At 36.7% G+C, this 144,179-nt stretch overlaps 3 protein-coding genes and 1 pseudogene across 11 annotated transcripts; 2 read left to right on the top strand and 2 right to left on the bottom strand.

The window, feature by feature from the left end:
- Positions 1-26,473: 26,473 nt before the first annotated feature.
- On the bottom strand, positions 26,474-40,306 carry FAM217B (family with sequence similarity 217 member B). Of its 4 annotated transcripts, none has more exons than XM_077116864.1 (5): positions 40,220-40,306; positions 36,574-36,692; positions 32,459-32,570; positions 32,266-32,351; positions 26,474-30,799 (listed from the first exon to the last, which is right to left on the bottom strand). In XM_077116864.1, exon 5 carries the CDS (start codon positions 30,793-30,795, stop codon positions 29,662-29,664), a length of 1,134 nt encoding a protein of 377 aa, XP_076972979.1. In that variant the 5' UTR covers positions 30,796-30,799; positions 32,266-32,351; positions 32,459-32,570; positions 36,574-36,692; positions 40,220-40,306; the 3' UTR covers positions 26,474-29,661. The 4 variants fall into 4 exon arrangements, with proteins under 4 accessions (XP_076972979.1, XP_076973002.1, XP_076972994.1 ...); XM_077116887.1 differs by lacking the exons at positions 36,574-36,692; positions 40,220-40,306 and adding exons at positions 33,578-33,650; positions 34,248-34,401; XM_077116879.1 differs by lacking the exon at positions 40,220-40,306 and having other exon boundaries at positions 36,574-36,708.
- Positions 34,377-38,517, top strand: PPP1R3D (protein phosphatase 1 regulatory subunit 3D). Its single transcript, XM_077116898.1, has one exon. The coding sequence runs from the start codon at positions 34,660-34,662 to the stop codon at positions 35,755-35,757; it is 1,098 nt and encodes a 365-aa protein (XP_076973013.1). The 5' UTR covers positions 34,377-34,659; the 3' UTR covers positions 35,758-38,517.
- Positions 40,216-143,485, top strand: SYCP2 (synaptonemal complex protein 2). 6 transcript variants are annotated; one of them, XM_077116841.1, is made up of 45 exons: positions 40,216-40,490; positions 51,526-51,586; positions 52,593-52,733; positions 61,002-61,132; positions 61,942-62,044; positions 62,334-62,358; positions 64,979-65,064; positions 65,676-65,761; positions 65,998-66,032; positions 66,793-66,935; positions 67,025-67,077; positions 69,980-70,025; positions 70,513-70,608; positions 74,516-74,576; positions 90,684-90,832; positions 91,701-91,775; positions 92,287-92,433; positions 98,063-98,162; positions 99,089-99,243; positions 101,994-102,063; positions 102,576-102,633; positions 103,185-103,318; positions 103,466-103,896; positions 105,344-105,471; positions 106,223-106,259; positions 107,121-107,141; positions 108,263-108,333; positions 108,435-108,492; positions 108,992-109,047; positions 109,497-109,554; positions 110,015-110,183; positions 111,684-111,721; positions 112,225-112,395; positions 113,657-113,855; positions 115,340-115,545; positions 129,448-129,636; positions 130,544-130,634; positions 130,902-131,057; positions 139,424-139,551; positions 140,455-140,549; positions 140,631-140,730; positions 141,118-141,176; positions 141,352-141,430; positions 141,548-141,604; positions 142,635-143,485. In XM_077116841.1, the coding sequence occupies exons 2-45, from the start codon at positions 51,563-51,565 to the stop codon at positions 142,707-142,709; spliced, it is 4,590 nt and encodes a 1,529-aa protein (XP_076972956.1). In that variant the 5' UTR covers positions 40,216-40,490; positions 51,526-51,562; the 3' UTR covers positions 142,710-143,485. The 6 variants fall into 6 exon arrangements, with proteins under 6 accessions (XP_076972956.1, XP_076972941.1, XP_076972932.1 ...); XM_077116826.1 differs by having other exon boundaries at positions 40,216-40,512; positions 52,590-52,733; XM_077116817.1 differs by having other exon boundaries at positions 40,218-40,490; positions 52,590-52,733.
- LOC143647128 (myotrophin pseudogene) lies at positions 58,704-60,484 on the bottom strand (annotated as a pseudogene).
- Positions 143,486-144,179: the final 694 nt, after the last annotated feature.

Raw genomic sequence — 144,179 nt, 5'->3', positions numbered from 1 at the left:
AATAAGACAATGAATAAGAAGGTGCCTCGGCAATGAAAGCCTTCATTCTGGGCTTTGCAAATAATGATACCCAAAAAGCAGGAGGTGCTAATGACCAGCGACAGCTTTCAGAGAAAAAAAGGCATTCTCTGGAGCCGCTGAAGTCACCCCTAGATGGTTATACCATGAGCGAGCAACTGTTTCTAGGATCGGTGCTGCGAAGATGCTGCCACCATTCCGCTCCAAACAGATGCTCAAGTCAGCCTCTGTGCAATGACCCTGGAGTTGCCAGTGGGAAACTTAGGGTCATGTTGCCTCTTGGAGGCCAAGTACGTTCCTCCATTGCCATGCTTTTTTGTGTAAAGACAAGCTTTTCTCCCATGATTATGTGAAGCTGCACCACATGAGGTATACATGAGGACAACAATCATAAGTCTGCTTCTGATATTCAAAGAGCATCTTCAAGTGGTTCAAACAGTTTCCATCTGTGCAACAGTTTCAAGGAGGTTTATCAACCCCCATCGACCAACTCTTGAAGACCAAGAGTTTAAGAGAGACAACACTGTCTTCATTGCTTACCTTTAGAAGAGAAGAAACAGCAAAATAATGACATGGCTACATCACAGCGAGCCAGGAACTACCCTGCTTCTCTGCCTGCTCATTTGGAAATTAACATCACAAATTCAAATTATCATGTCAGCAGGGGCAATTAACAGACTGTCTAGGCAGAGGAATTGTTCTTGCACCAGGATTCTAAAATTTGAATGCTTAATTTTAATACAAATTTAATTAATGTTAAGCCTCTTATGTTAGTAGTATGTACTAAAAGTGCTTAGGAGGACATTACGTAAGGTGGGCCCTTTTGGAATGAAATGAGAAAAGGAAAGTTGGTGGGTGGGAATAAGACTTTTCTGCAGTAAAAAATCAACCTATGCTGATTACTTGGAGTTTTGTAACAAGCTTTTATTAATTTTATGAAAAGCAGCTGTAACCTGACTTGCCACTGACTATCTCATTGCCCTGTGGCAAACAGCGGTCTTATTTGTTGAAGGTTGAAAAGATGGTGGAGAGGGAGTCGGCAGTGAGCACAAGTTCTGAGTCCTAGAAAAGGGGAGAGAAAGGGGCTGAAGGCGCCTGGGGCGGTGGGCCCTTTGGTTTTTCTGGACACAGCATCCTGCTCGGGGAAGCAGAGGCCATGCCTTGTGGGTGGCAGAGAAGAGCCGTTGCTTCCAAGGAAGCTCCAGGGGTCTAGCACAGATGGAACCTTCACATGGACAGATTCCTTGGTTATTTGCAGATGCCCTCCTGGGGAGGCCCTAGTGTCACCCCTCTCTGCACCTGGGCCTTAGAGAGGTCAAGTGACTGTCCAGCTCTCAACTCCAAGACAGGGCAGCCTCGATTCAAGTCCAGACAGTGTAGCACTGGCACTATTCCCCTCTTCTTCCCCACGTGTCTATGACCCCAGCTGGGCATCTCAGGACCTGGAAAGCTTTAGGCAGCCGTCTCCTCACCCCTATGCCCCGGAGCCCAGGCGATCTTCTCTGCGCTGCTCTGCACCCATGCCCGAGTCATCTTTCCCTGCAGACTCGTGCTCACACGTTGCCTTCCGCCAAGCGGGTCCCATCTGGTATCCTAAAATGGCAGCCTGGGCCCCCTGAGTTCCCTCCAGGTCCACTTTCCTCCTCTTCTCCTACAACACCAACTTCAGGGACTCTAATATACAATTTTAAATTGTTGTGCAAGCAAATTGGCCTTCTCACACACCATTTCTACATTTCTCACCATAATTTATGGCTGTGCTGGCAATTCTTCACTCCTTAATCACCCAGACTTCTGGCTTGAAAACTGTGCCAACTATAATCCTTCCTCTTAAAAATAAGAACCGTGTGTTTGTTTTATGTTTATTATTTCATATCCCATTTATAATCCTAAAAGCTACACTCCAGACCTTGAGTTCTCTAAGATGCTGAGAAGCCTCAGTGCTGTTTGTTCTTTGTCAGGATATTAAGAATTTCAGGGGGACTCAGAATCTCAATGGAGAAAGGAAATGTCATGGATATTTTCTGCACTTGGAAAGAGTTTCCAGCCTTTTGTTATAGCCTTAAGATTTACAGCCTTGGATAAACAAACCACAGTGCATTAACACAATGGGTCAGCATAGGCATAAGACCTGCAGTTTTCTGCAGAAACGAGCAGATGGAATCTTCTTAAACATTAAGTGCATGATGCAAAATAGCTATGTGCAGAGGGTGTAATGAGGTAAAGATGACAGTATGGGGCTAAAGATCACCAAATAATTATTTTGAGGAATGTAAATGGTTGGATTTTCTTGGTTGTATTTAGAGCCTATGAAATTGAGCATGCCTGGTTAGAAATAGATAAGATTCCTACACAGAAAAAAAAGTCAGGCTTTTTCCTTTTCTAATTCTGTCTTAAATCTTATAGCAATTCTCAACAGGTGTTACTCCTTTCTTATAGGTGTATAGAACTATCGAGCAGTTAGCAGCCCCCTCGCCACCTTGCCCAAAACAAGTCTTAAAATGTTTAGGCCAGTCCTAATGACTCCATCAGGCTCCTCAAGGATAAAGCAGAGCTACTAGAAATGTCTTTCTGGCATAACGTTAGGTTTTCTCAATTTTTAAGACTATCCTGTCTTTATGAATGGTCAAACCAATAGTAGGTATTCCTCCATAGAAACAGTCAATCAAGTGAATGCTCAGTTTGTGCAGCATTCATCTGACACTTTGCTTATGCAACTTTTCATGGTTTCAAACCTCTCTCCTTAATCTGTCTCCTGACTCCCTAACTAGAGTGTAAACCCCAGGAAGGCAGATTGTACAGTGCTCATTCATGCTTTCATTCACTCAGTCATCCAGCATAATTAATTGAGAACCAATTATGTGCTGAGCCCTCCTCTTGACTCTGGGAAATGGCAGTGAATGAGGCTGACACTGTCTCTTTTGTCTCGGAACTTACAGTCAAAGGGGATTGACCACTAACAAGGAATCAAGCACACCATGGGAACTGCTGGGAAGCAAGTAAACCTGGGCGGGCCACGGTGGCTCAGCAGGCAAGAATGCTTGCCTGCTATGCCCAAGGACCCGGGTTCGATCGATTCCCGGTGCCTGTCCATGTAAAAAAAAAAAAAAGTAAACCAGAGTAACCGGCAGAGTATGAGAGCTGATGAAGGTGGCCCTTAGAATTTTACCTGGTAGCTTCTCTCCTGGAAGCTTACAGTCAAATGAGGGCCATATCTATCAAAATCATTACAATATCACTGTAAAATGGTGACCATGAGCAAGCAAAGAGATAGTACATGGGTTTCACCTACACAGGGCAGCAGGGCATGGGGCCTTGGGTCTTGATGTAACAGAACCATGGGGAGTGCTATTCCTTCTCCCTCCAGACTGCTCAGTTTCTCTTCTAAACGACCTCTGGGACCTATCTGTGATGGGCCAAGCTTTTCCATCCCAGCCTCAAGTTTCAGAAAACATTCAGGGACTTGACCTCAGTATGGTCAGTTTTTTGGGTGCAAAGTCCCACATTAAATATTATTAACACCAACCCTTGATACAGCATTAAAGGGGTTACAAACAAACAAAAAAAAGCACTTACTGCTTCGATCTATTCTTGAATGAATCATCCCAAACTGTTGTGTCCTAGAGTTGCTACTCAATATTGAGCAGCCCATGGGCCAGCAGCTTCAGCTGCAGCTGGGAGCTCATTAGAAATGCAGAGATCCGGCGTCCACCCACCACCAGACCCACTGAAAACAGGAGCTGCATTTTAACAAGGTCCGTAAATGATGTGTTTGCTCATTAAAGATTGAGAAACGCTATCTAAGGGCTCCCTTTTGACTGCTCCATATTCCTTCTTTTTAACAGAATTCTTCAAATTCTAGGGAGTAGTAGGCTAAAGTTTATACGGATAGAGATCTAGAGGGTCATCTCTGAATAATAATTTCTGCCTGACTTTATGGAATTTAAGGAGAATTTCTGGCTGTTTAAAGAACAGAGTTTCAGAGCCAATTGTCAGTGAGTTAAGGATACGTATTTTATTACTTATAATAATCCTTTGAGCCCACTGGAGAAAAGCTTCATAGAACATCTTCCCATCCTGAAGGAGTCAATGAATTGCCAGCTCCCAAAACCTCCATTCACAGAAGTCCAAAATAGAACAATGGCTTGAATTTCCTTCGAGTTCCCTAGAATGTTAGGCAGGTAAGGTGATGTACTGCCACAGAGGTTGGGACATTTCGCTGATAAGCCACTTTTGGTTTAGAACCTGAATTTCAGCTTTGAAACGTGTCTTTATAGTAGACCATAGGGTGGGGTAATGAAACCATGAAGAACACCTGGACTCAAACCGAAGAACCTGTCCATGGGGTCTGTCTGTAGGTTGTCTCCATAGATTTCAACTGTTACTCGTCAAAACTTAAAAGAGCCCATTTTACAAAATTCTGTAACTCTCTCCCCAAATGCTCTCAGATAGCCTAATAGGGTCATTATCAGTCTTTGGAACAAAGATCTGCAGTAGCTGACAAAGACTGCAGCGTCATCACAAAGCCCAAGACCCACACTCTAGAAGGAGACCACAGAAGTCACCTCTGTGCCCCACGCATACTTTCAAAGCATGTCTCAGTGTATAATATATCAGTCTCCCAGGACCGGACACAAAGTCAGCTCAAATAAGGCTTATAAGTACAATATTCTGAGCTTTACAGTAAGTCCAAGCTTAGAATTTCTCAAATTTTAGGTACCATAAAAGAGGATGTTGTTTCTCAATCACTGGGGCATGAACATGGATTTTCCCATTCTCATGATCCTTTATAGAAAAAAACCTACTTCTGGATTTCCATTCACACCAGGTCCACTGATTAAATTCATTCGTGACGTGTTATCAGACGTATTACTGAACAGCTGGAAGAAGAAAAATGGAAAAACAGAGGGATGAGAATAAATTGTTATGCAGATCAAGTATCAAAGCTAAGAATCAAAGGTGATTCCTTAAAGAATCACCTGGAAGGAATCATACCTAGCAATTCCACATCTGGGGATGGATTCTAAAGAAATGAATGGGTCTGCAGAGATGCAGGAGCATGGATGTTGGCTGTGGGTTGGTTCGTAAAAGCGAAACATTAGAAACAGCAGGTGTCCTTTGGGAAGAGCAAGGTCATGGTGCTCCCTGAACACAGCCCTGAGTGCTCCATGGCCGACTGGTCTCCACGGCCTGCAGCGGAGAGGCGGACCTGGTATGAGGTTAAACAAGAAAGGCAAGTTGCAGAACAGTTCGCAGAGTGTGAGCCCCTTTCTTTAAGACAGATTTGCATTAGTCAATCTGAAGACAAAAGTCTAGGAGACTCTGTGTCACTTCATTAGTACCGATTATCCCTTAAGGCAAAGGAGACCGTGATCACCCACATCACTAGAAAGGGCTGAAAACAAGCCAGCTTACCATACACCTTACTGTCCTAAGCAATTTAATCTTTGAAACAACCCCAGGCCATAGGTACTAGCACATAGGAAAGAGAAAGGACACAAATCAGAGCCCACTGAGCCCCTCTGCCTCTCAGGAACACATTTTTAACTACCAGGACTTAAAAGCATTCTGTAGATTTTTGTTTGTTTGTTTTGCACTGTTTTACAGTAGATGTGTTATGTTTTCCCTATGCATCATAGACTGTCAGAGCTACAGGGCATCTGAGTCACTCCTTAAAACCTCAAAGGTCCATGAGGGCCAAGGAGATAAAAGACATGATCAACATGGGCCAAGGGCAAAAGTTCTGACATTCCAACATCACCCTGCCTCTTCTTCAGTGCAGCCCTCAGTCTCAGTGGGTGGGAGGTGATAGGGAGTGGTGGGGACTGTGGCATTCTGAAGAACTCAGGCCTCATCTGATTGTTGCCGTATGGAAATGTGGGCTCCTTGTTGCCAGATTTTCCAATCTTTAAAAAGTGCCTGGAAGGGCAGAATTTTTATAAAAGTTCCTGTTTGTTTTAAAGAAAAAAAATGTTAAGACTCTGCATGAACCAAATAAAACGTCTCTGCAGGCGGGAATGAACGTGCCTGTTGCCTCATGTGATTCTGAGTCTCTCAGCACACACGCACGTGGAGAGGTGAATGGCTCAAAGTCACATACTCTGGCAGTGGTAGCTTGAGTTCTAGGACCCAGGCCTCCTGAGTCCCAGCCCGGTTTTCTTCTCACCTCACTACCTGCCTCACTACAGCATATTCTTTCAAGATTTAATCCTCCTGCCAAAAGGGACATGACTAACCAGAGAAGGGGACAGGGACCTTTCCTTAAGAGGAGGTGCCCTCCCTCGCCAACAAGTCTGGGAAAGGGTCCTGGGTCTTCCTTCTCAAACTCCAAGGTGGTAATATATTCTCTTGTATCGCCGTAGGGGCCGATGGGGCCGATGGGGCTCTCCCTGGAAATTACAGTTCTCATGGTGGCAATGGAGATGGCGGTAGAGCTAGGAGCTCGTATTTATCGTGCATGTCATGTGCTAAGGCCAGAGTGGTGTTATCTTGCCAGTCCTCATAACAGACACCAAAGGGTTTGCTTAGCGACTGCGGAGTCACCTCTAAACCACGGGGCATGTAACAGCAATGGTTTCACGTGGTTCACGAGATAACATCGATGGCTTTAAGGACCATAAAGTAGGCATGCACACAGTGATTAAACGAGAAAGGTATCCCCTGTTTATCTGCCTTTCAATTGTTCTGAAATCATTGATGAAAATGTCTCAGTTCTGGTGCTGCTAGGCCCTTAACGTCTCTCCATTTATTTATCTTCCTTTAAAGCAGTCGGCGGGGAGGAGGGAAGTGAGGAGACAGAGGGAAAGAGAGAGGGATTCAGACTAATGCTGAGTCCTATCAGGCAAGAGAAAACAGAAAGAGTATGATGACGTGGTTTTGTTCGTATTATACATGTTTTTTTAGCAATAATCTATCTATTGCAAGTGAAGCTGGTGTCTAGATACATTAATGTCTCTACACAAAATAATCACTTAAAATTTTAATTAGAAAGTGAATTGGTAAAAAGAATAACTGTAAATAATAATAAGGTAGTGTGAGCATGTGGCAAGGACTCCCAAAAGTAGTGGGCGGGTGATAGTGGCCCCTCACTCACACCTGGAAAGTATGAAGTTGAATTTATTTAATTCCTAAAGAAGAAACAGCATGGATGAGCCTCTGGGCTAGCTCTCGGGCTGACTGTACTCTGTGGTTGAATTCTAATTTTTTTATTTGACTTAAAAGCTTTACCCGCTACTCTCCCAGCAGTCTTTCAAGAGCCTGAAAGACCCACCTACTTACTATTTTATTTTCTTTAAAGCAAGCATCGTAGAAAGGGAGACTTGGATTTGCAATGCAGAGTCTAATAAAGCCTGGTTTCACTTGGTCTATCAAGATGCTGAATTATTTAATTAATAAGAGCATCTTCTCCTCGTTGGAAGCTGTTGATGATGTTGACCTTAAAAGTAAAAGTGGCATTATATAGTAGGGAGTATATACACTCATCAGCATCAGGTGGCAAATTTCTGAAGTCACAAGTCTTCCAGAATTAGGAAAGAAAGAAAAAAAAAAAAGAACTTCTATTCATAAATAAGCCCCAGTGTAAATTCTAGAAAAATACAGAGTTCAAACCAGAAATGTAATCTCTTGTTTTCAACATCTCAATTCTTGATTACCACTTCTCTTCTGTAACTAAAGGAGCACTGACCAAAAGAATTCTTGTGTATTACCACAATGAGAGGGCACTTAAAACCATAAAACACTCCTGTAATGTTGTGGGAATTCAAACTGTCCATTTGTAGGAGCATAAATGTATTTATATATACCCCACGCATGTAAAATAGCACCCAATCATAGACCCGGGTTTGATTCCTGGTGCCTGCCCATGAAAAAAATAATAATAATAACACTCAAGTTAATTGGTGGTGGAAATTAAGTGGTCTTTCCCCCTTTTTTTTTTCATTTCTTCTTTTATTCTTTATTTTTAGAAATGATTTACAATAATTAACAGAAGTATTAGAACTTAGCACTTTACATTTGCATGATGCTTTCCAATGAGAATTATTTTATCATTTATATCTCGGCAACTTTTGCCTCCAAAACAGTTGTTGAAACAGAAAGAGAAAAGCCCTTCAATGTATGTCACAGCCAAGACAAATCAAAAGTGGGCTGGAGTCAGTGGTAGAATGCTTGCCTTCCATGCAGGAGACTTGGGTTCAGTTCCTGGACCATGCACCCAAAAAAAAAAACAAAAAAAAAAAAAAAAAGAAAAGTGGGCTGGGGAAGGCAGAGGGAGAAGGGGGAGGGAGAGAGAGAACATGAGCAAAAGATAAAGCGAATGGGGCCAAATATAAACAATTGGTGAATCAAAGTAAAGGATATTTGGGAATTCTTTATATTTTTCTTGCAATGTATAAGTTTCTATATCAAAATCAAAAGTTAACAGAAAGCTTAGACTGAGTACCTAATATTAAGCATTCAATTCAGCAGTAAGATTCATTATAAGTAAAAAGGGAAATGTTGTCTTTAAAAATAAAACATGTTAAACTTTTTCCTGTTATGTAAGCTCCCCATTTAAAATAAAATTTGGTAATGAAATACTTCAATATGCCAAAAGAACTAGGGAAAGAGAGAGAACCCCATGCCCAGCTCTGTCAAACCTTAACATTTTACCAAGTTTGCTTCAGGATTTTAAGAGATATGACTTGCTAGAGACAAACTTGCAGCTCTCTATGTGCCCCAACCTCATCTCGTTTTCCTCTTCCTTCTAGAAGTAAGTGCCATCCTAAATTATACTTAGCATTTCAGTGCAGAATCTAACCTTCACTCCATACAGATGTGACTCGGTGTGTGCCCATAACAATGTGCAATATTTTTTCACAGTTTTGGTCTTTAAATAATGATTCAAGTAAGCATCATACCTTAGCTTATTTTTCACTTAATATTGGGTTTTTTTGTTCATTTGAGGGTATTCATTCACTTTTGTGGCTATACGTATTTTTCTGTATGACTAGACCTCATTTTATTTGTCCATTCTCCTGGTGATGGTTATATAGTCATTTCTAGTGGTTCATTATTACCAAAAACAAAACAAAAATTCTATGGTGATAAACATCCTTGCACATGTGGAAAATTTCTCTAGAGCAGCAGTTCTCCAAGTGTGGTCCATGGGGATCCCTGAGCCCCTATCAGGGAGTCCACAGGTCCAAATTCTGTAAATAATAATACTAAAGCAATATTAGCCTATTTCACTGGATGACACATGCAAAAAAAAAAGAAAAAGGTGGGTAAAGCTGCCAGCCCCTTGGCACAAATGAAAGCAGCAGCACCAAGCTACTAGTAAGCATTGAATTCTTCACCACCTCATACTTACAGAAAAAAAAGAACAGACAAAGCCAGCTAAATTTCATTTAAGGATGAAGTAACTGATGAATTCACTTAACGACCAAAATCACTTGAGAACTGATGAAGCAGTAATAAGTATTAATTGTATTAAATTGCAGTACTTGACTGTACAACTTTTAAAAATTCTTTGTGGCAAAATGGGAAGAATGCAAAAAACTGCTGCTGCACTCAAGGTGGAGTGTCTCAAGAAGAAGCACTTGTGAGACTGCTTGAGTCATTAACTGAACCTGCGCTTCTTTGTCATTTGTTTATAACACCCATTTCTTCTTGAAAGAACAACCGATGAACTATTTTATTTGGGCTTGGGTATTTGATCGCAGCTTCTTGAAAATGAACAAAGCAAGCCTGTCACTTTAAGGGCAAAAAACTGACAGTATCTGTTGTCAGTCATAAAATTCCAGCAAAAATGAGAATTTTAGGAAACGTGTATCTTTCGCTATGAACATGAAAGTTTCCCAAGACTTAAAGATTTTTCTGAGGAGATTAAGAAGGATAGTAATGAATGTGATTTTTTGATATTGTAGAATGAAATGTGTCAACATTCGAAAGATCTGCTACCTTGATGGACCAAGAATTTCCTAATGATCAAATATCACGTTATAAGCTGTCCAAAAGTAATAGAGCCATCCAAAGTACAAGACAGACAAAAATGGATTTTAATGTGACTGACTGCAGAAAGTTCATTGACCTGGTTTCGGATTATACAGGACAACTGTTAAGAAACTACCCCTTGTCAAGTTTCAATGTAATATCAAAGAAGAGTATACCCAATTATCTTTTCAAAGCTATATTCTTTCCTTTTCCAATTGTATATCTGTGTGAGGCCAGATTTTCTTCATATACTTTAAGCAAACGAAATATCATCTCAGCTGTCCTCTTTAAAGCCACATAATAAAGAGATTTGCAAAAATATAAAACAATGACACTTTTTAACAGTTTCGAAAAATAGGATTATTTTTCACAAAATATTTTTATTATTTTAATGTATAGTGGATTACTTTTTGTTATTTTTAAAAAGTTGAGAAATGTTTTAAATGTCCCCATTTTAATTTCTAATATGGTAAAGATGAAGAAGTAAAAACCACATAAGCAAAGTTCTTCACATTCTCAGTCACATTTAAGAGTGTGAAGGTAACCTGAGAGCAAACAGATTGACAACTGCTCCTCTCGGGTTGATGTCTATAATGTCCAGGAAGAACAGGAAGGGTGTATTATCCACCTCCCTAGATCCAACCAAATCACCCTCCATCATGGTTGCGTCATACCTCTAAGGATCTGTCCTCCTCCACACTGGACCATGTACTGAATGGTGGTTTCATAGAAAATGGAGATGGATTCTTCGTGTGTTCATTTACCTGTGGTCCGGCATCCTCATGAGGAGTTATTGGGTTGATTAATTTGACATTACGATATGATAGCATTTGTTTCTTGCCAAAGTCTATTTTTCTATTTATCTAAAGGAAGAAAATGTTTAAACTCTTTGTGCTCCAAAGTTTCAAACATCGGTTTGTTTATAGACAATGAACACTTCCCAATTAAAGCTGGTAGCAGTAAAGAAAGGGCCTGCCAGGTGTACCACTTTAAAATAGAGTAAATTGCAGTTCTTTCTGAAGAATGAAGAAATTCCATCTCTAAAGCTGGTTATCTCCAGGTGGTAAGGTCATTGACAGATTAAATAGTTAAACTTCATCTCATCTCTGGGCTTCAGTTGTCCCTTCTGTAAGTTGAGGGATTGAGATAAGATGACATTAAGTGCCCCTCTGACTCTGAAGCTCTGCAAATTCATTTCACCACCACTGCACATGGACTGCCCAGGCCACAGTCTCGCAAGTGTCGGCTGGAGACTGGGACAAGAGGTTGGAAATGGGGAATGTTGATACTGGCTGCAGAGAAGCCTGAAATGTCACCTCGCTGAGTGTGCATGCATGGATAGCATTTCTGCTCTCGTGTGCACACCTTAGAAGTTGGAGACCCTTCATCTGTGTGGTGCAGGAAGGCTAGAGCTGCTTATACTTGCTGGAATGATTTTGCAAGTGCTCTTGTATTTCTCTTCCTGCCAATTTTAGGCAGTTTGTCCAAAGAGGGGATCTCCCAAAAGATTTTCATATGCTCTCTATAATTGAGAGGAGAGAAAAGACTTTCTAGAGGCTGCTTTCCCCAATTCATTGTCCACTAAACTATTTGATAACATGGCCAGTGGGCATCTTTATTTGACAGCCAGCACTGGACTTGGGACATTTAAGCTATGCCATTCAGGCCAGGCTAGTAAGTCACTGTGGCACCTTTAGGGGGAAAATCTCCTGACTTAAAGGTGGCTTTGTGGCTATACAGGATGCTAAAGAACTAATCAGTCAGAGCATCAAGGCTACTGTTTGTTTGTTTTTTAAGATAACTCAATTGAGAGCTTCCCAGATTAACCAAACAAACCATGATGGGCTTTCCTCAAGGTTCAAGTTCATTCTCGTGACACATCGCCCCCCTCTCTGTTCTTTTGAGCCTGCTACAACCTAAAGTGAGGTCCATGGGCTTTAGGACTAGCGGCAACCAAAGGGGCAAATAGAACGGCTACTCCTTGGCTTGGGGTTTCTTCTGATTGACTCTAAAACAAAGACATAACCCTGCAAAGCAGAGTCTAGACTAGGTCATTTGGTTTCCGAAAGCAAGGGTGAGGGGAATTCGGAAGAGAACTACAGTAAACATAGCAGCTCTCCTGCAGAACGGACACCAGTTTTCAAATGTAGAGATGAGAGGAGGGTGGTGAAGGCACCTGTGGCGGAGGTCAGGGAGGGCTATAAACCAGCCTGGGGAGAACGAGTAAAGGAGTAGGAAGAAGTGCATTGCCTCTAGCCAGCTCAGGAAAATACTGAGTTCCTACTAGAATGTAAAGCCATTTGCCCATTTGAGGGACTAGCAGCATTCTCATTTCTCTTTTTTGGGGGGGTGGGGGTTGGGGTGCAGTGTGGGGGCTGGGAATTGAACCCAGGCCTCCCGCATGGCAGGTGAACATTCTAGGCGTTCTGATTTCTAAAATCATCCGATGCCCACTGAACCTCGTTCTCCTGGTCTGCCTTGGTCTCCTGGAAGCCACAGGTAATTGCTTTCTCCAAACAGTGCCCTATAATGCACAGGTCTGCCCCTCCTGCCCCCCCCCTCCCCATCCGGCACACCCTCAGATGAGGTTGCATCCGCCCGGGAATGGTGCTGACACAGTGGAGGGAGGGGAGGGCAGTTGTGTCCTGCTAAGAGCTGGAGTAGGGGCAGGGGTGGGAGAGAGAAGGCACAGGATTTGACTTGCAGTATGTTCAAATCTGTGCTAACATGGCCTATGAAAACTGGAGTCTACAAATATTAAGGATAAGGGATAAAATAAATCCGTTATCTATTCCTGTCTAAGAACATGCACAAATCTTGCTCTGGCAAAATGCTGCCATAAAATCCACCAAATGCCATGCAACTGGTACCAAATGAGGCACCCACGTTCAGATATGGGGCCCACTAACTGGGAGCACCAGAAGGCCAAGTGCTTGGGTTTTTTTTTTTTTTTCCTACTTTCCTTACTGCTGTATCCCCAGTGCCCAGTTCCTGTTCCAGGAACAGCTATTGGCACCATTTTCAGGTGAGGAAAATGAGGCTTAAAGAGAGTAAATTAAAAATCTCCATGAGTTAAATTGGAACCCCTGGGGATTCGGCCCAGGCTCCCTCCTCTTTTAACACCCCCAGGTGACTCTCAGCAGGTGAATCCACTGCATTGAGCAATTAACCCAGTCCCAGCTGGCCGTGGGCAGCCTGCTGACAAGCTCAGCACCCCACTCCAGCGCCCACAATCTTTACCCTCCAGCCACAGCCCAGCCCCCACCCGTGACCTGTTTTAAAGGAGGAAGTCAGCAGCAGCAGAACCGCCACAGGAGTCTCTCCTCCAGCTGAAGAAAGCAAATTAAGCAGATCACAACCCACACACGTGTGCAGCATTAACCCTGCCGGCTGTGAGTGCAAACAGAACAAGCCCACGTTGGTGTAATCCCAACTGCCCTGCTTATGTTCCCATCCGAGCAGGGGCAGCCAGCCGGGGAGGGGGTTCTCGCCCTCCCACCCCCATCAGCTCCCTCAGCTGGTCTTTATAGAGACAACTGAGATGTTTGAATAGAAGTACAGTTAGAAAAGTTGTCTTATTGATATAATCTAAATGAAGACAGTGTGTGTGCTATGCCAAGCATTTTAAGACAAGCCCCTTAGCCTGTACCCACTGCTCCCCCAAACAGACTGTGGCCCTAGACCCCCACCCCTCTATATAAATTCCGGAGCCCCTGCTGCGTTCGCCATGCAAGGAAGCCGCCCGTCACTCCACAGCACATCTACCCTCCTCAGCCTCCCGCAGGCCACGCTTGGTGCCTCTTCCTCTCCCTTTATCTTCCAAGGTCAAAGCCAGCTTGAAGAGGTTCGGTCCTCTGCATCTGGCACGGAGGTCCCTAGTGCTGCGCTCTCAGGTACCAGTCCCAGCTCTCCAGCAGCCCTGGAGGAAGCAGTCATGGCTGCTCAGGTCCCCCACAGCCTGGCACCCTCCTGCACGGGCAGGGGCTTCTCCTCCCTTCCTCGCAGGTTGCTTTGGCCCAGCCGCTTTCACCCCAATTCTTTCTGCAGTGATTAAGGTGGGACAGCCTGACTTGTAAGCTGTAATTTCATTTATAATTAGCAGATTTCCAAGGAAGAGACAGGAAGGTAGTGAAACCACCATAGGATGCGCATGCCCAAAATCTGGTTGGTGATCTCAAGTCACAGGATTATAGCTCAGAGAGATGTAAAATCAATGCCTTGGGGACAATGGGGCTTTGTTTTGTTTTGTTTTCTTTCTTTCTTTTATTTATTTATTTTGGTTGCCAAATAGAATGTCCGAAGGTCTTTTTGTCGCAGGACATTTTAATGACCATGTCCTGTAAGCCTTATGCTCTTGAAACAAAGAACACCAAGAAGGAAAACCTCTTTATAAAGGAGAAGAAAAAAGAAAAAGGAAAAAGCCTTCCTGTTTCCAAAGCACTAAGACATATTTATTCCACCCATATTTCAGGGCTCTGAAGCAATACTTCTACTAAAGCCTCCATTAAAAGAAAAAAATGTCCATGCAATATGAGATCTCACAACTGTATTGAGTGATTCATGAACCAGGCAGCATCTCATTCAGCCATAAGAAGGGAGCTCATAGAGCGCAACATGGAAATATTCTGATTGGCTGTTGTTAAGTTTCCATTTTACATGGGGGGAGGGTCTTACAGAGTGGGAAGCGGGTCTCATTGGTTAGTAGGATATGCTTCCCCATTCTCATAGGCTGTTTCTCCTGGACTGAAGCTGGTTATCACCAGGTGTTGCAGTTCTGTAGGGTGCCTTCCATTGTTTCATATTCTTGGAGAGTCCCAGCAGGTCAATTGTTTTTGTCTTCTAGAAAATACTTTCTTAGAAAGGGGTTCCTCCCAGTAATGCCCAATGCAGGCGGCCATTTAATTTTAATGAGCAGTTCCCCTTTTGGTTCCCCATGATCTCATTGGAAACTTGACCAAAACACTCGCTATACCACCATTGCCTTCTTTTCTTGTCAGGTAGTTGAGTAGGCTTGGTCAATCATTTTGTTACATTTTTCACGTATTTGCATTGTTTTCATTTGTTTCTTTTCTTGATTATAGTGAGCTTTTTGGGTGGCAGTTCAGATACATTTAAGACCTTTGGAGTGGAGTTACTCACTCAGCGGAGTGGATTCCAGGTAAGGCCCTCTCTCTCCAAGTCAGGATGTCTATCATTTTTATTTTTAGTCTCAGTCCACTAGCGACAGCCCCACTTCTATCTCATTGTCCTTGTGATTATCTATCTTAAGAGCAACCATCTTCCTTGATGGTGACACAGAATTTGAACAGAATCTTAAAACATGGTTTGTTCAAGAAATAAACACATACAGAGTAGTAATCACAATGAAAAACATAAATCCCCACGAAGTGTACAAGTTGTCCCCATCTTCCATTAAAGCAAGAACCCAGGTTAGGAACTGGGTCAGTCCTCTGAAACATTTGAACCTGGCTGACGTCATGAAGCACCTTAACGTGGTCCTTTAAAATAGGCTATTTATCATTATGCCGGACATTAATACAAAACCACTTGTTCGTGGGTACTCAGGGTATCTAGAGCCCGACTGTTTTGCAAGAATCCTAATGCTCAGCTGTCAACTTGAGCCTGGAGGCCTGAAGAGCGCTGAGCTGGTGTTGAAACTGTTTCATAACCTTCGATATGTTTCACTGCTCGCTCCAGGTCGTGTGCTCCTAGGGAAGGTATGATGCTGCATGCGAAAGAGTGGAACCCTGTATTACAGTCAGTTAAGGGATTAGGGACATGATCCCACTTCTGTCTGTTTGAGGACTGATGTCCAGGAGATCCTAAGTTTGCTTTCTGATTGGCATTTAGGGTAAACAATACAGGCAAGATCAAAGGAGCCAGTCCAATTTACAGGTAGGTAGCAAAGCCGTGCAATTACCTGCGGTTTACGAATGTGTTGCAGAGTAGCTCAGACAATGGACAGGAGCAGAATCTGATAACCCACAGGAGTGTGCCATAGTTTTCTATTAAAATGCAAAATTTCTTTCCATAGTCATCCTCCTATTGGTCAAGATAACCAAAAGAAAAATTATTCTTGATTGCAAACTAAGGCTGGCTTCATTAGATTTAGCCTGATTATTTACCAAGGTGCGGCAAGAATGGTGATTTACCAAATAGCCCCCCACCCCGCCCCCAGGAATCGAACCTGGGTTTCTGGCGGACAAGAATTCTGCCGCTGAGCTACCATTGTACTGCCCCCGGATAGGCCTTTTTAAAGTTTGCTTTGCTGGTATTTTTCATAAGGAAACTCTGTTTGGGCTTTTAAAAGCCTCTTGAGGCTAGGAAGCCAAGTCAAGAACTTGACCCAAGATTTCATATGCAGTACCTATAGATTTGGGTGAATTCTTCTTTCTCAGGGTCCCCAAAGAATCATATGTTTCCAATGCCTACCAGAAAGTAACTTTCTTTACTAACCTTGAAGGCTGAGAACCCTGGAGTCAGGTACCAGACCAGTTTTTCCAAGAGGATTTTGTAAGTACCAGCTTCATAAAGCTAACCTAACTAAGTTCCTTAAAAATATCTGGTCATGTCTGATTAAATGAGCATCATTCTCAAACACGACATTCATGAGGCAGTCATAGCCTTGGTTATATATAATCGGCATCTCCAATTATGTCCTGTTTACAAGAAAGACAGATTTTGATCGAACCTGTGCAAATAATTATGCTGTCATAAAAATTAGAGTATTCAATAAAAATTTCCAAATGATTGAGGAATTAGGCAGGGAGAAAAAAATGAATGTTTCATGGATTATAGATAGCTTAAGGGAAGAGTAAGGGATTCCTTGTATCTAGAAAATAGAACATTAAAACATCAGCAATGATCCACATGCAACCTATTATCAATCTTGACCAGTTCATTCAGTCCTAGCTATTTAATCCTTGCTCCACTCGATTTTATCTTAGCAATCCTATGAACCCAAAGGCTTCTCCACTAGAATTCTAGAGATCTTGTCTCAGTACATCAGTGTGTCTCAGAGTTATTAAGAAACATCATTAGAAGGCTATGCCTCGAAGTTCTGGCATAGGCCTTTGCGTGGGTCTCTGAGACAGTCCTCGTTGTTGGAGATAAAGCTCTCTGTCTGCATCTCACAGCTAGTGTTTCAGGAAGCATCAGCATAAAAATCATCTGTAGATGACTACAGACTTAAAATGGCCATAGTTCACTTATTGCTTGTTTACAAAATGACCAGTCTTAGAGTTCATTAAACAATTATCTTAAGTGTGCCAGAGGGTGAAGAACCAAAAGTGTTGAGAGTTTTAGGATCCCATCTTTATCTTGTCGCTTTCATCTTGTGTACAGGACAAACAAACAAAAAAAACAAAAATATAGTAGCATCAAAAATGAAACTGGGAAATGCATCAAACTTGGGCTCAAAATTTGAGCCTTCTTATCATCAACACTGATCTGCTAACCTTTGGCCTAAAAGCTTGTGATATGGGTCCTGTCCTCATTGCCAAAACTGTTAAAAGAAAAACTTTTCATGCATTTCAGAACCTCACAGCTTTATTGAGTGAGTCATGAACTGGGCAGCATCCTACTCAGAAAGTAGAAGGGAGCTCCACCGAGGAAGTGGAAAGGGGGAACTCATAGAGGGTGAATGTGGAAGCAAGGGATGAGATGCTCTACCTGGCTGAGGTGAAGTTTCCATTTTATGTAAGGTGGTCTTACAGAGTGGGGAATAGATCTACATGACTAGTATGGTATGTCCAATCTGGTAAACTATCTCTCTTGGACTGAAACTGGTATATCACTAGATATTGCTTATCTGCAGTTGTCTAGGGTGTGTTCCACTGTTTCTTAGAAAATCTTGCAGGTCAACGTTTTTTTTTTGTTTTGTTTTGTTTTGTTTTTTAACATGGGCAGGCACTGGGAATTGAACCCGTGTCTACGGCATGGCAGGCGAGAACTCTGCCACTGAGCCACGGTGACCCGGACCAGGTCAACATTTTTTGTCTGCTGGAAAATACTCCCTGGAAAAGTGGTCCCTCTTGGCAATGTCCCATGCAAATGGCATTTTACTTTACTTTACATTTTTATTTTACTTTACTTAACAGCTCTTTTGAACTTAGATTTACCTGCCTTTTTGAGTTTGGAATAAAAGTAGAAGGGAGGAGAGGTGAAAGGGGTTTCTGTGCTAACCTTAGTCTTTGCCTTAAGAATTCTGAAAAAAAGGCCAAGTTAGGATTCTACTGCAAAATTGCAAAGAGCAGGTTTTAAAACAAAATCTGAAATACATTAATCCCGATTACTTTAACATATTACCTTGTTTAAATAGTAAACAGTTCTTTAGCAAATGAAACAGAAGATAAGCTTTATCTTATTGTCCATTAAAAGCTCTATGAGATGTTGCTGGTTATTTTCATTTGAATTGATCACTTATTATTTTAATTCAGATTCATAGTTTAATATAGGAAACAGTAGTAAGTACAGTTTTAAGGTCTCTAAATATTTCCTTGCATAAAGAGAAACTGAAGAGTAAATATCAAATTGACTCAATCTTGTTCCTATTTTCAAATGGATATTTTTATTCCATAGTAGCCTTCTGTAAAACTTGATTAAGTTAGAATCACCAATTCAGAATGTGTAAATCAGATGAGCTAAACCATGTTGAACATTTGTGGGCAGAAAAAAGAAAGATGCAGGTTGAATGTCCCCTAGTGTTGGGACAATGCTGGGGATTTTTGCAGCATCACAGCAGGCGCCGCCTGGGGCGGGGTGTGTAATGGCCAAGTAAGGGCTCTACTTGTACAGTTTTTTACATGGGAATTGTTATTTTAATATATTAAAAAACAACCAAGGGGATGGGCCATGATGGCTCAGCAGGCAGAATTCTCGCCTGCCATGCCAGAGACCCAGGTTCCATTCCCAGAGCCTGCCCATGAAAAAAAAAAAAAAACAAATATTCAGTGTTCTCAAGCATTTAATTGTGAGCAACAAGTCAGAGTTCCTCAAAAAGTAACCCTTCTCACTTAGGCTTGGGGTCTTGGGCTCGGCGGGCATCTCTGTCTCACCTGCTGCATGTCTCAGGTGAGTCTGGCGAGAGGATGCCAGGTTCCCTCTCTCTTCTAAGCATCTCTGACTCTAATGACGATGTCCAGTGTCCATTTCTATCCTTGAAAGAACAGTGGCATTTTCTGGCCACTAGGTGGAAGCTCCCAGCTAGCTCCCTTGAAGCTGGTGAAGGAAGAAATGGCCTTGTTCGTGAGATAAAAGTTATTTGATGATTAAAAGGAAGGTCTAAGCTACAATTAATCACCTTGAGTGTTGAGGAGTACCCCGATTCACCTCAAGCTCTCAATATTTTGATAATGATCAAAAGGTCATGAGTGGCCAGAGACCCTGGTTCGATTCCCAGAGCCTGCCCATGCCAAAAAAAAAAAAAAAGTCATGAGTGCTTTAAGAAAGGATCAATTTTATCTTGAATTATCCATATCGACAAAGGTTCCTGCAAATGCCAGGCACTGGCTGAGTTGCGTTTCCAGGATTATTAGTCAAGACAACTTAATCATGTTAATTTGCCATCTTTTCAGGGGAAAGCATGTTGTATGGAAGTTTCTCCCTGCCCAGAGCCGTCACTGAGAATGAAGGCATATCATGTACAGTGCCTCCTGGTGGCCACCTCAGGGACCCCTCCTCTGCCCCCCAGTCCCCCATCCCCACTGGCCTCCTCTCAGTCCAGTGTTCCCTCTCCCCACCTTCTGAGATAAGGAATCCATGGGGCAGGCGGAACATCGCTGCCTTCCCCACACCTCCTCTGCCTCAGGAGCTCACTCCCCACTCCCTGGGGGGCAGGATTGGGGGCACTTTCCTGGCACATTGGAAAGCCAAATGGGAATGCAAAGAGAATGGGTATTCGCTAAGTCTTTCAACTTCCTATGTTTGAAAATTTTAATGCAATGTTGGGAGGGAAAATCAAAAAAGTGAATTTGCCTCCAGCAGTGAAAAGTCCAAGTTATTATTCAGTGTAGTTTCTCCCCAAATCTCATGATGTGTGTGTAAAAGCTGCAGCTTGTTAGACGTCACATGAGAATAAATTAATTCATCCTTTGTATTTCCTGATTTGTTTCCAATGACTAAGAAATTCTTGTCTCTTTTTACGCAGTTGCTTTCGTAATCACACAGGCTGGGCAGAGAGCTGTAGTTCCTCATGTTTTAGTATCTTGAACCAGTTACCAAACGTTCTGTCACCAAAAGAGAACATTTCTTTGAGAGATTTTAATCTCCTGTTTCTGTTTATTCACCTAACAGTTACAGGTGAGCATCACATACAAAAAATAAATAAAGTAAAATAGGTCAAATATAATAAATTGGAGACTTTTCACTTTTTGCAAATATGTTCCAATACTACTACTAATCATAATATAATCACCACACTCTTTTGCCATTTATGTATGGGAATTTCTTGTGCTTCTCTTAGGGAAGAATAAGGAAGAAACAGAAAGTGAGAGAGAGAAACTGATTAAGAAGCCGTTTAGCTCATCTTCCCACATCCATACTATCTTGTTGAGGTAAGAATATGTATTTCTTTTGCCATCAGCACTTCTTCAATTAAACTTGGTAGACCATTTCATTATGTATGTCCTATTAGTAAGACACATTTCATTCCAGTGTTTAAAAAATATTAGGCAAGATATTAATCATTACATTTTATTTGAGCAGTTTATGATTCATGAATTGGTTAGTATACAAACCAGACCTGGAAAGAAGCTTCTCAGAGGGCATGGAAGGGGTAGTTTATATATGGCAGATGTGGAAACAAGTGAGGAAATGTTCTGGCTAGCTGATGTAGACACAGATTATCAGAGGCAGACACCATTCAATATAGTGACCTATTCAGGAGGCAAACAGCCAGCCAAGTCCCTTCAATCAATGGAGGAGACAGGCATAGATAAGCAAATGGCTCTATTAGTGGCCAAAACAGTGGGAAGAAACCCTCCAGCCATTTAAGTATCTATGTATCTTAAAAGCAGTGAACTCAAACTTTCCTTGAAGACATTTAAATACAACAATAGCAGTGACTTTCTAACTTTAATGTTCTAAAGAACTTGCTAAAATGCAGATTTTGATCCAGCAGGTCTGAGGGACTCACAAACTGAGTAGTAGGGCATAAAATTGTGCTAGCATAATATGACCTAAAGTTAAATATGCAACATTAGTTTTCTCTAGAACGTCATTCAAACCTAGGATAATTATAATCATGATTGTCCTTTTATTCCACATATATTTTTCCAGCATTATTACTGTTAATTCCTTAAATATTGACATGCTGAAAACAGTGGTCTCTAGGAAGATTTGTTATAAATTAATGGTTCATGTTACTTTGTTGAGCATCATCCTATACTAGACAGTGTTTTATGATATGGGAGTTTTCGATGAATGAAAGACCATCCTCCATAGCACCTCAACACATTTAATAAACAATTTGATTCTCCTATGGCAGACTGAAGCTAAATAAAGGACATGCTCTACATCTGAAGTCAAATACCATCCTTTCTTCTCATTTCTTTTTAATCTAAATAAAAAACCCTGTGATGAGAAGGCAGGAAAGGACACATTCAGTGCTCTCTGAAAAGGCTTAGGCGCCTCCTGGTGGATAATAAAATAGCAACATGAAAAGATAATCTACAATTTTCTGTATAAACCAATTATTTAAACCTCCAACATGTTCAACTTTCAAACCGTATAAAAAAAAATTTTTTTAACCTCCCTAAATGCTATTGCCACTATCTGGCAGCCTCAAAAGAATGCACTGTTATTGTCAAAAGTCGGTTTAGAAAGAGGCACAAAGTGCCTCCCAGAAAGTTTGCAGCAGTCGCTGCTCAAGACTGACCGCCAGAGAAATGTTTTTCCTGCTTTTACAAAATATTCAAAGTTAATCATTTATCCTTTACCATTAAGACGCACCCATTTCTATTCTTTTTTAAAATGAACCCGTTTACCATTGAGCTGGCCAGGACTCCTGACCCCGCCCTCCCAGCGCCATCAGCGGCCATAGGGCCCCCTTAGGCTGCCCCTCCCCCCAAGGCCCCGGCTTGGCGCTGTGGCTCCAGAAGACCCTGTGTGAGGCCGGGTGAGCTGAGGGGATGGCAGAGCGTCTGGCCCTGGCCCAAACCCCGCTGAGCGGCCTGGCCTTCCGCCTCCATCCCGCTCCTGCCCTTGCCTCCCTTGCCCCCTCTCTTGCCCCACCAGGCCTGGCCGGGCCCCCCACTCCTGCCCCACCCAAGCACCCTGGGAACCACGCAGACCCCCAGCCCAGCTCCCCCATCTCCACCTCTGCGACAGGGCGAGTACCCTGGCCTCGCCCTGCATTCTCAATCTGGGTGAGCCTGGAGGCTGCTGCCCGGAGGTCCCTGCCGGGTCCCCACAGGACTCCACAACCCTTGGAGCTGAACTCCCCCCATCCCCCCGCAGGTTGGGCCTTTGGGGCAGTGCCTCTTGGGGTGTCCGGAGAACAAGTCACACAGGGTAGATGTCGCCTAGGGATTAAAGTAGGCCTCCACTCCTCAGCCGTTCCCCCGTAGTCCACGCTGCCCCCCTAGATGGATCTGTGGTCAGTCCATGCTCTCCGGCATCCCAGGGAAGAGGCAGCCCGGCTTGGGATGCTCAGCAACCTGGTGAGTGCAGCCCCGGGCCGTCCTCTTCCTCCTTCCAGGAGCCCGGCCCCGGGGCGGCCACTTGGCCTGTCCGGTGGCCCACAGCTCCAGCTTCATCAAGGCCTCCGGCTCCTGGCCAGGTACCAGACACTAGGCCAGGTTCTCTTAGCCAGTGATTTCTTTGAATGAGACATTACTCATTTCTGGATTTTTAAGGTAGGGTGTTGTAACCAAGAGTTAACATTAACAAGTGGTTATAGTTACTAAATTATTATGTAGATGCTTTCTTACTTTCTAATATATTGTAGAATAGCCAAAAGTAGATCCTCGTAACTACTGAAACTCACTGAACTGTAACTGGTATATGTTAACCTTTTTATGTAGCCAGAGGCAAATATCTGTAGCTATTATAACCCAGATGCCTTGATGCTTTGATGATGATGATTTATTGTGTAACTGTATAAACTTGACCTTTGTTTTCGTTTGCTAAAGCTGCCAAAATGCAACATACCAGAAATGGATCAGCTTTTATAAGGGGATTTATTAAGTTATAAGTTTACAGTTCTTAGGCCTTAAAAATATCCATACAAGGTATCCAGAGAAAGATACCTTGACTCGGAAGAAAGGCCGATGTCTGTCACATGGAAAAGCATGTGGCTGGCATCTGCTGGTCCTCTTTCCTGATTCAGTGGCTTCCTCTCTATGTGTCTGTGGGCCTTCACTGAGCTCCTCCAGGGCCCAACTCTGTGTTCTGGTTTGCTTAACATCTCATGGGAAGGCACATGGGGATGTCTGCTGAGCTCTGCATTTCTGAACATCCATGTCTAGGCCTCTCCTCTGTCACCATTCTAACCATCTCCAAATGTCTGCATCTATGGGGGCTCTGTGCTTTTACCAAAATATTTCCCCTTTTAAGGGAATCCAGTAAACTAATCAGGACACACCTTAAATTGTCAGAGTCACACTCCTTCTAGTCAAAAGGCCACACCCACAAATGAGTGGATTACATCTCCATGGAAACAATCTAATCAAAAGTCACACTCACAATTGAGTGTGTCACATCTCCATGGAAATGCTTAATCAAAAGGTCCCACCCTACAATATTGAATCAGGATTAGAAGAACAAGGCTTTTCTGGGCTACATACATTTTCAAACCAGCACAACCTTGTAACTGTAAAGCCTCATAATAACTCATGACTAGCCCCACTTGTACCCTCCATCTTGCAGTCACGTAGGCAGACTTAATGTTTATTAATGAAGGAAGTTGAGTCAGCTCAGAACTAACACACCCGAATTCCTAGGCTATCCTACTAGGCAAAGCTAGTTCTAACCAAAGTTTGCCCGCCTGACGTATGCAGTAGCTTAAATCTTAACTATAAGTGGCCTATACCTCATTATAATACTAAAGCACACTCATCATCATGTTACAGCTACCGTTTTCTTACGTAAGTCCTGTGACCAACCATATAAACTATCTGCCAATGCTCAGCAATTAGACTATTTCTAACTCATCATCTGGAACCATTGTACTCATTATCACAAATCTACCTGCTTTTGTTAGAATCCTATAAAACCTCACCAAATCACTGCAATTTGTAGAGATCAGATCTGAGGCTTATAAGCCTCCTGTTTTCCTTACATTGAGCTTTATAAGAAATCTCTTTTCTCTCTTTGAAATTTGGAATAAATGGATTAGCATTTATGCTTATCCGGCAGAGAATCCAAATTGGCAACAGGGTGAATTATTGTTATTTTTAAAATTTTATTTTGACAAATCGTCACACACATACAGTCCATACATGATGTGCAATCAGTGGCTCACAATATCATCACATAGTTGTGCAGTCATCACCATGATCATTTTTAGAACTTTTGCATCACTCCAGAAGAAGAAATAACAAGAAAAAAGAAAAAAACTCATACATCCCACACCCCTTAACCCTCCCTCTCATTAACCAATAGTATTTCAATCTACCCAATTTATTTTACCCCTTATCCTCCCTATTATTTATTTTTTATCCGTATTTTTTGCTCATCTGTCCATACCCTAGATAAAAGGAGCATTAGACACAAGGTTTTCACAATCATGTAGTCACATTGTAAATGCTTTATCTTTATACAATTGTCTTTAAGAGTCAAGGCTACTGGAACACATCTCAACAGTTTCAGGTACTTCCCCCCAGCCACTCTAATACACCATAAACAAAAAAGGAATATCTATATAATGCATAAGAATAACCCCCAGGATAACCTCTCAACTCTGTTTGAAATCTCTCAGCTACTGAAACTATTTTCTCTCATTTCTCTCTTCCCCTTGTTGGTCAAGAAGGCTTTCTCAATCCCATGATGCCAGGTACTGGCTTATCTCAGGATTTCTGTCCCACGTTGCCAGGGAGATTTACAACCCTGGGAGTCATGTCCTATGTAGGGGGAAGGGCAGTAAGTTCACCTGCCAAGTTGACCCAGTGAGAGAGGCCACATCAGACCCAAAAGAGGTTCTCCAGAGGTGACTCTTAGGCCTAATTTTAAGTAGGCTTAGCCTAGCCTTTGTAGGAATAAGTTTCATAGGGACAAACCTCAAGATTGAGGGCTTGGCCCATTGATTTAGTTGTCCCCACTGCTTGTGAGAATATCAGAAATTCTCCAAATGGGGAAGTTGAATATTTCCCAAGGGGACTTTGCAAATACTTCTTTATTCACTGAACAAATTACTCTGGTATATATCAGGGCATCACACTAACCTGGACAAGCCAACAAGATCTCATGCCCTATTCAAGATTCCATGTACTTATGCTGTTCAGTTGAACCGATCATACAAGTTAAATTAGGTAAAGCGCTACCCAAAATATAAATCTTGTACCAACTAAACATCTCTCCCTTTGGTCTCACAAAGAAGTTGAAGTTTTAAAATGTGGACAATATCATCCTTTACCCTGTATTCTGATCTACCCTAGTCCTATCCAGATCAGCTTCATTCATGTCTCTAGTTGAAGGCTGATCCCTTTTTCAACTTTTTAAAACAGTTCCTGTATGGGTACTGCTGACTTCCAAAGCTTCAGAGTGCTAACTCTGAGTCTCAGGTGTCATATAAATACCCAGAGTTTCTGGGAACATGAATTATTTCTATCATGCAACTTTAATTTCACTGTTATTGAATTCCCACTCTGCTATATACTCTTCCTCAACACCTTTGGGAGTTAGAAGGGAACCAGGACTCCTGAAATTTACAGCAATGCTCCTCAGACATATCTAGTGATAAAATTATACAAAGCCCTGGGCCCCTTCAGAGCCAGAAAATAAACAAACAAAAATCCATATCCTCTGGAGTTTACTCTTTATCATTGAAATTTGAAGTCCCCACGAAGGCAAGTGACCCAGCTAGCCCATCAAGCTCTAGTTCATTATATTTAACCCAATACAAAATAAAGAACCTGATGTCACTTCTATTGTAGCTTTCTTTGCTGCAACAAAACTTTGCTGTCTTAAATAAAATGCTGTAGTCTACAAATTTGACTCCAAATTGCCTTTCACGCTAGTAAGCTCTGCTTTTGCCATATATAAGACAAGTTTGAAAGGAATTTTACCCTGAGCAATTCTTTCAATTAGCCAGGGAAAAAAAATATAGACAAAACCAAAAAGAGAACTGCATAAAATTCAAAACAAAACAAAACCAGAGGGAGCATGGGTGAGTTCAATGGTAGAATGCTTGCCTTTCATGCAGGAGACCCAGGTTCGATTCCCGGACCATGCACCAGAAAAAAAAAGAACAAAACAGTAAAACCCAGATAATATTTTTCTGCTGTTTAATTGATCACGAGGGGAAAGAAAACAGGTTCACAAAAACTTACATGTATTGTTTTATTATATGCAAAACTGGGCATACAATAATTATAATGGCAAATCACAAACATGCTGAATACTTCTGGACCATTCTAAATGGCACTTGTACACGTACATAAATAACAATACTGCTGCTTTGTTACCTTGAAATACAGTACCACTAAGAGTTTTATATTTTTATGTAACTACCCAAGTAAATGAGCATAAAGGAAAGAGGAAATAGACAATATCTATATCATATAAGATAAATATTCTTATGTCTTTCTGGAAACTAGCCTAATATGCCCAAGAAACCAGAAAACATTTGCAGTTTGGCTACCCTAAGGACTAAGAACATCTCCCTGATCTCTTTTGTCATAGGCCACCAGTTCCACTACATTCACTTTACCTCCAAATCTTCAGCCTGCTTAGTCATTAAAGACTTGGGGAATAGTCAAAACCTAAATGGTTATAGAGAATATTGAGGTACTTTTTAGTTCATTTTTGCACTATTACTATTTTTTTCCACTAACTTATTCAAAACCTGAAGTATTTCTTCTTACATTCTCTAAACATACTTTTTGGTGGTAGTTGTTTTGTTTTTTTAACTTTGGATTGCTTTTGTTGGTTTAAATACAATGTGTATGAAACCAACTTCCCAAAAATGAGAGGCACTTTTTGGAAATCCAGTGACCCACGTCACTGGACTATCACTACACTCAATCGGGTTGACCTGATTAATGTAAATAATAAATGAGTTCATGACTAAACTTTTAAAAGGCGTGTTTGAAATTGGAAGATTCTTATCCACAGCATTTAGTGTATTAAGATGTGTTATATGTTTATCAGAAATCATAAAATTCAAACCATGGTTATGTTCTGTAGTGAACCTAGCTGTAAAAACTTACAATTCATTTGGAACTCAGAACCAACCACAATGGTATCGGTTAAAATAAAGGATCAATATAAGCCAAAAAATAAACTAGCCAAGTCCCTTTTTCAGGCTTTGAAAACTGTCTTGACATATGACAATGTGACTATTTCCCAAATTAAACAACGAATTTCAATTAAAAGAGCTAGGAGCAAATGTAACCTATAAAGCAGCATCTATACGTTTCTCAATCATGATGGCCTTCAGCTCAGATATACACAAAGCAAGGAAAAGAAAACACTCTGCCTTTACCCATACCCTTTACTCCAGAATGCCCACTGGGGAAGGCAGCTATTCCACGTAAACTAACTGTACAGTATTAATATAAGAAGGATATATATCTGTGTGTATGCATTTATATGTCATGCTTAGAGATTTATCGGCCACGGAACTTCATAAAGAGCTGAATAAAAATCTAGTAGAGAATAACTCGTAAGGGAGGTGCCAGCTGGGTATGATGGGCTAATTCAGCATAAGCAGCAGGGCAGGGGGCAACTCATGGAGCACCACTCAGGAAACAGAGGAGGAAAATGTGGAGCAATGCTGTACTTTCCAAATACAACACAGATACATGCAAAAGTCAGAGTGCACTGAGGACCACAGGAGCAACGCCTACCCTACGTGTGCCTGCCGTCCAAGTGGCAAGTGTAGGGCCTTAGTACAAGGACAGGCCTTCCCCAGTCATGCAGCAAAAAAACAGAGGATAAGAGAGAACTGTAAAGATCTGGAAATAAAGTCCTGGGAAAAAAAGATTACCATAAAAAAATTAATATTGTTTATTATGACTAAAATCAGATTTTGAAAGGAATCTTAATATTTAACCTATTTATACCGTTGACTTATAAAGTGCCTTTGATGACATTTACTGCTGTATGGAAAGAATACAAAATATTACATATTTTCAAATGAAAAATGTCAACTTTTTCATTTTCCCCAAAGGTGAAAAATAAAAATGAATAGGAACAAAATTGTAAAAAAACAAAGAGAATAATTGTTTAAACAGATAACTCAACAATAGTCATTACAGTATATTGTCTATTAAGAAGCAGCCAACCAATGGTTTTAAAGATATTCATGAACATCAATGGAAAGCTTGCAACTAGAGGAACAAAGAAATGTTATTAACTGCAATTAATTTAAGCATTTAGGAAAGCCAGGAAGCCACAGGCCCAGATAAGGATGTTAAGAATACATTCAGCGACTTTATTTATGTTATACTCCCTATCCACTGTGAACCGTCTCCTGACAGCCTCATTCCCCCATGCACACATCCCAAGAAACACCCTGCTCTTGGAAACTAAACAGGTTATTATTTCTGATTAAGGACTTAGGTCCCAAATCAGTAACTTAGTAACTGCTACATTCAAAGTACTCCATGTGTTTTTATCCTATTAGACCCTTCACTTAAAATTCTAAAAGGGGATTTTCCTGTATCACCTCTTTGGAGAAACCTTACATATCAGAAATTCTAGTGTGCCAGGTACTCATTCTAACCCCCAACAAACAGCAATAATCATGCTTATACCTACTGACTTCCCAACTGTAAAGCCCGCAAATTATTTTAACCCGTTTAGACAACTCAAAAATGGACTTGACTACCACGTCTAAATTTGAAATGCCTTTTTGTTTTTTAATCCATGTCATGGGAAATACAATATAGCACTAGATTCCATTGTCTGTAAAGGACAAGCAGTTTTAGTGATAAGTGATTTGGCTTAAAATAGAAACAGCCATACTCCCTGACCTGAGAAAGAGCAGAAGCTTCTCTTAAGAATAAAACGAGCAGAAAGAACTTCAGCTTGGATAGTTTATGCAAAAGTAAGGGGTTGACACAGATGGCCAAGAGCCCCAATTATTTCAAACATTTGGGATTTGACACCATTTAAATTAGCACGTACTATCTGATGTACCTGTGCACAAGTGAAAATTGGGAGATAGAAGATGACTATACCTGTTGTACATAGACTGGCTGCTATTTCAGAAGTTTTGTTGATGCTTCCCCTGCAGAGCTGTAATTTTACTCCTTTATATGGCACTTACTTTGGTGAATTTTTATCTAAAGGATTCTCATTTGTTTGGGACTCTCAGTACATAGAAAGACTCAATACAAGGCACCTCTGTTTGAAAATAACCCAATGGGGTGAGATGGGGGTAAATTAAAAAACTAATCAACTACTTAAATGTCATTAATCATAAAATTTCTTAAATTCATAGTATTATAACTAGGGATATTTAGATATCTGTAGGTCTTGCAATTGATCATTTTAAAATCGTGTGAATTTTTAAATGTTTTGCTTTACTCCATTTGTTTTGAGTTTTTTCTCACCAGCTATATTGGAATGACCACAGTTATTTACATTTCCCTTTTTCTTAAGATTTGTATGTGCTTGTGTTTTAGAGGTCTTACAAGAGATCACTGTGTCAAGAATAGTCACTGACTGTTTGGGAATTCGAAGGTTACCAGTAGTCTGAATCTTTGAACTGCTGTCACTGCAGGCAAAATCCATATGTTGCAGCTTGGTGCTCTTATTTGATTTCTTTTTCTTCTCTTCAGTTTTAATTTCCAGGGTTTGCTTCTGAGAACATAACCTGCTGCTACCCAGCACATCCACAGGTCTGGGGGCAGTCTGAAATGTGTAATATGATGGATGGGCTTCTTCCTGGTGGGACTCTTTCCTTCGTGAAGGCGCTGACTTGGAAGCCCCTTCCTGGTGAGATAGAGGCTTGGACACAGCAGTAGCAATTAGCTTACTTTTCCCAGGGCTTTTCAGAGCCCAGACAGTTGCAGGAGCAGCTGGGGGCCTTGCTTTGGCTCCCTTTCCTTTTTCACTCTGTATGGTCTGTGCTTGCAGCCATTCCAGCTGAATAAGTCTATCAAGGTACTTTCCAAGAAGTCCTCCTGTTCGCGGCATGGCTTCGGATTTGCACTCTGAGTTCAGAAGCAGAGCCATCTCTCGGAGGTCCCAGGAGTTAAATGGGAGTGGAAGGAAATCAGGATAATAGTATTCAGACTGTACATGGCTCTGATCTGGGTGAAGATTGAAATAAACCGGATCAATTTCTTCGGCCCTCAGATTAAGATCTGGAGGTGTGAGGGGAGAAGGACGAATGGGAATTCTTTCTGAATCAGACAGATCGCTTGCACTGTCCTCATCAGTATCTTCTTTAATAATTTTCATTGACTGAAAGTTAAGAAACAATTTGTTCCCTGAGGCCCCCTGACACCTGGATCCAAATGGACTCCCTTCGGGTTTTCCTTCCGGGTAAATGCTTTCTTTAAGTTTATCCTCAGTTTGTTGGGATATGAGCTTGCTTTTCAGCTGTGAAGAAATGAGGGGTACTTGAGATTTATTTTGCCTTTTTCCTGAAGAAGTCTTTAAACGTTGCACTTTATTCCAAGATGGCCCAACATTCATATTACTGTGGAAAACAAAAAACTGCAATTATTAGAAAGTACCTATGACAAAAATTGGTCTAGCTGTGATTAAACAAACAAAAGGAATCCTCTAGTTGTATTTTTTAGCTTTTCCTAGGTATTAAAACTTAAAGCCACCAAATTCCTTTGCAGAACATGTAGTTTTATTAAATAATTTTCCAAGTAATCTTCTGTTTAACAACCATTATCTAATACATGTGCCAAAAGTGAATACATAGATTCTATTTCACTTTAAATATGAGCATTTAAGACTATCTCCAGAAGTGTTTACATTATAATTTTAGGACAATCAGTTATATTAATGATGAGCAAAGCTTAATAACATTAACAAAGAAAACCCACAGCCTTCTTTTATTATGCCCATGTAAAATTAAATGTAAATACAATGTAAAATATAAGTTTTTACAGAGTGTAATCATGCAATGGTCAATATTCTGAGCTACTAAAATGTTATCTGTAAAAGTGTATCATATACAACCTACATCTTAAACCAAAAGCTTATGAAAATATTTTCAAATAAGGAATACACTCAGAAAAATTTTGGTTAAAGGATTAGAAATGGGTGTATGGGTAGTTTAGTGGTTAGAATGCTTGTCTTCCATATGGGAGACCCAGCTTCGATTCCTGGACCATGCACCCAAAAAAAAAAAGGTTGGAAATAAAATCATATGGTGCCTTAAAATACAATATGAATGAAAAAATAGGGTTAATGCTACCCTGTGAATGGTGGGTACAGGGAATAAATGAGGACTGAGTACATTACTAGTCTAGCAACCAATTCTTTTAGGGTAATTCTCGCTTCACATCAGAGTTGAAAAAATTTTCTCTTCAATTTATTTACCAAGAACATGGCATTTTATTATGATTAATAAGATTTCTCAGATATGTCAAATGACTTGCAAATCAATTTGGGATGCACATGCACAAAGTTAGAGAACACAGAAATGGGTGGTTTCCATGCCCTCTGGAAACTATGGAGGTTCATTTGTCCAGTGGGTTCATCCACACTAAATAATTATTTGAAAATGTGTTACCTACAAATTAATAAATGTGGAGGGTATTAGATTATTAATAAATATAAGGGTGTGCTATTGCCAATAGCACAAGGGCCATATTATCAAAATGTAAAGAATGAATGAATGGTAAAGTGGACCAGAGAACTGCCATTACTTAGAATTCATGACTAAAACTATGTATCCATAAAGGTTAATAATTATCAGCATCCTTTTTATATAAAAGGAAACTACAAACAAAAGTGAATAAGGGATTTTGCTAACACTAGAAGTAATGCTTAAAACCATTTTATCCACTCATTCCTGCTTACATAAATGCATATTTTTATCCACAGACATATTTTCCCAATCACACATAAATCCAATCTGGAGAAATGAGATAATGTACCTTTTGCAAGACAAAGCAATTCTATAAAAAAAAAAAAAAAACTACATACCAGCTTTTCTGATGCGATTCATTCACCCTATTCCCTTTCTTGAAAAAACCACATGGCTGATCATCATCTAGGATTTGATGGAGTGACTAAAAAACAGACATGCAGAAATAAATACTGTGAACACACACATACACAAGAAACAAATAAACAAGAACAAATCTAAACAAGTTTTTTCCTTCAAAAATTACATCACCTTTTCTGTAGTGCTTGAAATATTCTTGCTCAATCTGTTAGAAGATGATGACAGCTGGGGAAGTGACTTCTTTATTCCTCTTATATTTGGAAAGGACTCCTTGCTACCAGAACTAAAAGCAATAGAACATTGTCAAGCAAGTTTTTAATGCAAATGGTCCTAATTCCTGAAGTGAGTTGGTTTCTCACTTACTTAGTTTTTAGTATTTGCATAGCACTGAAATATTGAGGGACAATATTTTCTTATGTTTAAAATTTAATGTTTTGCTTATTAATTTTTATAGTGGATAGCTGATACAAGATCATACTTATAAATGCTGCAACTGGGGCCTCTTGATATATGTGCATATAAATATAATCTCCTTGGAAACAGCACATTGAGGAAATCTGTAAGGCTAATTAAGGTAAGTTCTTACTCCAAAACGCCCTTGTCCAATCATTCATTCATTCACCAAATGATTACAGAGTTCCTAGTAAATGCCAGTATTATGCACATATCCCTGCTCTCATGTAGTTTAAACTGTGATGAAGAAGCTTCCTTTCCATTCTATTACCTTGCCTATTTCATCATTCTATGAAAATTTTGTCCATATATTAATACATATCATATGCTCTGTAATGTTATCTCATTGTGAAACCTTCTTGACAGGTAACTCAGAGTGCTGTTATTCCCATTTTTTTCCGAGTGGCCTAAAAAAAGTGCGTGGACTTGAGAGTAAAAACTTCTCCCTCCTTTAAAATTCCCTGCCTCAGGAAAATGGTAGAGGTGACAATATAGAAGATTTCCATTTTTTTCCTTAAGTTTTCCTGTATTTTTTCCCAATAAGCATCCAAGCCTTATTAGTTAGTTTATATATGGTGGGAATAAAAATGACATATGGAAAAAAACTGACATATGGGTGCTCACAATTAATACAACTACACTATAAGCAACAGGCTTTACTAATTTTAAATGAAGAAACATTGTTTTTCTTTTTAATTTATTAATCCTTTTCAGACTTCATTAGTTTGGTTTTCTGTTTATTTTGTCCCTCTGGACAGGAAATGAGAGTTGTTTTGAATGCCTGGCCCCACACTGCGCTCTAGAAAGTGCATTTGCGTCTTTTTCACATCAGTTTACCTGGCAAGCTTTAAATCAACGGCTGCAGCATTTCGTGCACACAAGTTAGTGGGTAAAATAAGAGATGTACGGCCTGTAGGATACGAAGGACACAGAAAATAAGTTCCTGGTCTCCCTCAGTGCATGGGAACAAAGCTAAGTCAGAGATTCTGGTTATAAAAACGTTCCCCAACCTGGAGGCTGTTTGAAGGCCTCTGCACTATTCATCATATGGTATTAAATCTTGTGCCCATGTCTTCCTCTCTGGCACTGGGCTGAGAAAGGTAGCACCTCCTCCCCACTCTCAGAACTGGCTGGCCATTCGGGGCGGCAAAGCATTGTGGGTGATGTGTGGACATGACGCCACTTTTTGGCGCAGCGAGGCTCCCTCAGCCTGGATGAGACTAGAGTCCAGGTTGCAGTGAATGTGTGCAAAGAGCTGGCTCACCTGGATTCTTGAAATTAACCCGGGGACCAGCTCCTGGAGAGTGGATTTAACACACACACACACACACACACACACACACACACACACACACGCCCCCATTAGTCCAGAAATCCAAGGACCTGCAACGTGCATTTTCCCTTGGCTTTCACTTGTGCAGAGACCCATGATCAATAGAGGCACAGCCAAAGCAGACACAGACAAACACTGATCAGACCTGCAGACACAGACAAACACTGATCAGACCTGTCTCGCAACCGCCGAGAACACGTGACGAAGCCAGCCACCCTCCTTCCTCCCGCCGCCCGGGGCCGGCGCTGGACTGCGGCGCGCTGCGGCAGGAGCTCCCGAGCAGGCCGCTGCGGGCGGCTGCACCCGGCTCGGCGCGCTTCCCGGCTGCGCTCGCTGGGGCCGCGGATTCCGCCAGCCCGCGGCGTCACGAAAGGCTGGGCGGAGCTGGCCAGGAAGTTGCACCCGGCCAAGTTTCAGCCTTGTAACTACCCAGGGGGAGGTGGGCGGGGCCGCCCCAGGAACGCAGTCTTAGCGTAGGAACCTCCGAGGAAGCAAAAAGGAGGCGCCACCCTGAACTCCCGGGGTGACTGCGAAAAGCTGCCACTGGAGAAAGAACTCATCGCTTTGGAAACAATCTCTTTTTTAGATGCAAGAAACAGCGGTCCTGGGCGAGGAGTCGAGGAGCAAGGCAGCGGTCGAGGGGAGGTCGCGCTGGCCGAAGGGGATCCCTGTGGGCTGCGGGCACCCGGTGGCTTCTGAGCTCGGACAGAGACGCGGAGGTAGCGGACGGGGCGTCGCGGGCTGGCCCTCGGCTCCTCCTCCCCTTCGCCCGACGGCTGGCTGTGTCATGTCCAGAGCCCCGGGTTCCGCGGTCCTCCCCCCAGCCCCGGGCTTCCGGAAGCCCGCACTTCGGAGCCTAAGTTGCCTCTCGGACCTGGACGGCGGCCCCACCCGGGAGCCGCGGCCCTGCAGGCCCCCCGGGACCCCTGGCCGCGCGCCGCTGGCCCCGGCGCCGTCGGGCTGCGACCCCAGCCTGCGGCCCATCATCCTGCGGCGGGCGCGCTCGCTACCCAGCTCGCCCGAACGCCGCCAGAAGGCCGCGGGCGCGCCGGGAGCTGGGTGCCGGCCGGGGTGTAGCCGGCAGCTTCGCGTGCGCTTCGCCGACGCGCTGGGCCTGGAGCTGGCGCAGGTCAAAGTATTCAACGCGGGTGATGACCCATCAGTGCCGCTGCACGTGCTGTCGCGGCTAGCCATCAACGCGGACCTGTGCTGCAGCAGCCAGGACCTGGAGTTCACCCTGCGCTGCCTGGTGCCCGACTTCCCGCCGCCCGTCGAGGCCGCTGACTTCGGTGAGCGGCTGAGGCGGCAGCTCGTGTGCCTGGAGCGGGTCACCTGCTCGGACCTGGGCATCAGCGGCACAGTGCGGGTGCGCAACGTGGCCTTCGAGAAGCAGGTGGCGGTGCGCTACACCTTTTCCGGCTGGCGCAGCGCGCACGAGGCGGCCGGTCGATGGCGGGGGCCGGCTGGTGAGGCAGGGGCGGAGGACGTCTTCTCCTTCGGCTTCCCGGTGCCCCCTTTCCTCCTGGCGCTTGGCTCCCGTGTGCACTTCGCGCTGCGCTACCGCGTGGCCGGCGGCGAGCACTGGGACAACAACGAAGGCCGCGACTACAGCCTCACGTGCCGTGGCCACGAGTTGCGCATGCCGCGAGGAGAGTGCGAGGAGAGCTGGATCCACTTCATCTGAGCCCTGCGGGCGGCACACCGGCTCCCCACGACCCCTTGTTTTCTGCTGCGAGGCCTTGTCTTCTACTTGAAACGTCTGCGTCCCTTGGTCTTAAAAGTGGCCTCAGGTGGCGGGAAGGCCAAACTGTGAGATGTGCTGGGGGAGGGTGGCGTGAGGCGGAGTGGAGAGTGTCGGCACCCCCCGAGAGGACCCAGGCAGGGCTTCTTTGAAAAGGTCCACGGCCTCCTGCTGGAAAGGCGTGTGGCTTCTGCATGTGTTCTAAATGTGTCTCTGTAAACTAGCTGTGATTTATTATCATAATGGTCTGGGACCTCGCCCCGGTATCGAATGCCTTGCGCACGCATCTGTGTGTGCACACGCGCATGTGCACGCGTATGCGCACCACTGTAAACAGAATGCCGGGTGTGACCAGTATCAGGGTCCCTTGAGACATTACTGCTTCTGAGGTCACATTTACTTGCCAATGTCTGTAGCTCTCTAACAGTGGGAAACTATTAATAGGCAAGAAATTTCTGCCTCATCAGTCAGCGCACAACCATCCTTGGGAGTTCAGGCTGCCCTGGTTTGGCTGTACGTCCCCTACATCCACAGCTGAGGAGGAAAAAGTTTACAACTTTTTAACAAGCAAAAGAATCCCTTCTTTGCAATTACATGTTGCCATATCTTGTATGCGTTTGATCAGTATTTATCTGCACATTATCAGGTAATTCTGTTGGAGTTTGAAACAACCTAAATGTGTTAAGAAATCCTGCCTTAAGTTATTACAGTTTTCAGGAGACTATAGAATTTCAGGCGACAGTGCCCTTATGCAATTACCTTTGTTATGATTAAGGTGACTCTTTTTATGTCTTCTTAAGCATCAGAAGATTCCAGCAGCCTCTTTCGGAAGTTAAGTTACCAAGTGGAGCTAGATGTTTTCAGCAATAGCCAGAGCACTGGAGGAAAAATAATTGACAAATATATGTATGTTTTAAATTATATCTATAGATGCCTGATTTTATCAGCTGCCTACCAACTTTATTCTTTGTGCCTTCAGATAGGAGAGTTTCTAACATCTTCTGGGCTTGTTTGCCAGATTTAAAATGTTAAATGCTCCTTTTGACCTCCAACCAAGAAGTCAAGGTCCCTACTCCCCAAGAATGCCACAATTACTTAAAACTCTCAGTGAGGGGGTGATGATTTCTTCTGGTGCTGTGTGGGCTCTTTGACAGCAGGTGCTAGCACTGAGCTGTGGAAAAATAGCCAAGATGGACAATACTTCCAACTGATAAAGTTTATTAAACATATAGTTGAAACCATTGTAATAAATTTAAGTATAGCTATCACCAGTGAATTAACTATATTTTTGTGAGTGCTTGTTGACATTTAGTCAAATCAACATTAAAGGATGCATTTTGTCTCTAAACTGTTTTTGATCACTGCAACTTATGTATTTTTAAAATTGCCAAAATTAGGGATGATTTTCTTTGGAACCTGCTGATCCAAGAACACTGAATTTTGATTTAAAAATATTGTGATCAAATTATACAATCCCTGGCAGTTAGCACATTGCACTACATTAACATGCAAGAGAGAGAAAAGCTTGGTTGCATTTCCTGCTGTTTAACAAACTATCCAACTAGGCCAACAGCCTCTGAGAGCCTTGCCTTCTATTCCCTTGGCCCCAGCCCAGAGTACAAGACAATAGTCCAGAGTGTTCAGGTTATGAGAGTTAGAAGTGCAAAATGTATTGTTGTTTAAAGGCATGTAGAGAATCTTGTAACATATATGAAAACCATTTACCAAAAAGGTTCTGGTCATGTAAAATAAATTAAATGTTTTATCTTCAAGATCAAGAGATCCTCCAGGTGCCTTTTGAAAAACATCATTTTGAAATTTAAATGCTTAAATTTACCTGCCTAGTGATAAAGAAGCTATGGGACAACTAAAGGAGAACTTTCAGACTCTAAAACACAATTACATTGTTTGGATGTTAAAATTTTCTAGTGGAATTTTCAATCAGCTGGATTGTCTCCCCAAACATATTTTAATATTGGCATTTAAAATGATTTTACCCAAAACCAAGTATTAAAGTATATGTACACAAATGGTTGTATGCTTTTCTATTAAACCAGTGTTTCTTGTGATCCAATTACGGAAAACAAAGCTTTGGAAAGTTCTTGATTATTTAAAGCATTTTAAACGTACACCTTGTCCTTCCTAAAACAGTCAAATGTAGTGCCTTGACGAAAAAAGATGTATGATATACTTCTGTGTCAGTAGAACAGTTGTGTATCAAGAAAGGGAAATACAATCTTATGCCAGGTCAGCATTACTTAAGAAAAGAGCTCTAGGGGAACACAGGGGATGGGATAATTCCTGTACCTCTCTCATGATGCTTATCGAAGCCTGTGTATGCAATGATTATGCCTGGATTATGACCATCAACCAAGTATAGGGCCTTGCACACAAAAGAAGGAAACTAAAGCTTATCATGTGCTCTCCTATTTGCTTGGCTACAGTGCCAGGTGTTTTATGTATTTGAGTTCATCCAATTCTGCGATGTAATCTCCCCATTCTTTTGCTGATATCAGAGAGATTAAGTAATTTGCCTAAAGTTCCACAGCTGTTAAGTAGCAAAGTCAACATTCACCTAAACCAAAGTCTATGCTTTCTCTGCCATTCAATATGGCACAGAAGATGTTCTAAATCCTTGTTAACTTAACAGCCAGGTATTGACTATGATTAATAAGGTTTCCTATCTAACACCATAATCTGAAACTTTTAAAAATATAATCAGATAAGATTAAAATGAGTGATATGCTTTCTTACTTCAAATAGTAGTTCACTGATGTTTAATAAATAATGCCTTTGCTTTTTTTTTGGAAAACATGAAATAATGAAGAAGACTATAACATTTTTCTTCTCTGCTAGAAAGGGGTAAGATGAAAAATCACTATTAATTTTTCAAATGCTTGAATAAGCTTCCTGTGCATTCATGACACTTTTGTCAGGAAAGTTGTTAAATCTATTAGAGATGTGAGAGAAAAATTAAATGTGAAAATAATTATTATGCAAGGTTGCCAAGTCATGAGGTGGAAGTATTCTACAATTAGACTTCATATTGTACATTAATAGCACTTAATTGGTAAAGAATTCAAAAACATTGAAAAATTTTAACATTTAAAATTCCCCCAAATCCCTGTGAACAATAGATTGTATGTCTGATTTGTCAGTTCTGATTTTTTGAAAATTAAGATCTAAAAATTAAATTCAGTGAGCTACATAGCTGACAAGAGTTTAATTCTATAATTATAAATTTGAGAAGAGCCTTAGCTAAGTTGAATATTAAATACCCTGTTGAAAGTCTAATATCATTGTATGTATATGGTTTGATCTGCTTCGGAATTCTATTCCCTTGTATTTATTTTTACAAGTGCTTTACACTATGCATTTAAATCGTAATGCAATCTTAAAAATAAGTGGTGTCTTTTAATAGGGAAATAAGGTGCTACTAGATTATAATTTTAAATTTTGATTTGACAACATCTATGCAAAGTTTAACTCAATATACTCCTTACCACACACAGAAATTCCACTTTCCAAGAGTTACACAGTGCAAGTGGTGGAATACCCAAGGCTGTTTACCGCAGTATTATTTGTAATAGAAAAATACAAAGCATAGTAAATGACCATCAACAGAGGATGGAGTAAACGCTGTTAATCGATATTGAATCTCACAGCTGTTAAAAAGACAGAACTGTATACGGTATCTCCATTCTTCCAGAGCACTGTCCACTTCAGAGAAAGTGGGCAAATCAAGTCACAGGGCAGCATTAGAGCATGAGCCCGGGGCAAACATCCAGGTAGCTGAGCACTAATTAGTTTGGTTGCCATATCCATTTAAGGTTTACTTGCATTTTCTACACCACAACCATGTATTGGCTTTATAACTTAAACTGATACTTTTTTAAACTGAAAAGTTCTGCTCAGTACCACGCCTAATTAGCCTCAACCTTCTCCCACCCAGAGGTCTCGAGTTGCCCCAATGTGGGCATGGCAGACCTTACAGAGTCAGCTCCTGGGCAACCAGGGCGCGGGCCAGGCGGCTGCGCCGCGGGCTCTGCTGCCCTCTAGCGGCGAGAGCGGCGTGGCCTTTTAAAAGGCGGCTACAGCCCTTGCGTCCTTTCTCAAGTACGACCCGCGGCTCCAATTCGCAGGTCGCTCCTGCTCCCGCCCCGGCCCTTGCGAGCGATCCTGACCGGCGGGACCCGCGAAGTTCTTCCCTGCTCGGTCCTGCAGACCACATACATCCCTGCCACGGAACATGGCCCAGGTTCAGCGAGAGAAGGGAGGACAGCGGTCATCTCCCCTGGCGGCGCGGTTCGTCCAGTGAGCGCAGCGTTGGCCTGGAGGGGCCGCGGCCCGGGGCAGGGTTGTCTGGGAGCGCGCGGCCCACGATTGGGGGCGACGCGCTACCTACCTGAGGGCGAGACTCCCAACCCCGCCATGGTGCCCCTGGCACAGGCCGCGCGCGGCCCGGGTGCGGGCGAGGGGTACAAGGGGCGGGGCCTGGCCAACCAGCGGCGCTGATTGGACACGAGGCCAACCGAACGCGGCGCCGATTGGACGCACTCTTCCCGCCTTCCGGCCGCAGCCTGAGGCGCGGCGGTTGACCCTGAAGCGCTGAGACGCGACGCCTGGCAGCAGCTGCGTTAGCGTCAAGGACTTGACGCTGAGGTCTCCTCCGGCAGGCGAGTTGAGCTCCGCGCCGCGGTAGCTTCCTGGACGCTGGGAGGGGGGCTGCGGTTTCATCCCGGGTCCCTGGCGGATCCATTTACCGACGGTTAGGGCCGGTTTGTTGTGAAATGGCGGAGGCTGAGGTACGATGGGTCTGAGGCTGCTGGGGCCCAAGGAGACGCCTGGGCCGCCGGAGGGGTTACATGGCTCCCGAGACGTGGTGCTTCGTCCAGGGGAGCGATTTCTGACTGAACGTGGCGTCCGTTGGATCCCGGGTGACCGACGACCAAGCCCCCGGGCCGCCCGCCTCAGAAACCCCCGGGCCCGGCACATCTCTCTTCCCACAGTGCCCTGCTGGGTAGGGTTTCCCCCGGTGGTAGTAAAGGAAGAGGCTTAAATCCTCAGCAGCCACCTCCACGCGGTGTTGCACTGTAGGACGCGAGTAGCCCTGGCGCTTTGCCGTGAGGAGTCTTTCTGTCTTTTGCCCATAACCCCTCCCTTTTACCTGCTCACATGTTTGCTCGTTGACTCTACTGGTATTCTCGAAATAGATCCGATGTAAAGTGAAGAATTTTTAGCTATCGCAGTTAGAATTCCTAATAAAATACGTGTGTGCGGCTCAAGCCCTGAAGGGGCGCCCCTTTTCTAACAGCGGGAATCTTCCAGTGATGTGTGGAAACGGTGGGCTGGTGTGTCACAGCGGGCAGTGAAGAACGTTTCGCGGAAGCTCATTTAGCTTCGGGGGTAATAAAGGGGCCTGGTTTGCTTGCTTGCTTTCTATCTGTCTGCATTTTCCTTTTCTATGACCATCTTAACTACCGAAGCGTCTTTGCCAAAGGCAAGCGGACGAAGAAGCCTCTTGGGAGTTACTTGCTACCCCCTTCTCTTTCCACATCCTTAAAGTGTTATGACTCCTCACCTGGTTTCATGATTGTCCTAATTCTGAGAATTGGAGACAGTTGCATCAGGTTGTTTTATTTTTCCTTTCTAGCGTTTTGCACCGTTAACTTCGGAAACACTGTTAGCTGTGCCAGACCTGGGGAGGGCTACTTAGCATTTAGTTGCATTGTTGCCAGTGTCCATCAACTTTAGGAAAAACGAAGTGCCTGCAGAAATGTTTCTTTGTTTCTCCCTTTCTCTTTGAAACTGCTGTCTTTCATTGCCTGCTTATCTGTTCTCATTGGCCTCTCTTTTTGGCTATGCTCTTGTTGACCACCTTAACAAAAAAAACAAACAAACAAAAAAAAAAAACGCTGAACGTCATGGGTGATTTGTTATTAAAAATATTTTGTGAGATAGCTTGTCTTAAAGTTTTAGTCATGATAGGAGAAGATAGTGTAGCTTTCCCCCCTCTTGGTTAGTCTCTAATTTACATTTGGAAATGTTAGGTATCTGTTGTGATGGAGCATTGGTCTGTTGCTGCTGGTATTTATTCAGGTTTGGGGGAGAAAATTGTGCCTCCCTTACCTGCCCTTTATCAGTCTTAAAACTTTTACCTACCTGCATATACACATTCATCTCACTGGCGCCCTCTTTTTCTTGCTAACTGGTCTGCCAATAATAGACTGGGACTCAAAACCTACTACTGGTAACTTGACATCCTTCTTAGAAAAAATGTATTATTCTATGCTTGGTTTCTTGTGATTCTGTTACATAGTACTTCATAAAGATACTTTAAATTGTTCACTCATAGTTATAGAAAAATAAGTATTATCACACCTCTTTCCATCTGGAGTTAGCCTTCCCTTTACATTTGCAAATATTTGACTTGGTTGATATTATACTGAATAGTGCTAAATTTTGGGGTTCTATTGTGGTTAGTATTGTTTCAGCCCTTTGGAGGAGGGGGAGAATAACTGGATTATTTTTGTTTAGTTCTTTACCTTAGTCTTTTTATCAGCCTGTGTGTAGGTATTAATTATCAATTTCTTTTCCCATGACTGACTTATTTGTGAGAAAGTAAACTAGGAAATAATTGTCTTTTTAGTTTTATATGCCTCTTGGCCACAAGTCTGTCTTCTGTGCCATATTTTATATCATAGTACTTTGTAAGATGCATTATTTCAAATTGTTTTAGTTGCGATTGCAGAAAAACCATAATATAATAGGCAGGCGGCCCCCAACAGTTGCTGGCTCTAGGGAACAGCTACAAATGGATAGCCATCTACAACATATTTTAAGTACATGAAATTTAAATCAAGCTATCACACTGTTAGGTAAAATGTTAACATTTTCACAAATAACCTTCATTGCAACATAAAACATGTAAAGCTATGGTTTTTATGACTGAGTATTGGCAAAATATCAACAATAATTGAGTGCATTTTTTTGGTAGATATTTGGGTAATTTGATGATTTTGGGAGACATAATAAAGACCTACATAAGTCATAAATTACTATATATCATAAAATTTATTTTTCTTGCCTTCATTTTAACAAAATCAGAATATTATAAAGATTTTACTTATTTTGTGTTCTAGTGACAGTAATAATCTAAGGATTAAAACGTATATTGCATACAAATATAAAATTTTGAATATTTTTTATCAATGTAAATGTCAAAAAAAAAAGTATTTTAGGGTGGGTCACAGTGGCTCAGCAGGCAGAGTTCTCTCCTGCCATGCCAGAGACCTGGGTTCGTTTCCCAGTGCCTTTCTATGTAAGAGAAAAAAAATAAAATATTTTAAACTGCTCTGAAATGTTAACATTCTCTTATAAAAATGAAATACAAATTATTGCTATCAAATTTACATCAAAATTCTTTTGATAGTACTAAAATTATTTTTTGAATAATGAAGCCTTATTTAATATTTTTATAAAAATAAACTTATTGACAATTCTGGTGTCCACTTGTATCCTAACTCCCATTGCAGAGAGAGTCCAGTATCATGCTTCACACAGTTTATGACTAGGTCTTCATATATGCAGATTAAATAAAAATATGAATTCTTACTGCTACATAACGTTCCTTAGCTACCATGCGCAACTGTTGCAAATACTGTGTGTTAATTTTCTAAGAAACTATTCCAGAGCCACAAGTGGGAATACAAAGAGAAACAAGAAAATGGACATTTGCCACTATTAGGAAATGATACTTCATTATGCATTCTTGCTCAGTGCAAGGAAATATTTGACAGTTAATAAGTCTTTTTTCTTAATACACACTTAAGTTGTTCAAATACTACCTGCATTCTAAAGGAAAAACTGAAATGTCGGCACAACCTACAAACTTCTCTGCGTTCACCTGTGGACTTCCCCTGATTCTTTTAAACTTTTCATGATAGAAAATTTCTGACTGTACGAAGTAAATAAAATGGTGTAATTAACTGCAGTCCCCTTTCTTTCAAAGGCATAAGGCAAGAGATATGAAGAAGTGTTTCTCTGGGGCCTGAAGGGTGCAAGTATGAGACTGAATGTTTGTGGTTATAGGGCTTACTGGGCCAGCCCTGACTACTGGAATGTGAGTGAATAGAGAGGCCCCTGAGTGTCTTAGTATTCGTGCATTTGTATGTGTGTGTACTTGCACTATGTAGAGCACAGGGCAGGGGCCCTCTTACCCTGGATCTAAGGGTAGTGGTGATTGAAAGCTTTATATGACTGTATGCTAAACCTTAGGCAGCAGAACAGGATTAATTTGATCCATTGTGTTCCTCAGTATAATATTATATAATTGGTCTAGGCACAATGCTTACCCCCCCCAATATCTTCCTTTTTTTTTTTAAATATTCTTTGATCTGTTTTATCCCTCATTTCTAGACCTTATTCTCCCAACCTGTACAATCATCATATGTCCAATATGTGTATCCTTCTACATTATCCTCTATTTATATACATATATACAAACACGCGTATATGTGTGTATATAGATGGCTTTGTGTTATGTGTATTTTAAATTTTATCAAAAGAGTTTCTCTCTGTATATTCCAGGCCAAAACTTGTCCCCCCTCTGTATTGTTTTTGAGATGCAGCACATTCTTAGAAATAGATCTTTTTTGTTCCATTTACCACTGTAAAGTATTCAGTCACATTACCATGCCACCTTTTAGTTTATTTATCTACCATACCCACATTGACATATAGGCTGTTTTTAATATCTTGATATTAGGAACCATATTGCAATGAATATTTTTGTGCTCCCTTTATATTTTTGAGTTTCTCTAAAGTATAAACTTAGAGGTGGAACTACTGAGTTATGTGATATGCACATTTAAATTTTTACCAAATGCCATCAATTCCTTTTCAAAGTGTAGTTATTTACTACCACCAGGAATGTGCATGATTTTAGATGTCCAGGAATATGCATGATTTTAGATGTATCTTACATATATGTATCATCCAGTCTTTTCCATTTTAGCACATATATGGGCCAGTTTGTGTCTTTTGCCCATTTTTGTACTGTATTGCCTTATTTTTTTTCTTATTTACTGATTTTTCTAAGGCTTCTTCATATAGTCTAAGTACAGGACTTTTGTTTGCTATAAAAGGTGCAGATAGGAAGCACAAGGGTAGTTCAGTGGTAGAATTCTCACCTGCCATGCAGAAGTCCTGGTTTCTATTCCCAGCACATGCATTTCCCCCCCCAAAAAAGAAGGAAAAAACAAACAAAAAGTTCAGCAAATGGTGCTGCAATGATGGGATACCCACATGGGAAAAGATGAAATATGATCCCTGTCCTACAGCATACAAAAAAAAAGGTGCAGACAGATATTGTCTGCTCTGTGGTATTCCTTGTCACTCTCTTGAGATGCCTCTTGAATAGGAGCTCTTAAATTTAATGTCCAGTATATCAGTCTTTTCTTTATGATTAGTGCTTTTTTCTTATAATCTGTTCACGAAATCCTTTCCTTATGACAAGGTCATGAAAATGTTCTATTGTATTATGTCTTGGAAGCTTAATTGTTTTACCTTTAACATTTTGGTTTTCAATCCATCCAGAAATGATTTTTACATATGATATGAAGTAGTTGGTATAAAGGGTCAAGTTTCATTGTTTTGGGGGGGACATCCAGTTGACTAGTACCATTTATCAAAATGGCTGTCCCTTCCTAACTACTTTGTGTTTTACCTTTTTCTTAAATCAAGAGTCCTTATACCTGTGAGTCTGTCTCTGAACTTTATTCTGTTCCATGGCTTAATTTTTCTTCCTTGGGTTAATACCACACTGGTTTTTATAGTAAGTCTAACAATAATATAATTATTCTGCCTTTCTTTCCGCTGTTTGCATGGAAAATCTCTTTTTGCATCCTTTTATTTTTGACTCTTAAATCCTTTTAAGTTGTATCTCTTAAAAGCATAAAGGTTTTTTCTTTTCCTTAATAGTGTATAGGTGATATTTTTAAGTGAAAATCTGATTTTTAATTGGAGTAGTGTAGTTACGTTTAGTGTAATTATTGATATTTACCTTTAAATCCACCACACTTGTTCTGTTTGTCCCATCTGTTCTGGGTTCTTTTTTTTCTATTATTTGTTTTTTGGGATTGGTTAGAATCAAAACATTATTTTCCCATCTATTAACTTAGTATTTATGCAGTCTTTCACAATTCATTTACTAGTTGCCTTAGAAATTATAACACACATTCTTACCTTATCAAAGTCTATTAAATGGTACTTTTATTCTTTTCCCAGACACAGCACAGACTTTGAAATGCTTCAAGTTTATTTACCACCACCCTCCAATATATGATACTTTGTTTTGTAAAATCTGTGCACACTTATAATACATAAAACATTATTTTATATAGTTGATATACATTTAGATTTTTGTTACGCTTCACTCCTTCCTTCACAGTTCCATCTAACATATAGGATCATTTCCTTTTGATTGACATTTAATGTTTCAGTTAGAGAAGGTCTGTTGGGGACAAACTCTGAATTAGATTTTCTTTTTCCTTCCTTCCTCTTTTTATTTTCTCTGAAAATATATTTCTCACCCCCACCCCCACCCTTTTTATTTTTTTTTACATGGGCAGGCACTGAGAAAAGAACCCAAGTCTCCACCATGCAGGTGAGAACTCTGCCTGCCCTTCCCCCTTATTTTTGAAGGGTATTTTTGTGAGCATTTAATTCTAGTTCGCAGTTTTTTCTTTCAGCACCTTGAAGAAGAGATTATTCCAAGTCTTTTGGCTTTCACTGTTTCTGTTGAAGTCCATTATCAGTCTTAATAATGCTGCTTTAAAGTAGAATCGCCTTTTTTTACCCTCTGTCTGCTTTTAATATTTTTGTCTCTGGTTTCTGACAGATTTTTTGTGGTATATCTGCCTGTGATTCTCTTTTTCTTTTTCTATATGGCTTTTTGAGTCTATAGCTTGATATTTTATCAATTCAGGGAACTTTCAATTCCTCATCTCTTCAGATACTGCTTCTGACCCATTCTCTGTCTCCCAACCTAGGATTCCAGTTACACACACACACACACACACACACACACACATATATATATATATGGGCTTTCCTAATATATATTCTATATTCTTGCCTTCTATTCTCCCCTCTTATTCTTGTGTCTGTTTGTTTCATTCTGAATATTTTTTCCTGAAATAACTTCTGCTTCACAATTTTCTGTTTCCTCCTCCAAGTTTCCAGTTCTCTTCCAAAATTCTCAGTTCCATTTGTGTTATTTAGTACACATTAATCATATTTTATCATATTTTAAAGTGTTTGTCTAATAATTCCATTATCTGTAGTTCCTGTGGGTTGGTTTCTTTTGCCGAGTTCTGCTGTTTCTCACCTAGTAAATGCATTCAGGTCTATGAATTGCACTTTTATGTTGCTTTGGTTGTATATTATAGATTTTTATGTGTTCAAATTTCATATTCAATTAAATATTTTGTAGTATCTATCTTTTTACAGCCCATGGATTATTCAAATGTACAGATTTTAGCTTTCAAATATATAACAATTTCAAAGCTATTTTTGTAAATGTCTACATTCATTACATGTGATCAGAGAACAGAATATTACATTGATTCTTTTGTATGTTTTTTGTTTTTGTTTTTGTTCTGGTGACTTAAAAGATTTACCTTTTATTCTTATTCAGAAATGCCATAATATGTCTAGATTTCTTTAAAAAAATCTTCCTTGGGACTAAGTGAACTCTTTCAATTCTTGGATCCTTATATTTATTTTGGAGGAGGTTCTCGGCTATTATTCAGGTGTTGCCAGCTATGCTGGTTTGAAAGGAGGTATGCCCCCTAGAAAAGCCATGTTTTAATCAAAATCCCATTTCATAAAAGGAGAATAATCCCTGTTCAGTACTCTATGTTTGAAACTGTGATTGGATCATCACCCTGGATGATGTGATTTAGTCAAGAGTGGTTGTTAAACTGGATTAGGTGACAACATGTCTCCACCCATTTGGGTGGTCTTGATTGATTTACTGGAGTCCTATAAAAGAGGGAATATTTTGGAGAAAGAGATTCAGAGAGAAGAGAGCAGAACGACATAGCCACGAGAAGCAGAGTCCACCAGCCAGCAACCTTTGGAGATGAAGAAGAAAAATGCCTCCTGGGGAGCTTCATGAAACAGGAAACCAGAAGAAGAAACTAGCAGATGACACTGTGTTCACCAGGTGCCCTTCCAGATGAGAGAGGAACCCTGACCGTGTTCACCATATGCCTTTCCAGATGAGAGAGAAACTCTGACTGTGTTTACCATATGCCCTTCCTCTTGAGAGAGAAACCGTGAGTTTCGTCAGCCTTCTTGAACCAAGCTAGCAAACTAGAACACCAACCAATGTTTTTTTAATTGCTGAAATTAATATTAGATAGATATATTCACATATCTGCATCTCTCCTTCATGCCACAACTTTGGCTTTTATACTTTTTAACATTTTCATTCCTTTATGATATTCTGAATCAGTTCTTCAACCTATTCCAAGGAGTACTTTCTTGAAGATGGCCACTATATTAGCTAGGATTCTCTAGAGAAACAGAATCAGCAGGAAATATCTGTAGATATAAAATTTATATAAGTTTCTCACGTAACCGTGGAAACGTAGAGTCCAAAATCCACAGGGAAGGCTGTGAAGCTGATGACTCCGATGAAGGGTCTGGATGAACTCCAGAGGAGAGGCTCACCGGCTGAAGCAGAAAGAGAGGCTGTCTCTTCTGAATCCTCCTTAAAAGTCTTCCAGTGATTAGATTATGCATCACTCATTGCAGAAGACACACCCCTCAGCTGATTACAAATGCAGGCAGCTGTGGATGCGGCTGATGTGATCATGATTTAATTCTATGCAATGTCCTCATAACAACAGACAGGCCAGCAGTTGCCCAACCAGACAAATTGGTACCACCACCTGGCCAAGTTGATACTGAACCTGACCATGATGGCCACATACAAATTTTCCAGGCCTGTGATGGTAGTAGCGGGGATGAATGCTCAGAGTTCTCTGGGCTACATTGTACCTATTGTGGTTTCTCAATAACCCCCTGTAGGTATTAATATGGATACTAATATGTCCTCCCATATTTGACATGTTTTTCCTATATATTGTTCTAACTATTTTCTATTATTAAGCAAGAGAAGCTTGTCATATAAGTTAAAACCTTGTAATAACAGATGATACAGTAATATTCTCAAGCAGGGCAGATTGAATTTCTTATTTTTTCTGAGAGGCTGAATTTCTTATTTTTCTGAGAAAAGAGGAAAGGTGAGGCCAAGTTGAAAATAGCAGGCCAACTCTGGGGAATTGGGGAGCCACAGAGTGAGCTCCCTGCATTTCTAATAGTCACTGACCAGCTGTCCTGAGTTTGGCTGACAAAGTGACCACCGATGGTTTAGAGATCCTGGAATCATTGTTTCTGTACTAGAAGTTACGGTTAGCCATAGACCCAGGATTGCACTTTCTATATTTAAGCCAGAGCAGACAAAAACAATCAGGTGGGCCTAAAACTACTTCCTGCTTAACTAGCCCTGGTCATTTCATTACCCTCACAATAGCCCAGACCCAAATTTGACTGGGAACATTATTTGGATTTCACTTACCTGCATTTTGGCAAGAATTTACTGTATTTTTAAATTGTTATGTATAGGGGTGCTGCAATGGTTGCTCAGTGGCAAGGATTCTTGCCTGCTGTGCTGGAGACCTGGGTTCAATTCTTGGAGACTGCCCATGCCAAAAAATAATAATAATAAATAGTAATGTATAGAAGCAAAGTTTACAAATAAAACTAAGGTCTCCCTTTGACAAATAGCCCAGTTCAGTGTAACTTTCTCCTCTCCCTCCCCAGTGGACTGACAAACACTACAACCTGAACCACAGCTGTCCTGAATGGTGTTTGTATGTGTATATGGTATGAATGTCTCTCTCTTTGCATATATATACACACATACACAAGTAGTACAAACCATAGCTATAAACATAAATATATATATAGCCATAAATAATAGTGTTTCTTTCTTTACATAAATGGCATCACACTTTATATATCATTTAGCAACTTGCTTTTATCTCTTAACATTGTTTGACTGCAGGTATCTATAGTTCTGGTTTTCTTTAACTTTTATAGTTAAACAATTGATTATCATATACCATATTTTATTCACTCATTACTTGTGCTTCCATTTTCAGTCCCCATCTAGATGCTTTTGAATTTTTGCCATTCAAAACAAGCTGCAAAAAAATCTTTATATGCATATGGAGCAAATGTTATTCTGAGGATTAGATTTTTGCCTAGAGTTAATCTTAAATTACATCTGAAAATGCAAGAGATTTTTGTTTTTACTCACCCTTTTGTATACCTTATATGTATGTTCTCTTTGGCATTTACATTCCTTTCATGTCAGATCTGCAAGAAATTAGACTCTGATTAACACCCCATGTTGTCTTGCATATGCACAGCTCTATATTACTCTTGGGTTAATTAAGTAATTGCCTCTCTCTGTTGAATTTTCTTTTAAGAAATATTAGATGCTTTTGTTAAGATGGTAGGTAATTTCTTCGCTTTGCTAAAGCTACCAGAATGCAATATACCAGGAATGGGTTGACTTTTACAAAGAGGGTTTATTAACTTAAAATTTACAGTTCTTAGGCCATGGAGATGTCTCAATAAAGGTATCAACAGGATGATTCCTGGACTCTGAAGAAAAGCTGCTGGCATCTGGGACACCTCTGTCACATGGGAAGGCATGTGGTCATGTCTGTTGGTTCTTCACTCCTGGGTTTCGTTGCTTTCAGCTTCTGGTTCCAGTGACTTCCTATCTGAGCTTCTGTGGGTCCTCTCTTAGCATCTCTGCAGCTTTTTTCTCTCTCAGCTCTATTCTCTGGGTGTTTCTCTCTGAGCTCTCTGGACTTTTTCTGTATTTTATCCTCTTAAAGGACTACAGTAAAAGAATAAAGACCCATCTGGGTCACATCTCAACTGAAATAACCTAACCAAAGGGTCCAACCCACAATTGGTCTGTACCCACAGGAGTAGATTAAAAGAACTGGCCCTGGTCAGTTCCCTGGGGGTACATAACAGGTCCAAATTAGCGCAATGACTTAATGTAACCCTATTGTTTCCTATTTCCATTCTTCTTTGGAGGGAACAAATGTATGTAGGTTAGTATTCCTCACTCTTTTCGGTGCCTATCTGATTGCTCTTACTGATCCTATTCTTGGTAATATATTTGCATATTCTTCCCTTTTTCTATATTTCATCACCTAGCCTAAATTTCATTTAGGCATAAATTCAAGATTATTTTTTTCTTTCCCAAAGTAGGAACAAGTATGGCAGAAAACATTGGTGAGGGAGAAGAGCTGGTTTAGTTTTGTATTCCTTCAGTAGTTGATTTTGTGACCTTTTGGCAGGGTTTTTGACATTAGCTTAGATAATCTAAAAAAGAGAGGCCTTAAATAATGAATTTCAGGGTTTTCTCTAGAAACTTCTTTCACAAGATACAAATGAGCAAATTTGATAAGCAAGTATGGAAAATGTCCAGTGAAAACTTGAAGAAATAATGTTTATTGTTTTTGGTATAAGCAGAATATAGTATTTATGTGTAAGATTTTTTAGTTGTAAATACATGAACAGAATGTAAGATACACAAAATATTTTCTTTTATAGGTGTTTGTTTTGTTCTGCTGCTTTAAATGAAATCAAAATGCCAATAAGACCAGATCTCCAGGTATGTAGTCCTAGACCTAGTGAAAGAATTTTATTTTTATTTGTAAAATAACTGTTCTGTTTATTTATAGATTTCATTGCTGTATTTTAGTAGGGACAAAGCTTATACATTTTTATGGTAAAGTAATTTAGTCCTTTCATTAATTTAACATATGTATTTTCAAAAAGCTATATTGGGTGGTGTGACAGTGGTGCAGCAGGTAGAATTCTCACCTGTCATGCCGGAGACCCAGGTTCAATTCCCAGTGCCTGCCCATGTAAAAAAAAGCAAAAAAGCTATATTAAGAATATTTATAAAGTATTAAAAATGCTGTTTCTTTAAATATACCTTTTACATGTAAAGAAATATACACTGATTCATGTATGCCTTATGCCTAGATATTTGTGTATCAAGTTTTGAAGATTGTAAGATATATGCATTTAGTAAGCATTAATGTAATATATAATTGACCCATAGGCAGTTCACCACCAAGTCTATTTTGTGATCAGATTGTGGTATGAAAATTCCTTATTAATAAAATCTCACTTTAATAGCAGGGATGGCAGATTTTGTAAAGGTTTTAGAGTAGCGCTTAAGTTATATCGGTTGGCATAACTTCTAAAGGGTGCTTCTGTCTTTATGGTTTGTTTGTTTTTTACCATTTAAGCCCCATGAAGTTAGGAGTCAGATAAGCTGGGCTTTTTCTCCATGGTATTAAGTATAATTTGCTGTAAAGTTGATTTTACTTCTTTCAGCAAATTTTGGGTAAATTCAATATAATGATGACTTCAGTAATAAAAAATGTGAATTGAAAATGTTAGCAAATTTTGTTTTTCCTATTTGAAGTCTTCTTTAAAAATAATCTGTAACTCTTTTTAATGGGCAGGGTTTTTTTAATGAATGAATTGCTATTTATATACTCTTCTGAAAGTTTTCACATGATAACAATTCAGATTACTAGACTACATAATATGACTAATTTGGTTTTGATTCAATATATGTGCTTTTAACTGTGTTTCTCTAGCAGTTGGAAAAATGCATCGATGATGCTTTAAGAAAAAATGATTTCAAACCTTTAAAAACACTTTTACAAATTGATATTTCTGAAGATGTGAGGATTAAATGCAGCAGACAGTTTTTCAACAAGTTGGACAACCTTATATGCAGGGTAAATATTTATTTTTGCCAAATAGTTGATAAAATTCTTTGATAGTACTCTAATTTTAGGAAGAAGTACCCCTTTAGAAGATATAAATAGAAAGACTTGGGCAAGCCTGCTTATAATGATATAAATAATGCTTATTTCATCATTTGCTTATTTTTTTTAAGTTTGAGGAGTCCCAAATAACATATTGGACTTAGTTCCCCAAATAAAATGTACAAAATGCTGCATTTATATAGTGTTACCATTATTAACTGTTACCTAACCTGGGGGGAAAAATTGTTTACCTGTTTGAAGTTTAAACAACTTGATCTATTAAAAAATCAACATATTCTTTTTTTTTTTTAAATCTTTGGTATATGTTTATTTTCTTTCCATTTATTTATTATTTTTTTGAAATGGAATATATGGGAAAAGTTAGATTAAAAGTTTGAGCCAGTCAAAGTTCTGATATGGTTGTAGAGAAGATTGGAAAAGGAAGGTGAGAGTAACTCGGAGAAAAATGCTGTTGACACATTAGCTATAGCACAATTCAAGTTTATTCCATTTGTTCTTGCAACGCAACACTTAAACACAGTATTATTTAGCATTCGGATGTACATGAACTGGGATAATATGAAAAACCCAATTGTGTCAAAAGTATTACATTGTGGAAAAAATGAACTCATATCAAAATGCACAAAGCACTAGTCTTCTTCCATTACTGCTTAGAAAGATATGATTGTTTCTCCATTTATAAAATAGAATCAGAACAATTCAATTTTTAAAATTTTGCATGCAAACCACTGCAATTGCTTATGTAGGAGGGCACTCTTACCAGTTTCTTCTAAACACAATTGGGTATATAATATTGCATGGAAGGAAACAGCAGCTCAGATGAAGTATAACTTGTAATTAAGAAAAAATTTCAAATAGGTGTATGTTGATTTAAAATCCGTTATATGGGGCAAGCAATCAGTGAACACAGAACTTACTTGTTTGCGGCTTCTATACACTGCCACCTATCTACTGTCCTCTGTGCCCATCTGGTTTAAGAAAGGTGTGCTATGCATACAACTACTCGGGTATATTCAGGTGCTGAATCTGAACTCTAAGTCTACAGATACCAGTGTGAAGCTGCAAGGGGTAAATTTGTTAGTATGCTAATATAAACAGGTAAATTACCCTGTTTTTTACTTGATATAATGCATATGAAATGACTCATTTAATACAAAACTACAGAACATGCAAGATTTTTCTGAGATGTTAAATATTACTTCAATGGAGAACAAAACTTACTTGACCTTTCACTAATGCATGTAGTACCAAAAAGCAGACATAGTTTTAGCTTCCTTTACTCAAAATATGAACATTAAGTGTTGTGACTTTTTCTGCCAAGTGGTTCAAAAATACATTATAAATAACCTAGTTAAAAAAAAAAAGTTAAACCATCTTGGTCAGTCTATTCTATGTTCGATATGTTATTTTCTCAAGCAATTGCATCATAATTATGGGGTTTACAAAATGGCTGAGAAAGAAGAGGGAAGGCAAAATAGCCTCTACTGCATTACAAGGAACATCAGGATAAACTGTACAAAGCAATCATATGGTTTATATACCACAATGACTGTAGAAAGCAGACCAGGTTTAGGAATGATAAGACGATGCACCCTCTGCAATAGCCAACTACAACAAAACACTTTGAAAGTATAAGTGGAAATTATGTAAAGGGCAAAATTTAAGCTTTTAAAATAACATTATGCTAAGAGGTGAAAACAAAAATATCAAAACACCTTGGGGGGACTTCCGGAGAAGATGGCGGCTTAGTAAGACGCGCGGGTCTTAGTTCCTCCTCCAGAACAGCTACTAGGGGAGTAGAAATGATACAGAACAGCTCCTGGAGCCACGACAGAGATCAAGAAGACAACGTACCCCATTCTGGAACGGCTGACTGGCTGGGAGAACCCGCTCCGGTGAGATCACCGAGGGGCGCGGGCTACCCCGGGCCGGGGTGGCAGGCGGCCAGAGTCCCTCCCTCCCTCCTTCCTGGGCCGGCTGGGAAAATTGGACAGGCGGTCCCCTCAAGCCGCGGTGGCTGGCGCCCTCCCCACGCGCGGCCCCCCGGACCAGCTGGGAGAATTGGATTGGAGATCCCCAGGCCGCAGAGAACGGTGACTGGGGTCCCTTCCAAACACGTGGCTTCCCTGTCCGGCTGGGAATGGTGCACTCCCCCGGACCGCGGTGGCTGGCGCCCTCCCACCACGCTTGGCACCCTGGGCCGGCTAGGAGATTCGGACGGGCGCTCTCCCCGCATTCGGATCCCCGGGCCGGCTGGAAGGATCGGATTGGCACTCTTCCAAGCCACTTCGGCTGGTGAACCTCCCCCACGGCGAGAGTTTTCCAAAGTTAAAGGACCCACAGCACCTTTTACTGGTGAGACCCGCAGAAAAATGAGTGCCATGAGCGCCACCTACTGGGCAGGATAAGAAAAACAGAACCCAGAGATTTCACAGAAAAGTCTTTCAACCTGTTGGGTCCAACACCCAGGGAAATCTGACTAAATGCCCAGACGCCAGCAGAAGATAACGGATCACGCTCAGAAAATTGAAAATATGGCCCAGTCAAAGGAACAAACCAATAGTTCAAATGAGATACAGAAGCTGAGACAACTAATGCTGAATATACGAACAGAAACGGAAAACCTCTTCAAAAACGAAATCAATAAATTGAGGGAGGACATGAAGAAGACATGGGCTGAACAAAAAGAAGAAATAGAAAAACTGAAAAAACAAATCACAGAACTTATGGGAGTGAAGGACAAAGTAGAAAAGATGGAAAAAACAATGGATACCTACAATGATAGATTTAAAGAGACAGAAAATAGAATTAGTGATTTGGAGGATGGAACATATGAATTCCAAAAAGAAACAGAAACTATAGGGAAAAGAATGGAAAAATTTGAACAGGGGATCAGGGAACTGAAGGACAATATGAAGCGCACAAATATACATGTTGTGGGTGTCCCAGAAGGAGAAGAGAAGGGAAAAGGAGGAGAAAAACTAATGGAAGAAATTATCACTGAAAATTTCCCAACTCTTATGAAAGACCTAAAATTACAGATCCAAGAAGTGCAGTGCACCCCAAAGAGAATAGACCCAAATAGGCGTTCTCCAAGACACTTACTAGTTAGAATGTCAGAGGTCAAAGAGAAAGAGAGGATCTTGAAAGCATCAAGAGAAAATAATCCATCACATACAAGGGAAACCCAATAAGACTATGTGTAGATTTCTCAGCAGAAACCATGGAAGCTAGAAGAGAGTGGGATGATATATTTAAATTACTAAAAGAGAAAAACTGCCAACCAAGACTTCTATATCCAGCAAAATTGTCCTTCAAAAATGAGGGAGAAATTAAAACATTTTCAGACAAAAAGTCACCGAGAGAATTTGTGATCAAGAGACCAGCTCTGCAAGAAATACTAAAGGGAGCACTAGAGTCAGATACGAAAAGACAGAAGAGAGAGGTATGGAGAAGAGTGTAGAAAGAAGGAAAATCAGATATGATGTACATAATACAAAAGGCAAAATGGTAGAGGAAAATATTATCCAAACAGTAATAACACTAAATGTTAATGGACTGAATTCCCCAACCAAAAGACATAGACTGGCAGAATGGATTAAAAAACAGGATCCTTCTATATGCTGTCTACAGGAAACACATCTTAGACCCAAAGATAAACATAGGTTGAAAGTGAAAGGTTGGTAAAAGATATTTCATGCAAATAACAACCAGAAAAGAGCAGGAGTGGCTATACTAATATCCAACAAATTAGACTTCAAATGTAAAACAGTTAAAAGAGACAAAGAAGGACACTATCTACTAATAAAAGGAACAATTAAACAAGAAGACATAACAATCATAAATATTTATGCACCAAACCGGAATGCCCCAAAATACGTGAGGAATACACTGCAAACACTGAAAAGGGAAATAGACACATATACCATAATAGTTGGAGACTTCAATTCACCACTCTCATCAATGGACAGAACATCTAGACAGAGGATCAATAAAGAAATAGAGAATCTGAATATTACTATAAATGAGCTAGACTTAACAGACATTTATAGGACATTACATCCCACATCAGCAGGATACACCTTTTTCTCAAGTGCTCATGGATCATTCTCAAAGATAGACCATATGCTGGGTCACAAAGCAAGTCTTAACAAATTTAAAAAGATTGAAATCATACACAACACTTTCTCGGATCATAAAGGAATGAAGTTGGAAATCAATAATAGGCCGAGTGCCAGAAAATTCACAAATACATGGAGGCTCAACAACACACTCTTAAACAACAAGTGGGTCAAGGAAGAAATTGCAAGAGAAATTAGTAAATACCTTGAGGCGAATGAAAACAAAAACACAACATATCAAAACTTATGGGATGCAGCAAAGGCAGTGCTAAGAGGGAAATTTATTGCCCTAAATGCCTATATCAGAAAAGAAGAAAAGGCAAAAATGCAGGAATTAACTGTCCACTTGGAAGAACTGGAGAAAGAACAGCAAACTAATCCCAAAGCAAGCAAAAGGAAAGAAATAACAAAGATTAGAGCAGAAATAAATGAAATTGAAAACATGAAAACAATAGAGAAAATCAATAAGACCAGAAGTTGGTTCTATGAGAAAATCAATAAGATTGATGGGCCCTTAGCAAGATTGACAAAAAGAAGAGGAGAGAGGATGCAAATAAATAAGATCAGAAATGGAAGAGGAGACGTAACTACTGACCTCACAGAAATAAAGGAGGTAATAACAGGATACTATGAACAACTTTGCGCTAATAAATACAACAATTTAGATGAAATGGACGGGTTCCTGGAAAGACATGAACAACCAACTTTGACTCAAGAAGACATAGATGACCTCAACAAACCAATCACAAGTAAAGAAATTGAATCAGTCATTCAAAAGCTCCCTAAAAAGAAAAGTCCAGGACCAGACGGCTTCACATGTGAATTCTATCAAACATTCCAGAAAGAATTAGTACCAACTCTCCTCAAACCCTTCAAAAAAATCGAAGTGCAGGGAAAGCTACCTAATTCATTCTATGAAGCCAACATCACCCTCATACCAAAACCAGGCAAAGATATTACAAAAAAAAGAAAACTACAGACCAATCTCTCTAATGAATATAGATGCAAAAATCCTCAATAAAATTCTAGCAAATCGTATAAAAAAAAAAAAAAAACACCTTGGTGTCCTACAGTGATAATTTCAAACTGACAGAGTGCCCTCCATTTCTAATAAGGATGTCTCCATAGTTTAGTTCAATGACATAATAAAGTACTGATTACTGACTTTTAATCTAACTCTAATAGGTATCAGAATTAGCCAAACATATGGAAGTGTTTAAACCACTATTTTTTTATTTTCTTGGAGTCAGGAAAATTATAGGTCTAGGCTAGTTTTGAGTGTAAAAACCATGGGTTAAAAAAGGATTCCTGGAGAAAAACACAACACATAAACCCACATGCAAACCAATGAATCAGTAACCCACCAATAAGATTTGTTATTAGCTAGGCTGATGGTTTTTGATAAGTTTAACCCTGCTGTAGAATGCTACATTGCCTGAAAAAATGACTATTAATTCCTTATCATCCACAATCTGAACAAAAGTCCCTAACCAACCCTATTTAAAAATTTGAGGAACATTCAATTATTGAAGGACTTGGCTAAGGAAAAACCCTAATTATTTTTAGTAAACGTATACAGATGGCAAGTCAAAGGAATTTTTATGTTTTAAAAGGGAGATACCAAATTTAAGAGTATGTGTATTAATAATTACATAATAAACACTGCCTATGAAATAAACATTTGGGACATGTCCAAATATTTTCTGCAGGTTTTAAGAACATCATTTTAGGGTATTATATTCTAAGAATGCAGAATACAATTTGAAAGTGTCACCTTTTATGCAATCCATGATTTAGACAAAAAGTAAGAATATATTATGTAGGGGGTTGGCAGATGTTTGGCAGAAGTTATCAGCAACTCAGGAAAACCTGATTAACAAGTATTGTTTTTGAAGGGATGAGGTTAAATTTGTCCAAATAGTAAATCTCACCCCAGTGATAGCTTTGGTGCAATAAATAAACAGTATCCAAGATGGGTCTGAGAGAGGCATTCTAAAGAAGGTTTTTTGAGTTTCCAAAGACAATTGAGTTCAATCCATTCAAACAGCAAATGAAGAATATCCATTGGTACTAACACAACTGTTCTCTTTTTATATGATACAAACAAGTGTATGGCTATGATTCTATTTTTAAATCCCCTTTTACTACCAGCAGGAGTTTGAAAGTGTTTCAATGTTATATAGATGTCTGAATCTAGAGGAGAAAAAAAAAATACTCATACTGGAATGATTTCTCCTTTAGACTTCCAAAATTTAAGATTTTATAAATAAAACTAGTCAGTTTTATTTAAACATACATGAAATCTATGAAAGGGGAGAGGAAATCTAAAAGTTCAGTCATCCAGCAATTTGGGAGTGTGCCCCTCCTCATCTTAACTGAGCTTTCATGTAAAGCTTAAAGTCACTGAGGAAAGATTTGGTCACCAACCACAGGTAGTGCTCTTAACTATGCCAAGAAATTCCGAATAGAGTGCATTCTTAAGGTAGAAGGCTATACAGCTAATTGCTTATCTCAGCACCCTAAGTTTACATTACAGCAGCCACTACTGCTTGAACAGTTAGGGCTACCAAATATGTATAGTTGGCCTTCGTATTATCAGACCTTTAACACAATCTAATTCATAAATTAGTTAGGGAGCTGATAAGGTCAAATGCTAATGGTATATTTTGTCTTTGCTCTCCCTTGGGTATAAGCTATACATTTTATTAGAAATGGAAGAGGCAGACTTGATCAGGAATCCTGGTAAAAGCCTGATCTTGTTTTTTTTTCCCCTCTTCCAAAACATTTTTCTTTTCTGGTAGCCTGATTTGTTATGAATTTCTCTCTCACCTCACCCCTCATAAAGTATTTAGCTGAAGAAGCTGGCAGATAGAGAGTGACAGACAGACAGGCAGCAGTGTGAGGCCACAGGAGAATCATTCTTCAAGAGTTAATCAGTCCATCCATCCATCACTGAAGAAGAGCTTTGATTGCTTGGTTGTCAGTGGCTTCAAAGGCAGTTAGTCCATCTGGACCTTTCACAGTCTTATCAGCACCCTTTGACAGAAGCAATTTCACGCAGGAAACATGACCCTCAAAGACAGCAGACAGAAGAGGGGTAATATGATGTTTATCTGGAGCATTAATATCTGCTCCTTTCAGTAGCAGAAATTCCAGGATTTCAAGCTGGCCACAATCTGCTGCATAATGAAGAGGCTTCCTTCCACCATCTAGTGTCCGATTGACATCTTCTCCCTTGGCCACATAGTCCTTCACCTCGTCCAAGTCTCCGTTCTTCAGGGCCCACATGAACTCCTTGTCGCACATCACCGCAGCAGAGTGGGCCAGTTGGCCGGGCAGAGGACGAGGAGGCGGTGGCAGCAGCAAGCGGATACCGCCAGGCGAGAGAGAGACAGAGCCGCGCGAAGTAGGACAGAAAAGGAAGAGATGGCGGGTTAGGCTGCCAGGCGGGCGAGGCGGTTGCCGGCGGTGACCGTTGGGGCGGGAGAGAGAAAGTTCTTTCGTAGCCACCAGGCCCAGCAGAGAAGGTTCCGCCTGGCGGAGGAGAAACTGAAGCCTCAACATATTCTTGATGTTCTATAGTGAATCCTTGGTGCTTACAAAACAAAATAAACAACCAAAAAAAAATAAAACAAAAAAAATCACTCAAAATCTTGATTTCTTTCACATCTAAGGCATTTTCATATGTGAGAAAAAGTGATTATTAACAGTCTCCCCTAGTTCCTGGTATTTGTTATGAATCTAAAAATGTTGAGTGAAAGTTTCTAGAACCCTTTCGTTAAATACATGGAATTTTGGGGAATAGAGAATGGAAGGTAACTGATTCTTTATATCATAACTTATAGTTTCTTAAATAAACACAGATCTGCGATTTTGTCCCAAGTTTGTCATTCATTGACTGGGTAACTTTGGACCGCTTTCTCTTTATTTGCAATATGAGAATGATGATAATGGCTACTTTTCAGGACTTGTAGGGATTAAAAATATGTGTTCAAAGCTCCTAGAACAATGTCCGACTCAATAAATGATAAGTGCTTTTATTCTATTCCGTATGATTTTATGTTTGCCAAAGGTTAAATGTATACTTTTGTTTCAGGAACTTAAAAAAAAGGATATACAAAGTGTTTCAACTATTTTGGTTTCTTTTGGAAGATGTGGCAGAAATATCAATGTATTGGGGCAAGCTGGACTTCTAACCATGTTAAAACAAGGACTAGTCCAAAAGATAAGTATAGAATATGTAACATATTCATGTGAGGAAAATACAATAGAAAATATGTTTAGTAATAAAATAAATGGTTCAAACTATTGAAAATAAATTTGGAGGTTTATATAAAATTTTGTGACTAAAATAAATATTTTTTACAGACTGTGGTATATTTTGCTGAGATAAAGTTCATAAGGAAATTCTCCAGACAGGCTCTTGATAATCATATGAGTTTAAAGTCACAAGAATCTGTAATGCCTTTACTTGCTTTATTTTCTCTTTAGCATTTAATCACTTATTTACTTTTCTTTTTTATATTATATATATCTGTCTCCCAAGGTAGAGTATACAGCATTACAGCATTCTTTTTTGTCTGTGTTCTTCACTGCTGTTTCCCCACCACCTGGAATAATAAGAATACATAGTAGGCACTCAATATTTTAAATCAGCTAATTAAGTTAAAATAGTACCCAAACTTTTCAAACAGTAAGAATACCAAAATACTCTTAATTTTGAAGGTAAATTGTTTTCATCTATTATAACAAATGCTCTTAACTTAGGAATTGAAGAGGGAGAAAAGTTATTCTGCCTGTAATTACGATCAGTTTTGTCTACTCCCATCCAATAAATGGGAAAATAAAGTAAGTTACCAAAGAAACAAAAACAAGGAAGTGATTTAAAAGCATAGCCTTTTTTGACACAGTATTGAAATTTTTATTTTTATTGTCTCTTTTATTCAAGGTTTACTATTTATTCAAAGATAGGTACATTCTTAAAATTATTAAAATTTAATTCAACATAATTGATGTTTGCATTTCTTTCTTCACATGGTTGACTGGTTTGAAAAATCCAAGGAGATTATTCTAAATCAAGGAAATTCAAAAGATGAAGCTGGTATAAATATGTTAGAAGACTTCTTTGATGTTTTGATGGTAAAAACACTCATTGATTAATGATGTTATAAAGCATGTGGTTTTTTAAAAATAATTTGTATATATGCCTTGATTTTGGAAGTCATTTATAGAATGGTTAGTGACTTGATCGAATTAGTTTTTCAGATTGTGTAAAGCATTTATCCTTATTGATATAATCAAATGGTTAATTAATAAGAGTTAAATAATTATGTTGTGAGTTCAAATTTAAACTTATTTTAATGCAATTTGTAATTGTTTATAATAAAAGACAGTAAATTACAAATTAAACATTACTTTTTTTTAACAGGTCATCCATGATATCAATGACGAAGGTACAATTAAACATTTTATTTCTGTTGGAAAAAATAGTCTGTTTTAGCATAATTTATTATAATAGCATTGTCCTAATATGAGGATCTGGCTACATAATTCAGGAACTGGCAAACTTTTTCAGTAAAGTACCAGATTAAATATTTTAGGTTTTGTGGGCTAAGAGAAAAAAATGTGAGCTCATTATGTAGATACTTATGTAACAAGAAAGAAAACAAACTTCCACAAATGTTTTGTTAGCCAATCAAAATATAGCAATAATAATTTAGTATAATTTTTTATGATACAAGTCTACTGATGAGAGAAGCATAGCATTCTCTTTTGCAGGGATAACATTGTGCTTAATTGGGCTTCAAAGTTAGTGTTCCTATTATCAAGATTGATTGTAAATATTCATTTATTAATGTTCATCTGTAATGAGATTTTATATATCTCACATTTGAAAATGTTTTCATACAGATACTGTCAATTACTGATACCTATATCATGATTTATTCTTTTCCTTTTTTTTTTTTTTTTTTTTTTACATGGACAGGCACCGGCAATCGAACCCGGGTCTTCTGGTATGGCAGGCAAGCATTCTTGCCTGCTGAGCCACCGTGGCCCACCCTCTTTTCTTAATATTTACCTTTTAGAAGGCCAATTCAGTGCACATTAATCAGTTTCAATTGGGGCATTAGGTGGTCTTTCCTCAGTTGCATTGTTAAATGAATTTTTTTTTCGATTTTGTGTCTGTTGAATGGATTAGAAACATAAAAATTTCCTTTGTACTTTCATTGAGGGTAAAAAAAAACACTGCTAGACTTGTAATTTGGCATTAGAAAACATTTATTCTACAAATTTGTATAGAAATGGAGATCTTGTTTTAATTTTGACAGTCTGGGAAGTGTATAGTGAGAGACTGGCATTAATTTGGATTCAAATAACCTAAGATGTCATTGAAATGATTTTACAGCAGTATAAATTTTTCATATGAGCACTATTTTGCCTTGCAATTAGGTTGAATTCATTAAGAAACAGTATCAACTCTACAGCAAAACTGATTTCCGGAGTTACTCGGTGTTTGATAATCATGGTTAAGGGCTGGTGTTTCTGTTCAGAAAAATTTTATTCTTGGCCCTGAGTTGAAAAAATTGCAATAAAAGTTTACCATTCCTAAACTATCAGCCTGCTATGTGGTAGAGCAACGTGGGATACTAAGCTTCTATTTCTGACAAAAATACACAGAACTGACAATGGCTAAGTTCGTAAGAGTGAATGAAATTTACCTTGATACTTCTGGTTCAATAAATATGTTAAAATGAAATACTTTCCACAGAATACCTGCTGATACAGTAGCCTTACAAAAACAGTTGTTGGGTTTGATTTGGCCCATGGCCCACAGTTTTCTAACCTTTGAACTGGTAGGATAAAATTCACAATAGTAAATAAAACTGACAATATAGCATATGTTACAACTCATTCTTTCACTTTTGGCTAGCTGGTATCTTGCATCAAGTAATCAGATTCAAGTTATTTCATCTCTTTGTTGGTTAAGGAAGAATTATCTAGGATTTGGCACTAAATTATCTTGTAATTATTCTATTGTTTTAATAATTCATTGCCTTTAAAGTTGACATACTGAATATATTTCCTAAATACTTATTTAAAATTTATAATCTAGATTTATGTATAGCTCATATGAAAATAAATTATACGAGCAAGATACTGGGAGTTAAGTATTTAAATGCTAAGTATAACCAGTATAAATGTATAACCATAACATAAGAACAAAACTTAAGGAAGAATTTCCTTTGTGGCTGGTGAATTCATAAAAAAAACTGTTTGCCTTTTTAAAAGACCAGTTGATATTTATCTGAATAATAGCTAATGCTACCTTTTCATCAGTTTCTTTGCAATTAACATAACAGTCCTCCAGTCTAAATTCTTAAATTTTTAGGGGAGAAAACAGTCCTAAAGCACTAGGGATTATAAAGTGAGCCAATTGATTTCTTTTTTAAGCAAATCATTACATCTTTTCACCTGTTTTTTCCCCCTTTCAGTGTATTCACTTTGGAAAGTTGTACATTTGCTATTACAGTATTGCCATTATTTAAACTTAATTTTAAAATTTGTCTTAAGAAATAGCATTAGCAAATTCCTCTGAATATCTTGAGAATTGATATTCTCAAGATATTGATATTGAATATCTCTCATCTTGGGAGAATGGGTTTAACTTTTAGGCTTGGCTTAAGACATTTAGAGCTACACAAGATCAAGAAATGCTGATGGTCACTTTGGGAATAAGAATTGTTGAGAAATGACTATCAATTAACAAGGCCAGTTTTCTTAAAAGCCTCAGAACAGAACTTTCCCTCTTAGAGCTGTATTTAATATTATCTTTTCTGCATGAAATTAGAGGCTGGATCTGACACTATTCTGCCAACATTACTCAGTCACATCTATTAAGTGGTGTTTTTTCAAGGCCACATTGCTAGTTAGTGGCAGAACCAGAGCTTATATTGAGGCTTCCTAATGCCCTAATGCACTAGTACAGTCTCTCCATTAACTTATATAAGAAAAAATGGCCATTTTCACGAGTTCAAAATGTGTAATTATCAGTAATTTAACACTTTTATTCAGGTAAAAAGCAAGTAGTGGAAAGTTTCGTACCTCGAATTTGTGCCCTGGTTATTGACTCAAAAGTGAATATTTGTATTCAGCAAGAGGTAAAGACATTTGTTTGATTTTTTTTTTTAAACCAAAAAATGAGAAAGTGAAGAAAATGTAATAGTGATTTATCTAATTGAATAATTACTTTCTTTTGGCACTAAATTATCTTGTAATTATTCTATTGTTTTAATAATTCATTGCCTTTAAAGTTGACATACTGAATATATTTCCTAAATACTTATTTAAAATTTATAATATAGATTTATGTATAGCTCATATGAAAATAAATTATACGATCAAGATACTGGGAGTTAAGTATTTAAATGCTAAGTATAACCAGTATAAATGTATAACCATAACATAAGAACAAAACTTAAAATAACACTCTTTGGCTTCTTTAGCTCTTAGAGTAATAACAGGCATGTGTCACTTTGCTTTAAGTACAGGACTCATGCTATAGTCTCCTTTTGATATCCCATGTTTTGTTTTTTTAGTAGTCACTATAATTCATATTTTTTCCCTGCCTTAACCCATCCCCTTTTAAAAAATAGTTATTGACAAAAAAAATTAGCCTTCTAAGGTGACATGTGAATAGTGTATTTTTCTAAATAGTTAATACATTTCGCTGAATCTGTAAAATTAATGGGTTATCTTTTTTCTTTCCTAGACTCTAAAAAAAATGAATGCTATGCTTGACAAAATGCCTCAAGATGCCAAGAAAATCCTGTCTAATCAAGAAATGTTAATGCTCATGTAATAATGTGAACTATATTACTTTTGGTAGTGGTTCAAGTCAAAAATGTAAAGAATGTTTTGTAAGGCAGCCATAATTTTGTGTTAATAATTGAAACTGATAGACTGTTGTAGGTTTCTAATAGAAAACACTAGCCAATTGTAAATTTTAGTTAAGTTTTTTTCCCTCAAACATATGGGCTTTTTTTTTTTAATTGGTGCTAGTTCAGTATATAATCTATTATTTTAATTCACAGGAGTAGTTTGGGAGAAAGGATTTTAGATGCTGGAGGTAAGTATGTCTTTTCAAAATGTTCATTTTTGAGATTATTCCAAGTTCATGAATCGAATATCTCTTTAATCAAAATAACATTAGCTTTGTAATGTTCTGTGATTATATTAGGGAATTATAAACAATTTACCTGCAATTAGTAATTTAATTATTTTAATATGTATCTCTGTGACTAAAAGAATAATTTAGCATAACAATATAATTTTTACCTATTGGTAGATTTATGAATAATAAGGTCTTCAAATGATATTTTATGAAATTAGGAAGTCTAATATTCTTGGGATTAGTAGATTTGTTTTTAATAAATGTGTTTAATAAAACCTCAGAATTTTCTTTCCTAATTTTCATATGAGAAAATGTGATGTATCGATTTACATATTGAATAAGCCAGCTAGTTTAAAGTGTTTCATAAAAGGAATAGAAATATTCTGTGATTTATAGACTATTGTGTGTTATTTTGCAATTTACAACTCTAATAATAATGGAATCATAGAGTCTTTTAATTTCTGAGTTTTTCCTAAATACTCTTTTTAAAAAAATTTTACCCCTTCCATTAGTAAACTTGTTTTATAATTTGGATTGTATTTATTTATGTAATAATGAGACATTTCTAATTCATACAAAGAAAATAGCAAAAGATTAGTAAATTATTTTTCTTATTTCTCTTGCTTGTTCTAATACCTTATCAATTATATGACCTTTTATAAACTCTTAATTTTCATAATTTCAAATTATATGTTGATTAACAATTTTTTTATAGACTATGACTTACAAGTAGGCATCATAGAAGCTTTGTGTAGAATGACCACAGAAAAGCAAAGGCAAGAACTAGCATGTCAGTGGTTTTCAATGGATTTTATTGCTAATGCATTTAAAGGAATTAAGGACTCAGAATTTGAAACAGTAAGTAATATAAAAATAACAAATTAGCTGAAGAAAGATTTTTTAATTTCTGTGCTTTTAAAAAAGCTCTCTCATTTGTTAAAAATTAGGATTGCAGGATATTTCTCAACCTTGTAAATGGCATGCTTGGAGATAAGAGAAGGTAAATATGCAATATACAACCATTTACTGATAAAGAAATAACTATCAAGAGGGAGTACATAATATTGAACCGCTATAAAATTTAACTTTCTTCTATTTTGTTAGTGTAAAATGTACATGAATATTTAAAACAATATCTTACAATAATATTTAGTAAATTTTCATGGTGGTAGGCTAAAATAATCCTTCACAGGTCTTGTTTTGCCTCATACATTTCAGAGGAAAAAATGCATTTTAATTTAATATTAAGCTTTGAATGTCCAAAATTAGCTTACCATGTTTCAGAATTGGATATACTATATTATTTACTGTTTGAGAAATAAAATCTCGACATAAATATTAAGCTGACTCCTTCATTCACATACTGTAATGAAAATATATAGCACAACAGATCTTTTATTAACTCCTTATACCATATGGTGTCTGAAGTTATTTAGAGTTAGGAATGGGCATGGAAGGATACATAAGGTAAATTTTTATTACTTTTGATAATGACAGAAAAACTGAGTATTTGCAGTGCATTGCCTGACACCTTATAGATGCTCACAACACATTGGATGAGTGTGTTCATATTTACTTTGCTTACTAAGGAAACGAAAGATACAATGAGGGTTAAGTACAAGGAGTAATATTTCCTGGATTTAAATCATAGGTTCCACAATTTCTATTATAATGTTGGACAAATTATTTAACTTTACTTGCCTCATTTTCCCCACTATAAAATAAGAATACCGTTTACCTCATGTGTTTGTAGTGAAGATTAAAAGAGATCATTATCAGCTAAATGCTCAAAATAGGGTCTGACCAAGAAAGTATTCAATAAACTCAGTTTTTCTTATTTTTAACTTTTTATTGTATAGTATAACATATATACAAAACAGAGAAATTAAAAAGCAATAGTTTTCAAAGCACTCTTCAACAAATACTTACAGGACAGATCCCAGAGTTTGTCTACCATCCGATCCTCTCATACTTTTCCTTCTTGCTGCTCTAGAATAATGGAGGCTGGAGGGCTTAAATATTTTTTTTTATCAACAAATCGACTTTTTTTCCTTCTTTTTTTGTGGATAATAACATATATACAAAAAAGCTATAAATTTCCAAGCACAGCACCACAGTTAGTTGAACATATTTCAGGGTTAGACATGGGCTACAATTCCACAGCTTTAGGTTTTTACTTCTAGCTGTTCTAAAATATTGGAGACTAAAAGAGTCATCAATTTAATGATTCAGCATTCATATTCATTTGTTAAATCCTATTTTCACTGTATAACTCTACCATCACCTTTGATCTTTCCATCCCTCTCTTTAGGGGTGTTTGGGCTATGGCAGTTATAAATTTTTGATATTGGAAGGGTGTGTCACTAATGTGGGTAGGGAGATGGAACTATCTGATGTTCTGGAGAGGCTGGGCTAAGTTTCAGGACTTATCTGGACCAGGGACCCTTCTGGAGGTTGTTGGTTTCTGGAAAGTTACTCTAGTGCCTGGAACCCTTGTGGAATCTTATATATTGCCCTAGGTGTTCTTTAGGGTTGACTGGAATGGTCGTGGTTGGGGGTTGGCCTGTTATTATAGGTAGCAAGGTCTACCTGAAGCTTGTGTAAGAGCAACCTCCAGAGTAGCCTCTTGACTCTATTTGAACTCTCTCTGCCACTGATACTTTGTTACACTTCTTTTCCCCCTTTTGGTCAGGGTGGAATTGTTAATCCCATGGTGCCAGATTTAGATTCATCCCTGGGAGTCCTCTCTCACTTTGCCAGGGAACTTTCATCCCTGGATATCATGTCCCACGTAGCTGGGAGGACAATGCTTTCACTTGCACTGTGGGTTTAGAGAGACAGGCCACAGCTGAGCAACAACAGAGGTCCTCCAGAAATAACTCTTAGGCATGCCTATAGGTAGTCTAAGCTTCTCCAGTACCTACATAAGCTTCACAAGAGTAAGCCTCGTGATCGAGGGCATGGCCTATTGATTTGGGTGTCCCTAAAGTTTGACACATTATCAGGGGATTCCCTGATGGTAAAGTTTAATAGTTCCATATTCTTTTTCCCATCCCTCAGGAGACTTTGCCAATACTTTTTGATTATCTGCTTAATATACTCTACGATGTATCCAGGCATTATAATCTATACAGGATTAAAAGACCTCTGGGTTCCCTGTGTTTCACTTGTTCAAATGAGCTATAGATAGGTTAAATTAGATTATGCACTACAGAAAATTCAAGTTCTAGACCAAATTAACCTTTCTTCCATTGGTCTCAAAGAGTATGTGTGGTTCTAAAATATAGACAGTGTCCTCCTTACCCCTGTGTTCTGAATTACTTTAACCCCATCTGTTCAGCTTCATTCTTACCTCTAAATATCAGGTTATATGTATAAAACAGCCTCTCAAAATCCAGAAATAATAATCACCACTCTGGACTTAATGTGTCTGCTCTAAAAGCTTACGATCTCAGTCCCTGTTTTCTTATGAAAGGTGACCATACCATCTGTGTTCTTTTGTTTCTGGCTTATTTTGTCTCACCAAATCTCTCAGCTATTTTTATTAGTGTATTAATCACTTCCTCTACTCTTCTTTTCCCATCTAAGTCCTTTGGGAATTTCTTTTTATTTATATAAGCTAAATTAGGAATCTCTGATCTTAGTTGATAGCAGAAAAAAATTTGTAAAATTACATTAGTAAAAATAGTAGATTATGTAATATCTTCTAAGTAATATACTATTCTCTACAAAAATAAATTTCCAATAAAATATTATTTTTAAATGTAATAAATGAGATGATTTTATTTAAATTATGACCACTTTGATTTCCTTTTGAGCCTAGATGACTTCTATGACTGCACAAGATTTTTCTGGGAAGGTTTATTAATTTTTCCATTAATTCAAACTACTTTTTATTTCAGGGTCTTTACATTTCCTTGTTTATCAGCATTTCTTGATAAATATGAGGTAGGTTTTAAGCTTAGTAGATTTTTTTTAGTTATTGGATGTATTTTTATGTAAGGATATAGTGAATTATAGGTTACAGATTGCAAGAACATTAAAAATAGATATAATTGGATCACATATACAGCCGATCTAGTGTCCTGTATCTGATGGTGGCACCAAGAGATATTTTATGCATCAACATATCTGTAGCCAAGGCTAACTTAAAGGCATGTATTTTTCCAAATGTTCTTCTTTTTTCTTAATCAAGCCTGTTATATTCAACCTCTGTTAGCACTTTGAAAATTGTGATTTCTCAGTTAGCTAATTGCTTAAGCTTTCCGTTGTTTGTAAATTGATCTAAATGTTATACTGTCTGTCCTTTTCTTCTCTTACCTTCTAGTTGTACATTTTCTTTTTTAATTCAGCCACAGACATTGCATGAGCATGATATTCTGTTATCATTTGTAAAAGCAGTATAAATACTAGTTTATATGTTTTATTTCTTTAGTTACAAATACCATCGGATGAAAAACTTGAGGAATTTTGGATTGATTTTAATCTTGGTAGCCAGACTCTATCATTCTACATTGCTGGAGATAATGATGTAAGCTTTGTTTCCTCCAAACCATTTTATATGTATATGCATATGTAAAACATTTTAATTCAACTTAATAATATTGATTTCTTTGTATATTTATTTTCTATAGCCATTCTTTTAATAGATTTTAATGTTAGCTCTAGCAACATTAGTGTGGTAACCAACAAGCTAATTATAAGTAGAAATTATTCCTTATGTTTTATTGTGACAGAAAAATTAATACTAAGTTTTAATACTAAATTTTTTAGCATCAATAAGATTTTCAGAAATAAATTATATGCTAATGGCACATGAAAAAGTGAATAGAATTCAGAAAAGACAACAGTTACTCATACAAAGGTACTCAGTTAAAAATAACGTTAATAGATGATTAGTGAGTGGTCTTATTCATAAAATCTGTTTAAAAATACTAAAGGATTGCTTCTTAGGTATTATTTAAAAGTGTGTTTTTAGATCTTCTCTTTCTATGCTATATATTACACCTATGTTTAAACCTTCCAGCCAGGTGATGTATTTTCTACTGAACTTTTTTTAGCCTGAGAAAAATCTTTGAGCCACTGCTTCCTGATAGCTGCCACCTCATATTTGATACATTGGCATACTTCTAGTTCAAACCGCATAAACACTCTGCCAAAATCTGAGTGAGAGTTGATCAGTATTTACTAATCTGATTGTAGGTGGTTATATTATCGTAAGGCCTTAATCTTTTTAGCCTATCTCTTGTAGAATACTACTTTTTGTTCCAGGTAAGCTCGTTATAGCTGAACATTAACCACATGTCTCTTAAAACTTCTATAACCTTTATTCCTTTTTGTTTTAGAGTACCTTTTTAGAATGCTTCCTTAAAATCTGGTTCCAATGATTAGCTCTGCTCCTTGGGGTCATTGACATTTTTTAATAGCAATGACTAACTCTTTTTGTTCCTGCATGGTTTATAGGAGTATTTTTGATTGGGTTTATCTTTCGGGAACTTAATTTTCATTTTGGGGGAAGAGAATTTATAAATATTAAATGTCCGCTGTGTTCCAGACACTGATATAGATTCTCGGAGATTCTTTTTCCCCAATATATTTGGAGTCCTCTCTCCTTTGGATTTTTATGGTAGTAGTATGGTCTCCCTGTATTCCTTTCTGCTTTTTTTAAAAGCCTTTCTCTAGGGCAGTACAACAGTGACTCAATGGCAGAAGTCTCGCCTGCCATGCCGGAAATCGTTCCTGGTGTCTGCCCATGTTAAAAAAAAAAAAAAATTTTTCTCTAGATAGTAGTTGCTCAAAACCCTTCTTTTGTATCTTTAACATGGCATACAAGGCTCTTTATGATCTGGCCCCTGACTGTTTCTCTAAAATCTCATACCATTCCCTTTGCTCACAGTGTTCCAGCCACATTCATTTTTTTTCCTATTCCTCTAACACTGTTTCTACCCATTTTTTTCTTTCTACTTGTTGGATCTTCTGCTTAGAACACTTCCTCTAGATCTTTGCATCTTAATTCCTTCCCTTTTAGGTTTCAGCACAAATGCCATTGCCTTATAGAGGCATTCTCTGGCCACTCAATCTGAAGCAGTCTTTCACATTCTATCGCATTGTCCTTTTTTTATTTCCTTTATAATAGTTATTGTTATTTAAAGTAATTTTATTTGTTGTTTGTTGACTGTTTTCACCCATAGAATGTAAGACTCCAGAGATCAGAAACCTGTCTTTAATTGTTTGTTGTTATTCAAGCCATTGTAATTGTCAAAAGAATGAATAAATGGAATATTGAAAGAACTGAAAGATATATAGTTTGTTTAGTACATAAGACTGCAAAGAGAATTGATAAGAAATAAGACAGTGAGAAGTCAATGAAGGGAGTGACATAATTCAACTAATATTTACTAAGAACTTACTTTGTGCCAGATATCCAGTGATCATTTGTATAAAGATCCTCCTGGAATGGACTGAAAAAAAGGGCAAGAACAGAGGCAGTTAGGATGCCTTTGCAGTAATCCAGGTGAAGAATCATGGAAAGTGACAGTGGAAATGGATGGATTCCAGAATACCTAGAGAGGAGGTAGATTTGAGAGGACTTACTGATTTCTTCGTAGTAAAAAGAAGAAAGATTCATAAAACTTGGCTAAGTAGCTGGATAGGAATGCTGTTCACAGGAGAATAAGTTCTATAAGGGAAAGATGATGAGTTCAATTTTGATTGATTTGGAGGTATTTCTGGGATGTTTAGCTGAAGATATCTGATAGGCAAATGGGCATATGGTCTGAGGCACAAGTGAGAAAACTGAGCTAGTCACAAGTAAAGATTTAGAAGCCATGTATTACATACTTACACACACACGCATATTAAAATCATGAGAATTGATGAATGTGTAGATTACAGAATTCTGAAAAACTCACATTTCTACAGGGTAGGTAGAAGATACTCTACTCAAAAGGATACTTGAAGACAAAGATCTGAGGAAAAAAGAACAAATAAAAAGGTTATATGATCATCGCTGTCAAATACTCTTGGAGGGATAAATTAAGTAAGAACTGGTGACTAGGGGAGAACAGTTTCACCTAAATGATGAAGGTTTATACACTCCTGAAAAGTTGAAGTATTTTTGAGAAAGTAAAGACATCAAGTTAAGGAAAAGAGAGCAGAGTAGCTAGAGAGAGTTGTGGATTTAAGGGAGGGTCTTTTTTTTTTAGGTATTTTATTTTAAATATAAGGTCACTTACAAACTGATGGTGAGGGACAATAGAGGAGATATTGAAATTAAAAATAGGCTAAGAGAGAGTGTGTAATGGAGTGGGAGATATAAATGAAACAAGATTGGCACAATGTATGAATAAGTGTTAAAGCTGCATAAGGGCATATTTTGGGTTCATTATATTGTGATTTCTACTTTTTAAAAGTTTGAAAGTTTCCATATTATGTTTTTTAAAGGAAGGCAATTAACCAGATACTGTCTGTAGTCCTTGATATATGAGAGTCACTTTGAGGTTGGTAGATGAAAACAGCCAGTAGGTATAGAGTATGCCAAATGGCATGAGTCTCAAAGGAGCAAGTTTTTTACACACAGGTGAACTTTCAGATTATGAACTGCTGAAAACTTTTGGGAGAGAGGTGGATTCTAACTTGTCCTCCTGAACCTGAGGTTTTGAGGTATGGGAGAATTAAACCTTAACTGGAGAGCACTAAGAAGGTAGTAATGCCTTTAGAGAATAGACTGGTGTCAGTTGAGGTAAAGAAGTAGAGGGAGTTAATAAAGAGATTAAGGATTTGGGAGAAATTCTGTAGATTGAATTGTTCTTGAAAACAAAAGAATTGGGTCTATTTTCCTTACAAGATTGCTGGAAGGTTTTAGGGGTCCCATCTTTTATTAATGGTATCTAATTTTTACTGTAACTTTCTTTGTGAATTCAGTATGGTTTTATTCACATATACAGATTTTCAGTGAAAGTACTGGAAAGGAGCGAATATTTTAGATTACTATCCATGTGCTTTCATTGTTTGAATCTAAGGACAATCAACAAGTATTATGGTTACAGGACCTGGAACAGGTAGTCGAGTGAGAATTAAGGAATGAGTATAATTTCACAAAACATTTTAAAGGAAGAAATGACAGAGTGGTAACACTTTTAAAAGGAATCCCTTGGTAACTATTAACAGATAGTCATTTTTTGGTGATGTATGGGAAACTCTAAAATTAATTCATATCATCTTTCTCTTTTAAAAATGGACAAAACAGATTAAATGTGGTATCCATAATATATTATGTAGTTAATTGATGGTATTGACAAGCAGGACATGTTATATCAACTGGTTAGTTAGTGATATGTAGTGTAAAAAAAACAGTTTTAAAACATAAAATTGGTGTCTAAAAATGTTTTAAATCAGAAATAAATTATTTATGGTAAAAATATATTTTTAAATTTAAGGATCATCAGTGGGAAGCAGTCACTGTGCCTGAGGAAAAAGTACAAATATTCAGCATTGAAGGTAGTAAACTTGTTTTCTTTAATGTTTTTCTTACCGCATGCAGTTGAAGTTGCTTGCTATCTGAAAAAACAATACTAATAAAATAAAAATTAACATTTTCATATGTTCACATTCATAAATCTGTTAATTTGATATCAAATGATACCTTAAATTTCTCCCCTGATCTCCCAGCTCCCTCCTACTTATTTCCTTCTTTATTTCCATGATTAATCACTTTGACCACTCTCTTGTCAATATGTTCAAGGCTCTTGCTTTTCCATACCATTTGTTTGATTTAATAGAAACATCTGTTTTTTGTGCTCCCATAACTTGAATTGCCTACCATTGCTGGGCAAAATTATGCAACTTGACAATTTAGTAACACTGTAAATTCAGATAGCAAGACCTATTTTAGTCATTTTGATGGTATCTAATTATTATTTTATTTGTAGTTCCCTATTGATGTTCAACACTTTTTCACATGCTTATTGGCCATATGCATATCTTCTTTGGTGAAGTGTCTGATCAAATATTTTGTCCATTTTTTATTAGACTCTCTTTTTTTATTTTGAGTTTTAAGAGTTCTTATATATCCTGGATGCCAATCCTTTGACAGATCTATGTTCTGTTAGTGTTTTTTTCCAGTGTCTGTCTTGCCTATCCATTTTATAAATGACAGGTTCGATGAGCAGAAGTTTTTTAAATTGATGAAATCCAATATAACAGTTTTTTTCTTTTATGATTATTGCTTTCTGTGACTTAAGAAATGTATGACTATCCCCAAGTCACAAAGCTGTTCTTCTATTTTTGTATAATCACTACAATCAAGTTGTAAGTATATCCATCATCCTCAAAAGTTCTTTGTGCTGCTTTAAATCCATCTGTACATCTACCCCGTTCCTAGTCAATCACTGATAGGTTTCTTTACTATGGATAAGTTTATATTTTCTATAATTTTATGTAAATGGAATCATTCAGTATGTAGCAATTTTTATCAGGCTACTTTTAACATTACTTTTTAGATTCATCCAGTTTGCACATTTCAGTAGTTTAGTCCTTTTTATTTCTAAGTGAGACTCCATTGTATGGGTATATTTCAGTTTGTTTATCCATTTACCTGTTGATGTACATTTGTTCCCAGTTTTTTGTTTTGTTTATTTTGTGTGTGTGTGTTCCCAGTTATCAGTTGTTATAAAAAGCTGCTGTGAACATTCATGTTTAAGTAGATATGTGGGTATATGCTTTTGTTTCTCTGAGGTAAATAATTAAGAGTGCAATTATTACATTCTCACCTCTAGTGTAGAAGAGTTCCAGTGGTTTTGCATCCTTGCCAATGCTTCAAGTGGCCAATCTTATCTTCTTTCCTTAGTGTACTAGCTGGAATTGTTGACGAGAAGTAATTAAAGTAGACATCCTTACCTAGTTTCTGACATTAGAGAGAAAGCATTCATGGTTTTTATCATGAATCTGATAGTTAGCTCTAGGTTTTTGATATGTGCCTTCTGTCAGATTGAAGAAGTTTCCTTCTCTTTCTGATTTACTAAGAATTTCAAAATGAGTAGATGTTGGGTTTTAGCAAATGATTTTCTTGCATCTGTTGATAATATACATCATTTTCTTGTTTTGTCCCTGAATTTGGTGAAATACATTGATTTTGAATTTTAGAATAACCATGAATTCTTGAGATAAACCTCAAGAATGTGATTCATTATCTTTTTATATATTGTAATTGATTTGCAAAACATCTGTTAAAAATTTTTTATTCTACGTTCTGGATCATATAGGTCTGTAGTTTTATTTTCTGTAATGTCTTTGTTTAGAGATTAGGGGAATGTTAGCCTCATAGAATGAGTTGGCAAATATTCCATATTCTTTCAGTTTTCTAGAATAGCTTTTGTGGAATTGATCTATGTATTGTTTAAATGATTGGTAATATTAAACAATGAAGCAGATCTAAGCCTGTAGTTTTATTAAAGGCTTTTTACCTATGAATTTAACTTGTTTAGTAAATAAAGGTTATCTATTTCTTCTTGAGTGGTCTTTAGTAATTTCTCTTTTTTCAAGGAATCTGTCCATTTCACTTTTATTGCTAAATTTATTGGCATAAAGTGGTATATAATGTTCCTTATTATCTTTTTTTTTTCTCTCTTAAGAACTCTGTTTTATTTTGCAAACTTCTGGAATGCAATATATCAGAAACAGAATGACTTTTTTTTTTTAGTTACATGGGCAGTCACCAGGGATTGAACCCAGGTCTACAGCATAGCAGGCGAGAACTCTGCCTGCCCTCCTTATTATCTTTTTGTCTGTAAATTGTGCTGTGATTAGCAATTTTTAATTGATGATAATGTTAATTTGTATCCTTTATCTTTTTTCCTGATCAGTGTGACTGCAGAGGTATCAATTTATTAATATTCTCAAAGAACGAGCCTTTGCTTTTATTAATTTTTCTCTATTGGTTGTCTAATTTCAATTTAATTGGTCTCTGCTGGTATATGTATTCTTTTCTTCTGCTTACTTTGGTTTTTTTTTTTTTATTAACTAACGGAAAAAAAGAAATTAATCCAACATTTAGAAACCATACCATTCTACATATGCAATCAGTAATTCTTAACATCATCACATAGATGCATGATCATCGTTTCTTAGTACATTTGCATCGGTTTAGAAGAACTAGCAACACAACAGAAAAAGATATACAATGTTAATATAGAGAAAAAAAATAAAAGTAATAATAATAGTAAAAAAAACAAAACAAAACAAAACAAAAACCTATAGCTCAGATGCAGCTTCATTCAGTGTTTTAACATGATTACTTTACAATTAGGTATTATTGTGCTGTCCATTTTTGAGTTTTTGTATCTAGTCCTGTTGCACAGTCTGTATCCCTTCAGCTCCAATTACCCATTATCTTACCCTGTTTCTAACTCCTGCTGGACTCTGTTACCAGTGACATATTCCAAGTTTATTCACTAATGTCGGTTCACATCAGTGGGACCATACAGTATTTTTCTTTTAGTTTTTGGCTAGACTCACTCAGCATAATGTTCTCTAGGTCCATCCATGTTATTACATGCTTCATAAGTTTATCCTGTCTTAAAGCTGCATAATATTCCATCATATGTATATACCACAGTTTGTTTAGCCACTCGTCTGTTGATGGACATTTTGGCTGTTTCCATCTCTTTGCAATTGTAAATAATGCTGCTATAAACATTGGTGTGCAAATGTCCGTTTGTGTCTTTGCCCTTAAGTCCTTTGAGTAGATTCCCAGCAATGGTATTGCTGGGTCGTATGGCAATTCTATATTCAGCTTTTTGAGGAACCGCCAAACTGCCTTCCACAGTGGTTGCACCATTTGACATTCCCACCAACAGTGGATAAGTGTGCCTCTTTCTCCACATCCTCTCCAGCACTTGTCAATTTCTGTTTTGTTGATAATGGCCATTCTGGTGGGTGTGAGATGATATCTCATTGTGGTTTTGATTTGCATTTCTCTAATGGCCAGGGACATTGAGCATCTCTTCATGTGCCTTTTGGCCATTTGTATTTCCTCTTCTGATAGGTGTCTATTCAAGTCTTTTTCCCATTTTGTAATTGGGTTGGCTGTCTTTTTGTTGTTGAGTTGAACAATCTCTTTATAAATTCTGGATACTAGACCTTTATCTGATATGTCGTTTCCAAATATTGTCTCCCATTGTGTAGGCTGTCTTTCTACTTTCTTGATGAAGTTCTTTGATGCACAAAAGTGTTTAATTTTGAGGAGCTCCCATTTATTTATTTCCTTCTTCAGTGTTCTTGCTTTAGGTTGAAGGTCCATAAAACCGCCTCCAGTTGTAAGATTCATAAGATATCTCCCTACATTTTCCTCTAACTGTTTTATGGTCTTAGACCTAATGTTTAGATCTTTGATCCATTTTGAGTTAACTTTTGTATAGGGTGTGAGATACAGGTCTTCTTTCACTCTTTTGCATATGGATATCCAGTTCTCTAGGCACCATTTATTGAAGAGACTGTTCTGTCCCAGGTGAGTTGGCTTGACTGCCTTATCAAAGATCAAATGTCCATAGATGAGAGGGTCTATATCTGAGCACTCTATTCGATTCCATTGGTCGATATATCTATCTTTATGCCAATACCATGCTGTTTTGACCACTGTGGCTTCATAATATGCCTTAAAGTCAGGCAGCGCAAGACCTCCACCTTTGTTTTTTTTCCTCAAGATGTTTTTAGCAATTCGGGGCACCCTGCCCTTCCAGATAAATTTGCTTATTGGTTTTTCTATTTCTGAAAAATAAGTTGTTGGGATTTTGATTGGTATTGCATTGAATCTGTAAATCAATTTAGGTAGGATTAACATCTTAACTATATTTAGTCTTCCAATCCATGAACACGGTATGCCCTTCCATCTATTTAGGTCTTCTGTGATTTCTTTTAACAGTTTTTTGTAGTTTTCTTTATATAGGTTTTTTGTCTCTTTAGTTAAATTTATTCCTAGGTATTTCATTCTTTTAGTTGCAATTATAAATGGGATTCGTTTCTTGATTTCCCCCTCAGCTTGTTCATTACTAGTGTATAGAAATGCTACAGATTTTTGAATGTTGATCTTGTAACCTGCTACTTTGCTGTATTCATTTATTAGCTCTAGTAGTTTTGTTGTGGATTTTTCCGGGTTTTCGATGTATAGTATCATATCATCTGCAAACAGTGATAGTTTTACTTCTTCCTTTCCAATTTTGATGCCTTGTATTTCTTTTTCTTGTCTAATTGCTCTGGCTAGAACCTCCAACACAATGTTGAATAATAGTGGTGATAGTGGACATCCTTGTCTTGTTCCTGATCTTAGGGGGAAAGTTTTCAATTTTTCCCCATTGAGGATGTTATTAGCTGTGGGTTTTTCATATATTCCCTCTATCATTTTAAGGAAGTTCCCTTGTATTCCTATTTTTTGAAGTGTTTTCAACAGGAAAGGATGTTGAATCTTGTCAAATGCCTTCTCTGCATCAATTGAGATGATCATGTGATTTTTCTGCTTTGATTTGTTGATGTGGTGTATCACATTAATTGATTTTCTTATGTTGAACCATCCTTGCATACCTGGGATGAATCCTACTTGGTCATGATGTATAATTCTTTTAATGTGTTGTTGGATATGATTTGCTAGAATTTTATTGAGGATTTTTGCATCTGTATTCATTAGAGAGATTGATCTGTAGTTTTCTTTTTTTTGTAATATCTTTGCCTGGTTTTGGTATGAGGGTGATGTTGGCTTCATAGAATGAATTAGGTAGCTTTCCCTGCACTTCGATTTTTTTGAAGGGTTTGAGGAGAGTTGGTACTAATTCTTTCTGGAATGTTTGATAGAATTCACATGTGAAGCCGTCTGGTCCTGGACTTTTCTTTTTAGGGAGCTTTTGAATGACTGATTCAATTTCTTTACTTGTGATTGGTTTGTTGAGGTCATCTATGTCTTCTTGAGTCAAAGTTGGTTGTTCATGTCTTTCCAGGAACCCGTCCATTTCATCTAAATTGTTGTATTTATTAGCGCAAAGTTGTTCATAGTATCCTGTTATTACCTCCTTTATTTCTGTGAGGTCAGTAGTTACGTCTCCTCTTCCATTTCTGATCTTATTTATTTGCATCCTCTCTCCTCTTCTTTTTGTCAATCTTGCTAAGGGCCCATCAATCTTATTGATTTTCTCATAGAACCAACTTCTGGTCTTATTGATTTTCTCTATTGTTTTCATGTTTTCAATTTCATTTATTTCTGCTCTAATCTTTGTTATTTCTTTCCTTTTGCTTGCTTTGGGATTAGTTTGCTGTTCTTTCTCCAGTTCTTCCAAGTGGACAGTTAATTCCTGCATTTTTGCCTTTTCTTCTTTTCTGATATAGGCATTTAGGGCAATAAATTTCCCTCTTAGCACTGCCTTTGCTGCATCCCATAAGTTTTGATATGTTGTGTTTTTGTTTTCATTCGCCTCAAGGTATTTACTAATTTCTCTTGCAATTTCTTCCTTGACCCACTTGTTGTTTAAGAGTGTGTTGTTGAGCCTCCATGTATTTGTGAATTTTCTGGCACTCGGCCTATTATTGATTTCCAACTTCATTCCTTTATGATCCGAGAAAGTGTTGTGTATGATTTCAATCTTTTTAAATTTGTTAAGACTTGCTTTGTGACCCAGCATATGGTCTATCTTTGAGAATGATCCATGAGCACTTGAGAAAAAGGTGTATCCTGCTGATGTGGGATGTAATGTCCTATAAATGTCTGTTAAGTCTAGCTCATTTATAGTAATATTCAGATTCTCTATTTCTTTATTGATCCTCTGTCTAGATGTTCTGTCCATTGATGAGAGTGGTGAATTGAAGTCTCCAACTATTATGGTATATGTGTCTATTTCCCTTTTCAGTGTTTGCAGTGTATTCCTCACGTATTTTGGGGCATTCCGGTTTGGTGCATAAATATTTATGATTGTTATGTCTTCTTGTTTAATTGTTCCTTTTATTAGTAGATAGTGTCCTTCTTTGTCTCTTTTAACTGTTTTACATTTGAAGTCTAATTTGTTGGATATTAGTATAGCCACTCCTGCTCTTTTCTGGTTGTTATTTGCATGAAATATCTTTTACCAACCTTTCACTTTCAACCTATGTTTATCTTTGGGTCTAAGATGTGTTTCCTGTAGACAGCATATAGAAGGATCCTGTTTTTTAATCCATTCTGCCAGTCTATGTCTTTTGGTTGGGGAATTCAGTCCATTAACATTTAGTGTTATTACTGTTTGGATAATATTTTCCTCTACCATTTTGCCTTTTGTATTATGTACATCATATCTGATTTTCCTTCTTTCTACACTCTTCTCCATACCTCTCTCTTCTGTCTTTTCGTATCTGACTCTAGTGCTCCCTTTAGTATTTCTTGCAGAGCTGGTCTCTTGATCACAAATTCTCTCGGTGACTTTTTGTCTGAAAATGTTTTAATTTCTCCCTCATTTTTGAAGGACAATTTTGCTGGATATAGAAGTCTTGGTTGGCAGTTTTTCTCTTTTAGTAATTTAAATATATCATCCCACTCTCTTCTAGCTTCCATGGTTTCTGCTGAGAAATCTACACATAGTCTTATTGGGTTTCCCTTGTATGTGATGGATTATTTTCTCTTGATGCTTTCAAGATCCTCTCTTTCTCTTTGACCTCTGACATTCTAACTAGTAAGTGTCTTGGAGAACGCCTATTTGGGTCTATTCTCTTTGGGGTGCACTGCACTTCTTGGATCTGTAATTTTAGGTCTTTCATAAGAGTTGGGAAATTTTCAGTGATAATTTCTTCCATTAGTTTTTCTCCTCCTTTTCCCTTCTCTTCTCCTTCTGGGACACCCACAACATGTATATTTGTGCGCTTCATATTGTCCTTCAGTTCCCTGATCCCCTGTTCAAATTTTTCCATTCTTTTCCCTATAGTTTCTGTTTCTTTTTGGAATTCATATGTTCCATCCTCCAAATCACTAATTCTATTTTCTGTCTCTTTAAATCTATCATTGTAGGTATCCATTGTTTTTTCCATCTTTTCTACTTTGTCCTTCACTCCCATAAGTTCTGTGATTTGTTTTTTCAGTTTTTCTATTTCTTCTTTTTGTTCAGCCCATGTCTTCTTCATGTCCTCCCTCAATTTATTGATTTCGTTTTTGAAGAGGTTTTCCATTTCTGTTCATGTATTCAGAATTAGTTGTCTCAGCTCCTGTATCTCATTTGAACTATTGGTTTGTTCCTTTGACTGGGCTGTATCTTCAGTCTTCCTAGCGTGATCCATTATTTTCTGCTGGCGTCTGGGCATTTAATCAGATTTCCCTGGGTGTTGGACCCAGCAGGTTGAAAGATTTTCCTGTGAAATCTCTGGGCTCTGTTTTTCTTATCCTGCCCAGTATGTGCCGCTCATGGCGCTTGTCTGTCTGCGGGTCCCACCAGTAAAAGATGCTGTGGCCCCTTTAACTTTGGAAAACTCCCGCTGTGGGGGAGGGTTGCCAGCTGAAGCGGCTTGGGGGAGTTCCGATTCAAATCTCCCAGCCGGCCTGGGAGTCCGCTAGTGGGGGGTGGGCGCCGGCCTCTACGGCTTGGGGGAGTGCTGGTCCAAATCTCCCAGCCAGCCCGGGACGCCAAGCGTGTCATGGGGCGCCGGCCGCTGCGGCTTGGGGGAGTGCCGTTCCAATGTTCCCAGCCGGACCGGGAAGCCACGTGTGTGGAAGGGACCCCGGTCGCCGGCCTTTATGGCTTGGGGGACCTCCTATCCAATTCTCCCAGCTGGCCCGGGAGGCCGCACGTGGGGTGGGGGTGCCGGCCGCCGCGACTTGAAGGGACCGCCTGTCCAATTCTCCCAGCCGGCCTGGGAAGGAGGGAGGGAGGGACTCCGGCCGCCAGCCACCCTGGCCCAGGGAAGCGCGCGCCCCTCGGGTATCTCACCGCAGCAGATTCTCCCTGCCAGTTCAGCCTTTTCAGAATGGGGTACGCTGTCTTTTTGGTCTCTGTCGTGGCTCCGGGAGCTGTTCTGTACCGTTTCTATTTCTGTAGTAGCTGTTCTGGAGGAGGAACTAAGACCCGCGCATCTTACTAAGCCGCCATCTTCTCCGGAAGTCATCAGCCTTCTTGAACCAAGGTATCTTTCCCTGGATGCCTTTGATTGGACATATCTATAGACCTGTTTTAATTGGGACATTTTCTTGGCCTTGGAACTGTAACCTAGCAACTCATTAAATTCCCCCCTTTTAAAAAGCCATTCTGTTCCTGATATGTGCATTCTGGCAGCTAGCAAACTAGAACAGTCAGCATTTACTACAACACCCAAAATTCACTTTCATAACTTCCCTGTATTCATCCAGGCTTTGTTCTACACATTCTCAAGGACAAAACTTCATACCTCTCTTTTTAGCAAAGTACATTCTGTATGCTTTACAAACCTACATACCTTAAGTTACCAAAAAGATTTTTGGTACTGTCTTTAAACATCCTACAAACCATAATTATTTTTAAAACAGTTTGTCAAAAAAATAATTTAATTTCATTAAACGCAAACTTACGTTTTCAACATCTTAAAGACCTAATAGCTATCATGTTGGCTTATTTTATCAGTAAACTTGTATAAATTGAGGGAGAACCATATTTATCCTAGTAGAATAAAATTGTATTTGTTTGGTTCAAAATTCATCATAAAAACCATAATTAAGCTAGACTTTGTTACTGTATTTTGCAGCTGTTTGCCTCTTTTGTTTTGTTGGAAGTTAAAAATATCTCTTTGTTTTCATAATATCCTAATATTATGAGCAACCTCAAAAGTATCAAACTCCAGAAAATATACTGAAATTGTTTAGCTTGTCCCACACAAAGATCCAGGAAAACTTTTCTATTGCTCTCAAAGACATTTTCCTTTGCTTATTGAATTTTAGCAGTTTGACATTATTCAATTAACCTTATCCCAGGGCTGTTTATGTTTCAATAATGATGTGTTTATTGCGATTACCTTTGCAAAGGTATAATTTTATAATTGGAGAATTCTCTCAACAAACTTGGCCTATTCCTTACATTTCTTCAGTACCTACCGTTTCTAAGCTCCAGGCCCAGTAGAGAGAATTCTAAACAAAGCCTACACCTTCCCCATCTTTCTGTATACAACCTTTCCCCCATAGCTGCCTTAATTAGTTCTTATTGGACCGTGGTTAAAAGGGCCTGGGGGCAGGGATAGATGAGTCAGAAAAAATGAGTCCTGGTCTGTTGAATTTGGTTCTAAAAGTTTTAAATGAGGGCAGTGGGATTTAAGACTTCTAAGGTGGCCTTATCGTTTTGAGAGTTCCTTGGCCTTTCTGATTGTTTACAATTATTAGATCTGTTTCACCAAAGCTGTGACCTAGCCAATTGGAAGTCTTTGCTGTTTTCTTAGGCAGCCCTCTGCTGCCTTTGGAAAATTTCAGAGGATGGTTTATTTCCAATGTCCAGATTTGCTTACAGTAATTACAAAAACTAAGGCTTTGAACCATAGTGCCTAGAGGGTTTTTTTCTTTTTGGGTGTCCAAGAGTATTAGTGTGTGTGTGTGTGTGTGTGTGTGTGTGTGTGTGTGTGTGTGTGTGTGTGTGTGTGTGTGTGTGTGTGTGTGCGCGTGCCCGCTTATTTATCTTATATTTAGCAATCCTAATAGAGCTCTTTTAAGAATTTTTGTTTGCCAATTTGGCATTGCCATCCAGAGGTTAGGAAAATATACATTGCACAAACAGACACAAATAGAAATTTAGACACAAAAAAATCAGAAACATGGAAATAAAACTCATTGAATTGAACCCTACTTATTAATTTTTTCTGGTATGCTTAAATACTAACCCAATTTTGGTTATAAGTTGCTAATATTGAAGTAGCTAAGCTTTCTATTTTCTCTGAGTCTTTTCTTTAGAGAAGTGTTTTTCCTTATATAAATCTGATGTGGAGAATGGTGTATGTACATATACAAATCCTCTTGGGTCTCTCTGTTAGTCAACTCTTATAGGCATTTGCTAGAGGAATAAAAGTTTTGCCTGTTGCTCTGCTACTGGTTTTAAAGAGCAGCCCTGGTCAAATTAAGTACCCCTGTAGGTATGGGAACAGGAGACCATTTCTCTCATGCTCTTTTACCCCCAGTAAAGGGGATACAGAAGAGGAGGAAAAGCAGATAGGGAAGCTTCTTCCTTTCCTGATCTACTGGTCCCTCAGTTATAGGGTGGAGGTGGAGCAGATGAAGGAGTTAATATTTTATTGGATCCTTCAGATCTGATTCAGGGAGGATATTTTTCTTTTCTCCACTAAAATTTGCAGATACAAATTTATATTTTTTTCAGTAACATTGATTTGTGGGAGAAACAAATAAAGGTTTGAGCACATCATCTTGTCCCATTTCTACTTTCTTTTGCAAAACAATTCTATCATACCGAGTTCTCTTCTACAGAGCCATTCTCACACCATTTTTTTCCTGATTCTAAATCGTATTGAGACCAGACTGTGTTACAAAAAAACCTATGTTTTGTTTCCTTCACATGTTCATAATTAAGATGTTTCTAGTTTTTCAAAATAAACGCCAAAGGGCTATATTCAGGAGTGCTATTAGAATTAGAATTTCCGATTTTAATGTATTTCAGTACTCAGTAAACAATTAGGAACATTTGAACAATGCAAATACAAAAACACACCAACTACAACGTAGACACTTAACACTATATCACACACCAATTAACTAAACTGAACACACCAATTAGCAATCAAAAGGCATTAAATGTTCACTATATCTAAGTAAATAGATTAATAATTGAACAGATATCAAATACTTGATTGATTTCATTAAATAACAATTGTTGGATTATTTATTTTCCAGGAGTATACTCAACAGACAAAGTCAGGGCTTTGAACCTGTACAAAATGTTACACAGAATACAGAAGGGTGTAGAGGTCAGAGAAAAGGGGGGTCTTTCTGGAAGTGGACCCAGGTCCAGGAGAGTCAAACATCTGTAGTAACTACCCAGTCCACTATTACCTTGGTGATGCACTTATCCAGTCAGATGTCAGGAGTTGAAACGGGAAACTTTCTTTCTTTGAAATTTTTAAAGTGCTGAGTGCCTGTCCTGGGGCTCCAGAACTTTGGGCAGTTGTACTCTTTACATCTTAGGAACTGGGTCCTGTCAGAGTTGCCAAATTGATACCAGGCAAATGCTGGGTTCTCTGCCCAGTGTGCATAACAGCTAATTGGGAGAAAAAGTTTCTCAAAGAGAGAAAGAGTTTATTACTATGTGTGAAGCAGGAGATCAGATGGTCTATCAGCCCAAAAATTTTTCTCCTACAGTTGTTTTTAAAGTCTGAATGGACCAATTGTAATAGCTGAATCATCTGTGGTCCTGCTTCAACGATCTATTGTCTCTTTGCATGTCTAGTAATTTTCATGATAAACACTGTATTAAAATTACTACTTCTCCAGGTGGCTCTTCCACCACAGAGGGTTTCTTCTCTCTTTTTATTAATCAGAGAAAGTGAGGGTCTATATGAGTGAGTCTAGTTTTAATAAGATTTATTCTCTCTCATGTACCTCCATTCCTCAGGTGTGGCCATTCTCATTTGTTAATTATGAGCTTGATATATTTCTGTCTTTTAAACCTTCAGAGATTGTGAGAGAGACAGCTGTTTTTTCAGAGAATTCCATCCCAGCTTTGCAGCTTCTCAGTCCACTCAATTCAAAATCCGATAAACGTCTTGAGGGAGAAACGGATCATGTTTTTGAGACTGGACCTTTTTTCAGACAGAATATTGCTTGAAGTCCTGTTAGAATGTTGTAGAGTTAACTCTGCCTTTAGCAGCTTTCAGTCCAGAGTCCTGTGCTGCATCAGAACTTGACATATATCCTGTAGAGAAAAAGCAATCATGCCTTTAAGACCCTATGTTTCCTATTTATTAATCCAGAGCCTTCTGATCACTAAATGCTTGCTGATTTCACTTTGCTCAAGCAGGAACTCACTTCCAAAGCCAACACCCCAATAGGCAAATGTCTCTGTGGCAGAAAGGACTGGAGATCTTGTTGCATCCACAGCTTTCTGACCATTAAACATATGGTTATTTTACTTCTCTGGTTTTTGCAAAAGGGTCATTGGCCTGTTGGGTATACTACATTCTACCCAGAAGTAGATGTCTGAGATAATAAACTCTCTCATTGCTTCTTGGCATTCTTCCATGTTCATAGTAAGTGCCCCTCTATTTAAGTTGTTGTAAACATCCTTAAGCCCCTGGCCTTTCTCTCTTTCACTAAGATTTGATCAGGGTAAAAAAAATGAATTTGTCAGTTGAGTGCCTATAATTTTGGGCCCATCAGAGTCTCTATCTCCAAACTTATTTGCATCTGTATTCTTCTTTATCTCTCCTCTAAGAAGGAGATGCATCTACTCTTATTGAAGACTAATATCTCTTGAGATATCCATCCACATTCTTCAGGTCTTTGCTCCATGGACTAATATCTCTTGTATCTTCTTTTTCTCAGAGGTACTTTTCTCTTAGCTTATAAATGGGCTCAAATATCTACATCTTAAGACAAAAAGTTTACTTGGAGCCTGCGGTAGTTAACTTCAGGTGTCAACCTGGCCAGGTGGTGGTGCCCAGTTCTGTTGCTGTGGACTTGAATCAATAGCCTGTGAAACTCATCTGTGGCTTATTACATCTGCAGTTGGCTAAGGGGAGTGCCTTCCACAGTGAAGGCACTCCCCTTAGCTGGAGGCTTAAAAGAGAGAGGTCAGAAGAGAGCTCAAAGCAGTTCAGCATACCTCATCTCAGCTCTCTCAGCTCAGCCCAGATTTAGGGAGATGTAGAAAGGAATTGCCCCGGGGAAGGCCGTTGGAACCCAGAAGCTGGGAGAGAAGGCCAACAGATGTCGCCATGTGCCTTCCTATGTAGCAGAGAGCCTCAGATAAAAGTTAGCTGCCTTTCCTCGGAAGATTTATAAATTTTCAACTTAATAAATCCTTTTTTTTTTTTCACTTTTTTTTTTTTAACATGGGTAGGCACCAGGAATCGAACCCGGGTCCTCAGGCATGGCAGGCGAGCATTCTTGCCTGCTGAGCCACCGTGGTCCGCCCAATAAATCCCCTTTTATTAAAAGCTGATCCTCTCTGGTGTGTTACATTCTGGCAGTCTTGGCAGACTAGAACAGATCCTGTATCTTCCTTTCCCTATCTCACTCTCTTTTTCCATTCATAGCCTTTTTTTAGAGAGTAGTGTTTACTATTTCCTTTCCATTCCTGTTCTTACTATATTATGATTTACATCACCACTCCACAGAAGATAATACTGTACTCTTTTATTGTTTTAACATTTATTATTGTGAAATATAACATATACAAAAACAATAAATTTCAAAGTTTATTTTCAGTAGTAGTTATAGAACAGATTTCAAAGTTTGTTATGGGTTACCATTCCACAATTTCAAGTTTTTCCTTCTAGCTGCTCCAAGATGGTGGAGACTAAAAGAAGTCTAAAAGCTATACTCATTTGTTAAATTCTGTTTTACCTCTTATGTTTTGATCCTTCTCCCAATCTTTAGAGATATTTGGGCTATGCCCATTCTAACTTTTTCAGGTTGAAAAGTGGTGTTGACAGTTATAGGATAGGAGGATGGAAACAGTGATATTCTTAGAGAGGCTGGCCCCTCTGGGTCTCAGGACTTAATCTGGCCTATTAACCTCTGGAGCTTATATGTTTCTGGAAAGTGAACTTAGTGCATGAAACTTTTGTAGAATCTAATATAGAGCCCTAGGTGTTCCTTAGGTTTAACAGGAATGATATTGGTTGGGGTTTGGCAGACCATGGTGTTCTAGTTTGAAAGTTACCAGAATGCAATATACCAGGAACAGAATAGTTTTCAAAAAAGGGAATTTACTAAGTTGCAAGTTTACAGTTCTAAGGCTGTGAAAATGTCTATGGCACCAAAAGATTACCTTCACTCAAGAAAGGCCAGTAAAGTTTGAGTTTTCTCTCTCAACTGAGAGGGCACATGGGACATCTGCTAGCTTTCTTGTTTCATGATGCTCCCCCGGAAATGTTTTCCTTCTTCATCTCCAAGGCTCTGTTGCGTGGGCTCTGTTGGTTCTGGTTGCTCTTTCCAAAATGGTTCCCTCTTAAAAGGCTCTAAGCAACTTCATCTTGAATGGGTGGAGGCACACCTCCATGGAAACCATCTAATCGAAGGTTACCACCTATAATTGGGTGGGTCACATTTCCTTGGAAAGATAAATATCAATCAAATCTATGTTGATAGTTCCAATATATGATAAATCTTTCAGTAAAAACAGGTACAAAAAATTCAGCAAAATAAATTTGAAGGAATTCTAATACTATGTTCATGTAAACAGTGAAAGTCTGTATTGTATTTAATATAAATTTATAGTAAGCTATAGAAAAATGAAATTTTAATGCATGTTGGAAGGCTATAAAAATAAGCAAATATTTCCATAAAAATTATAAATGTTCTAGTTTTCATTATTAAAACCTGAAACATCTTCAGAGCCAACTAAATCTCCATTTCCAAAGCCTAAAAACTTGCTATTGTTGAGATTCAGAACTTTTTTTTTTAAACAATTGGCACCCTTGGAATTAGAAACCATGTCATCACAAACTTCAAATGTAATTCCTGATACCATCAAATTTCATTCCTGTGGAAGTTTCATGACCATATACTTGAAAAAACCGAGACTTTTTTTACTTAGGCTAGGCTTATAAAAATCAGTGAATTTTATACCTAGTAGGGACAGCTGTTCCTTAGGGCAGGTCATAGAATGAATGTTCCTGCAGAGCTTTTTCAGATGTACCGAAAATTTTCCCTACTTGTAGTGGTCCTTCTTCCTTAGGAAATTCTCCTGCCCAAAAAATACACACTTCAGGCACTTTTGGAGACTTCTCAGCCAACAATTGTCTACAATCAGAAGTAGAACTGAAGCTTGGTGACCTGTGCTGCTGGGGTTTTATTCTATAATACAGTCTAGTTGGGTGTTATGTAATTATTTGATTACTTATTCTGGGGGGAGAGTGGGTAGAATGCCTCTTATAAACTGACGAAGTATTTTCTTTTCACTGGATTGATAAATTCATTGAGGAGAAGCACTATTTCTTACCTCCCAATATCCTGGCATTCAAAGTTCATTAAATGTCTTTGTTTACTGTTAACACACAGTAATTGTGGGTTTAATAGAAAAGTTTGTATAGATACCTATGCCTAGAAAAATAGCTATGTATAGAATTAAACTTATGGTATTGCCTTTTTTAAATTAAGAAATAAGTTTCCTCAGATATGTTCAAGGAAAATATTTATTTAGAATCTGTTAGGTTCTAGAACCAGGTTGGGACTTTCTCTCATTAGTTACTGTATTGCCTTGTAATTCATAGATCAGGAGACTGAAAGGTAAACTGATTTGATGGGCTTTCTTAGCTAGTTAGTACCAGAATTGATTAATTAAAAAAAACTTAAATTAAAAATGTTTGAACTTTGATTCATTTAATTTTAATTAATATGCTGCATGCTTTTCTTATAGTTTATGATAGAATGATATCGTAGAAATGAATATAAAATAATTTATATTATTTGTTTGTGTACAGTGAAAGAATCGAAGAAACTGTTGACCATAATTCTGAAAAATATAGTGAAAATTAGCAAAAGAGAAGGGAAAGAATTGCTTTTGTATTTTGATGCATCATTAGAAATCACTAATGTGACTCAAAAAATTTTTGGTGCAAATAAGTATAGGGTAAGTTTTTTAACTCTTTTCCCTGAATATTTACTACTTTCACAATCCTAGACTTTCAGTTTGGGCTCTAAATTTCACTGTAGTCTTTTTTTTTATTAATTATTAAAACTACATGTAAATTTTAGTTTTTAAAATATATATTATGGGTTAGCCACTTGTTTGTTAACCATACCCTTTAGTTTGGGTATGGTTAAATATCCAAAGTTGAAATACTTTTTAGATGGTTTCTCAGATGACAAAATTAGCAGCAGCCACACGAAACATTTAATGAATTCCTGCTAAGTGTTTAAAAAAAAAAGATAAGACAGTAACCTAGTCTCATGCTGTTAAACATTGCTGTGAGAGTTACAAAATGATACCTCAGAAAATGTGACTAATTAGTGTAGAGAAATGGATTATAGAAGTTGAGAAAAGAGGATACACATTAAGAATCAAGTCTGAAGGAAAGGCATTGTTGTGGAGATGGAACTCAAAATGGCCTTTGAAGTTGAAAAAAAGATGGGATTTACATAAGATGCTTTCTGGGATTGTGGGAGATATTATGAGCCAAATATTGTTTAACTGGGAATTGGAAGCAGCATTCATGTGATGTTTGGGGGAGATAGCCTGTTGACAGGTGTGGATAGTGTACAGGATTTATTTTGAATAATAGTGGGAGATAAATTTGGTGTGGGATCATTGTGGAAATACAAAAATGATGAGGTAAGTAGACCATGTTAATGGTTGAGTCATTGAATTATTCTGAGAGGGTATATGCAAAGCAGTGATTTGGAATAATTTGATAACTTTGGGAGGAAACAGGAAATAATTGCATTAAAATGGAAAAATTGGGACAAAATAATTCAGCTTTGAATTAATTTAATTTTAGGAATTTACCAGAAAACAAGGTATTTCAGTTGCCAAAACATCTGTGCATATACTTTTTGATGCAAGTGGATCACAGGTACATATGTCTTTGACTTACTTGATTTTTATCATTGTATTAAGCTTAACCCTAAATGATAGGACAGTATTAAAGTTGATGTTTAAGGTGAATATCTATAAAACAAATAGCCTTAATATGCATTATGTCCCAGTAAAATTTATATAATATTTTAACATATCTAATGATAATTAATTTTAATACAGAGAGTAGACCAATGTTAGTTAATACCAGTTTGGTAACCTTAAAAATCAGAAAAAATATTTTCCACCACTAATGCCAAAACTTCTTTTTGTATCTATTAACATTTGAAAAAGTGGATATTTTTTGTTGGGTCACTTTATAAACATTCATATATCACTGTCAGGCTAATAAATTATAACAGCTTATGGATAGTAGAGAGAAAAAGTTGAATTTGGAAAATGTGAGATGAGTAGAAGCTGTATTAAGACATTCAGTGATTTTTTTTTTTTTGAGAACTTTCTCTGTTTTGCAGTTTTAATTCTTTCTTTTTCTCTGCATTCTCCAACAGATTCTAGTGCCAGAGAGTCCAATTTCACCAGACAAAGAAGAACTCGTTAGTTTAAAAGAAAAACCTAACCCCCCAAAGGAATTTGCTAAGCCTCCAAAATGTATCAAAAATAGCAGTCAAGGAGACAGAAAAAATAGTCAGCTCCAGGTAAATGTGGTATCAAAAGAGTCATATAAAACTACCCTAGATCAAATTATTGCTGTATGTAAGTACAGAAAAAAGCAACTAGAATTTATCTATTAATGACCTTGATCGATCAAGTTACAGAAGTCCCCCTGCCCTGACTTACAAATGCAGAAAAAGAGATAATGTGTTTTAGCAAATTAAGTGAATGTGTAAGGGTTGGAGGATAGGGGTGGTAGTGAAGGACAAGGTATACTATACCTTAACACTTGGAAATTCCAAATTAGAGATATATAGGAGAGTAATTCCCCCTTTTAAAATGTATTCTTTCTGTTATTATCTTTGCATTTGGCTATAATGTAGAATACAAATTTATAACGTAATGTTCTGTTTATTTACATGAGGAAGCAAAGTGTTAGGTTCTTTTTCCTCCTCATCCATTATGTAGACTACATCCAATGGAAACATTTTTTGGCCTTCTCTAAACCTTCCTATGGTACTTGGGATTGCTGATAGCCTTCTCTTAAGGTCTTTTCCTTCTTGGACTTCTATTTAAGCATCTTAATTCTCTTTGTACTATTTACTGCATCAAAATATATTTTATATCTCTACTTCCTAAATGTAGATTTGCCCTAAAGAGTAGGTCACCAGTCTTCTGACCATCTCTATCTCTTTGCCTCTTCCTTTACAGAGCTTTTTTCATGTGCGTAATGGCAGCTTATATCTTTGTCACTTACCTCAAATATATACCTATTGCCAGACTTCTCTGCAAAGTTCTATAGCTACACTTCTACTCAACTCTTCTGATATTTCCTCTTGTATATCTTCAAGTCCTTTGTTGAAGTCTAACCCCAAACTCTTTATTTTTTGCCTCTAATCTCCATCAGCCTTCATAGTTCAGTAATGCTACTATTGTCTTTTCTGGCAATAATTTTGATTCCAGCTCCTTTCTTCCCATGTCAAATTAAAGTGCTAGTGTTTGTTCTTTCACAGTATTGCTCACATCCTTTTCTCCTTATTCTCTCTGTCATTAACTCAGCACAGCACACCTAGATTAATACAGTAATCTCCTAATTGGTCTTTGACACCATTGTGTCATGCCTTGAGTACCTAATTTTTTTTTTACTTTTTTATTGCATAGTATAACATATATACAAAGCAAGGAAATTAAAAAGCGATAGTTTTCAAAGCACTCTTCAACAGGCAGTTACAGGACAGATCCCAGAGTTTGTCATGGGCTACCATATGATCCTCTCAGGTTTTTCCTTCTAGCTTCTCCAGAATATAGGAGGCTAGAAGGCTTAAATATTTTTATCATCACAATCGACTTTTTTTCCTTCTTTTTTGTGTGAAAAATAGCATATTACAGAAAAGCAATAAATTTTAAAGCTTCAGCATCACAATTAGTTGTAGAACATATCTCAGAGTTAGACATGGATTACAATTCCACAATTTTAGGTTTTTACTTCTAACTGCCCTAAGATACTGGAGACTAAAAGAGATATCAATTTAATGATTCAGCATTCATTTTATTTGTTAAATCCTATCTTCACTGTATAACTCCACCATCATCTTTGATCTTCCCATCCTTCTCTTTAAGGGTGTATGGGCTATGGTCATTCTAAATTTTTCATATTGGAAGGATCTGTCTCTAAAATGGGGTAGGGAGATGGAACTGTCTGATGTTCTGAAGAGGCTGGGCCCTCTAGGTTTCAGGACTTATCTGGTCCAGTGACCCATCTGGGGGTTGTAGGTTTCTGGAAAGTGAGTATCTTATTTTATACACCACAGATTTTTCTTGAAATACCATTATCATGATAACATTCTTCTGCCCAGAATGTTCAGGATCTGTGTTTATTACACTGATTCTAAATTTGACTCAGTTATGAGACCTTCTGAAATTTTGTTTTGCTTGGTCAAAAACACTGTATGTAGCCTCTCCTTTAGTAAGACTGTTTTACTACCTCTTTGTATAGCATGTTCATTCTTACCACTAGACCTTCATTCACATTGTCTGTTCCTCTTTAACTTTACCCATCTAAAGCATACTTAAATTTGCAAGTCTCAGTCCATTTTCTTTTTTTTTTTTTTTTTTTACTGTATTAGAATCCTGATGGGTACTTTATTGCAGTCTTAGACCACCTACCTTACTTTAAACATTGAGTCATAATAAGTCCTGGAAAGGTCTTAAGTGCACTAAAGTTTGAAAAACACTGCCCTACTGTTAAGTACTCACTATTTTCAGTAATGATTAGCTATTTGAGACATTTATATGAACAAGTGTCTTTGCAGGTCCCATTCACTAAACCACTAGGAACTGTAATTTCTTTAAGCAGAATCTACTGAATAATCTAAGAATTCCCTTTCTTCTTGTCCTCCCTACCCTTTTCCCACACCCCACATACTTTTATCTATTTTACAACTCCATCAATATTTTTATCTCTCTTAGGGGCAGATGCCTTATTGAAAGGAGCTTTCCTAAGCCCCTATACAATTATGTCATCATCTACCCTTTTATATGCCATCCTTTGAAACTTTTGCCCTCGAATCTCCTTCTTCTGCTTATCTACTTCTGTTTTCTTATAAATCATTCTGGGATGATGTTGGAGAATACAAATCTTTATTGGAGCCATTAGCTTGTTCGCAACTATGTCTGAATTCCTGCACCTACTTTTTTTTTCCACAGAAGTTGAAGGTTTAAAATATGAATGACCATCTGTTTTCAGCACCCTCCAAAACTGGCATTCCTTTGTTCTTCCTCATGCAAAAGCATTTTTTAATTTGTACATTTAGTCACTGTCATTGGGTACTCTAGGCATTCCTAGATTATACCATCTCAGTCTTTATCGTCTATCTTTCCTTCTGGTTTCATATGTGCGCCCAGTCCTCCTCCCTCTATCATTCTCACGTTCAGCTTCATTCAGTGTACTAACATTTTTGTGCTACAATCAGGTAATATTGTGCTATACATTTCTGAATTTTTACAAGTAGTCCTGTTGTACCATCTGTATCCCTTCAGCTCCAATTACACAATCTCCACCCTATTTCTATCTCCTGATAACCTCTGTTCTTGACTGAAATTCTCCAAGTTCACTCGTTAGTGTTAGTTCATATCAGTGAGACCATATAGTATTTGCCCATTTGTTTCTGGCTGATCTCACTCAGCATAATGTCCATCCAGGTTATTACGTGCTTCATCATTTCATTCTGTATTACAGCTGCATAATATTCCATCGTATGTACATACCATAGCTTGTTTAGCCATTCATCTATTGGTGGACATTTGGGCTGTTTCCAACTCTTGGCAATTGTAAATAATGCTGCTGTAAACATTGGTGTGCAAATGTCCATCTGTATTCTTGCCCTCATGTCCTCTGAATAGATACCTAGCAATGGTATTGCTGGATCATATGGCAATTCTATACTTGGCTTCCTGAGGAACCATCAAACTGCCTTTCACAACAGTTGTACCATTTTACATTCCCACCAACAGTGGATAAGTGTGCTTCTCTCTCCACATCCTCTCCAGCACTTGTTTTCTGTTTTATTGATAGTGGCCATTCTGGTGAGTGTGAGATGGTATCTGATTGTGGTTTTGATTTGCATTTTCCTAATAGCCAGGGAAATTGAGCATCTTTTCATGTGCCTTTTAGCCATTTGTATTTCCTTTTCTGAGAAATGTCTGTTCATGTCTTTTGCCCATTTATTAATTGGTTTTTTTGTCTTTTTGTGTTGAGTTGAACAGTCTCTTTGTATATTCTGGATACTAGACCCTTATCTGATATGTCATTTCCAAATATTGTCTCCTGTCGGGTAGGCTGCCTTTTTACTTTCTTGATAAAGTTCTTTTGATGCGCAGAAGCATCTAATATTGAGGAGTTCCCATGTATCTATTTCTTTCTTTGACGCTTGTGCTTTGGGTGTAAGAGCTAGGAAACTGCCTCCAATTACAAGTTTTATAAGATATTTTTCTACGTTTTCTTCTAAAAGTTTTATGGTCTTAGCTTTAATGTTTAGGTCTTTGATCATTTTGAGTTAACTTTTGTATAGAGTGTGAGATATGGGCCCTCTTTCATTCTTTTGCGTGTGGATATCCAGTTCTCCAAACACCATTTAATGAAGAGACTGTTCTGTCCCAGGTGAGTTGGCTTGATTGCCTTATCAAAGATCAATTGTCCATAGATGAGAGGGGCTATATCTGAATACTCTATTCTATTCCATTGGTCCATATATCTATCTTTATGCCATACCATGCTGTTTTGACCAATAACCAAATTCATATGGAAGGGCAGGGTGCTTCATAATATGCCTTAAAGTCAGGTAGTGTGAGACCTCCGACTTCATTTGTCTTTCTCGGGATATTAGCTATTCGGGGCAAGCACCCTGCCCTCCCATATGAATTTGGTTATTGGTTTTTCTATTTCTACAAAGTAAGTTTTTGGAATTTTAATTGGTATTGCATTGAATCTATAAATAAATTTAGGTAGAATTGATCTTAACTATTTTTAGCCTTCCAATCCATAAACACATGCCCTTCCATTTATTTAGGTCTTCTGTGATTTCTTTTAGCAATTTCTTGTACTTTTCTTTGTATAGGTCTTTTGTATTCTTAGTTAAATTTATTCCTAAATATTTTATTCTTTTGGTTGCAATTGTAAATGGAATTTTTTTCTTGATTTCCTCCTCAGATTACTTATTACTAGTGTATAGAAACACTACAGATTTTTGAATGTTGAACTTGTAACCTACCACTTTTCTATGCTTATTTATTAGCTCTAGTAGTTTTGCTGTGGATTTTTCAGGGTTTTTGGCATATAGTGTCATATCATCTGCCAAAAGTGAGAGTTTTACTTCTTCCTTTCCAATTTGGATGCCTTATATTTCTTTTTCTTATCTAATTGCTCTGGCTAGAACTTCCAACATAATGTGGAATAACAGTGGTGATAGTGGACATCCTTGTCTTGTTCCTAATCTTAGGGGGAAAGCTTTCAATCTTTCCTCATTGAGGATGATGTTAGCTGTAGGTTTTTCTTATATTTCCTTTATCATGTTGAGAAAATTCCCTTCTATTCATATCCTTTGAAGTGTTTTTAACAAGAACAAATGTTGAATTTTGTCAAATGCCTTCTCTGCATCAATCGAGATGATCATGTGGTAGCTTTTTACTCCAAAGGCAGCTTAGTCATCACAGACTGTTAATATAATTTACAAAAATATATGAACGTTGTAATAATGCTTAGCATTATGAAAGCATTCAAAAATAATCTTACGTAGATATGTCTCCAAACCTCATCCTCATGAAATAGAACAGGAAATTGCAAGTCATTGATTAACTGTGTAAACTCAACTTTTATCTTCATCGGTAAAACATTTTCATCTAATGTATGACAGTACTGTATTTCATAAATCTGGATATTCTATAAATATTCTTTAAAACAATATGCCTTAATTGTTTGGGTTGCCTATTCAATACCAAACATTGGGACAAAACCTTTCAAGTCAGCCAAGAGCACAAAAATTTATGGATATCATGTAGTTCATAAAAAAACATGTATCTTTTGCCTGTAGTCAAAGCAAAATATTATAAGTAAAATTGCAGGATATTTAATCTCAAAAAACAATGTGCATTTACTGTTTGTTTCTCATGGTTAAGATAATTACTCCAAACAAAAGAAAAATGTCTGAAGCATCAATGATTGTTCCTGGTACAGACAGATATACTGTGAGAAGCCCAATTCTATTAATCAACACATGTAAGTTTTATAGTCTTATACTATAATAATACTTGTTAGAAATCTTTTAAACAGACATCTTTAATTCAGGGAAATTCTGGACATGATTTACCTAGAGGATAATCAGTTGGTGATGTAAAAATTAATGAAATATGAACCACAAGTATCTTCTAATTGAAGGAAAGGTATAATGGGTATTGACATATAAACATTGTTCAAAATATTAGTATCCAGCATTAATAATTTATTGTGAAAAATGGGAGGCAGTATAACAATGATTTAAATGAGCCACTCAGGCCATTTGAGCTTAGTTTCCTACTCCCTGTATTTTGTACAGATTATCCTCTAGTTAAGTTTAGGACTAGTTTTTCCCAGTAAAATGGGACCAAGTTGTCTACCTTATAAAGTTGTTTAGAGGATTAAATAAGATTCACTCATTCAACCAGGAATTTTGTGAAGCATTTAGACAGTGCTTGATATATACTAAATGCTAAGTAGTTACTAGCTTCTCATACTTCTACTAGTCATTTTAAAAATGTCTTATTTAATCTTTATGACAATTTAATATTGATCTTTTGCTGCAATAACGGGATACTCACATGGAAAAACAATGAAATGTAACCCTGCCATACAGCATGCAAAATATATACATATATATATATTTTTTGACCTTCCATTTCAAAAATCCAACAAATTGTCTAATGTCCAACAGCCTCCTCAAATTTAAAAATTGCAAAAATGAATGAATCTTTCCACCTTCCCTGTCAATTTTCCCTCCGTTTCCTATCTTGGTTATTGGCATCTCTATCCATTTATTCAGTAAACTAGCAACTTGGGAACTGTCCTAGAGTCTTCCTTCCATCCCTCATCTGAAAACTACCTCATTAATAGCAATAAGTAACTAAAAAACAAAAATAAATCTAGCAGTCCTTTGTCATCCTTTTTAGCAACACCACGAAGAGGAAGAATTAAACCACCACTGCAAATGATGAGCGCTACAGAACAACCTTGTATTTCTAATGCATCAGAAAACGGAGTGAATAATGCTGTATCACTTAAATCTAGACCAGCTGAAGCAAGAAATAGAGATAATACAGACAAAGTAACTTTACATTGAAAGCATTTTTTAAAATAAATTTTTATCAAGCTATTATAGTTTGCAAGGAGCAAATGTCTCACTTTGCTTCAAGTATTGCCTTTTTTCTTTCCTAGATGTCTTTATTGTTCTTGAAAATAGAGTGAGGATTGTTCTGGCATATGAATAATTTACTGTGCTCACAATAAAACTCATGAATGTCCATCAGTATAACTCTGATTTACATGTTTAGTAGGAAAAAATGGACTTGACCATCATTCATTAGTTTAGCATACAAATGAATGTCTTCTCTGATACGGAAATGTAAAATATAGGTGGACTCTGTCCTCAAGTATCTCGAAGTTTAGCATGGGAATTAGAAAAATTAATATATAATTACAATATAATATAGGTGCTCTTAGATGTACATATGGGTGCAGTAGGAACCCAGTAGAGGTATGAGTGCCTAATCCCATAGCTGGAGAGGAAAGTGAAGAAGATCAGAACATGTTCTTTAAGGAGAGTGAGTTGATTTTTGAAGGGTCAGTAAAGGTTAGTCAAATGGATATTGGGGAGAATGGCATTCATTCCAGAAAGCCAAAGAGGCAGAGCTGGGAATGAATAAGAGAAAAAGGTATCCTATTCCTTTGGGAATAAGAGAAAAAGGATCAGAGATAAAGATAAATTTATAGATATAAAAAAGCGTTAAATTAGGCATAGGTAATAGCTTTTGTTTTCTCTATTGTGAGGATTCTCTAGAATTTTCTCTAGTGTGAGGATAGTGAGTTCTTGATGGGTATATGTTGAAATAGAGGGCTCAGGAACAAGTGAAGATTTTGAATAGCTACTAAAAGTTAAGGGATAGTGCTAATAATAATAATAAATACAAGTGTTAGGCAATGTTGAGAGCCCAGCTTAAACTTAAAACTGAGAATATAAATATGTATGATGTTCTTGAACAAAGCTTAGCAGCCTTGGTGCTACTGAAAAGAAAGGTGGGTGGTGAATTTTTGTTTTCAAATTGAAATCAGTGTGTGGTAGAAGATTAAGCTTATAAAAATTGAAGATATTAAAAAATCTCTAAGTCAAAGCAATGATTAAAAAGTCTATGTGAGTGCTCTTTAGTAGAGGTACTATTTTTGCTTGTAGTGCATGGCCCTGAATATTGTAGGATGATAAGTATTCTAGGCCTGTGCTTACTTATTGCTAAGAGAACCCTTCTGTCAGTGTGACAACCCAAACATTCCTACCTACATCCATACTTCTCCCCTACTACTGTAGAGAACTACTGGCTAGATTAAATAGAGAATTTAGCCAGGGTGGGGCAAGTATCTTAGATTAAAGGGTATATTTTTCCAAAATTTTTTTATTTTATAAGCTATGAGAATGCATATAAAGGATTGGAACAGGTTTTATGAAAGGAATCTAATAAGTTATGAGTTTACAGTTCTAAGCCTATAAAATTGTCCAAACTAAGGCATCCAGGGAAAGATACCTTAATTCAAGGAAGGCCCATTGGTCAGGTAAACCTCTGTCAGCTGGGTAGTCATGTGCTGGCATCTACTAGTTCCTTATTCCTGGGCTCTGTTGTTTCAGCCTCTGTTCCTATGGGGGTTCCTCACTTTGCTTCTCTAGGGCTAACTTCCATCACTTCGCTTTCCTTGGCTTTCTCCAGGTTCTGGCTTGCTTAACATCTCATGGAGACATCAGCTGGGCTCCAGGCATCTCCAAACGTCCATGTCTCTGTCCTCCAAGTGTCAGCATCTGTTCATCTGCTCTGAAGTTTCTGTTGGCTCATTCTCTGTCTGCTCTCTCTCTGTGTCTGCTCTCACTCTTTCCAAAATGTTTCCTCTTTTAAAGGATTCCAGTAAACTAATCAAGACTCACCTGGAATGGGTAGAGTCACATCTCCATCTAATCAAGGGGTCATACCCACAATTGTACATGCCACATCTCTGTGGAGATAATCTAATCAAATGTTTCTGACCTACAGTAGTGAATCAGAATTAAAAGAATCAGTTGCCCCACAAGACTGAATCAGGATTAAAACATGGCCTTTCTGGGGTACATAGTACTTTCAAACCAGCGTAGAAAGTAATGGCAGATTTTTTTTTTATCTGCATTAATTGTATATCTGTGGCTATGGGAAGAAGGAAGGTTGCTGCAGGTAAGAAATTGGATGGGCAATGATCAAACTTGAAAATAATTTAAGGGCAGGTGATGGTGGTGCAGTGGCAGAGTTCTCACCTGCCATGCCAGAGATCCGGGTTCAATTACCAGTGCCCACACCATGCAAAAAAAATAAATAAAAAATAGATGGTGCAGAGGGAATTCAGATTAAGAATTTTGGGGCAGGGAATGGTGACACAGTGGCAGAGTTCTCACCTACCATGCTGGAGACCTGGATTCGATTCCCAGTGCCTGCCCATGCCCCACCAAAAAAAGAAAATAATTATAATTTAGTATTTCACAATATTCAATCTTCTATGTACTCTATGTATTTCTATGTTTTTCTACATGAAAAGACAATCAGACTGAGATGAGTTATGAGATCAACTGCAGCAGGAGATGTTCCATGGAGGTTCTAGAAATGTTTTAGGATAGGCAATATTATAGAATGGGTATAACATTTACAAAATAGATATAAAGCAGTCCAAATTAATAGCAAAGCAAATTTATTTTAAAAGATTTTTAACCTTAATACTCTGCCTCTTGAGAGTTGTTTTCATATAATACATTAACTTAAGATTGTATTAACATGTTTCGTGTGTTTATAGCATGAAGGAACTGCTGAAGTTGTAGAAAAGACAGGAAATAAGGACATTGTTTTCCCAAACCAAAATTTTAGTAAGTACTTTTGGCTTAATTTCAGTAACTCTTTTTAAAAATGCATTATTCTTTTGGAGGTGCAAGGGTAGTTTAGTGGTATAATTCTCACCTGCCATGTGGGAGACCTGGGTTTGATTCCTGGTCCATGCACTTTCCAAAAAACAAACAAACAAAAATTCAAATAGTGCTACAATAATAGGAAACTCACATGGAAAAATAACAAAATGTGATGCCGCCAAACAGCATACAAAAAAAAATTCTTCTCTCTCTACTTTCCTTTAACCCCATCAGCTTTCATTGATTTGAAGGGGGGGAAAAAAACATGTATAACAAAAACATTCAACACTGGGCAAGGTATTTTGAGTTTACAAGGAACTCTAACACAGTCTCTGTTCACAAGAAGTTTGAATCTAAGAGGGAGGAGATCAGTCCATCCCTATATGTATACCTTTATAGAATTCTATACCAATCCCCATTTCACTTTACCAGCTACAGGAAGAAATTAAAATATGTTAATTTTGTTTATTTAGAAGAACTCCACAATATTGTTCCTGAGTCACAGGCAGTAGGAAGAACAGATAAACCTGTGTAAGTATAAGAAAACCCATCAAACCATTTAGCATATATTAATGTTATTTAAGTTTTAGAGATAGTAATGATTATAGCATTTTAATCATCACTCAAATATTATTTTAATAGGACAGTGAGGAATGTTCTATCTGGTTTTTCTAAATTTACCAACATAAGTATTTTCAAATTGAGAGATTTAACATGAAGAAAATTTTCTAATAAAGACTGAATGTATCGTTTCCCAGTGCCTGCCCATGCAAAAGAAAAAAAAAAAAGAGTGAATGTAATGAAATTTAACTTAATTCAAATGCCCAGTAGAACATGTAAGATATATTTAGATAGATATCTGAGTAGTGGCGTTAATAGTAATTTTACCTAATATTCTGTAATCAGACGAATTATATAATAAATTTAAACTTTCTTCATCACATAGGAAAATATTTCCATACCCGATAAATTGACAAATTGCTTTCAGTAAACATTGACTCAATAAAAATTAAAGTCTTATGTCAGAGTCAGTCATGGTCTATTATTTTGTAATATGTTAAACAAATGAAATTATTTCCTAGATTACCTGGTGTTTTAGACAACATCTGCGAAAATAAAATGCACTCCAAATTGGCATGTTGGACACCTGTAACAAATATTAAACTTTGTAATAATGAAAGAGCAAGTACTTCATCAGGAGACACATTTAATCAAGGTGAAGCATAGTTTTCTTTCTGTGTAATAGTAATTCAGGAAAGTATTCATTTCCTTAAATGTGTGTCAAACAGTTTAGGTTTTAAAAAATTTGACATATTATCAGTTTATTAATTTAATAAGAATTTGTTTCTTGTTTTCCTACTAGATGTTGTTATCAACAAAAAACTTACTGAACAAAAATCATCCTCTTCCATATCTGATGATAATTCTGAAGAACCAGGAAAGATGCAATATAAGAAAGATATAATGGAGCGTAAAGTAGATAAAGCAGAAGCTTATAAAGAAAACAGTTGTCAACAACTAAATTATCCTAAACATCTGGAACAGAAAAATATTGAAAATAGCAACCAGAGTGATTGGCATATTACATCTGAGACTACTTTTAAATCAGTTCTCCTGAATAAGACAATTGAAGAATCTCTGATCTATAGGAAGAAATACATATTGTCAAAAGATGTGAATACTGCTATTTGTGATAAAAGCCCTTCTCCTAGAAAAAATGTAAAAAGTCATAGAAAATCAGTGAAAGGATTGACTTCTGAACTTAATTCCTGTGATTTGAAACCAAAAAAAATGGTAAGTTTTCAGTGTATTTTGCAGTTTTGCATAATACACCTATTGAATAACATAAAAATGAAAGAAGCTTGATAAACTGCTGAAAATACAACATTTGTAATGTCTTGTTGTTCAACTCAATACTTAGGTTCTCTAAGTGAATACCTCCTTAACTCCTCAGACTCCTCTCCCTTGTCCCAGGCCTGATCAAGCAGGACTTGGCACAAAGTGAGCATTTAAATGTATATAGTGTGAATGAACCCTGAAGTTCTTTATCTCCTCTTTTTGGGTTCCTCTCACTTTGTGCCTCAGATCCTTTTAAACATGCATATAGCATTGTCTGTGTACCTTTTTTTATCATTCTTTATTTTTTTAATAAATGATTATTTTGGTGTAGTTTTTCCTCTGGTAACCTTTTTGAAAATAAGGACTATTTTTTATGCAACATTTGTTTACTTGCATGGTCTAGCACAGCTTTATATACAGTAGCATCTCAAACTTTTTTTGGATGAGTGCATTAAACTTTCACAAGGTTTTTCAAGAAAGGATATAAATAGAATAGAAAGACTGTCTCCTACTGTAACTATTTATCTCCATTGGAGCCCCTATAACAGTTACTGTAAATAATTTTTATCACAATACTGGACAAAGTTAGTGAATTATTTTGCCCATGTGCTCAAATGACCAATTCTTGAAACACCGGGTTTCAAAGAGAGAATGAGTTTGTTACTCGGTGTGAAGCTGGAGATCATATGGCCTATTGGCTAAAAATCTGTCTCCCCTAATTGCAGTAATTTTAATAGTTTTATAGTATTAAAGAAAAGAGCAGGTTTTAGGATAATGAGCACACTGGTCCCTGATGATGTTGTTAGAGGTGATTTCATTATTGAGTATGCACAGATTGATTACTTGCTTAATCACAGAACATATGTGAGAGTATGGCAGCTTTAATGTGATGATTGCCGTGGTTTAGTATTATAATGAAATATAGAACTTATAAATTAAAGTCTAAGTTACTGCACATGTCAGTGGGCCCATTTTGGTTAGATCCTGTTCAGTTATCAAGATAACTTTGAACTTGGGGTGATTTAGTTCTGGGCTGACCTAAAACCCTTCATTAATAAACAGTAGGGTCTGTCTTTAGTTGATCACAAACTCTGAAGTTCAAGCACTGGATAGATGGTACCAGTGAAGATTAGTCACAAGGGCACAAGACACAGGCTATACAACCATTATCAGAGATCAAGGCAGCCAGATTACAATTACAATTATTTTCCTCTCTCTACTCCAGCATACCAGAAAGCAAAAAGAAATGTCTATATAATGACTTAGCAATCAGAATTCTCCCTGTAATCCAAATTTCTCAGTTACAATAGAACATGATTTTTCTTAAATTTTCTCTTTAGCATTTATTTTCCCTTGAAGATTAAGTGGTAGAGTTTTAAAGTAACTGTTTAAACTGTTTCAGAGAGAAAAGTCAAAAGGGAAAGGATTTACTGATGCAGCAGATTCCTTGATAAGCCAAATCAATAAGAGATATAAACCAAAGGATGACCTGAAGTCTACAAGAAAATTAAAAGACTCTGTGATTGACAGGTATGTTCTTAAATTTTAGACATAAATATTTTTCTGGCATATATGCCTAGCTTTAAAAAGGTTAGTTTTACATGTATGTTCAAATAATACAACTTTCCAGTAGAAAACAGGTGATTATATGTTACTTTGATGAAAACAGTAGCAGTTTAAATTATACAAGAAGGGAACTTAATTTGAAATTAAGTATCTGATCACATTTTGTAAAGTATCAGAAAGCATTATTTTGATGCATCATGCCATTTCAGAAATAATTTAAGATATAGGCATTTTAGAATTATATATACTGAATCTAGTAATGAATAAAATGAAATATATTTAAATTCATTGCTTAAATGAGGTGAAATGAGTTATGTTTTTATGTAAGAACTATATATTTCTTGATTTCAGTCTTTCTGATGGTTAAATATTTTCTTATCACAAAATGTCTATTTATAGGCTCCCAGCTTCTTAATTCAGGTTTAAATGAATTCTGTCTTGAAAAAAAATGGCTCTCCTAGCAGAACTGTTTATTTTAAATTGTTTGGCACCTCCTGTGCATGAGTGATTGAGCTTAGAATAAACTGTTATAGGTGATATTTACTCTGAGTAAAGTTGCAAAATTATCGAACTAGTACTATCACATTGGTTATTTATAGCATATTGAATGTATATTTAGTGACCCAAGTGTTATTTGCCTTATATAAAATGAATTTTATGAAAAATATTCTACTCATATATTTTTTTTTTAATTTTGACAAAACCTTTTTTATAGTGGTTTTTCAAACAAATCTGATCTACATCTCAGTAAGGTAGGTTTCATTTGTTTGATTATACCAATTTTTAGTCAGACTCAGTGATATTTAATTGTAAATACTAAAATAGAATAGTAGTAAGATGGAACTAGATTTAATGTTTTCAGAATATTGCTAAATGGATTGTAACAACTGACAGGTTTAGTGACAAGTACTCAAAAGAGCCCTGTAAACCCTCTGTTCTGCTTTTCAAAGAAAATGCTTCTTTTACATATATAAGCACAATTTTTATACTTTTTTGGTACATGATCCAGAATGTCCTTAGTGCCATACTGTTTTTTTCTAGCCAAGCATCTCCTGAGAATCAAAGCCCTCTGAAGGCCCTATTTTTGTTAAAAAATTTACTCTTCATGATTTTTGAAACATAAATCATCTTTGTTTACCCCTTAGAATTACTTTCCATTTCCACTTAGTTTACCAGGTTTTAGAGGTTCATTCTATTGATACACACATCTTCTCCCTCCTGTCTATGCCAGCTTCTCTTATCCTAGTTTAAATTCTAATTTCTAATCCCTGGAGTATTACGATAACCCTTACATAATTATCTTTGCCCCTAGTATTTCTATGTGTGAATCCATTGGCTACATTCAGTATCACCTTTTTTTCGCCTAAAGCTCAGTTTCAGTCATGTCATTTCCTTGTTCAAAAACCTTTTGGTGGGTTTCTGTTGCTTACTGAATTACTGAATTAAGTAGAGACATAGATTGGGCTCTCTAGTCCCTTGAAAATATCGTCTGATTTCCTAATATTAGCTCCCTAGACATTTTTTGTTTAGCTGAACTTAACTTGAGGTTCCCTGAAGTGTCTCTCCTGATTTGAAGTTTTTGTTTAATCTTTTTTTCCTCCCTCTCTGGAAAGAACTGTGGACTGAATCAGCAGGTAATCTCACCCTCTTTTCCAGTTGCTAAAGCCTTATTCCTCCTTGCAAGCCCAAAATTTTTTATGGTGCCCTGATCCAGAATTCAAATGGCCAAGAATTCTGAATCTGCACAAGTTGTTTGTGTTGATATTTTTTGATATTCTATTCATTAACATTTTTCTCTCCCCCTTCTTTTACTAGAATATAACTGTTTTGAATCATTTTCGCATCCTCTATAGCATCTTTGCTCACCTTTATATCTTTTGTAAAACCTGTTACACACATGATGAATTGAACATGTGTCTAAACACTGCTTAAAGTCATATTGCAAAGAGTAAGTCAGAGAAGTAATCCGAGTAGTAATATATTGAGGAATGAATTTTTTGGAATAATTCAAATAGTTCTATATAAAATAGCCAAAAGAAATAATAAAATTGAAGGCTAATCACAAATTAAAATATCTTAGGTTTAAATATTTTCAACTTACTTGATATTAACCTTCTGATTAATTTTGATCGGTAATTAAACATTTTGTGATATTACTAATATACTTAATTATAATTTATTGTATTAATAAATAAATATTTATTTTAATTTATCTTATTTAACTTTTCTGCCCTCCCTACTTTTTGATCAATCTGGTTTTTAGTTGTAGACTATATGAATAATCTTATACATATTTTTTCCCTAGCCTTACAAGTTAGTTGATACCTTTTTGGCTTTCTCATGAGATTTTACATAAACCTTAGCCTCTCCCAAAGTTTTTCTATTTGAACGTTTAAAGCAAATGAGAGTCAAAAACAAGTAAAAGTAGAAGCATGCTTATTTTCTGATTCTAGATTCACTAAAACTCATCTTGTAGAATACCAGTGTGAAGGTCATTTATCTATATATAATAATGTCAGTAAATAATAAAGATAAAGGGTCTTATATTTAGCATTCTAAAATATTTTCTACTGTATTTTAAATGTGACTGCTTAATACTTTTATTGAGTTACATTAAGGAAAATGTTTAAATACCAAATTTATATTAGTGGGAGCACAGCTGGGAAATATATGAAAATTTAATCATGCATGTTATTTGTTTGCTAAATACAGTAATATAAAAATTTGGTTTTTTGTAAACCTATTTTGTATTTAGGAAAAGGTTCAGAAAAAAAGTTTTAGACAACTGAAGACTACTTTTGTTAATGTTACTTCTGAAGGCCCATTGTAAGTATTTTTTTAATAATTATTTTATATATCTTTATACTTAAAGTGACAAAATTGATTTATTTGCGTAATGGAGTTAATATTTTGCCTCATTTTCCCAGGAACGATGTTTACAACTTTAATTTGAATGGTGCTGATGAACCCGTTATAAAACTTGGAGTAAGCTAGAAATCAATACTTATTTTGTGTTTATTCACAATATTTTGTATTTACCAATTATTAGAGTTTATTTTTAAAATTTCCATCCATTATAGATCTGCTTTACAATTTTATATGTAATAATTTATTTGGCTAACTCACCTAGGTATATTTTGTTTCTTTTCAAATCCTTGGGAATGAGGTAGAGAAACATGAATAATTAGGAGTGGGGAGGAAACACTTCGCTTAGACTACTATATCAGGAAAATAATTTTCCTTGTTTACATGGTAAATTTAAAACAATTACCCTTAGTTACTTTGTTTCTAATATATTTCATATTGTTAGCTTTCTCTTACATATAAAAATTTTAGTATATTTTAGTGTGCTTATTTTTATTGGGAAATCTTTATGATTCTATGAAGTGATAGAGCTAGATTTTATATGTTTATTTCTTTTAAAATTTTGTTTACCTTTATTTTGATAATAAGAACTCATTTCTAATGTTTATTCACAACATAGGTTCAGGAATTTCAAGCCTCAGCTACAGAAGCTTGTGTGAATAATTCAGTAAAATTGTAGGTATTTTTATTATAATTAGATAGGTTAGATTAGAATACACTTATCAGTTCCTTTTGTTCTTAAATATCTCCTCTTTAAATTATCTTTCCAAGAGCTTGTAACTTATATGAAGAATGGCTAAAACATGCTACTTTTATGAGTACTCCCATTATGAGTCTGTTACTATAGTGTTCATTGCTAAGATTACTTAATATGCAGATTTTGTACGCTCTAAATATTAGTTGTATATTTTAGATCTTAAAAGTGGAAAGATTTAGTCATCCCTCAATCTATAATTAATTTCACAATTAATTGAGGTCAGAGAGGATAAATGACTTGGCCAGAGGAGTTACATAGCTAATTAGTAAAAGAGTAAGGCTAAAAATCCAGGTCTAATTGTCTAGTACATGGTACCTCAAGATAAGTATGAAGGGTATTTTTAAATTAATACATATTTTTGTCTTAGGGTAGGCATAAGGAATTATGAAGAACTTGAACCTTCTCTCAAAACAAAAGAGAAAAGAGTAAGTCATAATAACCCAATACATCTATTAAGAAGTATTTCTTTTATTTTTTTTTAATGCCAAGTATCATGGAACTAGAAAACAAAAATATTTGGATCATCTTTTAACTCTGGAAAAACTCTGTGTCTCCATTATGGCTTTTCTTAAAGTCTTTGAGATATTTGTGATTGTCTGGTGATAGAAGACATCATAAATTTTGTTATTTTCTTTGATGGTAGTAGGTTATGTTTCTTATGGAAGTAAGTAGTTTTGATTTAACTAGAACAAAATACAAATCTCAATCTATGATCCTAATTTCCAAGTGATTTTCTTGGCTAGATCCTTAGCACTATGTAGATTATTAGTATATTAGAAAATCAATTAGTTCCCTTTTTTTTATTTTTGTCTTTTTTACTTGCCTTTTGTGACATATAAGAAGATGCATTTCTAAATCTATTATAACAGCCTTTTTTTTTAATAGATTATAACAAATGATGAAAAGAAGCATCTATTTAGTGATACTGACACAGAACACAGATGTGATGACAGCAAGACTGATATTAGCTGGTTAAAAGAACCAAAATCAAAGCCACAGTTAATAGACTATAGCAGAAATAAACATGTGAAGAAACATAAAAGTGGGAAATCAAGTAAGCAATTACTTTTTTACAGAACTGTTGCAAGTTATGTTATCATTTCACCTATTTAATATGCTTTGTTGGTTGGAAATTTTATTTTTGTATGTAGAAAGTGTTTATAATGACCTACCCTCATGCATAAATCAAAAGCGTGAAAGCAAGACACCAAAATTTATAGTGCTTATGTTATTGTATTTTCTTATTTTAGGTAACATTGTTATATTTCTTAAATAATGAAAGAAATAAATTCTTTTCCTCTTTTTTTCGCTGGACCTTAGTGGCCAAAATATGATTTATCATAATTCTTAGTTCATGATGCACACTCATCATTTGTTTACTCATTTTGTGCTGTTACTTGGTATTTAATTAGTTATTTTGAATAATATATTGAGTATTCATGGACCCATGACCCTTAATCCAAACCAAACCACAGCTCAGAACCTGGCCTAACCTGTATCTAACTATATACATCTCATCTCCCTTTCAAGCCCAGTACAAGTTTTAAAATATATATAAAATATAAATATATGAACATATATACTTTTTAGAATTCCTATAGATGCAATAAAAATATATAAAAACGAAAACAATCTTCATGTGGAAACTTTTTGGCCTAAGTCTTCCACAAAATGTTTTCCCAGTATATGGCTTCTACTTTCCCTTTATGATAGTATACCTCTTGAAGTAGTTGGATAAATGTTTGAGGTATGGGTTTTGATGAGAGGTAATTACTATTTTTATAACTTAGTATCTATTTCCAGGTTTGCTAAAGCGTGAAGATTTTATATATTCCATTTTTAAAAACAGATTTAAGATAACCCTGAGTTTTTCAATTAAATTTATGTTTATTTTAAGGGAATCTTCTTTTATTTCAGTAAAAATAACCAATACTGACTTATATCTTGGTAAGAGGGAGGTGATGATTTAAAATGAAGTAAAAATAATGGAAAGCTAGAAATTGTCATGTATTTAAGAATGAGGCTGAATCTTGAAAACAGATTAAATAACAGCCAGACGCATGAGGAAGAGAAGCATTGCAGGATCATCGTTATAAATAAAAAGGGACAGCAGTATGAAATAGCATAGTGCATGCAATAATTTGGGGCATTTGGAACATAGAATTAATTTGTTTAAATGGTGAACGTCTGCAGTGTAATAGAGTACCCGTTAAGTTGATTCAACATTATTTATAATGTACTTCTTAAATTGAATGGTAAATTCATGGGTATAACTTTATAACCTATGTTGCATATTCCCTTGTATGTTTAAAAAGTTTTATAATATAAAATAAAGGAGAAGGGAAATTAGTCATTGGTATCATATCAAACACCATACAATAAAAGTTAATGTCAGATTAGCCTCACATCTTGACATTTAAATTTTTTATTGTTTAAAGATGTATTCTTGTTGTTTTGTATGATCTTTTGTTTATATATGCAGACATGTTCTAAAAAAGTTTGATGCCAGTTCTTTTCTATTTGAAAATTTTAATCTTATTTTCCTCAATTGCAGGACTATCCTTGGAAAGGGGACAACCAGGATCTAAAATGGTAAAAACAAGAAGTTTTTGTGCAAACATTTCTATAAAAATTATTTTTTCTTATACAAAACTAATTCATGTCATCTCAGTATTATCCTTATCATTTACTTGTGTTCCATATTTGTTCTTGCTTTTGCACACTTATATATTGAATTAAATATATATTTATTTTAAAGGAATCTGCTTTTATTTCAGTTCAGAATGAAAATAACTAGTTTCTTATTCTCTGGTTATAGACCTTTTGAATCTGTTTTATTCTGTTCAAATAGATAATTCTGATCTCTTTTTTTTTTTAACTTAAGATAGAGAATATGTACCAGGCTCTCAGTGATTTAATAGTAAGGGTAAAAGGTAATAGCAAAGTTAAAATCCAATCATGTTTTTGGCATTAAACAGGAGTTCTTTTATTACAGTTATTTTATGTATGACCTGTGTGCCGATTATATGGCAAATACCTTGTATTTTTGTATCTGAAACACTGGTCTAAAATATTCAGGAATTTTTCTCCTAAAGGTACCTGACAAAAACATCACTAAAAAGGTAGATGAGACAGTTCCAGATGGGAGAACCAGACTTCCACGAAGAGCAGCAACAACCAAAATAAATTATAAAGATCTCTCAAATTCAGAATCAGAGAGTGAACAAGAATTTTCACATTCATTAAAGGAGAAATTGCTAGTAAAGGTAAATAAACACAATTCACATTAATAACTTCTAAAAGTCTCTTAAAATACTAAATATAGAAGATATTTTTTAAAAAATCTCAAATTTATGACTTCTTTTTTAAGATTTAACCTTCTATATAAGAAAACTTTTTAAGTAATTCTACAAATTGGTCCATAGGCAATATAAAGCTAAATCTTGTAATAAGTTACCATTGGTGTTACAAATTGGATGTCTATCTCTAATAAAATTATAACTTTAGTATAGGATCTTTGTAATTAGAGAAATACTTAATATTTCCAAAAATATGCTTCAAGAATGTGCAGCCTGTTTGGAAGGTATGAATCTTTCTTGAATGAAAGCAAAAGTGTTGGCTCTCAGGTTCTTTGTATATACTGCCCCACCTATGCCAATCCCTCACTTCTTCCTTATAGCTCAATATTACTGATATGTTCTCAGCCACCTGGGCCTGAAAGCTTTTTTAACAAAGTAAAAAATATATAGCATTTACAGTGTCCTAGGTGCTAGTCTAAATTTAACTTTTTAAATTCTCATAGGTAGTACAGGTGTCACAGTAGTATTATTATCATCCCTATTTTACAAATTAGAAAATTGAAGTCCAAGGTCACACAGCTAGGAAGGGATAGAACTAGGATTGAACCTAGGGAGTTTGGCAGTAGACATGTCTGATTACTACACTATGCTGAGTTTAAGTCATTAAACCTCCGTCTCTCCATATTTGGACATTTATCTCTTACGTGGATGACTTGAAGGATGCCATAACTTTTCCCCACATTTTCTATCACTTCTTAATTTAACCTATACATAGTTAGATTTCCCAAGCCACGTCTTGTCCTTTCCCTCTTCAAAGAAAATAAAAATCTTCCTACTGTCAGACATTCAAAGCAGCAAAATACCTTTTCTAGCTTATTTCCACTCTTCCCCAGTATATACTCAAGAGTTGTGATGGTCGGATAGAAAGACCCATGACTCTTCCCAACAAGACCTATACTTTTCTGTTCCCTTTGCCTTTGTCAGCACTCCCTCTTTATCCCCAAGATGGCTTCCCTCACCATCTTCTCCTTTCACAAACTCTGAGTATCTCAGGTACCAAGAATTCTAGTAACTCTTTCTGGTTTCCCTAAACTGGATATGCTCTTTCTTCTTTGCACTCTTATAGCATTTTATTTTTATTTCTCATAATTCTTATCACTGTCTGTGATGTATTCCATGTATAAGTATTTATATTCGAGTATAATTTGAAAGTTATCAATACATTTAGGAGGAAAACATCCATTCCAGAAGTAATACCATGATGCTGCCAAAGGAACAACAGAATGCCCTTCTGGATGAAACACAAAAGGAAGTATCAAAAGAATGGAAAGACTCATCTCTACTGAAAGATAGTATAAGAGACAATAGCCCTGACTTATCCCCTATATCTTTATCTGGGAGCCCATCATCTATAGAAGTAATGAGATGTCAGTATCATTTTATTTTTTCCTTAGTTGAATATTCAATCATTTCTACTATAACTTTGATTATGTAAAATATAGTTTGAGATTAATTTTAAAGAGGTATATTTAAAATTCAAAACTTCATTTCTTAACTGGTTGGTGCTGCTTAATTTTTGCTAACTAAACTTGGAAATGATGTTAAAAGGGCACTAAAATTTTTCATGTTAGAAAGTTTAAGACCAAATGCTTTAATATAGATAATATTTCATTTATATTCATAAATTATAATGTGAAACCTCAAATAAATGTAGAATTTCAATTTATTTTCAGCTCCAAATATATTTAATAGCATGAAAATAGTCATGGGAATTTCTGTTTTTCTTTTTGACATTGACAAATGTTTAAGGAAAATCATGATGCATTCTGTAGACCCGTACTGGGTTATTTTCTTAAACAGTTGAGGTTTTGCTTTTATTTTAAAGTAATTGGCAAAAAAAAATTGTTTTTCTGGGAGCACCGGCTTAGGTATACTTCTTTAGTATAGAAACATTAAAAATGAGTTTGCCAGGGCCTGGTTTGAGGGTCCTGGGAAGCCACTGTCCTGGGAGAGCCCAAGTCCCAAGACAAGGTCATATTTCAATTGAGGATTTTTTGTTTTTAACATAGTTTCTGATCATCTGTTCACTATGATTGATGTGGTACTTTGTCAAAATATTTATTCCTTTGTGTGACATGCTAGAGTCCCATAGATTTAGCTGATCATTTTTATTTTGTAAATATTACCTAATTTTGAATAAACTGTATCATAATAAACTATTTTTGTACCACCAAAAAAAAAAAGAAGTTTGTAGTGTTTAATATCTTTTTCAGTTCTTTTTAAGGATATTTTAAAGCATTTAAAAGTGTTAATCATTTCAGCTAAAATTGAACACTTACATATTTTCTCTAAAGTAGCTCTTTAGAGGAAACTACTCTCATAAGGCATAGGAACACTGTCATTTAAGACAAGCACATACTGAGAGAACAGGTGTACATTCCCTGATTTGATTTTTAAATTCTCTCTGAGAATCCATTTATACTAAAACTTATTTCAACCGTGGATTTCCTTATTTATATGCAAAGGATTTAGATTAATTCTATGACTTTAATATATATTAAACAGTACTGACTATGATGCTGACATATTCTAGATAATACCTATATTGATCATTATATTCCAGTTCATATTATAAATGATTTTGCTTGAAAATGTTTTGAAAGTTTTTATGGTTACACTTATATTTTTACTTTTAGCCATTAAATATGTTCCAATAATTATAAAATATTTTAAGCAGAATTTTGGTCTCGATTTATTGAAAGTTTATCCATTTTTAAATGCCTCTAAGATTTGAGGATTTTAAAAGTTATTGTGTTCTTAGAATTTAAATTAACCATGCTATTTCTGAAACAGACAGTAATACTTAACACCTGCCATCTGTTTTTTGTTTGTGTTCTGTGTGGCAATATAGGTATAGAGAAAATAACAGAAAAGGATTTTACTACAGGTTGTGACTGCATTACAAAATCCCTATCGCCTTATCGAAAAAATTCATCATTTGAATCCTTAAATAGTAAAAATGAAATTGCAGGTCCAATGCAGTCACCTAAAATCAGTGAGAAAAATGTACTCTTTGCAAAAGAGAGTTGCTCACCAATTCTACGCCCATTCGTTTTGGTAAGAGTATATGTTCTTTTTTTTTTCCTTTCTCAGACATATATGATGGGGAAATCAGTTGTCTCTAATAATAATCTAATATGCACTGCTTGTTTACTTAATAGAAGGTTTTGGGTTTCATCTGGAGAAGGGGTAGAATGACAAATAAGATACAGTCCCCAGCCTCAATGAATTTAACAGAATGAATTTAATATTTACCTATGTGGGAGGCATGAGGGATACAGAGTTCTGCTAAGAGTTCTGTGATAGGTAAGATCTCTTCCAAAGAGGTATTACTTATTTGTGTACACATCAAAACTACACCCTTTCTTTTCTAGATTCAAATAGGCTTATTCTTTCCTGTTTACCATAATTTAGTCTATAAACTGAGGTTATTAAATCACAACTTGGCAAACCAACTTGGTAAGAATATATTTTAAAACAATGTGACTATAACATTGGCTTTAGATGTTTATAAGGAAGTTAAAACTAATAGTATATGTAATGAGTAGAAATATTTAATACTATATATTGAAAATAAATTCCTTATTTTTCATGTATCAAATTATAGGTACTGTTTCTTCTTAATAAAATTTGTAGTTAAGCTGAAAAGTTTTTAAGGCAAACAGTAGACACAGGAGTATGATTCAATTAAGGGAATTAACTTAAATATTTGATGTCCCTCAGGAGTAATTTTGTTTTGAGTTTTACTTTTTTTAAGTATATACTTTGGTTCCAGTTTACGAAGCTCCCCCCTCCCCGTCCCCACGTTGTTTATTGCTTGGATTGTATATATCACTTAATTTGGAGAATTTTGAACTTGTGGTAATGTTACAGAACTGATTGTCAAGGTATTTGTATAGTTTAGTATTACTGACTATCGTGGAAAATTTTTGAGTCGCTCAGAATTGACCTTGAATCCTGGCTCCATTATTTTCTAGCTATATAGCATATGAAAGTTAATTAATCTCTACACTTTGGTTTTCTCATCTTTAAAATGAGACTGTAAAAACTAAATAAACTAATTATGCAAACAGTACCTGATACACAGTAAATTACTCACATATTCTCTTCTCTTGATATGTACTATTCTCTACATACAAAGATGGAATCAATGACTATTAAGCACACCTATGGCAGAAATCTAAAGTCTCTGATAGAACCAGCCTCTATTCTACTACTTTGAACTGAGCATGCTTTATATCTCTAGAGTGTTTTAAGGTCTTTCTATTCATTTTTTTTTTTTAAGAGAGAAGTTGTAGGTTTACAGAAAAGTCATGCGTAAAATACAAGGTTCCCATATACTTCCCTATTATTAACACCTTGTATTAGTGTGGTACATTTGTTACAATTCATGAAAAATCATCCTTATAATTATACTAGTAACTAGTCCATAATTTATAATAAGGTTCACTGTATATGTTTTTTATTTTTATTCTAGTTAACATATATATAACCTAAAATTTACTCCTTTTAACCATAGTCACATAGAAAATGCAGTGCTTTGAACTATATTCACAATCTTGTGCTACCATTAACATCATCCATTACCAAAACTTCACAGTCGACCCAAATAGAAACTCTGTACAACTCAAGAATTAATTCCCCATTCTCTACTCCCAACCCAGCCCCTGGCACCTATATTCCAGATTCTGACTCTGTTTGTTTATTCTGGTTATTATTTATAAGTGAGAAATACACTATCTGTCCTTCTGCGTCTGGCTTATTTCATTCAACATGTCTTCAAGGTTCATCCATGTCCCATTCCTGTTTATGGCTGAATAATATGCCACTGTATGAATATACCACATTTTATTTATCCATTCACTGGTTGATGGACATTTAGGTTATTTTCATTTTTTGGCAATTTAATATCACTCTGAACATCAGTGTACTAATATCGTGTTGAGCCCCTGCTTTCAATTCTTTTTGATATGTACCTAGAAATGGGATTGCTGGAACATATGGTAAGTCTATACTTAACTTTCGAGGAACTACCAAACTGTCTTCCGTAGTGGCTGTACCACTCTCCCAGAACCATTTGTTGAAGAGTCCATTCTTTCCCAGTTGGCTTGGCAGCATTGTCAAAAATCAATTGACCTGAGATGTGAGGGTCTGTTTCTGAATTCTCAATTCAATTCCATTGGTCTGTATATTTATCCTTATGCCAGTACTGTGCTGCTTTGACCACTGTAGCTTTGTAATATGCTTTAAAGTCAGGAAGTGTGAGTCCTCTAATACTGTTCCTCTTTTTCAAGATGTTTTTGGCTATTCGGTGCCTCTTGCCCTTCCAAATAAATTTGACGATTGGCTTTTCCATTTTTGCAAAGAAAGTTGTTGAAATTTTTATTGGATTGTAATTTGTAAATCTCTTTGGGTAAAATTTACAGTTCCACATCTTAATATTTGGTCTACTAATCCATGAGCTTGGAACGTTCTATTTATTTAGACCTTATTTGATTTCTTTTAGCAAACTTTTGTCATTTTCTGCATATAAATTTTTTTTTATTAATGGAAAAAAAAAAGAAATTAACACAACATTTAGAAATCATACCATTCTACATATGCAATCAGTAATTCTTAACATCATCACATAGATGCACGATCATCGTTTCTTAGTACATTTGCATCGGTTTAGAGGAACTAGCAACACAACAGAAAAAGATATAGAATGTTAATATAGAGAAAAGAAATAAAAGTAGTAATAATAGTAAAAATAAAAAAAAAAACCCTATAGCTCAGATGCAGCTTCATTCAGTGTTTTAACATGATTACTTTACAATTAGGTATTATTGTGCTGTCCATTTTTGAGTTTTTGTATCTAGTCCTGTTGCGCAGTCTGTATCCCTTCAGCTCCAATTACCCATTATCTTACCCTGTTTCTAACTCCTGCTGGACTTTGTTACCAATGACATATTTCAAGTTTATTCTCAAATGTCTGTTCACATCAGTGGGACCTATAAATTTTTTATATCCCTGGTTAAATTTAATCCTAGATATTTGATTCTTTTAGTTGCTGTTATAAATGGAATTTTTTCTTCATTTCCTAATCAGATTGTTTATTACCAGTGTATAGAAATACTGGTTTTTGCATGTTATCTTGTATCCCACCGCTTTACTGAATTTATTAGCTCTAGTAGCTTTATTGTAGATTTGGTTTAGATGTTCTCTATATAGGATCCATGTCATCTGCAAGTAGGGAGAAATTTATTTATTTACAATTCGGATGATTTTTATTTCTTTCTCTTACCTATTTGCTCTGGCTAGAACTTCTAATACAATGTTGAATAACAGTGGTGACAGTGGCATCCTTGTCTGTCAAGAGGGAAGGCTTTCAGTATTTCACCACTGAATATGATGTTAGCAATGTTTTTTTTTTCCATATCTTCCCTTTATCATGTTGAGGAACCACCCTTCTATTCCTATCTTCTAAATGTCTTTTTTTATCAAGAAGTATGGCTAGATTTTGTCAAATACCTTTTCTGCGTCAACTGAAATTTTTTCTCTCTCAGTGCCTTAAATATTTCATACCACTGCTTGGTTTCTGATGAGAAATTGGCACATATTCTTACTGAGGTTCCCTCGTATATGACGAATTATTTCTCCCTTGCTGTTTTCAGAATTCTCTCTTCATCTTTGGCATGTGACATCTGATTGTATGTGTCTCAGAGTGGGTCTATCAGGGTTTATTCTGTTTCAGGTATATTGTGCTTTTTGGACATGTATATTTATGTCTTAAGAGTTTAGAAATTTTAGGGGTAGGCCAAGATGTTCAACAAGGAGAGTTCTTGCCTGCCATGCTGAAAACTGGGGTTCGATTCCTGGTGCCTGCCCATCCAAAAAAATAGTTTGGAAATTTGGGGACTTTATTGCCTTGAATATTCTTTCTGCCCCTTCTGGAAATCCCATCGTGCATATGTTAGTACACTTCATGTTGTCACTCAAGTCCCATAGACACTGCTCAATTTTTTCTATTCTTTCCGCCATCAGTTCTTTTGACTGTATGATTTCAGCTGTCCTGTCTTCTAGTTCACTGTCTCTTCTACTGGTTCAAATTTGCTATTTTATGCTGCTAATGTATTTTTTTCTAACATTTTTTTATTGTGAAATATATCATATATACAAAAAAGCAATAAGTTTCAAAGTTATAGAACAAATTCCCAAGTATGGAATGGGTTACAGTTCCACAATTTCAAGTATTTCCTTCTAGCTGCTCTAAGATACTGGAGACCAAAAAAATATATTTATCAGTGTAATGATTCAGTAGTCATATTCATTTATTAATCCTATCTTCAATATTAGAACTCCTTCTCCTTTCATCCTTCTCCCAATCTTTAGAGATATTTGGGCAATGACCATTCTTGAGTCAACAGAAGAATGACTTCTTCATGTTGAAAAGGGGTGTTGACATTATGGCATAGAAGATGCAACTGTTTGATGCTCCCGAAGAGACTAGTAACACTGGGTTTCAGGACTTATCAGCAGGGCTTATCTGGCGTAGGAACCATCTAGGTTTTTAGGTTTCTGAAAAGTAAACTTAGTTAGTGAAACTTTTATAGAGTTTCAGATAGAGCCCAGGGTATTATTTAGGGTTTACCAGAATACTCTTGGTTGGGGTTTTGGCAAACCATGGCAATTAGCAATATCTAGCTGAAGCTTACATAAGAGTAACCTCCAAAATATCCTCTCAACTTTATTTGAAATAATTTCTTGGCCACTGATGCCTTATTTTGTTAACATTTCTTTTCCCCCTTTGGTGAGGTAGGCATTGTTGATCATACAGTGCCAGGGCCAAGATCATCCCTAGGAGTATGTCCCACATTGCCAGGGAGACTTAAACCCCTGGACATCATATAGAAGGGGGAGGGTAATGATTTTACTTGCAGAGCTGAGCTGAGAGAAAGAGGCCACATCTGAGCAACAAAAGAGGTTCCCTGGAAATAACTCTTAGACATAATTATAGGTAGGCTTAACTTCTCCATTACAGAAATAAGTTTCATGAGAGCAAGACTGAAGATCAAAGATTTGGCTTATTGTTCTAGTTTGCAAGCTGCTGGAATTCATTATACCAGAAATGGAACGACTTTTAAAAAGGGGAATTTATAAAGTTGCTAGTTTACAGTTCTGAGGCCATGAAAATGTCCAAATTAAAGCAAGGCTATAAAAATGTCCAATCTAAGGCATCAGGGAAAGATACCTTGTTTCAAGAAGGCTGATGATGTTCAAGGTTTCTCTCTCAACTGGAAGGGACATGGCAAACATGGTGACATCTGCTAGCTGTCTCTCCAGGCTTCTTGTTTCATGAAGCAACACTGGGGGTGTTTTCCTTCTTCATCCCCAGAGGTCTCTGGCTGCGTGGGCTCTAGTGGTTCTTGTGACTATCAAGCTTTTTCTAAAATGTTTCCTCATTTAAAGGATTCCAGTAAACTGAGATCCACCTGGAACAGATGGAATCATATTTCATTATATTCTGTTTATTATCCGGGTATTACATTAAGCTATACAGAATTGTAAGACCTCATTCCCAATTCTAAACTCCATGTGTTTAGGTTGTTTGACTGAACTGACCATACAGGTTAAGTTAGATTGTGTACTACAGAAAACTTAGATTTTGGACAAAATAAACCTCTCTTCTTTTATTCTCATGCAGTAGATGAAGTTCTAAAGTACAGACAATATCCTTTACCCTGTATTCTGATTTCTTTAATCCCAGCCAAATCAGCTTCATTCTTAGCTCTCATTGACACCTGATCTCTTTTTCAGCTTCTTTAAACAGTTGCTGTATGTAGGAATGCTGACTTTCAGAGTTGCAGAACTCCAACTCTGAGTCATAGATGTCACACAGGTACCCAGAGTTTCAGGAGAATACCAGGTTATACACATATACCATGGCATCTCAGAATTTAGAAATAATACTTGAAGCTTAGGAATAAATCTGACTGCTGTTAGAACTTAAAATCTAGGCCCCAATTTTCTTACAAGTATTTTTAAAAAGAGGCCCTACAATATTTGTCCTTTGTTTCTGGCTTATTTTTCTCAGCATACTGTCCTCATGATTCATTCACCTCATTGTGTGCCTCATGACTTCATTCCTTTTAGTAGCAGCATAATATTCTATCATACATATATACCACAGCTCGCCCTTCTGCTCCTCAGTCAGTGTAACTTTCGGCCACATAAATCCATTGGGTATCATGAATAATGTCTCCATGAACATCAGTGCACAAATGTCTACTTGAGTCCCTGCTTTTCAGTTCATTCACGTATATTCCCAGTAATGGGATTGCCTATTCATATAGTGACCCTGTATTTAGCCTCCTGTGAATCTACGTTTCCCTCCAGAGAGGTTGCCCCATTCTGCTACCCTACCAAGATTGAATAGGTATACTTCTCGTTCCATATTTTCTCAAGACTTGAATCTTTCGGTTTATTTCATTTGAATCTGCAGATTTTGTTGAGATATAGTCATATAGCACATATTCTGTCCAAAATAAACAGTGTTTCACAGTATTCTCATTTACTTGCACAATCATCATCACTCTCAATTTTAGACAATTTTCATTGCTCCAAAGAGAAAATCCAAGACTCCCTTTAACTCTTGTCCCCTCCACCAAGTATTTACCCCTTGCATTGCTATAGTTCATGCAAGGACTTATTTATATTTGTTGTGCTAATTGGTGAGGTACATGGCTCTAAACCCCTTTCAATCATATTCCCCTTCAATATGGCACTATTATTTATAAACCCACTAATGAACTACCATCACCTCTATCCATTCCTATACTTTTAAATTCAATCTCGTTAGCTAATCTATACATATTAAGTAACTTTCTCCTTCTCTAGCTTTTGTCTATCTCTAAGTTCCCTACTGTTGTAATTTGCAAGCTGCTAGAATGCTACATACCAGAAACAGAATGGCTTTTTAAAGGGGGAATTTATTAAGTTTCAAGTTTATAGTTCTAAGGCCATAAAAATGTCCAAATTAAGATAAGGCTAAGTAAATGTCCAAATCTAAGGCATCCAAGAGAAGATACCTTGGTTCAAGAAGGCCGATGAAGTTTAGAGTTCTCTCTCAACTGAAGAGACATGTGGCAAACATGGTGATGTCTGCTAGCTTTCTCTCAAGGCTTTTTATTTCATGAAGCTCCCCCAGGGGCGTTTTCCTTCTTCATCTCCAAAGGTCTTTCTGTCAGCTTGGGGTCTCAAGCTTTTTCCAAAATGGTTCCCTCTCAAAGGGTTCCACTAAGCAACCCTACTTTAAATGGGTGGAGACACATCTCCATGAAACCCATCTAAAAAAGTTACCACACCCAACTGGGGAAGGAGCTTATACCTCCATGGGAACAATCAAAAAGCTCCCACCCAGCAATATTGAAAGAGGATTAAAAAACATGGCTTGTCTGGGGTCCACAAGAGATTCAAACCAGCACACCTATATTCTATGTTTTAAGACTCTTGTGTTTACATTTTCCAGGGGGGTCATATTAGTGAAATCATACAGTATCTATCCTTTTGTATCTGACTTATTTCGTTCAGCATTGTGTCCTCAAGGTTCATCCATGTTGTCATATGCTTCAGGACCTCATTTCCTCTTTACTGCTGCATAATATTCTTTTGTATGTGTGTACCACATTTTGTTTATTCACTCATTTGTTGATGGACATTTAGATTTTTTCCATCTTTTTGGAATTGTGAAGAATGCTGGTATGAACATCAGTATGCAAATGTTTCTTCATGACACTGCTTTAAGCTTTTCTAGGTATATTCCTGGTAATGGTATTGTCAAATCGTAGAGCAATTCAATATTTAGTTTACTGAGAAACCGCCAAACCATCTTCCATAGCAGCTGTACTATTATACCTTCCTACCAGCAGAGGATAAGTGGTCCCAATTTCTCCACATCCTCTGCAGCATTTCCTGTTTGTTTAAAGGCAACCATTCTTTTAGGTGTCAGATGATATCTCATTGTGGTTTTGATTTGCATTTCCCTTATTGCTAAGGAAGATGAACATCTTTTCATCTGTTTTTTAACCATTTGTATTTCCTCTTCAGAAACATGTCTATTTGTATCTTTGCCTGTTTGATAACTGGGTTGTTTGTTCTTTTGTTCGTGAGTTACATGATTTCTTTATAAATTCTGGATATCAAACCCTTATCAGATACATGGTTTCCAAACATTTTCTCCCATTGCATTGGCTACCTTTTCACCTTTTTAACAAAGTCGTTTGAGGTACATAAGCTTTTGATTTTGAGGAGTTCCCATTTATCTTTTTTTTCTTTCATTGCTTGCGCTTTGGGATAAGGTCTAAGAAGCTACCTCCTATTTCTAGGTCTTGAAGATGTTTCCCTATATTCTAAGAGTTCTAGGGTACTGGCTCTTATATTTAGGTCGTTGATCCACTTTGAGTTCATTTTTGTATAAGGTATGAGATAGGGGTCCTTTTTTATTCTTTTGGCTATGAGTTTCCAGTTTTCCCAGGACCATTTATTGAAAAGACTGGTCTGTCCCAGTTCAGTGGAGTTGGGGGGCCTTGTTGAAGATCAGTTGACCATAGATCCTGTTGGTCTATTTCTGAAGTCTTAATTCAGTTCCATTGATAATTATGTCTATCTTTGTGCCAATACCATGCTGTTTTGACTCCTGTGACTTCACAATAAACTTTAAATTCAGAAAATGTTAAGTCCTCCCATCTCATTCTTCTTTTTTAGGATGTGTCTGGCTATTTGAGGCCCCTTTCCCCTCCAAATAAATTTTGTAACTAGCTTTTCCAACTCTTCAAAGTAGGTTGTTGGAATTTTGATTGGTCTTGCATTGAATCTGTAAATCAGTGTGGTAGAAGTGATATCTTAACAACATTGAACCTTCCTATCCATGAACACAGAATGTCTTTCCACCTATTTAGGTCTTCTTTGGTTTCTTTTAACAATATTTTATAGTTTTCTTTGTACAGGTTCTTTACATCCCTGGTTAAGTTTATTGCTAGATACTTGATTATTTTAATTGGTATTTTGAATGGAGTTTTTTTTAATTGTCTTCTCAAGTAGGTCATTACTGGTATATAAAACATTACTGATTTTTGTGGTGATCTTGTATCCCACCACGTTGCTGAATTTATTAGCTAAAGTAGCTTTGTTGTAGATTTCTCAGGGTTTTCCAAGTATAAGATCATGTTATCTGCAAAAAATGAAGGTTTTACTGCTTCCTTTCCAACTTGGATGCCTATTTCTTTTTCTTGCTTAATTTCTCTAGTTAAAATTTCTAGCACAATGTTGCACAATAGTGGTGACATTGGGCATCCTTGTCTCATTCCTGATCTCAGGGGAAAGACTTTCAGGCTCTCACCATTGAGTATGATGCTGGCTGTGGGGTTTTCATATATGCCCTTTATCATATTGAGGAAGTTTCCTTTGATCTTTTGAAGTGTTTTTTCTTTTTTTTTTTTTTTCAGAAAACAATGCTGAATTTTGTCAAGTGCTTTTTCAGCATCAATTGAGATACTTGTGATTTTTTCCTTTCAACTTGTTAATATGTTGTACTACATTGATTGATTTTCTTGTGTTGAAACACCCTTGCTAGAATAAACCCCACTAGATAAAATGTATATATCTAGCACATATAAATCCAACAGCACGTATAAAGAATGTATAATTCTTTATACGTGCTGTTGGATTCAATTTGCAAGTATTTTGTGAGAGTTTTTGTTTCTATGTTCATTAGGGAGACTGGCCTGTAGTTTTCCTTTCTTATAGTATCTTTATCGGGTTTTGGTGTTAGAGTGATATTAGCTTCATAAAAAAAGCTTTTTGGAAGAGTTTGAGCAGGAATGGTGTTAGTTCTTTCTGGAATGTTTGGTAAAATTCCTCTGTGAAGCCATCTGGCCATAGAGTTTTCTTCATAGGAAGATTTTTGATGACTGATTGAATCACTTTACCTCTAATTGGTTTGTTGAGGTCTTCTATTACTTTTCAAGTCAGTGTAGGTCATTCATGTGTTTCTAGGAATTTGTCCATTTCATCTAAGTTGTCTAGTTTTATGGCATATAGTTGTTCGTGGTATCCATGGTAATGATTCTCCTCTCATTTCTGATTTTATTTTTATCCTCTCTCTTTTTTTCTTTGTCAGCCTAGCTAAGGGTCTATTGATTTTCTCAAAGAACGAACTGTTGATTTTATTGATTCTTTCTATTGTTTTTTTGTTCTCCAGTTCATTTATTTCTGCTTTAATCTTTGTTATTTCTCTTCTTCTGTTTGCTTTGGGGTTAGTTTTCTGTTTTTGCTAGTGTATTTTTAACCTCCATTATTGTGCCTTTCATCCCCATAATTTCTGCTATGTTTCTTTTTAAACTTTCAAGTTCTTCTTTTTCCTTATGTAGATGTGGGCTCCCCCCCCACCCCAAATCTGGGTTCATCACTCAGTGTAGCTTAATGTGACATACACTGAACAGCTGAGGAGGGAAAAAAACAGTTTATCTATGCCAGCAAGAGGACAGGGGTAACTTCCCATAGTAATTTTTCAATTGGCTTTTCTACATACTAGAGACAAAAAAAAAAAATAATCATCTTGGGTAACACGGGTCTGGAGAACTTCATTAGTTTCTTTTCTCAGTTATTTACCACTGCCTTCAGGGTTTACATACTCTGTGATACTGGGCACGATGCTTCCAAGTCTGAGGCAATAGATAAAAGCTTATTCATATCTAGGTGCAGTCTTTGCATTTACATATTTCTCTGTGAGACTAAGACCTCAACTTCATTGCGTATTACAGTTTTAAGGTTACATTTAAAAGGCTACTACTACGCTTACACATTGTCTTCTTAATATCCTTTATTGCTGTATCTACCATTAGTTTATTTCCATCCATATTTTCCTTCATCTCCTTGAATTGATTTTGGAGATTTGTCCAAATTTCTTTGATTAGTTGTTCCAAAGTTTTGGGTTCCTCTGAAATTTTAATTTGTTCCCATGAGGGAGCCATATCTTCCTGTTCCTTAGTATGGCTTGTAATTTTTGTTGATCTCTAAGCATCTGATTATTTTGATATTTTAATTCTGAAAATCAGTTTCTTCTTCTTCCCAAGGGTTTTATTGTAGATTGTCTATGCTCCTCTTTGACACTTGGTCCAACTTATACCAGACCTTTAGAGTAGCCCATGTTTAACTGTTCAGTTTTTCTCAGATCTTCTGCACCCGATTCTTGCCTTGGATATGCAGTACAACTTTTAGGATTACTCTTTTATTTGTAATTGTTTGACCTCCCAGGAGAAAGCTTCCTTTCTTTTGTTCCTTCTGGGGAAATCCTGATCTGTTCCGTTGGTTTTTGTACAAAATTTTCTCCCCAGCTCCTGTGATTTGTGTAACTTCTTTACCTCACCCAGTGCCCTTTTTATTATACTTTCCAATTCTGGGGCCTGTTCTGCCTTACAGCAGTTCAGTTTTCCCTATTTTTTTCCCCAAGAGACTTTGCTACCTCTGGTTCCTTCCCCGTTAGGGTATCCTGCCCTGGGAAGCCAGATCAAATAAATATAAAAGGCCCATTATTTTTGGCTGTGTGTGTGCACTTCTTTCCAGCAGTTTTGCTACAGTCTCTTTTATTTCCTAGGGGCCTTTTTGTGCATACACATTAGTTAGTCGTGTATGTTCCACCCTGGGTCTCTATGGACTTGAGTCCCTGGTCCTGGATATGCATGGGATTCTAACTTGCTGCTGTGGGTGGCTCTGTAGGCTGCATCAGTGGCAGGAAATACCACTACTTTTGTATGACTTTTAAATAGCATCAGACTAAGGGCTGAGGGAGGGAGAGGAATCCAGTCTGGCAGGTCTGAGTCATGGATTTCCTGCCTTTTTTTGGTGTTTTTTCTTTCTTTTTTTTTTTCCAATTCAGTGTTTGTGGAAGCTCTACTGTCCTTCAGAATTCCAAGCAATTGGGATTTGTCCTTTTATTAGTTGTTTCTGAGGGAAAACTCTTCCAGGGGATCTCTTTGTTACCATGTTGATGATGTCATTGGTCTTATTCTTTTAAACAGCAGCCTTCCCAGACACTGTTTTGCAAATAAGATCTTCTATGAAAACTCCAGTGTGTCCAACAAATAAAAGTGGACCTATTCTGTTTGAAGCAGAGATGGGAGGTCTAAACCCTAACCTACCTAGCTTTCTTCCCACCATTATACTTCTGTTTGCCATAGTTTGAAAGTCAGTCCCCCAGTAAACCATTATCCCATGGTCCTTTGTCGACAGTGCTCTACTGCCCTTGGTTTACCTTCACCCTTTATCCCTTCAGCATCCCACCTTTCAAATTTCCAAACCTAGGTAATTGCCACACACCTTTTTTGATGTATTAAATGGAATATTAATTTGTTACATATTCATTGGCTGGACACTGACAGATGAAACTTTTTCTTATTTATTATTCATTCTTAACTAGGTGTTGAAATTTGGTTCATATAAAGTAGTTGTACCAACTTACACTCTCAACAGTGCTGTGTGATAGTGCCCCCTTCTCCACAGACCTGCTAACACTGGGTGTGGTCATGTTTCCATTTTTGCCAGTCTGATGGGTGTAAAGTAGTCTCTCACCTTAATATGTATTGCCCTGATTACTAACATCAATGAGCATCTCTCATATGTATTTTGGCCATTCTATGAATTACCCATTTATTACTTTTGCTAATTTCTTAATTGCATTGTTTGAATTTTTCTTATACATTTTTAGGAGTATATCCTGGATAGTAATTCTTTATCAGTTATATACAATGTAAGCAACCTGTTTCAAGTATACCTTGTCTTTTCATTTAAGTAAAATAAAACACTTCCACATGACAAAAGATATGTAATGAAATTTGCTAAACTTTATTGGTCAAGAAATCTTTTTCTAAGTTAATGTCATAAAAAATATGTTCCTTTCTTCTCAAAAAGTTATGTTCCTTCTAAAAAGGTTAGATTTGATTTTGACTTTTAAGTTTCCAATCCATCTGGGCTCTTATTTTGCGCATGGATAGTAAATTGGTGTATCAACATGCATGGAATACCCCCTTTTCTCTTACCATTTGTAATACTAGTTTGGTCATCCCTTAGCAACCACATGGGTCAGCTATTAGGCACTATTATATTTTACTGTTCTATTTACCTTTGTGCTAATACCGTACTGCTTTAATTACTGTGGTTTTATGCTATAGGGTGCTTCACCCTTCCCCTGCCATACCACTTATTCTTTACTTCAAAATTTTCTGAGCCCTTTACTTGTTCATGTTAAGGTTAGAATCAGTGTCTAAGGGAAAAATTGTCATTTTCCAATATTAAACTTTCTCATCCACAAATATCTCTTTCCATTTTTTAATCTTATTCTCAACAACATGGCACCAGATTTTTTACAAATAAAATTACAACTCTTGTTAGATTACTTCATAGGTATCATATGGGTTTTCATTTTACTATTTTAAAAAATATTTTTATTACATTATCTAGGTTTACTTTTTCCTTTTATATAGAAATATTATTGATTTTTATATCTCCAACAACTTTGATGAGTTCTCACATTTATTGCCTGTCAAGATTCTCATGGATTTTTATGTAGATGATCATATCAACTATTATTATACATGATAGTTTTTGCATTTTTATTTCCAATCCTAATACTACCTGTTTTTGTTCTTGTTAAGGTTTCTGTGACCTCCAACGCAAAATTAAGTAAAAGCCATACTAACAGATATCCTTATCCATAGTTTTTGTAATGTTTTAGTAATCAAGGGCTTTTTTTCTTTTAATTGTGAATGGGTGTTAAATTTTAGCAGTAATTAATTATTCCCTCAAAATTTAAGGAGTTTTGATTTAATGTTTATTATTGTTCTTTTCAATTTTTTTCTCTCACTTGGCTTTAAATAATTTTCTTACTTCCTTTGGTTTTCTATTTGTCTTCTTCATTCATAGCCCAAGCATACTCCAGTCACTAATAATAATACTGTTGTGAGTAGAAATAATATAAATTCCATGATACTTGCACCAGAAACACAAAGTCACAACAGCTACTCAGATGTAAGCAGTTATAGTTCAGAAAAACTGTTAATGGAAATTGAACCTCCAAATATCAATGAAAATCATATACAAAATAAAGAAGAGGTAAGTATGGTATGATGCCTATCAAATTTTCCTTACACTAAAATGGTTTATAAGAATCAGATTACTGTCTTCAATAGTAATTATATTTTGATATTTTCTACTGTTATTACCTAAAAATATCATGTCTAAAGTATGTAGAATGGCTTGACCGTGGAAAAACTGTTTTTTGACAGAAAAGTTGAAACTTTTAAAATGAATAGTGACAAGGTTTTAAATACTGAAGGTATAGTTACTGAACCACTGACTTACCAATGCAATGTTTAGAGAATCAGGACATTTTGGTTTAATGATTATAAAGGAATATATTTCGTTGAACTTCTCACCACTATAAAAATCCATTGGTACAGGAACAAGAAAATTTAATAACTTGTAAAATATAAGATCAAAACAGAATTTTACAGTTTGGAGAGGGCTAAATTTGAGTTGGACTTTGGTAGATAGATGGGTCCATATGAGCTAAATAGAGAAAGAACAGCAACCTAAATAAAGGAAGGGAACTAGTAGTGGACACATATTTTCATGAACCAGGAAAAAAACTAATTTGAGTGAAGGAACAGTGAAAAGTAAGCCTAGATGTGGCTTAGTTAAGGTGTGCTTTAGGTGTGGTTTGAAAGAAGTCATTTCTTGACTCAGATAAAGAATGAAAATCCTAATAAGGAAGAATTGAAAAACAGGGATATTTTGTAAGAGGCAGCTACAAACTATTGCTAGAACTTAGAAATCAGATTGGCATCTAAGGTATCTAGATTAATACATAGTGTAGTGTTAAAGATGAAAAGGAAGGGAGAGAAACAAGACAGTCTAATAAAGAAATGGCCACATTTTGCAATATACTGGCATTAGGGTCTTAAAAAGATAGTCAAAGGTGCCTATGGTATTTTTTTCTAATTTCTAATATGCATTTTAGGAAAGCCGTTCAGCATCTCCATTATCCATATCTAGTGAAGGAAGAGAGAATATATGGTATAACATGCCCTATAATACTACTCATGTATCAGGTTTGTAGTCATAGCCTTTTTTAAAAAAAATTACTAATTATGAAATGCTACTGTGAAATTTCATCCAAAGGAGTTATGTATTTTATGCTATAATATTATGTTCCATTTAGTCAATGTCAAAAACAAAAATAATTAAGTAGAACTTAATGTATAGTTGCCTAAAACATAATGTAAATAATTCATTGAAGCAAAGGGATTTTTTTAAAAAAAATGTTAGATACTTTTACTCAAGACTGTAGCATTATTAATTTTTTAACCATTCCTAAGGCCCAACTCAGCATCCTAATCGCAAACGGATGTATATAGAAGATAATTTAAGTAATTCTGATGAAATAGAAACGGAAGAAGATGAAGAAAGAAGAGCAATCTTACTTCCACGGAAACTAACTAAATTTGAAAATGCAGATTATCACACCTACAAAAGTAGGTAGATCAAATGCCTGTGTCAAAATGCAATTATTTAAGAAGGTGAATTCTTAGATTATGAATGAATCCATTCACAAATACATTTTTTTGTAAAGACAGCTTTAGATAAGTCTCAGACCAATGATGCTTTATTTAAAATGAATACTGTTTTAGAAAGTCTTTTATATTTATAGATTTCCTATCACTACCTGCATATAAGTTTTACTTGAGTATGAATGTGCTGATAACATTAGTTTGTCACTAAATACTCTGGTTAATAATAATCTGAAACTAGTTAAAAATAATCCAAATATTTCCCATTTTAAAACTGTCCTTTTAATAGCCTTGCCAAAAGTTACTTTAGAATCGGAATAATTTCATTTTTAAATTAAAAAATATAATAAGGAGGGAGACAGCCAAGATGGCAGCTTAGCAAGGTATGGGATTTAGTTTGTCCTCCAGAACAGCTAGTAAGTAAGCAGAAACAGTACAGAACAACTCCAGGGGCCACATCAGTGACCGGACACACAGCGTACCCCAGTCTGGACCAGCTGGACTGGTTGTGAGCCCCCCCAGAAACATGAGTTCCCTAAGCCTTGGCGGCTGGCACCCCACCCCCATAGGCTGCTTCCAAGAGGGGAAAGGGAAGGGACTTTACCAGCAGCAGGGGCTGAGTGCAAGCTTCAAGTGTGGAACTAATTCATAAATTCTGACTACTAAAAATGGGCCCCCAGCTCAGGTGAACCTGGTCAAAGCAGAGGTCACTGATTTTCGCCCCTGTGATGAGGGGGCAGGGGTGATGGAAAAAGAGAAAAAGAAAGAAACAGAGTTTTTGTGGCTGTTTCTACAAAGGCTTGACTGCCTTTAGATACAGTGGTAGGACTTCTCAGGGCCACAACTGCCCCAGGCATAGGCAGAAACAAGCTTGTTTGAAACCTTTCCCAAGGGAGGGGTGAGGCCCAACTCAGATGGAATCCCTCCCTCAAGGAAGTCAGACCACAGGGCTTAGTAATTTCAAGCCATTAAAACCAGCCTACAGCCTCTCCTCTGTCTCCACCACACCCCCAGCAGGGAGAGTTTGCCAAAGTTAAATGTACCATATCATCTTACACTGGTGGGAACTCTAGGCAGACAAGCGAAACATACTGGGAAGGATAAGAAAAACAGAGCCAAGACTTCACAGGAAAATCTTTTACCCTGCTGGGTCTTACCCTCAGGGAAAACTGATGCAGATGACTCTTTCCTCCTGATAGGAGGCCAGTTTGGTCTGGGAAATTCCGGCTGGGGTCTATAATACCTAAGTAGACCCTCCTAATGGTGGGGTGGCGGAGGGAGGCACCATACAGGCAGGGCAAGAACCAAGAAAACAAGAACTGAAACATTCTCCTCTGTTAAACAAAACCTAAGCTAGAGGTCCAGAAAAAGCTGAAGTGAATGTTAAAGAACAGACAGACAACAAATTCATCCAGCAAGAAAACCCTAGGTAAAAGAAGTGAAAGCAATCTCCAGAATAAACTAATTAAGGTAATTAAATGCAGAGATGCCAGCAAAAAATAACAAATCACACTAGGAAAATTGAAGATATGGCCCAGTCGAAGGAACAAACCAACAATTCAAATGAGATACAGAAGTTGAAACAGTTAATTCAGAATATACAAACAGACATGGAAAACCTCATGAAAAACCAAATCAGTAAATTGTTGGAGGATATAAAGAAGGCAAGGAATGAACAAAAAGCAGAAATCAAAAGTCTGAAAAAACAAATCACAGAACTTATGGGAACGAAAAGCACAGTAGAAGAGATGAAAAAAAATAATGGAAACCTACAATGTTAGATTACGAGAGGTAGAAGATAGGATCAGTGAACTGGAGGATGGAACATCTGAAATCCGACAAGCAAAAGAAAATATAGGGGAAAAAATGGAAAAATATGAGCAGGGACTCAGGGAATTGAATGACAATATGAAGCACACGAATAAACGTGTTATGGGTGTCCCAGAAGGAGAAGAGAAGGGAAAGGGAGGAGAAAAACTAATGGAGGAAATTATCACTGAAAATTTCCCAACTCTTATGAAAGACTTAAAATTACAGCTCCAAAAAGTACAGCGTACCCCAAAGAAAAGAGATCCAAATAGACGTACTCCAAGACACTTACTAATCAGAATGTCAGAGGTCAAAGAGAAAGAGAGAATCTTGAAAGCAGTAAGAGAAAAGCAATCCATCACAGACAAGGGAAACCCAATAAGACTATGTGTAGATTTCTCAGCAGAAACCATGGAGGTGAGAAGACAGTGAAATGATATATTTAAATTACTAAAAGAGAAAAACTGCCAACCAAGAATTCTCTATCCAGCAAAACTGTCCTTCAAAACTGAGGGAGAAATTAAAACATTTTCAGACAAAAAATCACTGAGAGAATTTATGACCAAGAGACCAGCTCTGCAAGAAATACTAAAGGGAGCACTAGAGACAGATACAAAAAGACAGAAGAGAGAGGTGTGGAGAAGAGTGTAGAAATGAAGACTATCAGTAAACGTAAAAAGAAGAAAAATCAGATATGATATATAAAATCCAAAAGGCGAAATGGTAGAAGAAAGCACTACCTGCACAGTAATAACACTGTTAATGGATTAAACTACCCAATCAAAAGACATAGACTGGCAGAATGGATTAAAAAACAGGACCCATCTATATACTGTCTACAGGAAACACATCTTAGATCCAAGGATAAACATACGTTGAAAGTGAAAGCTTGGGAAAAGATATTTCATGCAAATAACAATCAGAAAAGAGCAGGAGTAGCTATACTAATATCCAACAAATTAGACTTCAAATGTAAAACAGTTAAAAGAGACAAAGAAGGACACTATATATTAATAAAAGGAACAATTCAACAAGAAGACATGACAATCATAAATATTTATTCACTGAGCCAGAATGCTCCAAAATACATGAAGCAAACACTGAAAAGAGAAATAGATACATCTACCATAATAGTTGGAGACTTCAATTCCACATTCTCATCAATGGATAGAACATCTAGACAGAGGATCAATAAAGAAACAGGGAATTTGAATAATACAATAAATGAGCTAGACTTAACAGACATTATATAACATTACACACCACAACAGCAGGATACACCTTTTTCTCAAGTGCTCATGGATCATTCTCAAAGATAGGACCACATGCTGGGTCACAAAGCAAGTCTCACTAAATTTAAAAAGATTGAAATTATACAAAACACTTTCTTAGATCATAAAGGGATGAAGTTAGAAATCAATAATAGGCATAGTGCCAGAAAATTCTCAAATATGTGGAGGCTCAACAACACACTCTTAAACAACCAGTGGGTCAAGGAAAAAATTACAAGAGAAATCAGTAAGTATCTCGAGGCAAATGAAAATGAAAACACAACATATCAAAACTTATGGGATGCAGTAAAGGCAGTTCTAAGAGGGAAATTTATTGCCCTAAATGCCTATATCAAAAAAGAAGAAAGGACAAAAATCGAGGAATTAACTGTCCACTTGGAAGAAGTAGAGAAAGAACAGCAAACTAACCCCAGAGCAAGCAAAAGGAAAGAAATAATGAAGATTAGAGCAGAAATAAATGAAATTGAGAACATGAAAACAATTGAGAAAATCAACAAAGCCAGAAGCTTGTTCTATGAGAAAATCAATAAGATTGATGGACCCTTGGCAAGATTGACAAAAAGAAAAAGAGATAGGATGCAAATAAATAAGATCAGAAATGGAAGAGGAGACATAACCACTGACCCCACAGAAATAAAGGAAGTAATGACAGGATACTATGAACAACTTTATGCTAATAAACTAGACAATGTAGATAAAATGGACAACTTCCTAGAAAGGCATGAACAACTAACTTTGATGCAAGAAAGTAGACAACCTCAAAAAACCAATCACAAGTGAAGAAATTGAATCAGTCATTAAGAAGCCCCCCAAAAAGAAAGGCCCAGGACCAGATGGGTTCACATGTGAATTCTACCAAACATTCTGGAAAGAATTAGTACCAATCCTGCTCAAACTCTTCAAGAAAATTGAAGAGGAGAGAAAGCTACCTAACTCATTCTACGAAGCCAACATCACCCTCATACCAAAGCCAGACAAAGATATTACAAAAAAAGAAAACTACAATCTCTCTAATGAATATAGATGCAAAAATCCTCAACAAAATTCTAGCAAACCAAATCCAGCAAAACATTAAAAGAATTATACATCATGACCAAGTAGGATTCATCCCAGGTATGCAAGGATGGTTCAACATAAGAAAATCAATTAATATAATACACCATATCAACAAATCAAAGCAGAAAAACCACATGATCGATTGATGCAGAAAAGGCATTTGACAAAATTCAACATCTTTTCCTGTTGAAAACACTTCAAAGGATAGGAATAGAAGGGAACTTCCTCAAAATGATAAAGGGAATATATGAAAAACCCACAGCTAACATCATCCTCAATGGGGAAAAACTGAAAACTTTCCCCCTAAGATCAGGAACAAGGCAAGGATGTTCACTATCACCACTGTTACTCAACATTGTGTTGGAAGTTCTAGCCAGAGCAATTAGACAAGAAAAAGAAATACAAGGCATCAGAATTGGAAAGGAAGAAGTAAAACTATCACTGTTTGCAGATGATATGATACTATATGTTGAAAACCCTGAAAAATCCACAGCAAAACTACTAGAGCTAGTAAATGAGTACAGAAAAGTGACAGGTGACAAGATCAACACTCAAAAACCTGTAGTGTTTCTATACACTAGTAATGAACAATCTGAGGGGGAAATCAAGAAAAGAATTCCATTTACAATTGCAACCAAAAAAATAAAATATTTAGGAATAAATTTGACTAAAGAGACAAAAGACCTGTATAAAGAAAATTATAAGAAATTGTTAAAAGAAATCACAGAAGACCTAAATAGATGGAAAGGCATACCATGTTCATGGATTGGAAGACTAAATATAGTTAAGATGTCAATTCTACCTAAATTGATCTGCAAATTCAATGCAATACCAATTAAAATCCCCAAAACTTACTTTGCAGAAATAGAAAAACCAATAACCAAATTTATCTGGAAGGGCAGGGTGCCCCAAATAGCTAAAAGTATCCTGAGAAAAAAAAGTGAACTTGGAAGTCTCACACTACCTGACTTTAAATCATATTATGAAGCTACAGTGGTCAAAACAGCATGGTACTGGCATAAAGATAGATATACTGACCAATGGAATAGAATAGAGTGTTCAGATATAAACTCTCTCATCTATGAACAATTGATCTTTGATAAGGCAGTCAAGCCAACTCACCTGAAACAGAACAGTCTCTTCAATAAATGGTGGCTAGAGAACTGGATATCCATATGCAAAAGAATGAAAGAGGACCCATATCTCACACCCTATGCAAAAATTAATTCAAAATGGATCAAAGACCTAAACATTAGATCTAAGACCATAAAACTGTTAGAAGAAAATGTAGGGAAATATCTTATAAATCTTATAATAGGAGGTGACTTCCTAGACCTTACACCCAAAGCAAGAGCATTGAAGAAAGAAAGAAATAAAGGGGAACTCCTCAAAATTAAACACTTTTGCGCATCACATAACTTCATCAAGAAAATTAAAAGACAGCCTACACAATGGGAGACAATATTTGGAAACGATATATCTGATAAAGGTCTAGCATCCAGAATATATAAAGAGATTGTTCAACTCAACAACAAAAACACAGACAACCCAATTACAAAATGGGCAAAAGACTTGAACAAACACTTCTCAGAAGAAGAAATACAAATGACCAAAAGGCACATGAAGAGATGCTCAACTTCCCTGGCTATTAGAGAAATGCAAATCAAAACCACAATGAGATATCATCTCACACCCACCAGAATGGCCATTATCAGTAAAACAGGAAATGACAAGTGCTGGAGAGGATGTGGAGAAAGAGGCACACTTATTCACTGTTGGTGGGAATGTCAAATCGTACAACTGCTGTGGAAGGCAGTTTGGCGGTTCCTCAAAAAGATAAATATAGAATTGCCATATGACCCGGCAATACCATTGCTAGGTATCTACTCAGAGGACATGAGGGCAAGGACACAAATGGACATTTGCACACCAATGTTTATAGCAGCATTATTTACTATTGCAAAGAGATGGAAACAGCCAAAATGTCCATCCACAGACGAGTGGCTAAACAAACTGTGGTATATACATACAATGGAATATTATTCAGTTGTAAGATAGAATAAAGTTATGAAGTATGTAACAACATGAACAGACCTTAAGGACATTATGCTGAGTGAGATTAGCCAGAAACAAAAGGACAGATACTGTATGGTCTTACTGATATGAACTGACATTAGTGAATAAACTTGAAGAATTTCATTGGTAACAGAGACCATCAGGAGATAGAAATAGGGTAAGGTATTGGGTAATTAGAGCTGAAGGGAAACAGATTGTGCAACAGGGCTGAATGTAAAAACTCAGAAATGGACAGGACAATACTACTTAACTATAATACAATTATGTTAAAACACTGAATGAAGCCGAATGTGAGAATGATAGAGGGAGGAAGGCTGGGTACACAAATGAAATCAGAAAGAAAGATAGATGTTAAAGATTGAGATGGTATGATCTAGGAATACCTAGAGTGTATAATAATAGTGAAATGTACAAGGTACAATTTCAAAAATGTTTTTGCATGAGGAAGAACAAAGGAATGTCATTGCAGGGTAGTGAAAATAGATGGTAATTAATATTTTATAATGTCACCTTCTGTGTGAGACTAAAGCAAAAAATGTTTATTAGTTACAAAATTTATATTTTGACTAGTGCATTTCCTAATATAACTTATGTAGATAGTTTGATTGAACGCCATATGTACTTGGAATATCAGGTAAGACATGAGATTTTGCTGGTTTGTCCAGAGTGATGCCCCGATGAATCCCAGAGTGATTTGATCAGTGAGTGGGAAAGTATCTGCAAAGCCCCCTTTGGGGAGTGGTGAGAACGGGGAGAAATTGAACTTCCCCAAGTTGAATTCTTGATATTCTCACAAGCAGTGTGGACAACCAAAGCTATAGGCAGAGCACCCAGTCTTGGAGTTTGTTCATATGAAACTTAACCCCGCAAAGGATAGGCCAAGTCCCAGAGTAATTTGAACAGTGAATAAAAAAGTATTTGCAAAGTCCCCTTCAGGGAATGGTGAGAAAGAGGAAAAATTCAACTTCCCCAAGTTGAATTCTTGATATTCTCACAAGCAGTGTGGACAATCAAAGCTATAGGCTGAGCCCCCAATCTTAGGGTTTGTTCATATAAAACTTAACCCCACAAAGAATAGGTCAAGCCTACTTAAAATTAGGCCTAAGAGTCACCCCAGGAGAACATCTTTTCTTGCTCAGATGTGGCCTCTCTCTCCAGCCAACACAGCAAGCAAACTCACCACCCTGCTCCTGTCTACATGGGACATGACTCCCAGGGGTGTGGACCTTCCTGGCAACATGGGACAGAAATCCTGGAATGAGCTGAGACTCCGCATCATGGGGTTGAGAAAAACCCTAGAATGAGCGGAGACTCAGCATCAGGGGATTGAGAATGAGAAAACCTTCTCAACCAAAAGGGGAAAGAGTGAAATGAGACAAAATAAGTGTCAATGGCTGAGAGATTCCAAACAGAGTCGAGAGGTTATCCTGGAGGTTATTCTTACACATTAAATAGATATCACTTTGTTAGTCAAGATGTAGTGGAGAGGCTGGAGGAACTGCCTGAAAATGTGGAGCTGTGTTCCAGTAGCCATGTTTCTTGAAGATGATTGTATAATGATATAGCTTTCACAATGTGACTGCGTGATTGTGAAAACCTTGTGTCTGATGCTCCTTTTATCTACCTTATCAACAGACGAGTAAAATATATGGAATAAAGATGAATAATAGGGGGAACAAATGTTAAAATAAACTTAGAGTGAAATGCTGGTGATCGGTGAGGGGGAGGGGTGGGGGTATGGTATGTATGAATTTTTTTCTGTTTTCATTTTATTTCTTTTTCTGAATAGATGCAAATGTTGCAAGAAATGATCATGATGATGAATATGCAACTATGTGATGATATCATGAATGAATGACTACATATGTAGAACAGAATGATCAAAAATTATGAATGTTTGCATTTGGTGTTTTTTGGTATTTTTTTAAAAATTTAAAAATTAAAAAATATATAATAAGGTCTACCTTTGATTTCATAATCTTTAGATTATACATAGTACCAAAAAATAAGAGAGATTTTGTTCTCAGCCTCATAACAAGTAAGCTTAGATTTGTAATGGATATTTTAACTTTAGCTGATTGTCTTCATTTTTTTTAGTGTTTGAAAGCATTTCTACATTTTCAACAAATGAATTTTATACTCCCGAGGACCACTGGGAAACTCATTGTTCAGGTGTAGGGATGATGTGTGAGAAACTCAATAAAGAATTTAAGAGGAAAATTCAGGTGAGTTATCATTTTTTATTTTATGATGTTACCCAATGATAAGCGAACATGTCACACTTTCTAGTAAATTATTGGCTTGTTAGATTGTTGGCAACTAAATACTCATTCATGAAGCCAGCTTTTCTCATGCACTGGTCAAAATCTGGAAGGTTATTAGGTTAAAAAAAAAAAAAAAAGAACTTTCAATATTCCATGAACTGAGTTCTCTTACTTCTTCAATCTGTGCATTATCCTTATTCTTTTTCTGTTAATTCTTGCTTTTGTCCTATTTTCCTACCTATTCCAATTTGTTTAACATTTTGAATCTTCTGCAGTACTTCTTTTGTTATGCCACCTGTTTTTTAGACATTTTGAATCTCATAGATCTACTTTTAGGGAAGTTAGTATAATATAAAAGTTGAGCAACTAAAGTCAGAAAAGTCCTTTTTACTTCATTCTGTAAAGAAACTTTCTAAAACAATTTTAGATTATTAATGGTTTCTCCATTGGTCTCTTTCTCTCATATGTCAGTATTTAGAAGAATAATCAGTTCTTTTAAGCCTGCATGTTAATAGAAGATTTTTCTGCATAGGTTATTGGTCCCATTTCGTCCTTGCCTTTTCCTGCTATGTAAAATACTATGATAATCCCTAGCATTTCTGTAAATATTGTAGAGTGTAATGTCCTTATGAAAAGAATTAATTAGCAGTTCAACCCTCATTCAAAGCCTTACAGAGGGTGCTTAACACCAGTATTACTGCATTAGCTTATTAACACTTTAAATAACTGAGTTTTTAATTTTTTGCTTTTCTAAGTTCTTCTTAGTCATTTACATTTTATAGAAAAGGCTTTTGCTCTTATAATATTCTTGATTAGATTATTGTTTTATAAAGTTTTATCAAGTTAGAAATGAATATTTTTCAGGGCCACCAGAAGAGAATGGATTATTTTGCTAAGCAGAATTGGAAATCAGTTCAACAATATATGAAAACAATGACCCATCAAATTCAGGAATATAGGTCTGTAATAAAAAAAAGTCACTTCTGATAACTTCTGAATGCTATAGTTTTTAAAATTTATTTTCACTTTTTCTTTAATAGGATTAAAAAACTTGATAAATTCCAAATCACCATCATAGAAGAACTGGAGAATTTTGAGAAAGATTCACGGTCTTTAAAAACTTTGGAGAAGGAATTTGTGGTTTGTTCTTTTAAAAATAATCCTAAAACCTGGTTTTTAAAGAGCTAGGAAAATTTTCTCTTATTTATCTTCTGCTTTTAGAACATACTCTAAAGCTTTTTGTTCTTTAGAAAATAATTTAGTTTTATCTTGGGTTTTCAGTCAGCTCTATAAAAACACGTATAGTTAATCTTAGGATGAAAACCTTTGATTTATAAGGGAGAAATCCTGAGAGAGTTTTACTTTCAATTATTTTATCTGTGAAAGAATATATAGCATCTTGAATATTCTTAGCATATAGTCAGTTTGTTTATTTGAATTTGGAGTAATAGAACTGTAGTAATTCCACTGTCAGATTTTAATATTTAATCATATTAAATGTAACAAGTTTTTTATCATATAAAATAGGAATTCGGGGAAAAGGTATTTCAGAAGTTCAGTGCCTATCAAAAAAGTGAACTGCAGAGGTTAGTATGACATTCTTAATGACTAGAATCTATAAAATTAGATATTTAAATTAACAATTATTTGAATAATGTATTTGAAAAATATATACTTAAAATTATACATATACTATATTATAGTAATTGAACTTGATTTCCTGATTAAATACAAAGGTAAATCTATTATTTTATTTGTTAGGCTTCATGTTTTGAAAACTTCATTCTATAAAAATGTCTTCCACAACACTGATTATGAAGAAAATATTTTTACAACTGAGGTATAAATTTTATATTTTTATGTGCAGTTTTTTTCATATTGGTTAGTCTAACTTGTCTTTTTGCTAAGAAAGCTTTATGATAAATTTCATGGGTTAAATATATTTACTTATTTACAGATGTCTTTGATGAAAGAAAACATGAGAAGGCTACAAGACAGGCTTCTTAAGGACATGGTAAATAGATTATTTGGTTTGGGCTTTTCAACAGAATGATCATACTTTTATGTCTTTAAAGGGGAAATTGTTTCAAAGGTTTTTCTTCTTTTTCTTTTTTGGGTTGTTGGGAAGGCCCAAGATAAGCTCAGTAACCTTAGTTCTTTAAATTAGAATCATGAGAACAGATTTTATAGTAAAAGAATAGAATGATTTAATAATGCATTCTTACACAATTTGCAAATTTAAAAATGAGCAAGAAGAATGATTTCTTTGTACTGTATCGGGCTTTGGTCCTGCCTGTCTTCTAAAGGAAAAGGTGTGTCAGGACAGTGCTACCCTGAAAGATTTTGGTACATTGGAAGAATTATTGTCCATGCGGATGATCTCATTTACTTAGATTTTGTGCCTAAGGATTAAAAGCTCTGGTCTATGTAAACATGTGTTTGTGTTTTCTTAAAGATGACAGGCACTTTTAAGTGTGACTTATTTATACTTTGTATACAGAGTATATTGATGTTATTATTTTTTAGTAGAATCTCAGTTTACTGCAATAGTAAAATTCACTGTGATGTGGCTAGTTTCATTTGAAGCCAACAAACTCTCCACCCAACTAGCTTGCTCATTATTGAAATGTTTTTCTGGACTATTTTTATTTGACTTTCTACCTTTAAATATTAATTCTGGGCAGGCCACGGTAACTCAGTTGCAGAGTTTTCACCTGCCATTCCAGAGACCCAGGTTCCAGTTCCCAGTGCCTGTCCATGTAAAAAAAAAAAAATCTAAATTTCATTTGACTTGGGGATTTAAAATACTAGAAGTCTTTTCTCAACTGATCATCTCAAGTATTAGTGATGATTATAGAATTCTCTAGATACCTAAAGCTAGAACCTGGAGGGTTGAGAAAAATGAGTCCTGATTAATATCTTTATGAAATGGGTTATTTTAAAATGAATTCCTAATAAAGTTTGATTTTTTGTTTTTACTTTATTTGATGGTTTTGCAGTGATAATATAAAATCTAATTGTGTAATTTTGATTTTTAACCATAGCAAGAAGAGGAACTTCTTAATGTGCGCAGAGGCCTGATGTCACTATTCATGTCTGGAAGAAATGTTAATGTGTAAAGTTTATTTAACACGTTTTACCTAATTTTGTATACCTATATACCTCTTTTTTGTATATTACTGAGGAAATACCAGAATAGCCTTATAAAAAGAAAAATACATGTTACTGAGCAAGTACACCTTTGTAGGAACCTCCAAATTCAAAGGAATTTAATTTTATGGACGAGGAAAGAAAACATTATAACATGGCTCCAAGCCCAAAAGATTTTTATTAACAGAATATTACTCTTTTTCTATAGAGAAAGTTTTGAGAAACTGAACAGTAAAAGGAATTAGCTTATTTTTTAATTAATATTTGTATTAGGCCAGTATTACTGAGTATGCTCAAAAAACTAGTGTCTTTTATAAATTAAAATTTATTGGATAAAATATATTTTAAAACAAATATAATTTTGTACTTGAGGCAAATTTAAATTTGTTTAATAATTAAAAATATAAGTTATTAAAATCAGTCACATTTAGAAGTATAAGGGAAATTCCCTGATTTAAAATGTTTACCTGAGTCATAGATTGATACATTCAGCACACTGTTGGAGAGTGTATTCAGTTATAGCTCCAATGTATTAGAAGGCACTGAATAGCTGAAAATAGTTACTAGGTTGCCTAAGTATTTTAATTTTAGGTAGAAGTCCTAATGTTACTCATAAGCAGGCTGTTTGGACAAGTATTTTTAATCTCATTATATTCATTATAATAGTATTTTGTTATATTATTTTATAAAATGAGTACACATTCAGTTTGTTTTAATTTTATAATAAAGTTGAAATAAATGCTCATGTCACTTAGATAAATATATTATAAGTGATTTTATTTTATAAATTATTTTCCTAATCTGTCAAAATAACCATTTCTAATTAGACATCTAAAGTATATCAGGTAGCCTCACTATCCCTCACATATTTAATAACAAAGTGTTTTAATAATACCAGCATTTAAATACAGTGTAAAAGTGGCTTCCTAGTCAAGATAAGCAAATAAAAGAAAACTCTTCACATCTAGTCAGCCATATATAGTTATCAGCTAAGATTTGTTTATAGGGTAGCAGGGACTCTTTCAAGAAACAGCAACAACTCAACTATAATATTAATATTTTTCAAGAATTGCAATTCTGTGTTGCTCTGGAAGACTTAGACAGGGAGTAATAGCATGACGGAGCGAATTCTATCTCATCCTTGGTCCAACTTATAAGACTCCCAAGTCATCCATCACACTTATACCTATATTGCAGTGTTTATGTAATCCAACCCAATTTCCTACTTCCTCCCTCTCAAACTTTTCCACTGTGACTTGTCATCACTGATAGTTGTGCCCCTCTGAATTTCAATTTCCAATATTCTTATGACTACAACCTTTCTATCTTTCCAGCTTGCTTTCTAGAGTTGCTCCAGGCCATTTACTCTACCATTTTTCTGTATGTCTGTCACCTCTCTCGTCCTTCCTTCCTTCCCCTCTCCCACCCATTCTAGATTC

Source organism: Tamandua tetradactyla, chromosome 1, assembly GCF_023851605.1.
Source record: "Tamandua tetradactyla isolate mTamTet1 chromosome 1, mTamTet1.pri, whole genome shotgun sequence".
Taxonomy (NCBI): Eukaryota; Metazoa; Chordata; class Mammalia; order Pilosa; family Myrmecophagidae; genus Tamandua; species Tamandua tetradactyla.
The sequence above is the reverse complement of the archived record's forward strand: the minus strand, read 5'-3'. Positions and strand labels throughout refer to the sequence as shown.

Bases quoted from the DNA above. Each gene is read 5' to 3' on its own strand.
- SYCP2 (XM_077116826.1), top strand. From the start codon at position 51,563: ATGCCAATAAGACCAGATCTCCAG. The intron at 112,396-113,656 runs GTAAATAAACAC...CAATACATTTAG, and splicing joins AGGAGAAATTGCTAGTAAAG to GAGGAAAACATCCATTCCAG. The intron at 131,058-139,423 runs GTAGGTAGATCA...CATTTTTTTTAG, and splicing joins AGATTATCACACCTACAAAA to TGTTTGAAAGCATTTCTACA.
- FAM217B (XM_077116864.1), bottom strand. From the start codon at position 30,795: ATGAATGTTGGGCCATCTTGGAATAAAGTGCAACGTTTAAAGACTTCT.
- PPP1R3D (XM_077116898.1), top strand. From the start codon at position 34,660: ATGCAAGAAACAGCGGTCCTGGGCGAGGAGTCGAGGAGCAAGGCAGCG.